The sequence below is a fragment of the Akebia trifoliata genome, chromosome 4 (assembly GCF_017979445.1).
Source record: "Akebia trifoliata isolate Shusen 1 chromosome 4, ASM1797944v1, whole genome shotgun sequence".
Taxonomy (NCBI): domain Eukaryota; kingdom Viridiplantae; phylum Streptophyta; class Magnoliopsida; order Ranunculales; family Lardizabalaceae; genus Akebia; species Akebia trifoliata.
The window spans coordinates 2,602,422-2,738,354 of record NC_141378.1 but is presented as its reverse complement, the minus strand read 5'-3'; the positions used below and the strand labels follow the sequence as shown (position 1 = coordinate 2,738,354).

Sequence of the window (135,933 nt, the reverse complement as noted above, 5' to 3'; positions counted from 1 at the left end):
CAAGAATAAGGGAGATGGGTGCCTTGTCTCTGGTAACAGATAAAAGATACTTCATCATCTCCTTATGGCCATACTGACCAGATTTGGAAAGTAGGGTTATCCTTTGGTTGTTTAGCTGCTGTGGCAAATTCGGAATTTTTCTCACTAGCATCTTCGCTGCCTTAATATTCCCGACAATGACAACATAGATCAAGGCTGTGTCATCATAATTGTTTGTCGGCGTGAGTGCTTCTCTGGGCATTAATTTTAGATGCTCCTCGACAAAATGCACATTATTTCCCTTACCAACTGCAACGTGCATATTATCCCGGCAGTCACTGCATTAGGATCATGGTCGAAGAAACTTCTATCACTTGTCCAATCACCTTTCAATGCAGCTTTGTACAATGTCAGGTACTTAATGAGATCGTTAGTAGTCTTCTCGTCCAAAACTCGAAGAGAAGTGAATATTAGATGGAAGCAGTTAACACTACGTTTGGATAGAGCTTCTTAACAACTTCTACTCCTGCGGAGAGCTAGAAAACGTTTGGATAGGTTTTTACTCTTGCGTGGAAAGGTATATCCACTCAGGGCGTAACTTTATATCAAACCACAATGGTAACAAATTTTAGACTAATTCTGGAGTGACAAAGGGGGGACCCATGCATGTAGTGACGAACACATAACTGTAGATGCTTTTTTACTCGTATCTCACGGAAAAGCATCTACGATTATGTACGCGCCACCACATCAGATGTGTCCCCCGTGTGTGACCCCAGCATGACTCCAAGGTTTAAAGTGAGATTCCACTTGTATACATGGATCGTATGTCCACGTGGCACTCAAAGCATGGTTGATCCTTTCCTCATCTTTCTAACAAATACATCTCAAATTTTATTACATTTCCTCTTCTATCCCAACTTTTCTTGAACACCCCCTTCAATTTTCTAATTTATTTTCTTTATTTTCTTCACTTTTCAAAAATATCCCTTCAACTTTATATATTACCTTTCTCCAATCCCTCCTTTTTTCAATTATACCCCCTCCCCCCTCCCCCTTTTCTAATAATACTCCTCCAATATTAAAATAAAATTATTTTATTTTTAATGAAAAAATCAAAGGATTTTATAAGAATCATGCAATTTATTATTATCATTATTACAATATGACCTTCCTTTTTATGCAATAAAAGATAGAGAGGAATGCTTGTGCTAGACTCCTTGCTACGAGCCTAACCATTACTTTCCACACCATGAGGACATATAATGTTTAGGAGAAAGTTTGATTATGATTTCAAACCTGTAATTTTGTGAATATTTGAGAGAAATCCTTATTTGTTCATTTTAAATTCATTGAATCAAATAATTGTCATTCCCTTTGAGTGGGGCCATCTATTAAAGATTAAAGAAAAGAAAAGGGAAGATTACTTAAAGAACCTTGATGGGGGGATTTTTTTCTAAATAGTCCCCAAGTTTTGAACAATAGCTTGATAGTCCATTTAGTAAACTTTATATTTCTTAATGGTCCCTTATTATTGGCAAGCTCACCACTTTTATTTATTGTTGAACTCACCACTTTCTATTGTCGAGGTTGACATTTTTCATTATTGACTTCGACAATTTTTCAAAAAATGTCAAACTTGAAAATAAAAAGTGGTGAAATCGACATTGGTAAAACCTACTCATTTTTATTTCTCGAGTTTTTCTGAAGAAAATACATAGAAAGATCGACTAAAAACTTGAGATAACGATTTGTCTAGATGGTTTCAAACTAAAAGAACCATCCTTGATCGATTTTCATCCAAAAATAAAATATTAAAAAAAAAAATCTTTTTTTTTTTTTTCACACATATTTCTTCCATCTAAAATCATTTTCAACATAATGAAGTCTCTAAAACTCGATTGGGATGCCAAAAATCCAATTTTGTTGGATAAAAATGATGATTTCTAACGGTTAGGACATTCAATCGTGAGAAATGTGGGAAATGGGATTCAAGGATTGATTAGAAAGAAAAGTTTTACAAAATAGACTATTAAGAGTGGTCCTAAACCTTAGGGACTAATTAGAAAGAACTCCCTCGGCCATGATCCTCTAAGTATTTTTTTCTCCAACAGAAAATGACGTAACTTTGTTTTTTTTCCCCTTCTCCGAAACCAATCACCTTCAACCAATTGAATAAAAAGATGGTGGTAGTGGTGATATCGATTACGTTATAAGGTTATGACAATAGTGATATTGATGGGGGCAACGATGGTGAGGGCTTTGGGGTCACTTTTCATCCGTTAATAAGAGAAGGCCAAAACAAAATTGCTTATAGCTCATTTTTCAATAGTCTATAACAGATGACGGAAGTCAAAGGTGTTCCACCATAAATATAAGGAGGGCTTTCAAATATCCAAAAAAACCCTTGGGAACTGTACTCATGTTGTGCTGACGTTGTGGAAAGTTACGGCATTCATCAAAAGAAAAAACAAATAAAAGGAAAATCTCCATCGTATTAACTGGAAAATGCAGCTAATGCCATGTCTTCATCGTTTGGCAAAATATCTGTTCACACACACACGCACAAAAAAGAAATTGGTCTTATTGGAGTTGAATTGAGTCACTCCAAGTTCCTACAATGTTCAATCATTGGTGGAAGTTTCGGGAATGAAACACTGTAATTTTTTTTTTAATGTAAGCAAATCAGATTCTCTGTCATCATCATCATCAAAGCTTATCCCAAACTGGTAGATAAGGGTCATATGGTAAAGTTTACACTAGTTGACAGTCTGAGAAAACCCTAAATCCATTAATTGGGATAAGCTGTAGACGATGATGGATAATAAAAAATAACATCACTGAATGCAATTTCATTGAACACACTTCTCCATTGTTTTATTAATCACTTATTGGACTAAAATATTGAACAAACAATTACAAACAAACCAACTGAGCTTACCCGGACGCTCTTGCTCTTCTACCATAGAATCCAAGAATCTAAGCATCTCAATATACAAATCAGTACATCTCAATATAGAATTTAGTATATGGTAACACCATAAAAATTTAAATAACAAATAAATTTAAAGTTCTCACAATGTTGTCCCCAGCATGACTCCAAGACTTAAAGTGAGATTCCACTTGTCTATATCCACGTGGCGCTCAAAGCAACATGAGTTAAAATCCTTACCCAGGGAAGAAAAAATTCAATTTAGCCGACCCATAGTCTAGAGTCTAGGTAATAAAGTTTGAGAAAAAAATTCAAAATTTTTTTTTGTTCACCTTAAATTCATTGAATCAAATAATTGGCAGTGATTAAAGAAAAGGAAAAATTACTTAAAGAACCTTAATGGAGGGATTTTTTTTTAAATAGTCCCTAAGTTTTGGATAATAATTTGATAATCCATTTAGTAAACTCTTTATTTCTTAATGATTCCTTATTATTGATGAGCTCATGACTTTTTATTCATTGTCGAACTCACCATTTTTTATTGTCGAGTTTGACAATTTTCGTTGTTAAATTTGATAATTTTTCAAAAAAATGTCAAACTCGACAATAAAAAGTGGTGAAATCGACACTGGTAAAACCTACCCATTTTTGTTTCTTGAGTTTTTTTTTAAGAAAATACATAAAAATATCGACTAAAAACTTGAGGTAACGACTTGTTTGGATGGTATCAAACCAAAAGAACTATCCTTGATTGATTTTCGTCCAAAAATGAAGTAAAAAAAGTATTAAAAAGAAAATCTTATTTTTTTTCACACATACCTTTAAAATGCTTGAAAATAACTTCTTCTTCCTTCTTAAGTCATTTTCAACATAATAAAATCTCTAAAATTCGATTGGGATGCCAAAAATCCAATTTTATTGGATGAAAACGATGACTTTGAACGGTTAAAACATTCAATTGTGAGAAATGTGGGAAATGGGGTTCAAGGATTGATTAGAAAGAAATTTTTTACAAAATAGATTATTAAGAGAGGTCCTAAACCTTAGGGACTAATTAGAAAGAACTCCCTCGGCCATGATCCTCTTAAGTATTTTTTTTCTCCAACAGAAAATGACCTAACAACTTTGTTTTTTTTTTTTTTTTTTCCCTTCTCCAAAACCAATCACCTTCAACCAATTAAATAAAAAGATGGTGGAGTGGTGATATCGATTACATTATGATGGTGACGACAATAGTGATATTGATGGGGGCGACGTTGATGAGGGCTTTGGGGTCACTTTTCATCTGTAAATAAGAGAAGGCCAAAACAAAATTGCTTATAGCTCATTTTTCAATTGTCTAAAACAGATGACCGAAGTCAAAGGCGTTCCACCATAAATATAAGGAGGGCTTTCAAATATCCCAAAAGCACAGGGAACTGTACTCATGTTGTGCTGAAGTTGTGGAAAGTAACGGCATTCATCAAAAGAAAAAATAAATAAAATCTCCATCGTATTAACTGGAAAATGTCAGCTAATGCCATGTCTTCATCGTTTGGCAAAATATCCGTTCACACACAAAAATTGGTCTTATTGGAGCTGAATTGAGTCACTCCAAGTTCCTACAATGTTCAATCATTGGTGGAGGTTTTGGGAATGAAAAACTGTAATTTTTTTTTAAAATGTAAGCAAATCAGATTCTCTGTCATCATCATCAAAGCTTATCCCAAATTCCAGTGGCTAAATGAAATGAATGTTTGGCATTCATGGTGGATAAGGGTCATATGGTAAAGTTTACACTGGTTGACAGTCTGAGAAAACCCTCAATCCATTAATTGGGATAAGCTGTAGACGATGATGGACAACATAAAAAAAAACATCAGATGAATGCAATTTTATTGAGCACACTTCTTCATTCCTTTATTAACCACTTATTGAACCAAAATATTGAACAAACAAACCAACTGAGCTTACCTGAACACTCTTGCTCTTCTACCATAGAATCCAATAATCTAAGTTTTGATACTCTGATATATAAATCAGTACATCTCAATATAGAATTTGGGTAGATAGTAACACCATAAAAACTTAAATAACAAATAAATTTAAAGTTCTCACAATGTATATAAGATTAGTAGAATATATCTCTTTTTTGCTTATGGAAAATGCTTGGTCCATATGTGGAATGGACTATGTGGAAGAGGAGTGGAAATTGCAGCAATATGAAGAAGGTAATGGGGATACAGGCTAGTAAAATGACTGGAATGGCAACCCATGCTATTTTTGTATCAAGCACAATAGAAAGAGTTGCACTAAAAGCTATCATCATGGTTGCTATAGAGAAGAACAGGGTGGTAAGACCAATTATCAACCTCTTAGGCAAAGAATGTAGGAAATCTTCCTCTGCATAACGTGAGGTGAGTATAGCTAGAAACATCAAGACTGAAGTGATGGAAGAGAATAGTGATAGTGCATCTGATATAGCGAAGACCATGAAAGATTTGTTTTGCAAGAAAATAGGAATGCCTTGATCATTGTTGCCGCCTGGTACTGCAAAGGCTGCAGCAAACATTACTGTAGCAATGAGTGTGGCCACAAGCATGCACGACATTGCTGTATCCTTCATCCATTTTTCTCCTTCTTTTACTAGATCCTTGTGCTCCTCGGTAAATACCATTTTGGGTGTTTTCCCTTCTGAATTAGTCTTTTCTATGTATGAGGGTTGTACAATTTTTTCCACCTCCTGCATGAAAAATTTATTTGGAATGAGCACAACTGGGATTTTTTTTCTTTGTGGAATTAAGACATCTTGTACTTCTTTAAATTAGGTTACTATAAGTGTTGACTAGCAATCAATCATTACAAAAGCATCAAACTATGCAGTTAATTGATTTCTATGAAATATGAACTTGAAGCGATTAAAATGATAAACATTAGAAAGATAGAAAAATCATAAAAGATAGAACACAATCTGAAATGATATGATCAAAAGCCATAAATTTTTGTAATAACTGACTACCAAAATAACATTGTTGTAGGTTGAATACAATTTGACACTTTGGGTGTCAGTAAACAATGTTGACTAGTAGTTGAGAAGGATGCCCCAAATTACTCTAGCAGTTTTGTGTGTGTGTGTGTGTGTAATTCCAAACTTATATGAAATTTGGTCCTTTATTACCTTAAACCATTGTAGTTCACGTTGCATCTGTAAAGCTGCACCAGCGACAGAGTTGAGTTGAGGGGCAGGTACCAACTTCGCTGCCAAATGCAAGATGTTGTTGCCCGACTTGTCTGTAATTGCCAGTGGAAAATACTTAAATGAACTCATCTGCTATATGAGATTGAAAACTTTTAAATGACGATTTAAAACTGCTAGGTGAAATAGGTTATGCAGTTCTTCATCAATGCTCCAAATCGAATTTGGATAAGCTTGAACAATCTCTGCTACGATCACATGAATCCCATTCGATGCAGCATTTAAATTAGGTCTTGTTAATATCTTTTTGAATTTTGAGTTATCCAAGTCTACAATCTTATCGCATAAGCTTTTGACCATGTTGGAAGTGTTTGCAGATGGATCAACTTTATGTCCTGAATTTGCTTCACACCTGGAAGTGCCATTGAGACGAAGTCAAGAAAGACTAGTTTTTCCCATAGAAAGATCCAAATGATATCAATGGTGTTGCATACCTAGTTGTTGAATAGCATCCCAAATCACTAGATTCAAAGTTTGGCGCACTGTAATACAAAAACCAAATCAGGTAATTAGGAAAGGAGTGTTCATTTAGAACGAGGTTATCACTATGACACTGAGTGAGGTGATAAATTTAGTAGATATCTATGAGAACTTGGTGTCACCGTAACTTTTGAGTCGGAAGGGGTTGTACCACCATATAAGAAGTTGGTTGATCAACTTGGTGATGTATTTACAAAGTCACTAAGCCAGAGTCGATTTTCTGTTTATGTAACCAGCTGCACATGCATGATCTGTATGCTCAAGCTTGAGGGGTAGTGTTAGAATATATGCACTTAAACGAAAAATGTAATATGTTCTTTTCATAATAGTTTATACCATAAATAGAAAATAGAGGAGGCCGAACCCTAATTAGATCAACCCCTCCTTCCTCTCACCCAAAAAAAAAAAATAGTTCAACTCGTCCCTTCTCCTTTTCTCATATCTTCTATTGGAACATATATATTCCATATGAGTTTTATAAATTTATCTTTGTTGTTCTTGTGTAATTCCTGTTGAGTTTCAATTGCTTATTCATGTCTTCTTCCACTTTATTAGCCTCAGATGAATATGTTGAAATCGTTTTTTTTTTTTTTTTGTTATTTTGTTTCTAATGTCTTCTTTCATTTTGAGTTCCATATCTTTTAACGGTATTCATTTACTCTACATGATATAAGTTCTTCCTAATTCCTGCAGAGGAGGTGGTTTCTCTAGGATTGATTCCATCTGAAATCCCTCTAATCTCTATGTTGCCATCATATATTTCATGAAGGTTGTCTGTGACTTCTGTGGTTCTGGAAGGGATGTGAGTCCTAACGATATTATGAATGTGCAGTGCAGCTGACATTACACCACACTGCACTGCATAGGTACCCGTGCAAGTGATTTAGTGAGGTGTCGGTTGGTCCTAGAAGTGATGACAGTGGTGCGAGGTGTTAACACTTGCTTGCTTACAAAAAAATTATTTTTGTTGTGACATTGCATACTTTGTGTAAAGTAAATTTTCAATATTGATATCTTCTGTTTGCTTAGTACAGTCAGTTCGGTAGACCAACAATCTTATTTATACGAAAAATATGTGGACATGTTACTTATCACGTTTCTTACTTCTTAATAGTGTTGATCTTTGTAGAAATATGAATTTTATTGATAATTCTTGGATGAATATTACAAAAGCCCCAATAGGGTATTTATAGGCATTACATCAACCAAGATATATAAAAACTACCTAATATAAATATTCTAGAATATCCTAATTAATATATTCTAAATATCAATATCTATTTTAGAATATCCTTCATCACAACCTTCCATGTGTGTGAGATACACTAACAATGATACAATGTATCTCATGCATTTTAATACAGTTCATCTTATTCTCTAACATTCTCCCGCAATTGCATGGTCCTTTGAAAAAGGAATATGCAATTGATTTTGTTGAATAATTGCTTGATCTCAATAATGGATATGTTCATTGATCGTTGAAGTGCCAATCGTACTTGCAGGTGGTCACCGTCTGTCTATGAAGTCCATCACTGTCGCATCCTGCTCTTTTTGAGTCTGTCGGAGCCGGTGACTTATTAGACTAGATCTGTCATGATCTTTCCCAGAAGCATAAAAAAGTAGGATTGTGCCATTTAAATGAAAGAACTCTCTTGGAGAGATTTTAGATGGAAAAAAAAAAAATCGAGAATGTGTAGCATGAATGTGTGAAATTGGGAGATTTGTAGAGATATAAAAGAAATTGTGATTTTTATTGGAAAAACAAAAAAAAACTAAAATAATAGCAAAGAAGAAAATAAGATATCTAGGTTCAGAACATAAAGAAAGATGATATTTTTATTAAAAAAAAAAATACTAATAAGGTAAATAAAATGATTAAGGTTCGACGATGTGCTCAATGGAGCTTGAGCTCTGATACCATGTAGAAATATGAATTTTATTGATAATTCTTGGATGAATATTACAAAAGCCCCAATAGGGTATTTATAGGCATTACATCAACCAGGATATATGAAAACTACCTAATATAAATATTCTAGAATATCCTAATTAATATATTCTAAATATCAATATCTATTTTAGAATATCCTTCATCACAACCTTCCATTTGTGTGAGATACACTAACAATAATAAAATGTATCTCATGCATTTTAATATAGTTCATCTTATTCTCTAACAATCTTTAATAGAGGAAGGAAAAAAAAAAAAAAATTTACCTTAGATTTTGGCAAGATCTGTTATTAACAATGTTTGAATAGGAAGTACTGCTCCATAACAGTACAAGCTGTCCAGCGGGGCCAATCAACTTATAAAAAAAAGTGGCACAATATTTCTCAGACTTGTCCGTATTGCTTATCTTTACTAGGAAAGAAAAACCAAATATAAGTTGGTGTGCCTTAGAATCATTTACATTTCGTTTTTTTTTTTTTTTGGTACGCAAGAGTGAAGGCAGGTTTTGAACTCAGCTTAGTATTACCACTCAAAAGGCTTTATCAGCCTAAGCTGATACATTCAAAGGTTACACCCAATGTGACTATAATCTTATGATTTGCTACCTGAAAAACGATTTGAATTTTTTGTAAGACGAACATAATAGATTCCACTTAAACCAAAAATCTTAAAAAGACACCATAACTCATTGATAACTTTTCTCGAATAGAATATAGGCCCAACTATGGACACAAGGACTTCCTGAAGGGCATGTTCCTTCCCTTCAAAGACCCTACTATTCCACTCCATCTAATATCCCCAACAAACTACAAATAGAGTTAAGGACCAAGGGATTCTTTTTGTATGAGAGGGAGTTTTGTCTGCTATCTTTGAACTAGAAAATGTGAACCTCTATCTTTAATTTTCGTTACATTTGCAAATAATTGTGTACTTTATCTTTCTTCTTCTTTTTATTTTATTTTATAAAATGGGTATTAATTATTTGTTGGATCGATTCCAGTTCCAAGGATCTTATACCTGTAACCAAAACTTATAAGACTAGGAACCAGGATTTTATGTAGGAAAAATTACCTAAAGATCCTTGGTAGAGGGCTTTCTTTCTTAATAGTCCTTGAATTCTAGGTGATAACTTGATAGTCCATATATAGTAATTTTATTTTTTTCTTAATGGTTCCTTGTCATTTTTTATCTATTAAACAAATGACCGAAGTCAGGGGCATGCCACCATAAATATATGGTGGTCTGTCAAATATTCATAAAATATATGGTGAAAACATAAGGAGCAGATCCTTGTAGCTCTTGTTCAACCGTCCATAAAACACGACATTTAAGGACAATAACAACCAGCCCTCTTAGATTCATGGTTTAGATAAGATTTGAAAAACAATTATCAATTTTTTTTTTTTGTGTGTGGCCTTAGTCAAGTGTTTGAAAATGGATGGTCATTGAACTCCTATATTTAAACAATTGGATGCAATCATCTTGATGGTGTGGCACACCCTCAAATGTTGATATGGGCTACATGAGAATCGTACTCTAGAAGATTTGCTCCCGAAACACAATACCTAATATATGGTACGTGACCTCATTTTGTGGAAAGTTACAACATTAGTCAAAAAACAAAATAAAAAATATTTTGTAAGGACCAAAATATCCCCCAATGTTACATATATTTAGAGAGATTTACCCAATAAACCTAATTGTTGTATATTTATTACAAAAATACTTCTGGAGGTCTGACAACTCCAAGGGAAACTTCCTTTACCAAGTCTTGTCACAAGGCTCCTAAAGACAACATTCTACGAATTTTGAAAAAAAAAATCGAAAAAGTTAAATTTCATCGTCGTATTTTAGATTTAAATTTGTGAGTTCGATAGTTATTCTTTTTCAACATCTTTGATTAAGTTCAAAAAAGATTTTTTATTTTTAATCTGATTTTTTTCATGAAATCTAATAGTATATGGTGTTGATTTTCAATTTGGTAATCCATGTGTTACCAAAACCCTCGGTAAACTTTGAAATATTACTAAAGTTAGGCATGCTGGTATGATTCATAAAGTAAACGTTTTGTTCGGTAACAATCTTGAAAAAATGAGGTAGTTTTTTATAATAAAATTGCATCAGACAGGTCTGCCCTTTTAGGTGTAAATCTCTCTTCTATTTATTTATTTATTTATTTATGAGACGTGATAACTGGACTACTCCATGTGGCATACTCTATCGACTACCCTGATGTGGAGAGAAGTTTAAAGGCTGAAGTTGCGATGTCAGCCATAATAATAATAAAAAGCAGATCTGAGAGATCTCTTGGTCTCCATTAAAGCTACTTGGATTGCTTGAGCTTATCTCCAAGCTTTGAAACGCAACTTTTTCTGAAGAATTCATTCGAGGATTCTCGATCGATACTCCTCTTGCAGGGAATGAGTTCAAATCTGGAACTCTACGCATAGGGCTTCGCCGATTCTTGCCCCATTGTAGGATTCTCAGAAGATGTTTTTGATTTAATTAATCTAACTTTTCTTGGTGGATTTCGATTGAAAGAAATCCTTAAAAGATCTTCGTAGTTCGAAACAGATTGAAAGTTTGAATCTTTTAGTAATGGAAGGTTTAGAGATGGATCAGGTGAAGGAGATTTAGGGGTTTTATGTAGAAAAAGTTAAGAGAGATTGAGGATTCAATTTTTTCCAAGGAACTGAAGATGATTTCTGAGGATCTTGTTAAGGATTTTGGATCTTCTTCAAGCGAAGCAGCTCTTTCCATCCACTTCAACATCTTGATGCTTTTGGAGAGAAGAGATAGAGATCTGAACTTGAAATCTATGCGATTCGACCCGATGTAACTGTTTCAATCAGATCTGGACAAGCAAGACGAAGAAATGGGGAAGAAGAGACGAAATGGGTCTGAAGGGTTCTTCAGATCTGAATTCTAAAGAACCTACGCTCGGAGTTCTTCACGTCAGGGTAGTCGATTGAGTACGCCGCGTGGGTAGTCAGATTATCACGACTCTTTATTTATAAACGCACGCTCGAAATTTGGATATTAGTATACAATAGGAGAGAGAGAGAGAGAGAGAGAGAACCTGATGCTTCAGAATTTCCTACAATATAAAAAAAAAGAAGATAAATATTACATTCACAAAATCGATTAAAAATGAAAACAGAGAAAATGATTGCGAAAGATTTGTGTTACGAGGAACAGGAACAAGCTCACCATCAGATACCCTTCTTTTCTTTCTATTAGATGATTTCGAATTTGTGTTCTCCTCTCTTTCCTTTTTGGTTTCGCCTAAGCTCAAATTCAACTCCATTTCTCACCCACAAATATAACAAAACAGGAGAGCGACAGCGAGAGATATGGTGCAGGGGAAGAGAAGAAGAAGGAGAATATAAGTAAGAAGAAGAGTGCCAAAGTCACGTTGACTTGTGTTGATTGGTCCACATGGATCCTACACCACAACCTTTTTTATGTCATGAAAAAAATCATATTCAAATATATGTATACTTGAAAAGGTATAATTTTTTTACTTGATCCAAGATGTTGAAAATAGAAGACCATCGAATTATCAAATTAAACTTAAAATTCAATAGTGAAATTATAAAAAATACTTAGAATTTTTTGCTCTATAACCCCTGTAACATCACATCATGGTTTTGGATACCAAAAATTGATATGACTAGAATCCACTCAAAGGTTTGCAAAGTAAGAAATAAATTGCACCAATTTAAATTTATGACATGGATTCCCCACTTCAATATTTGCTAGTTAACAAACTTGATAAAATAAGGTTTGATGAGTAGCAAATTTGATAAAATAAGGTTCCTTTGAAGTTGTCAGTTAGACTGTCAAAAGAGAGGTTTTTTAAATAAAATTGCAACGGTTAGATTTGCCCGGTAAATCTCTCAAAAATCTAAGATTTTTTTTTAAAAGATTAAGACTTGGTAGAAAACGAGGACATTTAAGTGATAAGCATACTTGACATGACCAAAGTGGGTCCCTATGGTCATGTGGTGATACGATACCTGACTAGTTGATCTCAATAGATAAATTTTGATAAGAAAAATCTTGATTTTTAACTAGTTGTTGGTACTTGACTAGTTGATCTCAATAGATAAATTTTGATAAGAAAAATCTTGATTTTTAACTAGTTGGTAGTTGAAGATGATGATATTTAGATGGCAATTAGCATAATTAGTACTTTTCTCATAAAAGCCCATCATTATCATGGGGAACCCTTCACATCAAACATCCCTATAGTCCATAGGTGCTGCTGATATTTGATAATAGGGGACTCCAATAATGCAGTTATGTATCCAAGGAAAAGAATCTATGATACTGTGCCCATGCCACGTCGTCAATCGAGCATAGACTGAGAGAAGGACTTTCTAGTTTGAAAAGCAAGACTTTTTAACATTTTTAGGAGCTCATGTATTAATCGTTTATCGGTTCAAAATTGCCATTGAACCTAAAAAGATTGGATATTAGATTGATTCTCTTCATAGTGATTACAAGAATCTTACTAGGGTTTATATAGAAATCATAGATAATCTTAACTAGAGTCAAAATCTAAGAAAATCTAATCTAACCATATCTATCTAAATCATAAACTAAATGAGATGATATGGTGTATCAGATCACACCCTATTACAATGCATCAAATCCTAATACTCTTAACACCCTCCCTCAAACTCATTGTGATTGGGGATCAACAATCAATGTGAGTTTGCTGAAATCAATGGCCTCATAGAACAAGATGTCAAAGAAGAGTCGCCAATGCCAAATGCACATTGTTGAAGAAGACCTCCCAATAATCACATAGCTTGAAATAAATCAAATCACCTCAAATAAGGATGGACAACCCGGAAAATAAACATTATTGAATGACCTCTTTTGGACCTTGAAATCGATTCAATGTAGGCTCCATTGTGGGTTCGATCATTGGCCATTGCCTCTTTTGGGTCTTAAATGATCTCAATGTGGCTCCATCATGGGCTCAATCATTGACTTTAATATGGACTTTTATCAATCTACAAACATCTTTAAAAGAATATGATGGGCCTAACTCATCCTCTCAAAATCGGCTTGTAAGGTGAGGATTTCCCCAAGTTTGTATACAACCCAAAGTCATGATACCTAGGCGATGTGGGACTATCTCTTATAGAGCCAACCCTAGTCCCCTCTTGTTTTCAAAATATTAATTCTACACCTTCTACTTTTTCGAATTTTTTTGTTTATGCCACCTTTTTATATTTTATTGCTTTATGTCTTCGAAAAAAATACATAACCTTGACGTTTTGTTGAATGTTTGAGATACCTTTTTATTATTTCCAAACTGATGATATGCCCCTAACTTGGTCTTGTTGTTGACACTATCAAAAATAACCTCAATATCCTTCTCATGATCCAACTTGGTTCAAGTGACATCAAATTCTATTCAACTCATTTTTTTGGTTTAATTTTTTGGATCACTCAAATTTTGGGTCAAATCTAACCCATTTTGAATTCTATATAGACTACTAGAAAATGATCTCAGTGCCCTCCTCTTTCTCCTCATCACCTTCAATATTGTTATTATACTAATTAACTCATGGTTTTAGAACTCGGTATTAAGTTTGGTAGATAATTTTATCGACACATCATTACTCCGCTCGAGTCCGCCATGTTCAACGTTAAGAATTTTTACACATATCCCTTCACATTTTTCTTTTATACAAGTTCCTCCACGTTCTTAAGAATATTTGAAATACCCCCCTTGATAAAAATGGCTTGTATACTTCCTATTCAATTCAAATTAATGGGAAAATTACTTAGGCATGTTTGATTGCAGTGTGTAGAAGGTAATTCTTAAGGTGAGCTAGGACTTTGAGAGAGGGATTAGATTAAGAGTGAGCACGAGGGACAAAATCAGATTCTGGGAAGATATTTAGTGTAACACATCGTCTCTGACAACTCAATTTCTGTCCTTGTACATTTGTTTTCTAAAGAAGAACTGTTCGATCCAGTAATGTTTAGTTTGCTTTGACTCCACTTCTATTTGGGATTTGGGGTTCAGGAGAAACTTTAATGATTGAGAGCTAACAGAAGTGGTATATTTCCTTCATCTCTTGTATTCTTTTCATCTCAACGATTGAGAATATGATAGATATGAATGGACGAGGGCGAAGATCTGAGATTCTCTGTCTGCTTTTTCCACAAGTGACTTATTCCTTTCGCTGAGCGATCCTTCTCGAAGCCCATCATTTGGTCTAAGTTAATCTCTTTTAAAATATTATTTTTTGTTTGGTTGGCCTTCTTAGGGAGGATTTTCACGATGGACAATTTGATTGCTCGAGGTTGGATCACTTCTAACTGTTGTCCTCTTTGTTTGAGGGATGGAGAATCGGTTGACCATATTTTAATTCATTACTCTTTTTCTCGTGATATTTGATCAATTTTCCATAGGCTATTCCATATTAACTAGGTCTTACCTCGAATGTTTTTAGTGCTGTTAGTAGAGTAGGCCAATAATGTTTTCTCATCCAGAAAATATACCTTTGGACTATGCTTCCCTCTGCAATTGCTAGTGAATTGTGGAATGAGAGAAATAACAGGGTGTTCAAAAGTAAGGCGAGATGTTCTCATGACGTTTTCTTAGAGATCTTGAGCTTTTTATACCTTCGATCAAAATTAAACATAGAGTTTGTGAGGACTACTTTTGATGACTTTGTTTTAAAATGAAATTCCTTATGTAATCATTATTGTTTTGGATCTATTTTTGTTCGTTTTTACTTTTCTTTGAGGGACTACTTCAACCTTCTCTTCTTGTATTTTGTTCCTCATTCTTTTCTCATAATATTTTACACTCATAAAAAAAAAAAAAAAAATTTGCATGACAGATTGTGAGGAAAATAGTTTGACCTGGAAAACTTCAATTTAATTGTGTTTGAGTGCAAAACAAATACAAAAAGTGGAGAAAATGAGATTTGCCTCTTGGGGCAGCAAATCTTTTCTTATCCTTCACTCCTCCACCCGTAAGAAAATGATTTGCCAGACAACACCAAATTTGAATCTCATTAATGTCCTCATTTTTTTTTACTTCTTGTTGTTTTCTTGCTTTCTCATGAGCAGACATTCCAATATCATAGCTATATTTTTATTATTCGTTCTGTTTGGAGCTGTTGTTATATAGGATGCGTTGTGGGTGATGAGGTTGATGGCGTTCCTGGGATTCAACATTTGGCTCCAGGCTCTTAAAGAAACATGGTTCAGTAGAAAATTTACTCAATGCAGCTGCAGCAAGAACTGTAGGCAAACAGTGCGTGCAAAATGCCCTTAGTAACCACGCTGATTACCTTCGGAGGAATTATGAAGTTCTTAAGCTGAGGAGGTATGGCGTTTCTCCATTGATTCTCTCTTGAAAGTCTTATAATCTATGTTTTTCTTGTAGGCTATGATTCGGTTTTAATGCACCTCTGGTACTTCTTGCCCATGGATATTGTTCAGGGATGTTGATGTTCATCTTGAGGTGGGTTGGTTATCTGAGAGAAACAACTGCAATGACTCAGTTTTCTTATCCAATTTCATCGAATTGTTGGGGGAAGCACAATGGCTCAATGGTTGAAATGCATCCAGTCTTGTTTAAGTTTAACACTAACATGTAAGTGTTTTGAAATTGTTAAAAAAGATGGGTTAAATAAGGGGTTGATTTGTATATGGTTCCGTAGTTCCTGTACATCATTTGATGATATATTGTCTTCCCAAGACAGTTTCTGCATTCGTTACATCTCGTCTTTAATTTGTCTTGATGCTTTTTCAATCAATTATAATTTATTGAGCTTTTCAATAGCCAGCCACTAGCACAGCTAAGATAGTTTTCCCCAATTTATAATCGTGAACCAGCATAAAAAATGCAATTTTTATTATTTAGTCAGATTTGTTAAATATGAAAGAACTCGTTCACGTCTACAGAACTACCAAAGGCCCATCTCACCAGGCCCTGTTAAATCTCCATCGCATTAGCTGGAAAATGTCAGATAATTCCATGTCTTCATCGTTTGGCAAAATACTGTTCACACACACACACACACAAAAATTGGTCTTATTGGAAATGAATTGAGTCACTCCAAGTTCCTACAATGTTCAATCATTGGTGGAAGGGTTTTGGGAGTGGAACACTGTAATATTTTTTTTTTAATTTTAAAATGCAAGTAAATCAGATTCTCCTTCATCATCATCAAAGCTTATCACAAATTTCAGGGGCTAAATGAAATGAATGTTTGGCATTCATGGTAGATAAGGGTCATATGATAAAGTTTGCACCGGTTGACAATCTGAGAAAACCCTCAATCCATTAATTGGGATAAGGTGTAGACGATGATGGACAATAAAAAAAAACATCAGATGAATGCAATTTCATAGAGCACACTTCTACATTGCTTTATTAACCACTTATTGGACCTAAATATTGAACAAACCAACCAACTGAGCTTACCTGGACACTCTTGCTCTTGTACCATAAAGCCCAATAATCTAAGCTTCTGTTTTGATATTCTCTGATATACAAATCAGTACATCTCAATATAGAATTTGGTATATAGTAACACCATAAAAACTTGAATAACAAATAAATTTGAAGTTCTCACAATGTATATAGATTAGTGGAATATATCTCTATTTTGCTTATGGAAAATGCTTGGTCCATATGTGGAAAGGACTATGTTGACGAGGAGCGGAAATTGCAGCAATACGAAGAAGGTTATGGGGACACAGGCTAGTAAAGTGACTGGAATGGCAACCCATGCTATTTTTTGACCAAGCACGATAGAAAGAGTTGTGCTAAAAGCTATCATCATGGTTGCTATAGAGAAGAACAGGATGGTAAGACCACTTATAAACCTCTTAGCCAAAGAATGTAGGAAATCTTCCTCCACATAACATGAAGTGAGTATAGATAGAAACATCAAGACTGAAGAGGTCGAAGAGAATAATGACAGTGCATCTGCTATAGCAAAGACAATGCCGCCTGGTACTCTAAAGGCTGCAGCTAACATTACAGTAGCAATGAGCATGGCTACAAGCATGCATGAAGGTCCTGTATCTTTCATCCATTTTTCTCCTTCTTTTACTAGATTCATGTGCTCCTCAGTAAATACTATTTTGGGTGTTCTCGCTTTTGAATCAGTCATTTCTTTGTATGAGGGTTGTACAATTTTTTCCACCACCTGCATGAAAAATATTTCACATTGTGTCTGTAAAGCTGCAGCAAAGAAAGAGTTGAGTTGAGTAGAAGGTGCCAACTTCACTGCCATATGCAAGATGTTGTTGCCTGACTTGTCTCTAATTGCCAGTGAAAAATGCTTAAATGAACTCATTTGATATATGAGATTGAAAACGTTTACATGTCGATTTAAAATTGCTAGGTGAAATATGGTACACTGTTCGTTGTCCAGGCTCCAAATTGAACTTGGATAAGCTTGAACAATCTCTGTTACAATCTCATGAATCCCAATCGATGCAGCATTTAAATTAGGTAGTGCTATTAACTTTGAGGCTTTTGAGTTATTTAAGCCTCCAATCTCAGTGCATATGCTTTTGACCAGTTGAATTGTTTCCAACTGCCATTGATACGAAGTCGAGAAAGACTAATTTTTTCCATAGAAAGATCCAAATGATATCAATGGTGTTGCATACCTAACTGTTTAATGGCCTGCCAAATCACTATTTTCATAGTTTGGCGTACTGTAAGACAAAAATCAAATTAGGTAATTAGGAAAGGTGTATGCATTTACAACAAGGTAATCACCATGACACTGAGTGAGGTGATAAACTCACAAGATATCTCTGAGATCTTGGTGTCTAAGTAACTTATGAGTTAGAACGAATTGTAACACTAATACACTTTATAAGAAGGTGATGTATTTACAAAGGTGCTAAACCAAAGTCCATTTTCTGTTTTATGTAACAAGTTGTGCATGCATGATTTGTACGCTCTAGCTTGAGGGATAGAGTTAAAATATTTGATTCCACTTGGAATCCCTCTAATCTTTATGTTCCCATCATATATTTCATGAAGATCTGTGACTTTTGTGGTTTCGGGAGGCGTGTGAGTCTGAACGCTACATTTACTTCTGTGATTCAGTGAGATGTCAATTGGTCGTTGAAACCACGACAGTGGTGTGGGGTGTTAAAATCTGCTTGCTTACGAGAAAATTCTTTTTGTCGTGGCATTGGATACTTTGTATGAATTAAATTTTCATATTGATATATATCTTCTGTTTGCTTAGTATTGTGAGTCCCATAGACCAACCATCTTATTTATACGAAAAATATTTGGACATGTCACTTATCACATTTCTTAGTAGTGTTTATCTTCTACTAGGAAAAAAAAAAAAAATTAAGCAGAATTATACCTTAGATTGTTGGTAGGATCTTTTATTAACAATGTCTTTATAAAAAAAGTGACACATAATTTCTCAGACTTGTTAAACATGGTTTGTCTTTACTAGGAAAGAAAAACCCAAATATAAGTTGGTGTTGTGCGTTGAAACCATGTTTAATTTTTAATTTTTAATTTTTAATTTTTTTGGTATGCAAGAGTGAAGGCAGGTTTTGAACTCTGCTAAGTAGTATTACCACTCAGAAAGCTTAATCAACTTAAGCTGACAAATTCAAAAATTATACCCAATGTGACTATAATCTTATGATTTGTGACCTGAAAAATAATTTGAGTTCTTTGTAAGATTCCCCTTCTATTAAAATCATAAGGTCCCTTGGTGTATCTTACATCTTGAGTTCAATTAACAATTCAAAACCTACATTTTGATCATTAACATGGACGTATCTATAGGTGAAACAATGATTTGTATTCATTTTTGTTCTTAAAGATTAAACATTAGGAATGAATAAAATATGTGGGTGGTGTTGTGGCTAATTACCCTATGTCACCTTGTTTTGATAGGTCAAAATATTTATTAGTAATTCAAAAAAAAAAAAAAAAAAATGGGAGGCCAAGATGGCCTACCTACCAAACAAGAGTAAGCAAGTGGAAACAAAGAAGGAAACAAGATACGAAGCCTTCAAGGTGAACATTATAAATCCCACTTAAACCAAAAATCCTCAAAAAGGCATTATATACTCATTGAAAAAATGTCTTCAATAGAATATAAGCCCAACTGTGGACACAAGGACCTCCTAAAGGGTATGTTCCTTCCCTTCAAAGTCCCTATTGTTCCGTTCCATCCAAATTCTCCAACAGACTACAAATGGAGTTAAGGACCAAATGATTCTTTTTCTATGAGAGGGAACTTTTGTTTGTTAGCTTTGAACTAGAAAATGTGTCAATTCATGCAATTTGAAAGATTGAGAATTGACATTGTTGACGTGGGGTCGAAACTTGTTTAATCTTATGATGAAGTAATTTTAGCCAAGGATGAAGGTAGTTCCAATAGTTCTTTTCTTTCCGTGTTCCTAAGTTACTTGAATTTTTTGCTCCAATTGAATAAGGTGTAAGATGATGAAAACGAGAATGGGTCCTTTCTTTGAATCCTATAGTACATATTTGGATTGCTAAGTAAAAGATAGACAACGATCTAAATTGATATGATCAAAAGCCTTTTTTTTTTTTTTTTGGGTATAAAAAATGGCTCTAAAATTATATAAAATTTAGTCCATTATGGCCTTAAACCATTGTATTTCATGTTGCATCTGTAAAGCTGCACGAGAGACAGAGTTGAGTTGAGGTAAGGTGTCAACTTCGCTGCCATATATAAGAGTTGTCGTCCGACTTGTCTTTCATTGCCAGTGAAAAATGCTTAAATGAACTCATTTGATATACTTGATGATTTAAAACCGCTGGGTGAAATATGAGATTTAAAACTTTGTCGTGAATTTTCTTCACACTTGGGACTACCATTGAGACAAAAGTCAAGAAAGACCAGTTTTTGCCATCGAAAGATTGAAATGATATCAATGGTGTTGCATAACTAGTTGTTTACTTGCATGTCAAATCACTATATTCAAAGTTTCGTGCACTGTTAAGACAAAAATTAAATCAAGTAATTAGGAAAGTTGTGTTCATTTAGAATGAGGTGATAAACTTACTATATATCTACAAGAACTTGGTTCCCAACTAACTTTTGGGTTAGAAAGGATTGTTAGAGCAACTCCAATGCGTCTTCCAAAATAGATGCCATTTCCCTTATTTGTCATTGTAGAGTGCAAAATCTCTTAAGGGGACTCCAACATTAATTAAATGTTGAATTACACAATAAAAAATGGGTGAATTCAACATTAAAATGTAAATGATTTTTTTTTTTTTTTTTTTTTTTTTTGAGTTTAGATATTTAGTAAATTTTGTCGAAAATACCTAAAATGCATATATCATAAGTGCAAAACAAAAGTTACAGTGTAATCATAAAATAAAAAATTAGAATCTTAACTTTCTTCTTTATTTTTTTAATAAAATATCTGGAAAAAAAATCTAAATATTCAAAATTAAAATTCATTATCATGATCAGAAATGATCGATACACGCGGCATTTCGGCATGGCGGAGGAGAAGAACTAACTGATGAATTTGCAGTGTAGTCTCCATCGATCTTGTGAAATAGAAGGTTTATATATTGTGATCGCGAGGGAATTATTAGGGTTTCATCAGTCATGGCGTAAGAGGCATCTCGGAGTTAGACAGACTCTTGTAAGGGCATGTCCTCAAACACCATCAAGGGTTTTGTCTTGGCACTCTCATCGAGCTTCTTCGTCGGTGCTAGCTTCATTGTTAAGAAGAAGGGATTGAAGAAAGCTGGCGCTTCTTGAGTTAGGGCAGGTAACCAAATTATTCGGGTTTTTACTAAATTTTCTTAATTGAGATGTATTTAGTACTGGTTTAATTGTTGCATTGTGATCTTCAGAATCTATCGTGTTTGTAATTTAGCTTTATGAAGTTTCAATTGCTATGTTCGGTCTTGAATTTATGTGGATCGACGGAATTAGTGTTGGAATTTATTTATAGCTTCGTTTGATGGAGAAACTTATTTACACACACCAAAATAAATAAAAAATCTAGTTTTATTGGAGTTGAATTGAGTCACTCCATGGTAGAATGGTTTTGAGAGTGAAAATGCTGTAAATTTATTTATTTGTTTTTAATGTTAAGCAAATTAGAGTCTCCATCATCATCAAAGCTTATCCCAAATTTCAGGGGCTAAATGAAATGAGTGCTCGGGATTCATGGTAGATAAGGGTCGTATGATGACGTTTACACCAGTTGATAAGCTGGCCAAATCCTCCATCCAGTAATTGGGATGAGGTGAAGACAATGATGGATAATCAAAAACATCAGATGAATGCAATTTCATTGAGCCCACTCTCCACTGCTCTATTAACCATTTATTGGATCAAATTAGTAAACAAACAATTACAAACAAACCAACTGAGCTTACCCTGAATTATCTCTTTCACACTTAGCAAATCTATACCTCGGTCAGTCCTGTTATTCTACCAATGAACCCAATAATCCGAGCTTCTGCTTTGATATTCTCTGATATATGTATACGAGTCAGTTCATCTCAATATAAGATTTGGTATATAGAAGCACCAGAGAAGCTTAAGTAACAAATAAATTTAAAGTTCCCTCAATGAATATGATGTTAATGAATTAAATCTCTATTTTGTTGATGGAAAATGCTTGGTCCATATGTGGAAAGGACTATTTCGACAAGGAGAGGAAATTGCAGTAATGCGAATAAGGTTACGGGGACACAGGCTAGTAAAGTGACTGGAATAACAACCCATGCTATTTTTGGACCAAGCATGATAGAAAGAGTTGTGCTAAAAGCTATCATCATGGTTGCTATAGAGAAGAACAGGGTGGTAAGACCAATTATTAACTTCTTAGGCAAAGAATGTAGGAAATCTTCCTCCGCATAGCGTGAAGTGAGTATAGATAGAAACATCAAGACTGAAGTTGTGGAAGAGAATAGTGACAGTGCATCTGCTATAGCAAAGACCATGAAAGATCTGTTTTCAATAGTCTATAACAGATGACCGAAGTCAAAGGCATTCCACTATAAATATAAGGAGGGCTTTTTGTTGGGCTTTGTGGAGCCTAGTTATGTTTGATCCGGTTGACGATCTGACCCGCCCGACCCGAATAATGTTGTGTGGTGGGAAATTTTTTTAGGCTTAGTCCATAGAGTGGCGGAGCGCTCATGGACAAGCCTCTTGGGGGCCGTTGCCCCTGGGAAATTTTTTTTAGGCCCGTTTTGTAACCCATTGTGAATCTTGTGCGCAGTATATAGAAGCCGTTTTTTGATGATTAGGGTTTTTTAAGGTCTTGGTTGTTGTCTTTGGGACTTGAGCCGCACTTTGTAATTCTTCTCGAAATAGTGAAATCCGTGCAACTCCGTGGACGTAGGCAAATTGCCGAACCACGTAAATACTGTCTTGTGCATGTGATTGCTTTTTTTTTTCGACGTGTGTTTTTCTCTATTTTTGTTTCTCACAGGTTGGAAATTTCGGGTTGAATTCCTTACACTTTCAAATATCCAAAAAAACCCAGGGAACTGTACTCATGTTGTGCTGACATTGTGGAAAGTTACGGCATTCATCAAAAGAAAAAATAAATAAAATCTCCATCGTATTAACTCTGGAAAATGCAGCTAATGCCATGTCTTCATCGTTTGACAAAATATCTATTCTCACACATACACACACACACACACACAAAATTGGTCTTATTGGAGCTGAATTGAGTCACTCCAAGTTCCTACAATGTTCAATCATTGGTGGAAGGGTTTTGGGAATGGAGCACTGTAATATTTTTTTAAATGTAAGCAAATCAGATTCTCTGTCATCATCATCAAAGCTTATCCCAAATTTCAGTGGCTAAATGAAATGAATGTTTGGAATTCATGGTAGATAAGGGTCATATGGTAAAGATTACACTGGTTGACAGTCTGAGAAAACCCTCAATCCATTAATTGGGATAAGCTGTAGACGATGATGGACAATAATAAAAACATCAGATGAATGCAATTTCATCGAGCACACTTCTCCATTGCCTTATTAACCACTTATTAGACCAAAATATTGAACAGACAAACCAACTGAGCTTACCCGGACACTCTTGCTCTTCTACCATAGAACCCAATAATCGAAGTTTCTGTCTTGATATTCTCTGATATACAAATCAGTACATCTCAATATCGAATTTGGTACATAGTAACACCATACAAACTTAAATAACAAATAAATTTAAAGTTCTCACAATGTATATAAGATTATTGGAATATATCTCTATTTTGCCTATGGAAAATGCTTGGTCCACATGTGGAACAGACTATGTCAAGGAGAAGTCGAGATTGCAGAAATACGAAGAAGATTACGGGGACACAGGCTAGTAAAGTGACTGGAATAGCAACCAATGCTATTTTTTTTTCAAGCACAATACAAAGAGTTGCACTGAAAGCTATCATCATGGTTGCTATAGAGAAGAACAGGGTGGTAAGACCAAATATCAACCTCTTAGGCAAAGAATGTAGGAAATCTTCCTCCGCATAACGTGAAGTGAGTATAGATAGAAACATCAAGACTGAAGTGGTTGAAGAGAATAATGACAGTGCATCTGCTATAGCAAAGACAATGAAAGATTTGTTTTGTAAGAAAATAGGAATGCCTTGATCATTGTTGCCTCCTGGTACTGTAAAGGCTGCAGTAAATACTACTGTAGCAATGAGCGTGGCTACAACCATGCATGACGTTGCTGTATCCTTCATCCATTTTTCTCCTTCTTTTACTAGATTCTTGTGCTCCTTGGTAAATATCATTTTCGGTGTTATCCCTTTTTTGTTAGTCATTTCTATGTATGAGGGTTGTACAATTTTTTCCACCTCCTGCATGAAAAATTTAGTTGGAATGAGCACAACTGTGATTTTTTTCTTTGTGGAATTAAGACATCTTGTACTTCTTTAAATTAGGTTACTATAAGTGTTGACTAGCAATCAATCGTTACAAAAGCATCAAACTATGCCGTTAATCGATTTCTATGAAATATGAACTTGAAGCGATTAAAATGATCAACATTAGAAAGATAGAAAAATCATAAAAGATAGAAAACAATCTGAAATGATATAATCAAAAGCCACAAATTTTTGTAATAACTGGCTCCCAAAATAACATTGTTGTAGGTTTAACACAATTTGACACTTTGGGTGTCAATAAACAATGTTGACTAGTAGTTGAGAAGGATGACCCAATTTACTCAAGACATTGTTGGTGTGTGTGTGTGTGTGTTGGGGGTGTAATTCCAAAATTATATGAAATTTGGCCCTTTATTACCTTAAACCATTGTAGTTCACGTTGCATCTGTAAAGCTGCACCAGCGACAGAGTTGAGTTGAGGGGAAGGTGCCAACTTTGCTGCCATATGCAAGACATTGTTGCCCGATTTATCTTTGTTTGCCAATAAAATATGCTTAAATGGACTCATCTGATATATGAGATTGAAAACTTTTACTTGACGATTTAAAACTGCTAGATGAAATACGTTCTGATATTCTTTATCAATGAACCAAAATGCACTTGGATAAGCTTGAACAATCTCTGTTATGATCTCATGAATCCCATTCGTCGCAGCATTACAAATGGGTAATCGTAGTAAGTCCTTGGCTTTTGAGTTATTTGTGCCTACAATCTCAGCGGCTAAGCTTTTTACCAGTTGAATTGTTTGCAAATGCATCAACTTTGTGTCCTGAATTTGCTTCACACCTGGGACTACCATTGATACAGAGTCAAGAAAGACTAATTTGTTTCCATAGAAAGATCCAAATGATATCAATGGTGTTGCATACCTAACTGTTTAATAGCCTGCCAAATCCCTATATTCAAACTTTGACGCACTATAAGACAAAAATCAAATTAGGAAATTAGGAAAGGTGTGTGCATTTAGAACGAGGTAATCACTATGACATTGAGTGAGGTGATAAACTTACTAGATATCTCTGAGATCTTGGTGTCTAAGTAACTTTTGAGTTAGAAGTTGGTGATGTCTTTACAAAGGCACTAGGCCAGAATCCATTTTTTGTTTTGTGTAACAAGCTGCAAATGCATGATTTGTATGCTCTAGCTAGAGCAGGGGTGTTAAAATATATTTAAATAAAAAGGGTAATATGTTCTTTTCACAATGGTTTATACTATAAATAGAATAGAGGAGGCCGAACCCTAATTAGTTCAACCCCTCTCTTACCCCAAAAATAAAAATAATAAAAAGCTAGTTCAACTCCTACCATCTCTTCTTCTTTCTTATCCTTCTCTCACATATTCTATTCCAACACATATATTCCATAGAGTTTTATAAATTTATCCCGTTGAGTTTGAATTGCTTATTCATGTCTTCTTCCACTATTTGGCCTCAGGTGAAAATGTCGAAATCATTTTTTTTGTTTTTTTGTTTTCATTTTTTTTCTAGTGTCTTCTTTAATTCTGAGTTTCACGTCTTCTAAGGGCATTCATTTACTCTTTATGCCTGTGGAGGAGGTAGTTTCTCTATGATTGATTCCATCTGAAATACCTCTTATCTCTTTGTTGCCATTATATATGGCATATTGGTTGTCTGTGACTTCTGTGGTTCTGGAAAGCATGTGAGTCTGAACGATATTATGAATGTGCAATGCAGCTGACATTACACTACACTGCACTACATAGGTCCCAGTGCAAGTGATTTAGTCAGGTGTCGGTTGGTCCTAGAAGCTGCGGTAGTGGCGTGAGTTGTTAACATTTGCTTGCTTATGAAAAAGTTATTTTTGTCGTGACATTGCGTGTGAAGTAAATTTTCAATATGGATATCTTTTGTTTGCTTAGTACAATCAGTTCGGTAAACCAACCATCTCATTTATACTTAAAAATATTTGGACATGTTAGTTATATTTTTTACTTCTTAATTGGGTTTACCTTTACTAGAGGTAAAAAACACTTAACCAGAATTCTACCCAGGGGGCGGAGCTGGTAAGGAGCCAGTGGGGGAAATTGCCCCCACGGAACTTTTAGACTCCCTTGTATTTTCAAGTAATTACATGTCCCATTTGCCCCCCACTCCCTCACCCCACTTCAATTCCCCCATCCCCCTCTTATTTTTTTAAAGATGACATTGCCTCTTGACTGGGCCGTCTCTCGTAAACTAATTGGGAATGACCTAAATATTCTTTTTTTCAACTTCCAACCAAAAATCTCTAAATTCCCCTCCAAAACCATTCATCTTCAAGCTCTTCACCTATACCATTAACTATAGTTTGCCCCCACTATAAGAAAATCCTGGGTGCGCCCCTGATTCTACCTTAGATTGTTGGCATGATCTTTTATTAACAATGTTTGCATAGGAAGTACAGCTCCATACCAGTACAAGCTGTCCAGCGGGCCAATCATCTTATAAATAAAAAGTGATAAATTTTCTCAAACTTGTTGGTATTGTTCATCTTTACTAGGAAAGTAAAACCCAAATATAAGTTGGTGTGCCTTAGAACCATGTTTTTTTTTTTTTTTGAGTTCGACTAGCCTTACTAAGTTAGTGAGGATGTCACACTTACTAAGGGCCCTTGGGCTCAGCTTGTGGCATCCAAAAACATGACCAAACGCTCTAGGGTTGTAGAGGACAAAATTCTATCAACTTAGGAAAAAATCTGAAAAAAAGTAATTTTTCATTGTTGAATTTTAATTTTGAGTTTGAGAGTTATGTGGTAGTTCGGTAGCCATCCATTTTTAAAACCTTGGATCAAGCTCAAAATAAATTTTTTTGTGGATTTTCTTTTTGATGAAATTTAGACGGCTGTGGTGTTGGATCGCTGGTGTGGTGATCCAACAACCCTTAGTAAGGCTTAAAATCTTACTATGTTTGTAAGGAAGGTGTTCAGCTTTTTTTTTTTTTTTTTTTTTTGGTTGTTACGCAAGAGTGGAGGCAGGTTTTAGTATTACCACTCAAAAGACGTTATTAGCTAACATGGTCAAAAGTTAGACCCAATGTGACCAGAATCCAACTAATAAGACATTAAGATTAATGACGATGAAATAATATTGGCAACAAGGAAATTTAAGAACCTGAGCTGATTTGGATTCCTTTAACAAATCTGAACCAGTTGGACATTTGCATGCTTTCTACGGAAGCCTGAATCAGATTCTCCAAGTCATTTCTGATGGGAAAGAGCGGCTCATTGTCTAGCTTTACATGTACACCTTAAGACACATAAATCATTCATTATTGGCCTTCTAATTTCTTAACATCCATTTAAAAAAAAAATGGTGATCCCTGTTTTGAAGGTTTCTTAAATGAACATTCTACTATTTTGAAATTTTAAAAACAGTAGAATGTTTTTGTTTTTTCCAACCAATTGTTGAAGGATAATATGCTAAAAAAATGCAGAAAAAATGAATGGGGATTCGGACAACAACATACATTTGTAGATAAGACGTTGCCAAAATGATAGCTGAGTCCCACTTCGAAAAGCAAAACGCATTTGACTTAAAGTATATAGGGCGGTATCGACTCCTTGCTCCTTGGTGGTAGCTAAGTATGGGTAGCATTGGACCAGATGTAAAGCCACATCTGCAAAAGGGATATTGATCAGAACAGAATAATACTTTATATATCGTAATGCATGCAGGGGTATGTGTGATCAAGAGTTAGTTACTCTACATAACTCACCATAGAAGCCGGCAATTAATACAGCATTTAGAAGGAGTATGCCAGATTTGCCTCTAAAGGGAGATGGGTCCTCGTCCCTGGTAACAGATAAAAGATACTCGGTCATCTCCCTATGGCCTAGTTCAGCAGATCTTTGAAGTGGGGTCTTCCCTTTGTTGTTTTGCTGCTGTGGCAAATTCGAGTTTTTCCTTACTAACATCTTTGCTGCCTTGGTATTCCCGGTACGGGCAGCATAGAGGAGGGATGTGTTACCAAACTTGTCTGGCAACTCAAGTGCTCTTGCAGGCATATATTCTAGAAGCTCCTTGACGAAATCCACATTATTGCTGATACCAACTGCAATGTGCATAACGGTTTGCAATAAGTGTGTAATGGGGGCAGTCGCTGCTTCAGGATCATGGTCCAAGAACCTTTTAGCTGTTGTCCATTCACGTTTCACTGTAGCTTTGTGCAATGGCAGGTACTCGATGCAATCTCTTGTGAACTCCTCTGTCAAGGTTTCAAGTAAAAGTGTGGATATTAGATGATTTGAGTGATAAATTCTATGTCGAACCACAGTGCTGTAACAAGATTTTTATGTGGTTCTACTTTTCTATTTGGCACCCAAACCATCATTAACTGTAACATGGATTACCAGTCTTTAACCAAGGAAACAAAACCATTAACTGTTCAAGGGCCAAACATCTTGACAATGTGTTCAGAATGGCTGAGTTTTTCTCAGAATGATCTCTCTGGTGGAGATCATCTTCACAAATAATAATAATCAGCTCATTTTAAGACTTCTATAACCCCATCAAAAGTGGTGTATAGGTATCTATGGTTTTGTGCACACTAATGTGTGAAATGATGTCCATTGATTTCAAAGTTACTGCAGCACACTCCTTACATTATGCTTAATAAAAATATTACAGTCATGCTCGAGTGACCTTGGGACCTCATATCACATTTCTTGATGTGAAAGTGGGCAGGAATCACAGATATTTTTTCACTCGTATCTCGATGAAAAGCATCTATGGTTCTCAACCATACACTTCCACGTCAAAAAGTGAGGTTCCAACCTGAGGTCACTTTAGCATTATTGAAAATATTCTCATTTTACAAAGAAGACCTTCGTTTTTTTATTTTGGGAAAATGCTGGAATGACGCAAACAGGGACACAAAGACGACAAAATTGATGTGGTGGCGAGCACATAACCATAGATGCTTTTTACTCATATCTCAAGAAAAAGCATCTACGGTAATGCGTGCAACACCACATCATTTTGTCACCTTTGTGTCACCCAAGAACGACTTTTTTTTTTCTACACTAAAAGATAAAGAGGAATGCTAGTGCCACACTACCTGTTAGGAGTTAACTGTTTCTTCCAACACCATGAGGACACATAATGTGTTAGGAAAAAGTTTTATTTTGATTTTAACCCTGCTATTTTGTGAATATTAGAGTGGTCTTTATATGTTCATAGTACTCAACTTAAGGCTTAAACCTATTGAATCAAATTGATCTTAATCCCCTTGACTTGGGCCATTCATTAAAGATTAAAGAAAAATGGCATAACAACTTTGTTTTTCATCTTCCCCATAGCCAATCACCTTCAACGACCTATTGAATATGATGATGTGGTGGTGATATCCATGACATGATAATAATGACAATAGCGATATTCATGGGACGAAGATGACGATGACAAGGGCTTTGAGGTCACCTATCAGTTTTCATCCATTTATAAGAGAAGGCCAAAACAAAGTTGTTTATTGGTCATCTGTCATTTTCAACAGTATATTTATCAAATTAAGATACCGAATTAGACGGTTTTGGGTCTACCATTTGGGGTATCCTAATAAATTTATTTTATCTAAAACATTTATAATAAAAAAGTCTAATTAAATACTAACAAATATCTTAAAGTAAATGTACTTGAATTAAAATTAAAATATAAAGAGAACTTGAAGGCTTTAATTTTTACCTTTCCCTATGTGAACCTCTATTCATTTTTCATATTTTTATAATATTTCAACAATAAATAAATGATCTATACCATAATTTCCTAAGATTTTATCCTCAAAATTGGCATTGCTTGAATAATTCATTGTTGATTAACTTTCAATGGAGGAATTACAAGTTAAATCGTTGCATTTACAAATAATTGTGTACTTTATCTTTCTTCTTCCTTTTATTTTATTTTATTTTATAAAATGGGTATTGATTATTTGCTGGATCGATTCCAGTAACAAGGATTTTATACCTGTAACCAAAACTTAAAAGAATGGGAACCAGGATTTTATTTAGGGAAAATTACTTAAAGATCCCTAATAGAGGGTTTTCTTTCTTAATAATCCTTCAATTCTAACTGGTAGCTTGATAGTCCATTTAGTAAACTATTTTTTTTCTTAATGATCCCTTATCATTTTTAATTTATTAAACAAATGACCAAAGTCAAGGGTATGCCACCATAAATTTATGGTGGTCTTTCAAATATTCACAAAATATAGGGTGAAAACATAAGGAGCGGATCGTGGTAGCTCTTGTTCTACCGTCCATAAAACACCACACTCAAGGAAAATAACAACCAGCCCTCTTAGATTCATGGTTTGATATGATTTGAAAAACAATTATAATTTTTTTTTTGTGTGGTCTTAATCGAGTGTTTGAAAATGAACAGTCATTGAACTCCTATATGTAAACAATTGGATGCAATCATCTTGATGATGTGATACACCCTCAAACATTGATATGAGCTACAGGAGTTCGCGCTACAAAAGAATTGCTCCCAAAAACACAATGCCTAATAGGGTATGTGGCCTCATTTTGTGGAAAATTACCACATTCCTCAAAAGACAAGATAAAAAATATTTTGTAAGGACCAAAAGATCCCCCAATGTTATATATATTTAGAGAGATTTACTTGATAGACCTAATTGTTGTATTTTTATTACAAGAACACCATTGGAGGTTTGACAACTCCAAGGAAACCTTCATTTACCCACCAAACCTTCAAGTGGAGATCCACATCATAAAATTCAAATTGCTACGTTAATTTGTTACTTAACATACCTTGGAGTAGATCCTAACCCATCAATTTGTGGTGCCCCAAAACATGATTTGATGCCACAAGGCTCTAAAAGATAATATTCTAAGAATTTTGAAAAAAAAATCAAAAAAGTTACACCGTCGTATCTTAGAATTTGCGAGTATGTTAGAATTTGCGAGTTTAGTAATCATTCTTTTTCAAAATCTTTCATCAAGCTCAAAAATGGTTATTTTAAAATTTTTTTTGTTTTAATCTGATTTTTTTTCATAAAATCTAAAAGTATATGGTGTTGATTTTCAATTTGTTAATCCATGTATTACCAATGACCTCGAATAAACTTTGAAATCTTCCTAAATTAGTCATGCGGGTATGATTCAGAAAGTAAAGGTTTGTTCGATAACAATCCTGATAAAGTGAGGTAGGTTTTTATAATAAAATTGCAACAGACAAGTCTGCCCTTTTAAGTGTAAATCTCTCTTATATTTGTTGATTTATGAGCCTTGATAAACGGACTACCCACGTGGCATACTCAATCGACTACCCTGATGCGGAGAGAAGTTTAAGGCTGAAGTTGCCATGTCAGCCATAATAATAATAATAATAATAAATCAGATCTGGAATATCTCTTGGTCGCCATTAAAGCTACTTGAATTATTTGAGCTTCTCTCCAAGCTTTGAAACGTAACTTTTCCGAAAGAATTCATTCGAGGATTCTCGATTGATACTCCTCTTGCAGGGAATGAGTTCAAATCTGGAACTCTACGCATAGGGCTTCGCCGATTCTTCCCCCATTGTAGGATTCTCAGAAGATGTTCTTGATTTAATTAATCTAACTTTTCTTGGTGGATTTCGATTGAGAGAAATCCTTAAAAGATCTTCGTAGTTCGAAACAGATTGAAAGTTTGAACCTTTTAGTAATGGAAGGTTTAGAGATGGATCTAGTGAAGGAGATTTAGGGGTTTTATGTAGAAAAAGTGAGAGAGATTGAGGATTCAATTTTTTCCAAGGAACTGAAGATGATTTCTGAGGATCTTGTTAAGGATTTTGGATCTTCTTCAAGCGAAGCAGCTCTTTCCATCCACTTCAACATCTTGATGCTTTTGGAGAGAAGAGATACAGATCTGAACTTGAAATCTATGCGATTCGACCCGATGTAATCAGATCTGGACAAGCAAGACGAAGAAATGGGGAAGAAGAGACGAAATGGGTCTGAAGGGTTCTTCAGATCTGAATTCTGAAGAACCTACGCTCGGAGTTTTTGACGTGCCAGTAGGGAATTCACGGGACGAAGTTTCGACTCTCCACGTCAGGGTAGTCGATTGAGTACGCCACGTGGGTAGTCAGGTTATCACGACTCTTTATTTATATACGTATGCTCGAAACTTGGATACTAGTATACAATAGGAGAGAGAGAGAGAGAGAGAGAGAGAGAGAGAGAGGCGAGTCTCACCACCAACAACATATTCATCTTCTGGATGATGGTCAAAGAGAGAGAGAGAGAGACGACTCTCACCACCAACAACATATTCATCTTCTGGATGTGGCAATTGACCCGCAGAAGAACCTGCTGCTTCAGAATTTCCTACAATTAGGAAAAAAAAAGAAAAAAAAAAAGAAAAATATTACAATCACAAAATCGATTAAAAGTGAAAACAGAGAAAATTTGAAGATAGATGTGGTGTGGCCTCTGGAACAAGCTCAATAACAGATACCCTTTCTTCCTCTTCTCTTTCTATCCAACCCCATTTCTCACCCACAAATATAACAAAACAGGAGAGCGAGAGCGAGAGATATGGTGCAGGGGAAGAGAAGAAGAAGGAGAATATAAGTAAGAAGTAAGAAGAAGAGTGCCAAAGTCATGTTGACTTGTGTCGATTGGTCATCATTAATCATTTTAAGTAAGAACCAGAGAGTGTAATTTAGATTTGGTTTACGCCCTTGATAATGAGTCAATGTAGCATTTTTCTTGATGATTTAACAGTGAAATTTTGAATTTTGAATTTTTTTTCTTAATGCTCTTTAAATACTTAAATTACTCAATCAAAATTTGGAAAAAATTAAAATTAAAATTAAAATTTCATTGTTAAATCATAGAGAAAAAACAGTGTAAACTTTGTAAACCTAATCTTGCATTATACAAGGAGGTAAACCTAATATCATTAATTTAACATGAGAGTATATTTTTAAAATATCCTTTTATTTTTCCTCGTGTATCCACTGTTTTAGTGACTGAACCATGTGAGATCAATTTTTTCTAAATGCACCCTGAGTTTTGTGTTGTATGATTTTCTTTCTTAACTGATTTCTCGGGCAAATAGGTATTTGTCCAGTTGCATATTTATTATAAAAATTTATTAAATTTCTTGCTCAACTAACTTTAGAGTGGGATCCACATTTTTTTTAAAGAGTAGTACTGGAGTTATTTGGAGGGGAACTGCGTTGATGTGGAAGTGACAAGATAACCATGAATAAAGGTGGCAATCTTAACACACTACCGACATGAGTTCATTTGAGTTATAATAGTATCAACTTGTCTAACACAATTATTAAATGGATTGAATCTGAGTTGAAAACATCAACCCCCTCAACCCATTTTGACTTGCTTAGTTAATACAACACCAACTAACTTTGAAGTGAGATTCACATTTTTTTTTTAAAGAGTAGTACTGGAGTTATTTGAATAGGAAATTGTGTTGATGTGGAAGTGACAGGATAACCATAAATAAAGGTGGCAATCTTAACACACTGCTAACATGAGTGGATTTGAGTTACAATAATATCAACTCGTCTAACACAATTATTAAATGGATCGAATCTGAATTAAGGACATCAACCCTCTTAATTCATTTTGACTTGCTTAGTTAGTACAACACTAACTAACTTTGGAGTGAGATCCACGTTTTTTTTTTTTTTTTTAAGAGTAGTACTAGAGTTATTTGGACAGGAAATTGTGTTGATGTGGAAGTGACAAGATAACCATAAATAAAAGTGGCAATCTTAACACATTGCTAACATGAGTGGATTTGAGTCATGATAGTATTACTTCGTCTAACACAATTACTAAATGGATCGAATCTAAGTTAAGGACATCAACCCCCTTAACCCATTTTTACTTGCTTAGTTAGCATAACACTAACATGTAATTTTAAATATATCAAGACTTAGTTTATGCTTGGAGATAATTAATTTATGTTGATAGATATTGGTTTATGGTTGTGTGATTTTATTTTTAGTAATGATATTTTAATTTTTTGTGGTAGAAATGGAACTTATTTTTTTCAATAAAGATTAAAATTTTATCAATAGTTATATGTGGGTCGAGTCAAGTATACATATTAATAAATGGGTTAACTTTGGATTTAAGTTTTTGACACAATTATTAAATTGATTGAGCTTGGTATATTTTTATAATACCCTTACTTTAATGCGATGACCTAACCCATCGCCACCCCTAACCATAAATGTCATTTACTTGTATGTCAAGGAAAAACATTTATGATTCTATGCACACCTCCACATAGGTTAGTGTAGTGTTCTACTTAGTAACATATTAGTCACATAGGTTAGCGTAGTGTTTTTAAAAAGGTTAAATACATATGACACTACCAATTCTATAAGACTAATATTTGTTATATCTTCTCTCCTTTCATCGTCTACTCTTTAAAGTAAGAGTCATTCTTTTTTGCTCACACTGTTGACAATTTCCTCGGTGCTTGTCTAGTGGGAAAATTACTTAATTAACCTTATTAGAGGAACTTTTTGTATATGCACTTTTGACAATATTAAATGAGTTGTGATAATATGACTCGTTAGATGACATACTTAATAGACTCCCTAACTTAAGTTCAAATCCCTTGAATCCATACTTCTTCACCAAATAAAAAATAAAAATAAAAACTTTGGAGTTTTTTTGAAAAAAATCTAGAGAGGTTTACCCAACAAACCTATCTATTGCAATTATATTACAAAAGTTCTCTACTTTATGAATTGGACTAGGATGACTAACTTAGTAAGATTTCAAATTTTACTAAGGGCCATTGGGTCCACATGGATCCTACACAACAACCATCTAGATGTTATGGAAAAAAAAACATTTTCAAATATATGTATACTTAAAAAGGTATCATTTTTTAACTTAATCCAAGATGTCGAAAATGGAAGACTATCGAACTCCCAAATTAAAATTAGAATTAAAATTCAATAGTGAAATTATAAAAATAAAAAATAAAAATTATAAAAAATTCTTAGAATTTTTTGCTCTATAACCCTTGTAGCATCATATCATGGTTTTTTATGCCAAAAATTAATATGATTAGAATCCACTCAAAGGTTTGCAAAATAAGAAATAAATTGCATCAATTTGAATTTATGACGTGGATCCCCAACTTCAAGATTTGCTGGGTAACAAACTTAATAGGATAAGGTTTGATGAGTAGCAAACTTGATAAAGTAAGGTTGGTTTGGAGTTGTCAGTCGAGAGAGTTTTTTTAATAAAATTGCAACAGCTAGATCTGCCCGGTAAATCACTCAAAAATCTATGATTTTTTTTTTTCTTTTTTCAAAAGATTATGACTTGGTAGAACATGAGGACATTTAAGTGGTAAGCATACGTGACAACATGACCAGAGTGGGTCCCTATAGTCATGTGGTGATACGATACCTGACTAGTTGGTCTCAATAGATAACTTTTGATAAGAAAAATCTTGATTTTTAACTAGTAGGTACCTTTCCCATAAAAGCCCATAAATATCAACCCTTCACATTAAACATCCCTTTGGTCCATAGGTGCTGATATTTGATACCATAGGGGACTCCAATAATGCAGTTATGTATCCCGAGAAAAAAAATCTATGATTCTGTACCTATGCCATGTCAGTCAAGTATCAACCGAGTGAAGGACTTTCTAGTTTGAAAATCAAGACTCTTTTAAGTTTTTTGGGAGCCCATGTATTAACCGTTTATTGATTCGAAATTGCCATTGAATTTAAAAAGATTGGATATTTGATTGATTTTCTTTATAGTAATTACAAGAATCCTAATAAGATTTATATAGAAATCATAGAAAATCCTAAATAGAATCTAATCTAACCATATCTATCTAAATGAGATGATATGGTGTAGCACATTACACTTTGTTACAATGCATCAAATCCTAATACTCTTAACACCCTCCCTCCAACTCATTGTGATTGGGGATCAACAATTAATGTAAGTTTGCTGAAATCGATGGCCTCATAGAACAAGATGCCAAAGAAGAGCCGCCAATGTCAAATGCATGTTATCGAAGAAGACCTCCCAATGATCACATAGCTTGAAACAAATCAAATCACCTCAAATATGAATGGACAATCTGAAAAATAAACATCATTGAATGGCCTCTTTTGGACCTTGAAATCGGTTCAATGTAGGCTCCATTGTTGGCTCGATCATTGGCCATTGCCTCTTTTAGGTCTTAAATGATCTCAACTGGCTCCATCACTGGCTCAATCATTGACCTTAATTTGGACTTTCATCAATCTACAAACATCTTTAAAAGAATATGATGGGCTGGACCAACAAATTGGTGGTGATTCGATCTTGGGTGAGTTTGTCAAGGGGCCTAGAGATTAGAACTGAAAAGTTGGGCTTGGACTGAACACAGGTAATTGGGGCAAAAAGGAAGTTTAATATATGGTTCGGATCAATAATGAGGCACATTTTATCTGTATGGAACAACATGGATGCACAATCATTGATCTCTTTTCTTTTTTGCTTTGGAAAGTGAGATATTCAAGTAAAGAGGACGATTACTCAAGGACCAAGGTCAAACCCTCAATGAGAACTACTTTTCAAACTTGAAGACTTGGCTTTGACACTAGTTATCTCCAAAGACTTTAATTTCGATTTTCTGTTGTAACCATAATATCGCCATTGAAATAATCATGTGGTTATTGAAGAAAGTGATTAGAAAAGCATATAGACAATAGATATCTATAAAAATGAAGAAAAGCATGAACGAAGGAAGGAAGTCGTGATCTAATGATCTTTAATAGTTCGGCGAGCTGCGGCGCTACCGCCCGTCGGAAGATGATTTGAGTAGGACCTAAAACTTGATCAATAAATCAATAGCTTTGGTACCATGTAAAAGCCCATGGGCCTAACTCATCCTCATAAAACCAGCTTGTAAGGTGAGGATTTCCCCAGGTTTGTATAGCCCAAAGTCATGATACCTAGGCGATGTGGGACTATCTCTAACAGAGCCAATCCTAGTCCCCTCTTATTTTCAAAATATTAATTATGCACCTTCTACTTTTGATCTTTTATTAAATTTCATCTCTCACTTTTTTTTGTTTATGCCACCTTTTTATATTTTATTGCTTTATATCTTCGGAAAAAAAAATACATAACCTTGATGTTTTGTTGAATGTTTGAGATACCTTTTTATTAGTATTTCCCTACTGACGACATGCCCCTAACTTGGTCTTATTTTTGACACTATAAAAAATAACCTCATTATCCCCCTCATGATCCAACTTGGGTCAAGTACCATCAAACCCTATTCAACTCATTTTTCGGTTGAACCTACCCCAAGGGTCCAAACATTCTAAATTTAATTTTTGGGACAAATTTCACCCATTTTGAGTTCTATATAGACTACTAGAAAATGATCTCAGTGCCCTCCTCTTTCTCCTCTTCACCATCAATATTGTTATTATACTAATTAACTCGTGGTTTTAGAACTCAATATTAAGTTTGATAGATAATTTTATCGACATATCATTACTCCGCTCGAGTCCGCCATGTTCAAAGTTAAGAATTTTTACACATATCCCTTCACATTTTTCTTTTATACAAGTCCTTCCACGTTCTTAAGAATATTTGAAATACCCCTCTTGATAAAAATGGCTTGTGTACTCCCTATCACTATGTGAAAAAAACCCATATTTGACGGTCTTAGCCCGTCAAATATTTTCTTGTAAAATTTTTTTTTTGACGGCCCTAGACTATCAAATTATTGGATAATGAACTTCAAAAAAAATAAAAAAAATTCTATAGAGTATGACCATCGAATTTGGAAGTTTAACAAATAATAGCACGGTCCTCTAATTCACCAATCACAATAAACGAAATAATAAAAAAAAAATCAGAAAATAAAAAAACAAAAGAAAAATCATAAAACAAACTCCAAATTAAGCTAAACAACTCAAAATTCATATTATAAATTTAAATTTCATTATTAAACAAGCTCTAATAGAAGCAATTCGACACTAACAAATGAAATTGAGTCACATAATTGCTTACAAATAAAACACGATCATAAATAAATGATCGTGATGCCTTTCATACCTAGACCCCAACTAGCAACATGAAAAGACCTAAAATCCCTTTATCTTCAACTAGAATCTGCCCAGAACACACCCATTAACCAAATTTCTCCCATCGCAGCAACGAAAAACACAATCTGCATTAGTACTCAATGCTCACGGCCAACCCAATAATAGACCTCAATAATTTCCACGTTTGAACACCTACAAATGAACAAGATTTAAATGACATCACTCAAGTGAGACAAATATGTAAGTATTATGTTTCCAAATCACCCAACCTTAATATCATGACAGCCATGTCGGAATTCCTCGAGAAATCCAGGATGATGTCTTCAACCATCTTCTTGGCTTTTCCATATGGGTTGATAGGGACCTGAATATACATGAATAGGTAGAGATATCAGTTGTATTAGAATGCAACTTCTCTATTTTCTTGCCTTCCCAAAAAAGAAAATTTCACACTATCAAAGTCCACTCTATTTTACTGAAAGACATGGCTATAGATAGAACTAAAAGGAAGAACACGACCAATGCAGTCAAGCCCATGTGGTTAGGATAAGTCTAATAATAATGACGATACCAATATTGGAGTGAGTCCACAACACACAAGTTGTATTTTGAGTATTCACCTGAGGAGTTTGTTCGGTAATGGGCATCTTTTCAGGCTCTCCATATGTTGCATAGGTACTAGAATAAAGCAACGTGTTTACACCATATGCTGCCATTGCTTCCAATACTACCAATGTGTTTGATGTAATATTATGATAAGACTTGCAGCAGAGTCAGGAAGTTTATTATGAAGGGCTACATCCTTTTTCTTTCTATGCTAAAAGATGTGTAACTTTAATAACTTATTAAAGTGGGCTACAGCAAAAGACAATGTCAAGACTCAAGTAATCTAATTCTCTTAAAAAATGAGAGAGAGAGAGAGAGAGAGTTGTTGGATAACATGTGAATCAATTTCCAGGTAAAAAAGGAGCTTGAAGCCACTTCTCTAGAACAATACTAGAAAAAAAGATACATAAAATATTTTTCATATATTTGAAACTAAGCAAAAGATAGTATTTTTATTCTCTTAAAAGTTTTGAATTAAACTTACATATATGTATACTACTTCCTTTTACAAGCTAGGACCCTCTCATTTCAATGGGATTTTGGGATCCTAAACAGAAAAATGTTACATGCACCCTAAAATCAATGAGTGGATTGATTCTAGCTATGCATTAGTACTCAATACTCACGTCCAACCCAATAATAGACCTCAATAATTTCCACGCTAGAACACCTACAAATGAGAGAGACAAATGATTCTTATATGCCTTCACGAGTCACTTTGTCTTTGAAGATCCTAGATTGCCTTTCCATTGGCTTCAAATGGCAGGGAATAACCTTCTCTCTATAAAATGCTACCTCTAGAATACGACTCACTGCCTACCAAATGTATCAATTTAAATTGCCACTTTGAACAAATCATAAGTTGACTAATAAATTTTCAATCATAATTTATTTACAATAGGTATCTCCTTTAAGTGTTTGCCTAACTTCTCTAAGAGAGCTTATATTAGCACACCAACTTTTACTTATAACACACCAAGTAAAAGTTTATTGGTATGCTAAAGTAAAAGTTGGTGTACCAATAGAATCTCGCTTTAGGGTAAGAGATGATAATATGAAAGGAGTCAACATAACAATAGAACTCTAGAGAGATGTTTTGGAGTCCAAAGGTTTTAGAATAAATAGAATCAAAGACAAAGTATATTGAGTGAAACTTTATAGACTAAACTTCTATTTACTAAAGGGGAGACAAATGGACCCTTTACACTTAAGAATGATAATATAAGAACTTCATTCTACGGGCAAACAAAGTATAAACTTTTTTTACTGAATTATATGTGGTAAGTAGAAGAAAAATTATCTTAAATTTTCAGATTTCAGCCCAAATAGAACAGTACCAGTCATGAACCGATGATTCAATACAGCTTCTGCAATTGGCCGTTTATGGAAGTCACGATTCAGCATTGCCTGGTCCAAGAGAACAATTAACGTTAAAGAACTAAACCATAATAAACTGTTTCAGCATTGTAGGGCATTGAACTGTATGGTCAAGTAGATGGGTAGTTGAGTTGTCCTATAAATAGGTAACGAGTTGTAGCATAAAACAAGCTCCAAGTTTTTGGTAACACTTAGGGTGCCTTTGGGTTATTGCTAATGATACTATTACAAGTCACCTTTCAAGCTATATAAATGAGTCCATACCATTTGCTAAACACTCATTGCGCTCTCTGCCAATGCACTTGCTGTCATCTGTGATTTGTACAACAAATTCCGTTAGTCAACATATATGTATTGCAAACACTCATAAAAAATTCTAAGACAGTATGAAACTTGATATATATATATACACATCTGTCTGTGTGTGTCAAAATATGACACGTCCAATGCGAAAACTTGACCCTTTTATAAAAGTCCACGCAACATAGATTTAATTGTACTCTTTGCATAGTCAACCATCTACGGATCATGCTCTAGAGCAGATTTAAAAATTAAAACTAAAAACTTGTTAAATTATAACTTGAGTGCATGATATGTGAAATGCATACCAAGATGAGAATAGAAGTTGTTAAGGGGAAAATGTATATCGGAACAGCATAAAGTTCTTAGAAAACTACCGGGTCAATATGTTTTAATAGACCAGATCCTATGCTCCTAGGGTCGAGGATTGAAATTTATGGCTGGAACCTTTAAAAATTTTGTTCAACCAACCCATAATGTGGAAGCCATTTGCTCATGGTCTGACAAATTTTTTCCTGCACATACATTATCCATTTAAGAAAGAGAAACATCAAATACAAAAGCAAAGGTGTCGCATTCATGGGAACCCAAAAGTGTGAAATGAGAACACAAACTGAGGAAGTGGATAATGGATGTGTGTTTAGTAAGAGCCCAAAGTTCAAAGTGGATTGTGGTACCCAATTGAGAAAGGGTTACCAAGAACTAGGTTATACAATGTTTGTGAGTGGGTTTAAAGGATTCGGTTAATAAGGTCGAGATTCCTAAAATATCTTGCTCAAGCTTGCATCTACCTTGAGTCAGACTTTTATATAATTTTTTTTTGAAAGGTCAGTAGAGTTAAGGCAGACCTAGACTAGCATAAGAAGGGATTCAAGGGATTTGAACGTAAGACCTTGGGAACAACCTCCACTAGATCTTACCACTAAGCTATATGAGGAATGAATAACTAATCCTAAAGAGATCTTGTAGAGAGGTTTAGTGTTTGTATAGAATATTATAGCTTTTGTTGATCCCTTTCAACAAGTAATCATCCTTATCTGAACTGTTCCTGTATTGGTTGCATTAGTTTTTAAGGATAAGCTTATAAACATAAAAGTCTGAACCTTGGACTAATTCTAACCAGTGAATGTATCCCTCACATACTAATCATCAATCCCCAAAGAAATAACAATAACACCCCTCATTCAATCATTTCTCCCCTTCAAACTTCCTTTAACATTTGCCTACCCCCACCGACACACACACACACACACACAAAGCAAATATAACCCCAGTTAAAAAGAAATTAACATATTAATATTCCATCAATACTATATAATGAAAATGAGCCTTTACAATTAATGTTTAAAATTTTCAGCCATTCTTCAACACATTTTCTTGTACCACTGAATTTTAGTGGTCCATCAAACCACTTTCTTTTAAAGTTCTACATACAATCAAACATAAAATTTATAATTAGACTTACCCAACCAACATTGTCAAAATGTATTTAGACACCACATATGTATCTAATTTCCATGCAGTAATTAATTTTACCAAGTTAATTACTTATCAATTAGCTAATCAAATCATAAGTGATCCAACTAGAATACAAAATTGAAGCTCACCTTCGTCGCCCGCATCAGATAACGTCATCAGTTACTTTAGCCCCTCACCACTAATACCATCAAACCCTGTTATTAGAAGAAAATGTATCATAACAAGACTATCATGAAAGAGAAAGACCATTGTTAACCTAACAAGCTCAATCAAGATTAGAATAGACTGATTTTTTTTTCCTGTTTTGATGATCATCATGATATTGAGAACAGCTAATTTGCAAACTCAATTCATTATTTGCAAACCTTCTCTTGGGTCCATCATCCTTAACATGTACGTGTGTCGCAATGTCAACATCAAGCTGTCAAAGAAAAATAAAAATGTCAATAAGTCTATTTATGTTGGTGCAGACACTAGGAATGGAAGTAAACATGTGTCTACACTCTACATTAGAAGTCTATTGTCCCATGGAAATACTTACATAGAAGAAAATTCAGTTGAACCATGATTCAAGTTTAAAAACACAACATATGAAGGTGTTCTCAACAAAACACATTTCACATTTTCACGAAACGGACTTTTTTGCATTTATTAGGAAAATTTTGTTTTCAACGCTGAAATTGGGTTATGAAGCCTATTGATGTTCATTGGGTTATGAAGCCTCATTAGTATTGGCAGTTGGGGTTCAAGATTCAAGTTAAAGTCCCAGTATGGTTTTGGTATGGTAAATTGAGACTGAATCGTAACCTGGTTTCCAATTCATGAACCCCTTAAAGTTACTAAGTAGTGCTGGAATTCATATTTGGCCTTAGAATCGAACAATGGCAAGGATCAAACAGAACAATTAAGGAGTGTAAGGACAGGACTTAACGAGTTATATGGGTTTACTTCTATGTCAGAGCTATATAGGCAATTCAACACTAGAAAATCCTGAACAACAGACTTAGATTGAGACAGCAAAAGCATATATGAATTTGATCACTTAGCTTTGGTTTGAGTGGAATCCATGATCGTTTCATGACACAATTGAGAACTGTTCGAATCAGATTGTTCTATTTCTCAATTTTTATGACTTGCTCCTACAGAACTAAGGTTGAAAAGATTGAAAAATTACGTTATTCCCAACCCTTCATGAAGGATTCCTCGGACATTGCATACGGAGGACTCATCATCTCAAACAAGATCTCAGACTACGTAACCTTAATTGTTGATCAGGTAAAATGAAAAAAAAAAAAAATCAAAGAGTTAATTGACATAAGATACAGAGCTTCAAGAGTCATTCTTTGTCCAAAATCAAATATGATTGATGATGTTCCCGAAGCAATAATATTGGCAACTTCAAAATAAGCACATTGATCTTGTAATCCTTCTCCTTAATCAACAACAGCAGCATACAATATATCTTTCCTGAAATAAGCTTCAAAAAGACTATCCCATTGACTTTGGCACTCATAAGCTGCATATTTCTTCATTTACTTATTTAATTTTGATCTTAAAGTAACTAATATAGGGTATCGACTTAACTAATGAGGCAGACCCATCAAATAGTCAACTCTTTAACACAGGTTTCCTAGTCAACTCTTCTAACTTAAAAGCAGAAATATTTGTAAAACATACTAAGCCCATTACATGAATGTCTCTGAATATCCACACAATTCCCTCTTCAAACACATTACAGCATCTCTAATTCCTCTTTCAATTCAAAAGCAATCAAATAACATCATATCAAAGGTTAAACAATCGTTTGTTAAGGTGAATAAAGCAATCATTGGGAAGTCTCCAAGCTCGAAAACCATCTCATCAGATGTCAAGGGTGATATAAAAGTGAAATAAAGTGACGAGAGTTGAAGAAACTTGAGTTGATGGCTGAATGTGATCTGTTTAGTTGATTGTGGTGTCATATATTTTGCAAATGTTGAGTCCTAGGATGTTTTGCTGTGTCTTCCATGGGGTGCCTTTGGTTCAGAAGATGGGTGTAAATAGAAGGTATGGATCTTGCTCTTCCCTCTACATCCTTCAGGATTGCCTGTCTTCTTATCCTCAATCATCAAGTCTGATGGGTCGTACCATGCAAATCTATTAACTGAAAGACTACATGATCAAATGATTCCAAGATTTTGATGATCAAAAAGAGTGTGTTAGATCAATTGGATGCATAATGGTAAAAGAACCTCATACAGAGGTTGAATGGTTTGTACCTCTATGTGCCCTACTCATGTTGACCATGTATTCGATGAACATGTACAAAAGGAGAAGATAACTACAAAAAACTATTGACACATATTGCAGAGAAGCACCAGGACAGCAAAATCTCCCTTGCAGTTGTCTTGGAAGAATTGGAAAGCCTAAGTGTGGTTGTAGAGTTGAGTAATCTGTGGGTCCGTGATTTTACTTGGGGAACATAGCAAAATTCTGCCTAATGCATGATGTATTATGACCCATGGAAAAGGTAAGTAGAGCATTTGGGCTTTGCAGCTTTTGAGATCCCATATGAGAATTTCCCATTTGTTCAAGTTTGTTTGAATGAAAAATTATCATTCCCATAATCAAGGTGTTGAAAATGGATACCGAACTCCAAAATTTAAAATTATAATTCGACACTGAAACAAGTTATGCAAATCAAAACAGAATCAAAAATTAAAATAGTGTAGGAAAAATTACAAATAATACAAACCTAAACTCTCATCAGCAACATACAACAAGATCGTCACAAAGCACAAGAAAAATAAAACAACGCAACATGCATTCCCACTAACCCTGCAGGGCTAGCATCCCTTGGTGGATGTTGAGGTGTCGAATGGTATTGACTGCTAGTCACCACTGAGTCACAACCTAAAATTACTTGTTACATGCTTAATCTTCCAAATCTTTAAATTGATTTGTAGCACTCTTTCGTATTGAAAAAAAAAAATTGTTCATAGAAATCTAGGATCCATCAATCATAGAAATTTGTTCCAAATAACAGCCCATTGACAGCCCAAATAACAGCCTTGCATATTCCTTTAATCAAATTGTAGAACTTGTAAAGAAATGCCACACAACAAGCTCATTTTTAACTATGGATATTTTGCTCACAGCAAATAACAATAAGAACACAAACAACCCAATAAAAAATAAAAAAATTGCATTCAACCTTCATTACACAGCTTGTCAATCTCCAATCTTCTAGGCTTAGTTAATATATTTCCTACACATAAGGTTCACATATTTCATCATTATTCTGGCAGTAAATTAACATAAATATCTTCAAGAAGTTTTTTTTAAATAAAACTAATTAAGCCACTGATTATTTCGATCCACATACCTCAGATTTGTCATCATGAAAGGCTCCGATCTTGAATCTTCTTTTCCACCTCAAAATACATTTCAAAAGAGTTGCTGCCAAAGAAACTCCAATACTATTGCTCAAGTCAAGAAGTGAAATTATGATTTCTAAATTGGAAATTGAACAAATAATTAAGTACCTAAAACATGCTTAAACATACCTATTTATATTTTATAGACTTTCGGCCCTCATCCTTAATGAGACCAAACATTCAAGTGGTTTTTTCACCTATTACTTCATTATATTAGTAGCTAGCAGCAGACCATTCTAATCATAAGGTTGCCATCACAGATTTTACAGAAGGAAATTTTAATTTAAATGGTTGAAACTCAAATCAAATGAGTTTAACTCAAACTACTTCAATCTTTAGTGGATTAATGGAAGAACAAAAGTCCTAACAATATCAGAACACTCAGATCTATAAAATATTTGGGATCTATAATCAAATGTTTATCTGTTCTTAGATTTTTCTTCATGAAGCAAAATAAACACATTTGGAAAACAAAAAATCAAAACTAATATATTTTATGAAATTCGGAACCCTAGATTTCATCTTCAACAATTTGAACAGGGTTATGGGTCTACCAACAAGAGAGAGAGAGAGAGAAGAGAGATAGACTCACCTTAAAAATCAACAGAGAAATTTCAAAAGGTTAATGGCTTCTTCTTCACTCCATCGTTCCAATGTTGAGAGATCAAGAGATAACTTCGACAAATCAGAGACAGAGAGAGAGAGTGATCAAATACAGACAGAGATCGAGGGTGAGATGAGATCAAGGGAGACGGAGAGATGAGATCGAGAAAGATCGATCAAGAGCGATACACAAAATGAGAGAGAGAGAGAGAGAGAGAGAGAGAGTAAGAGTTGCAATCGCAGCAGAATGGGTTTAATGGGAGAAAAATCATGAAATTCGTAGTCCAGTGACTGCGGAATTTGAGTCGTAAAATTCGTCGGGCTATGCCTAACAAATTTTTTTCCAAATTTTGTGATTTTCACGTAGTGTATTCAATGTCAAATTAATGGGAAAATTACTTGGGCATGTTTGATTGTAGTGTTTACAAGATGATTCTTAAGGTGAGTTAGGATTTTGAGAGAGGGATTAAATTCAGAACGGGCACGAGAGATAAAATCAGATTCTAGGAAAATATAGAATTTGGTATATAGTAACACCATAAAAACTTGAATAACAAATAAATTTGAAGTTCTCACAATGTATATAAGATTAGTGGAATATATCTCTATTTTGCTTATGGAAAATGCTTGGTCCATGTGTGGAAAGGACTATGTTGACGAGGAGTGGAAATAGCAGCAATACGAAGAAGGTTATGGGGACACAGGCTAGTAAAGTGACTGGAATGGCAACCCATGCTATTTTTTTACCAAGCACGATAGAAAGAGTTGCACTAAAAGCTATCATCATGGTTGCTATAGAGAAGAACAGGGTGGTAAGACCACTTATAAACCTCTTAGCCAAAGAATGTAGGAAATCTTCCTCTGCATAACATGAAGTGAGTATAGATAGAAACATCAAGACTGAAGTGGTCGAAGAGAATAATGACAGTGCATCTGCTATAGCAAAGACAATGAAAGATTTGTTTTGTAAGAAAATAGGAATGCCTTGATCATTGTTGCCGCCTGGTACTGTAAAGGCTGCAGCTAACATTACAGTAGCAATGAGCGTGGCTACAAGCATGCATTAAGGTCCTGTATCTTTCATCCATTTTTCTCCTTGTTTTACTAGATTCATGTGCTCCTCAGTAAATACTATTTTGGGTGTTCTCGCTTTTGAATCAGTCATTTCTTTGTATGAGGGTTGTACAATTTTTTCCACCACCTGCATGAAAAATATTTGGAATAAGACACCTTGTACTTCTTTAAGTTTTGTTTCTATGAAATATAAATTTGAAGTGATTAAAATGATAAACATTAGAAAGAAAGTAAATCATAAAAGATAGAAAACGATCTAAAATGACATGATACAAAAGCCTTAAATTTTGTAAAAAAATGGCTCTAAAAAATTTGTTAGGCTTAATACAATTTTACAATTTAGGTTGTTGGTCATGTTGACTAGTAGTCATGAAGGATGACCCTAATTTATAGAGGTACTAGGGGCTTTCACCAACCAATTTTTGTGTGTGGGTGTGTGTGTGGGTGGGGGTAATTCTAAAATTATATAAAACTTAGTCCATTATTACCTTAAACCACTGTATTTCACGTTGTGTCTGTAAAGCTGCAGCAAAGAAAGAGTTGAGTTGAGTGGAAGGTGCCAACTTCACTGCCATATGCAAGATGTTGTTGCCTGACTTGTCTCTAATTGCCAGTGAAAAATGCTTAAATGAACTCATTTGATATATGAGATTGAAAACGTTTACATGTCGATTTAAAATTGCTAGGTGAAATATGGTACACTGTTCGTTGTCCAGGCTCCAAATTGAACTTGGACAAGCTTGAACAATCTCTGTTACAATCTCATGAATCCCAATCGATGCAGCATTCAAATTAGGTAGTGCTATTAACTTTGAGGCTTTTGAGTTATTTAGGCCTCCAATCTCAGTCCATATGCTTTTGACCAGTTGAATTGTTTCCAACTGCCATTGATACGAAGTCGAGAAAGACTAATTTTTTCCATAGAAAGATCCAAATGATATCAATGGTGTTGCATACCTAACTGTTTAATAGCCTGCCAAATCACTATTTTCATAGTTTGGCGTACTATAAGACAAAAATCAAATTAGGTAATTAGGAAAGGTGTATGCATTTAGAACAAGGTAATCACCATGACACTGAGTGAGGTGATAAACTCACAAGATATCTATGAGATCTTGGTGTCTAAGTAACTTATGAGTTAGAACGAATTGTAACACTAATACACTTTATAAGAAGGTGATGTATTTACAAAGGTGCTAAACCAAAGTCCATTTTCTGTTTTATGTAACAAGTTGTGCATGCATGATTTGTATGTTCTAGCTTGAGGGAGAGTTAAAATATTTGATTCCACTTGGAATCCCTCTAATCTTTATGTTCCCATCATATATTTCATGAAGATCTGTGACTTTTGTGGTTCCGAGAGGCATGTGAGTCTGAACGCTACATTTACTTCTGTGATTCAGTGAGATGTCAATTGGTCGTCGAAACCACGACAGTGGTGTGGGGTATTAAAATCTGCTTGCTTACAAGAAAATTCTTTTTGTCGTGGCATTGGATACTTTGTATGAATTAAATTTTCATATTGATATATATCTTCTGTTTGCTTAGTATTGTGAGTCCCATAGACCAACCATCTTATTTATACGAAAAATATTTGGAAATATCACTTATCACGTTTCTTAGTAGTGTTTATCTTCTACTAGGAAAAAAAAAACTTAAGCAGAACTATACCTTAGATTGTTGGTAGGATCTTTTATTAACAATGTCTTTATAAAAAAAGCGACACAATTTCTTAGACTTGTTAAACATGGTTTGTCTTTACTAGGAAAGAAAAACCCAAATATAAGTTGGTGTTGTGCGTTGGAACCATGTTTAATTTTTATTTTTTATTTTTTTGGTATGCAAGAGTGAAGGCAGGTTTTTGAACTCTGCTAAGGAGTATTACCACTCAGAAAGCTTTATCAACTAAAGCTGACAAATTCAAAAATTACACCCAATGTGACTATAATCTTATGATTTGCGACCTGAAAAACGATTTGAGTTCTTTGTAAGACTCCCCTTAGATTAAAATCATAAGGTCCCTTGGTGTATCTTACATCTTGAGTTCAATTAACTATTCAAAACCTACATTTTAATCATAAACATGGACGTATCTATAGGTGAAACAATGATTTGTATTCGTTATTGTTCTTAAAGATTAGACATTATGAATGAATAAAATATGTGGGTGTTGTTGTGGCTAATTACCGTATGTCACCTTTTTTTGATAGGTCAAAATATTTAGTAATAATTCAAAAAAATAGGAGGCCAAGATCGCCTACCTACCAAACAAGAGAAAGCAAGTGGAAACAAAGAAGGAAGCAAGATGCAAAGCCTTCAAGATGAACATAGTAAATCCCACTTAAACCAAAATCCTTAAAAAGACTACAAACTCATTGAAAAATTTTCTTCAGTAGAATATAAGCCTAACTATGGACACAAGGACCTCCTAAAGGGTATGTTCCTTCCCTTCAAAGTCTCTATTATTCCGTTCCATCCAAATTCTCCAACAGACTACAAATGGAGTTAAGGATCAAATGATTCTTTTTCTATGAGAGGGAACTTTTGTTTGTTAGCTTTGAACTAGAAAATGTGTCAATTCATGCAATTTGAAAGATTGAGAATTGACATTGCTGGCGTGGGGTCGAAACTTGTTTAATCTTATGATGAAGTAATTTTAGCCAAGGATGAAGGTAGTTCCTAAGTTAACTTGAATTTTTTGCTCCAATTGAATAAGGTGTAAGATGATGAAAACGAGAATGGCTCCTTTCTTTGAATCCTATAGTACATATTTGGATTGCTAAGTAAAAGATAGAAAACGATCTAAATTGATATGATCAAAAGCCTTTTTTTTTTTTTTGGGTATAAGAAATGGCTCTAAAATTATATAAAAATGAGTCCATTATTGCCTTAAGCCATTGTATTTCATGTTGCATCTGTAAAGCTGCACGAGAGACAGAGTTGAGTTGAGGGAAGGTGTCAACTTCGCTGCCATATATAAGAGTTGTCGTCCGACTTGTCTTTCATTGCCAGTGAAAAATGCTTAAATGAACTCATTTGATATACTTGACGATTTAAAACCGCAAGGTGAAATATGAGATTTAAAACTTTGTCGTGAATTTTCTTCACAATTGGGACTACCATTGAGACGAAGTTAAGAAAGACCAGTTTTTGCCATTGAAAGATCGAAATGATATCAATGGTGTTGCATAACTAATTGTTTAATTGCATGTCAAATCACTATATTCAAAGTTTGGCGCACTGTAAGACAAAAACCAAATCAAGTAATTAGGAAAGTTGTGTTCATTTAGAACGAGGTGATAAACTTAACTAGATATCTACGAGAACCTGTTTCCAAGCAACTTTTGAGTTAAAAAGGATTGTTAGAGCAACTCCAATGCAGCTTTCAAAATAGACACCATTTCGTTTAACTGTCATTTTAAGGTGCAAAATCTATTAGTGAGGACTCCACTAATTAAATGTTGAACTAGACAAGTTTATTGATGAATTCAACACTATAATATAATTGAAATTTTTTTTAATTATTTATTTAAATGTTTATTAAATCTCGTCAAAATACTTAAAATACATATATCATAAATGCAAATAAAAAATTACGGTGTAATTATAAAATAAATAATTAGAATCTTAAATTTGTTTTTTATTTTTTTAATGAAATATCGGGAAAAAAATTCTAAATATTCAAAATTAAAATTCATGATCAAACGTGGTCAGAAATGATCGATACACGCGGCATTTCGGTTCCCACGTAAGCACGCCTCACTGGCACGATTTGCTTAACGCACAGCGCGCGAAAATTACCACAAAACCAGCTTTATTTTTTTCCTAAACCCAACTCTCAAAACAAAACCTCTCACTCTCCTTAATTTGGATCTGCAAATCTCAAAACCGGGCTCTCCTCATCTCTCTCTCTGTAGCATCGCCTTCAGATCCTCGTAAATTACATCTAAGCAAACAATTTTCGATCTCGACCGTGCTTTCCTCCCTCTCTCTTTCCAGCTGTCGATAATGGCGGAGGAGGAGAACTAACTGATGAATTTGCAGTGTAGTCTCCATGGATCTTGTGAAATATAAGGTTTATATATTGTGATCGCGAGTGAATTATTAGGGTTTCATCAGTCATGGCGGAAGAGGCATCTCGGAGTTAGACAGACTCTTATAAGGGCATGTCCTCAAACACCATCAAGGGTTTTGTTTTGGCACTCTCATCGAGCTTCTTCTTCGGTGCTAGCTTCATTGTTAAGAAGAAGGAATTGAAGAAAGCTGACTCTTCTTGAATTAGGGCAGGTAACCAAATTATTAAGGTTTTCGCTCAATTTTCTTAATTGAGATATATTTAGTAATGGTTTAATTGTTGCATTGTGATCTTCAGAGTCTATCGTGTTTGTAATTTAGCTTTATGAAGTTTCAATTGCTATGTTCGGTCTTGAATTTATGTGGATCGACGGAATTAATGTTGGAATTTATTTATAGCTTCGTTTGATGGAGAAACTTATTTACACACACGAAAATAAATAAAAAATCTAGTTTTATTGGAGTTGAATTGAGTCACTCCATGGTAGAATGGTTTTGAGAGTGAAAATGCTGTAGATTTATTTATTTGTTTATAATGTTAAGCAAATTAGAGTCTCCATCATCATCAAAGCTTATCCCAAATTTCAGGGGCTAAATGAAATGAGTGCTCGGGATTCATGGTAGATAAGGGTCGTATGATGAAGTTTACACCAGTTGACAAGCTGGCTAAATAAATCCTCCATCAAGTAATTGGGATGAGGTGAAGACAATGAAGGATAATCAAAAACATCAGATGAATGCAATTTCATTGAGCCCGCTCCTCCACTGCTCCATTAACCATTTATTGGATCAAATTAGTAAACAAACAATTACAAACAAACCAACTGAGCTTACCATGAAGTATCTCTTTCACACTTAGCAAATCTATACCTCGGTCAGTCCTGTTCTTCTACCCATGAACCCAATAATCCGAGCTTCTGCTTTGATATTCTCTGATATATATATTCGAGTCAGTTCATCTCAATATAAGATTTGGTATATAGAAGCACCAGAGAAGCTTAAGTAACAAATAAATTTAAAGTTCCCACAATGAATATGATGTTAATGAATTAAATCTCTATTTTGTTGATGGAAAATGCTTGGTCCATATGTGGAAAGGACTATTTCGACGAGGAGAGGAAATTGCAGTAATGCGAATAAGGTTACGGGGACACAGGCTAGTAAAGTGACTGGAATAACAACCCATGCTATTTTTAGACCAAGCATGATAGAAAGAGTTGCGCTAAAAGCTATCATCATGGTTGCTATAGAGAAGAACAGGGTGGTAAGACCAATTATTAACTTCTTAGGCAAAGAATGTAGGAAATCTTCCTCCGCATAGCGTGAAGTGAGTATAGATAGAAACATCAAGACTGCAGTGGTGGAAGAGAATAGTGACAGTGCATCTGCTATAGCAAAGACCATGAAAGATCTGTTTTGTAAGAAAATAGGAATGCCTTGATTATTGTTGCTGCCTGGTACTGTAAAGGCTGCAGCAAACACTACTGTAGCAATGAGTGTGGCTACGACCATGCACGACGTTGCTGTATCCTTCATCCATTTTTCTCCTTCTTTTACTAGATCCTTGTGCTCCTCGGTAAATACCATTTTGGGTGTTTTCCTTTCTGAATTAAGCATTTCTATGAATGAAGGTTGTACAAATTTTTCCACCTCCTGCACGAAAATTTTAATTGGAGTGAGTATAACATTTTGGAATTAAGACACCTTGTTTCTTTAAGTTTGGTTACTATTAGTGTTGACTAGCACTCAATCATTGCAGTTACATAAAACTATGCATTTGATTGATTTTCTATGAAATATGAACTTAAAGCAATTAAAATGGTAAACTTTAGAAAGATAGTAAATCATAAAAGATAGAAACAATCTCAAATGACATGATCAAAAGCCTTTTAACTTTTTCAAATATGGCTCTCGAAACAACATTGTTGTAGGCTTAACACAATTTTACACTTATAGATGTTGGTCAACTATGTTGACTTGTAGTTGAGAAGGATGACCTTAATTTATAGAGGGGCTTAGTCCAACCAATTTTTTTTCTGGGTTGGGTTGTAATTCTAAAATTATATAAAATTTACTGCACTATTACCTTATACCATTGTAGTTCCCGTTGCATCTGTAAAGCTGCACCAGAGACAGAGCTAAGTTGAGGGGAAGGTGCCAACTTTGCTGCCATATGTAAGATGTTGTTGTGCGATTTGTCTATAATTGCTAGTAGAAAATGCTTAAATGAACTCATCTGATATACAAGATTGAAAACTTTTACACGACGATTTAAAACTGCTAAGTGAAACATGTTATGAAGTTCACCATCAAGGCCCCAAATTGCACTTGGACAAGCTTGAAAAATCTCTATTATGATCTCGTGAATCCCATTCCTTGCAGCATTAAACTTAGGTTCTTGTACTAAATACCAGACATCTAAGTTTTTCAAGCGTACAATCTCAGTGCATATGCTTTTGACCAGTTGAAGTACTTGCAGATGCATCAACTTTTTGTCCTGAATTTGCTTCACACCTGGGACTGCCACGGAGACGAAGTCAAGAAAGACTATTTTTTTTTTCCATTGAAAGATCGAAATGATATTAATGGTGTTGCATACCTAGCAGTTTAATAGCATCCCAAATCACTATATTCAAAGTTTGGCGCACTGTACGACAAAAACCAAATCAGGTAATTAGGTAAGGTATGTACATTTAAAACGAGGTTATCACCATGACTTTTGAGTTAGAAGGAATTGTAAGTTGTAACACCATCGAAGGATTAATTGAATTGCAGGGTGCAAATCTATGTTAAATATGATCTAAGTACCAAGTTTTATTGGGGGAAACTTGAATGACTAGAGGGCTCCACCCTTGGAGGCAAAGTCTCCAACTAATAAGACATTAAGATTAATGATGATGAAATAATATTGGAAACAAGGAAATTTAAGAACCTGAGCTGATTTGGATTCCTTTAACAAATCTTAACCAGTTGGACATCTGCATGCTTTCTCTAGAACTCTGAATCAGATTCTCCATGTCACTTCTGATGGGAAAGAGCGGCTCGTTGTCTAGCTTTATAGGTACACCTTAAGACACATAAATCATTCATTATTGGCCTTCTAATTTCTTAGCATCTTTTTTATTTGGATTCCAATTACCAATTTTTGAAGGATAATATGCTAATAAGGATGGGAGTCACTCAGACAACGACATACATTTGTAGATAGGGCGCTGCCAAAATGATAACTGAGCTCCACTTGGGAAAGCAAAACGCATTTTACTTAAAGTATGTAATGGGATTTCATATATATCCTTGGTGGCAGCCATGTCTGGGTAGCATTGGACTAGATGTAAAGCCATATCTGCAGTGATGAGAAAACAACTATCAGAACAGAACTACGTTATCGTAATGCTGTGTGTGATCAAGAGTTAGTTACTCTATATAACTCACCATAGAAGCCAGCAAGTATTACATAACGTAGAAGGAGTATGCCAGATTGGCCTCTAAAGGGAGATGGGTCATCGTCCCTGGTAACAGATAAAAGATACTTCGTCGTCTCCTTATGACCATATTCAGCAGATGTGTGAAGTGGGGTCCTCCATTGGTCATGTAGTTGTTGTGTCAAATTCGGGTTTTTCCTCACTAGCATCTCTGCTGCCTTAGTATTCCCGACAAGGGCAGCGTACATCAGAGCTGTGTTACCCAGCAAGTTTGGCAGCTCAAGTGCTTCTGCGGGCATCAATTCTAGAAGTTCCTTGACAAAATGCACATTATTTCCCGTACCAACTGCAACGTGGATAGTGGTTTCTAACTGACATGTGATCCTGGCAGTCACTGCATCAGGATCATGGTCGAAGAACCTTCTAGCACTTGTCCAATCACCTTTCAATGCAGCATTGTACAATGGCAGGTACTCCATGTAATTTCTTGTGCTCTCCTCTGCCAAGGTTTCAAGGCGAAGTGGATCTTAGATGTTGTGGACATAGGAGATTCAGTTGCATGGACCACACGTCCACATGGCACCCAAAGCACGATTGAATGTCACGACATGGATGTATGTATATATAGTACAAAATTTTAACAATTCTAAGAGAAGAAAATTAATAGAAGACATATTTTCACAATTACATTTAGATTTTAAGTTTGTTAGTTCAGTGACCTATTTTCAAAGCTTTTGATCAGGGAAAAAAAAAATTATCTTTTAAACTTACGAATCTTATAACATGGTTTGGAGCATTATTAGTTTTAAAACAACTTACGAGGTTGGCCAGTGTTTTCATCTCGATGTTGTACTGAAGAGGTCAACTGCTCTTCCATTGGTTGATTGGGTTGATTGATGTTGTGAGGTTGAGGTGAAGAAGTCAGCTCCTCTTCAATTCAATTGGTAGATTGATGTGGTAAGTTTGGCCATTGGCTTAGCTAAATAGACTGGAATTTGATACCTTACTTCTCATTATAATAAATAAAAAAAGTAGAACCCTCCCTCTCAAGGAAATTATCAGATGCTTTCCTTCTTGGCTTGAGCTTCATCATTACTGAAGTGATGTTGTTTCTAATGTGGGCCACTAAAAATATAGGTTCATTTGGGTCCACTAAACAATGAATGCTTGGCCCACCTAAATCAGTTTGAAGTATAATTTTAATATGAGATGAATGGGGTTGAAACCTGAAACTTATACAACTGTACTATTTTTATAGGGGAAGGTTCAGCAGCCCTAAAGTTTGCCAAGTTTGGTGCCAAACATTTTTCAAAATATTGGATAGAAGCTTTGGAATGAGCTGATTTTTTGTGAGGATGATCTCTATGATGAGGAGACCATCATCACCAAAAATCAGCTTATTCCAAAACTTCTAACCCCATCAAAAGTGATTTACAAAAATTGGACGGTCCACGATTCTTCAACTTGTAAACTAGGGTTAGAAGTTTCAAAATGAGCTGATTTTTTGTGAGGAGGATCTCTTCACCGTAGAGATCATCCTCACAAAAAATCAGCCTATTCCAAAACTTCTAACCCCATCAAAAGTGATTTACAAAAAATGTTTGGCACCAAACTTGGCAAACTTTAGGGCTGCCGAACCACTCCCATTTTTATATTTTTATATGTTTTCTTGTCTTCAACTGCCTCTCAAAAACCTTCAATTTTTCCTCCACCTTATCTTGTTCTTGAGATTTGAAGGTAGAAAGATGAAACAATCTTGAAGTTGAAGACAATGAGGTTTTGTGAAAAGAAAAAAATATCAAGGGTTTTTGGCAAGAAGTTGGAAGGATGTGGACATTGCGGTCATTTTCTAAGTCTCTCATGCAAGACTAGAGACAATGAGAAAAGCCCTGAGGGTCCCCTGTTCACCTCCTTTTGATCTCTAAAGTAACCTTCTTCCTCCCCAAGTCTTAGCACTTTGGAATAAACTCTTTCTTAAAAAGATTCTAATTTTGCTTTTGTAAGAGAAAAAAAAAAAAAAAGCTCCACACATTAGTTTTTTTTCAAACTAAGTTTTTAGATTTAAAGTCTCTAAATATAGGACAGGTTTAAATTGATTTTTCAATGAAATTGCATGTATCTTTATTGGGTATTTATATATAATAAAAAATAGAAAGAAATTATAATTCCTAACTAGAGAGAGAGAAGTGTTGTAATTGGTTTTTTTTGGTAGCCCAAGGAGTGTCCCCACCTTTGGTGAGACTAATCTACTTGGGCCGGACGCACCATCTAACACCTTGTCAAGTGTTATGGCATTTAAGTAGCCACATTTCTATAGAGGAGCATGTAGAGATTCGAAGACACGACTTGGGGAGCAAACCCAATCGTTCCTTACCAACTCAGCTTATTCCTGGTGGGTAAGCGTTAGTATTGTTGATCCAATAAGAATCCAATCCTATAAAGACCTGATCCTATACATATCGGATCAGTTCTGGATCTCATTCAATTCTTCCTGGATTGGTTTGAAATCTAATCCATTTGGCAACTCTATTTCTAATGCATCTTTGACTTAATAAATAAGATTTCAAATTCCTCCACATTTTATAAAATATCTAAACTTTCTAATCTAAGTTAGAGTCTGGAGATCATATTAACTTAAAGAATAAGGTTGGAGAAACCAACAAGTGTTGAACGCAGTGATTAGGGTCTCCCTCCAAAAAGGGAGAGGTCTTGATGAGTTCAAGCCCTCTCGTTGGTCATCCACAAGGATTTATCCCGGCTTACCTTGTATGTCTGATTGTGGGGTAATGCATGTACCCCGAGGATTTGGGCAAAATATACTCTCTAAGAGGCCAATTACCTCCCCCTTGCTAGTCAGGCCTTATGGGTCTGGACACCCGTCATATAAAAAAACGTATCATAAAAATTGTCTTTCCCAAATATTCAGAAAATATTTGTAATAAGGGGGTTTCTAAAGAAGCATTTGTTTTTAAAGAGTCAATTGTTCATTTGATTCATTTTGAAATGCAAATTTTTGAGATTTTCTTTCCAAATAAAATTTTGGGAAAGGCAATAAAATCTAATATTTAATGTTATATTTATGAGAATAAAAGAAGATAATTTAAGTACCTATCTTATATATTTTTAAATTTTTTTAATAAATTTAAATCGAGTCAACCAAATTTAACCAAGGCTGAACCACTATCTAAACAATGTAACTTGATAATTTTTTTGTTTGATCATTGATCCAGTTCTTAAAATATATGCAATCAAGAAGTTATGGGTTAGTCATGGCTTAAAAAAAACCCATTAAAATTGATCAATGAAGGCCAATTACAATCCGATGGAATATACAAGTAGAAAATTTTAAAAAAACAAAGGGAAGATGGTGAAAGATACGAACATACTTTCAATAACAAAAGACATGGCTCTAAAAATAATTGGGCCTATGTGTGGATTCAAGCAAGATGAAGGCGATCTATTCTGAAGCCAAACCAATGCGAGGAGTTGCTTAGGGTTTAGGGATGGGCACCATCAACTTCCTTGGGTCATCCTAGTTATGGAACTCTTCGAGAACTCATAGGTTGTTCTTTTGCCATTCCTAGGAGTTCTAAGTGTTACAGATGAGAGATCCCCATGCATGATTCCTATCAGTAGAAGGAAGTAATGGTCTGAAACTCCTCTTGTTTCTCCAATCACACACATATTATTGAAGGATCTTCGATCTTCGACCCCTCATTTCCAACCCCCTTGCCATTATTGTGAAGCAGTTGTCCATGGCTCTATCAACCACAGAAAAAATTACCTTTGAAGTGAATGTAAGATTACAGTTAAAGTGCTTGCAATGTATGTAAATCTAGTTCGATAAGTCTGTACTTTGTTGACCAAAAATGCTTGGTCCATATGTGGACCAGACTACTTAGCTAAGGAGGAAAAATTGCAGCAATACAAACAAGACCACATGCAAGAAAAGAAACCGGAATAACAACCGTACCGTGCTACTTTTTTTATTAAGCACGATACGTTGAGACAAAGAGTGGGGCGGTGAGGCCAATTATAAACTTCTTGGCAAAGAATATAGGAAATCTTTTTTTTTTTTTGATCGGTAAGCTGAGGTTGTAGGGGCCTCACCCTTTATTATTTCTCAATCATTTACGAATGTAAATACAAGATGGATCTTCAATGATGATTCTCATAAGATCTTGAGGAACATCTTATTGTAGGATTTTCACTCTTCACGCCATTATTGTGAAGAATTTTTTTGATGGCTCTATCAACCACTTATTGAAAACTAGTACAGTACGTCTGAAATTACAATTGAAGTGTATGTAACATTACTATTGAAGTACTAGTACAGTAGGCCATTATTTTGCTGGCCAAAAATGCTTGGCCCATATGCTGAAGAGACTACTTTGATAAGGAGGGGAAATTGCAGCCATGCAAACAAGATCACAGGGACACATGCAAGACACGAGACTGGAATAGCAACCCATTCAATTTTTTGACGAAGCACGATAAAAAGAGTCGCGCCAAAGGCTATCATCATGGACACGATGGAGAGGAATAAGGTGGTGAGGCCAATTACCAACTTCTTGGGTAGAGAATGTAAGAAATCTTCTTCGGCATAACGTGAAGTGAGTATGGATAGGAACATCAAGATTGAAGTTGTGGAAGAGAATAATGCCAATGCATCTGATATAGCAAAGACCATGAAAGATTTGTGTCGTAAGAAAACGGGAATGCCCAGATCACTAATGTCGCCACCTGGTACAGTGAAGGCTGCAGCAAACACTACTGTAGCAATGAGAGTGGCTACAACCATGCATGATGATGCCATACTCTTCATCCATTTCTCTCCTTCTTTAACTAGACCCATGTGCTCTTCTGTAAATATCATTTTGGGCGTTTTCTTCCCTTTATTGTTCATTTCTTTGTATGAAGGTTGTACAATATTTTCCACCTCCTACATAAAAATGTTCTTCAGAATTGAAAAAACACAGTCGAAAATTTTGTTGAACTAAGATGACTTGTACATCTTTAAATTATGCTGATTTAAACCCAAGATAACAAACCCATCAATGTCGCCAAAGTTGATTGACTTCATACAAAATATGAACTTGAAGCGATTAAATGATAAAATTTGGAAAGATAGGAAATCATAAGCAATTTTACAAAATGTCAACAATGTTTATAGTTGTCGAGAAAACTAATTTAGAGAACGGGATTCAACCAATTTTTTCAAAGATATACCTTGAACCATTGCAATTCACGTTGCATTTGTAAAGCTGCACCGGAAACAGAGTTGAGTTGAGAGAACGGTGCCAACTTCGCCACCAAATGCAAGATGTTGTTACCTGATTGGTCGTGAAGTGATGCTGCTATATGCTTAAATGAACTCATCTGATAAATGAGATTGAAAACATTTACTTGGCGATTTAAAACTGCCAGGTGAAATATGCTTTGACGGTTGTTGTCACTGAACCAAATAGAATAGGGATAAGATTGAACACATTCTGTTATGATCTCATGAATTCCAATCGTAGCAGCTTTCAAAATAGGTGATTCTAAGAGCTTAATGGCTCTGGAATCATTCGAACTTACAACCTTGTCTAAGATGCATTTGACCAATTCAAGCATTTTTACATGCATCAACTTTGTGTCGTGGATTTGCTTTAGACACGGGACTGCCATTAAAATATTAAGTCATCAAGAAAAAAAATAGCTATGATGTAAGAAAGGAAAAACTAGGTAATATATAAAACTACTATGAATGTTGTTGTTGCATACCTTTAGATACCCAACACATTATATTCAATTTTTGGCACACTGTAATATAAAAACCAAACCAGATAAATCAGAAAGGTGGATGCATTTAGAATGAGATGATTTCTTACATACTAAAAATGGTGATGAATTTGCTAGATATCTAGTAGAACCTGGTGTCTGGGTTGCTATTTTGTAAGAAGGGATTCAAACAAATCTTTAGGTAAGAAAGTTTTGTTCTCACTAGGAATGAGACAAGGGATTGTTCAAACCTTTAGAACCATCAATTGGGGAGTTGGTTTAATTAGAACCACTCTCTTGAATGTCAATCAACATAATTGTTGACTAGTACCAGTAATTCCATAGGGAGCTTGAAATGTCATAAAATTCCTCCCCAGATATTGTCACTTTTGAATGTTAGTCCACAATGGTTAGTGATTTAAGTAGTGCAAGGAGTCTCACCATTTAAGTTATCAGCCAATATTTCAGGGGTAGAAGCGAAAATAAGAAAAAAGGGCAAGAGACACCAAACATACATGTGTAGATTAAGTTTCCCCAAAATGGTAGATGATCCCCACTTGCAAATGCAGAACGCATTTTAACTAACGTACCCAACGCGCTGACAGCTAAGTATTGGTGCTCCTTGACTAGTGTTAAAGCTACATCTGCAGAGATGAGGAACACCAACAAAGAATATAGTAAGTAAAATACTCCAAGTTAGATGCTCTGTAGTGATGCACCAGCACTGGCTTACCATAGAAACCAGCAAATATTACATAATTAAGAAGCGTGACACCGAGTATGCCTGTGAAGGGAAATGGGTCCCTGTTGCCATCGGTCACTTTTATAAGATACGATAGTGTCTCCTTATGGCCATATTGAGCAGCATAGTAGACTGGTGTCTTCCCATCTTTGTTTGGCATATTTGGTAAATCGGAGTTTTTCTTTACTAGCATCTCTGCTGCCTTAGTGTTTCCGACAATGGCTGCAAAGGCAAGGGCTGTATCTCCATCTTTGTCTTTCAGATCCAGTGATCCTTTAGGCATCATATTTAGAAGCTCCTCGACGAATTGCAAGGCCTTTCCTGTACCTACTGCAATGTGGAGAGCAGTCTTCGAGGAGATTGTGATCTCGGCAATCAATGCATCAGGATTATCTTTGAAGATCTTTTCGGCTCTTTTCCAATCACCTTTAAGTGTAGCTTTATACAGAGGTAGGTACTGGATAACGTTTTTCTCCTCTGTAAAGACTCAAAGACATGTATCATATTAGAGCTTCGTAGATAGGCTGTCACCACCAAATACATACGATGGACATTTTTCAACGAAATCAACCATTCAACCAATGAGATCAATGGCTGATTTTAAATATAATCAAGCGCACCTTCCTTATTCAAAAGAACATACAATTACGTGAGGGTATTAGAGTATTATAGGATGCATTAGAACAGGTGTTTTGTGAAAACTGAAAACTATACTATACTACATTATATATGTATATATAGTATTAGGTGGCATGTGCAAACACACGTAATTTACAAAAATTAGGATTTATATAAGATTAAACTTTTTATAACTAATTCAAATAATTAGTTTAAAACTTTTAAATATATAATCTAATTTTATATAATAGTTTATAACTAATCCATTTAATTATATTTTATAATTTAAATATTAATTAGAGAAATTGGAATTTGCATCAGAGTCTTATCTCATTATAATATTGAAGGTTAAAAGGGTATTTTGTAGTTTTAACACATTAATTTTGCATTAAAGCCTTATCTCATTATATTTTGAAGACTAATATGATATTTTTGAATATTCAATGAATTAATTAACATGGTCATGGGACTCTACATTTGCAATTATTCATTTTGACTAAAAAATCTTAATAATATAATTAGTAAGTTTAAAGAAAATTTTCAATAATCCTTTTTCTCATATGATAAAAGAGGGATTCTAATGCCACACCAACTTTTGCTAACGCCACCCCAATTCATAAGTAAATCACCAATGAATTAGCACACATCTTGAGGTGGCATTAGCAAAAGTTGGTGTAGCAATGGAAGCTCTCTATAAAAATAAAGATTATTATTAATGAGGAATATTAATGTTCAAGACCTCATGAGGATGTTAGCATTGTTCACCAAATTCACTTTCTAATAATACTCATTCTCATTTTGTCTTTTAGTGAAAAAGATAAATGTATGTTGGTCTTTTACATAATAAATACTAAATGGTATTTTAGACTTTTGATTTAAATATCTTTTTGTATTAAATGTTTTGACAATCAATAGCAACATAATAAATGCATTAATTAGGAGCATAATAAATGTATTTATTATGTAAAAGACTAAAATACCATTGTTTTTTTTATTAAAAGACAAAATGGGGAAGAGTATTATTGAAGAAAAAAAATTGGTGGAAAATGTTAAAGTCCCCTTGAGGCCTTGGACGTTAGCATTCCCCATTACTAATATATATATATATGGATGGCGTTATTACGACCCCTATTACGACTCATATTGCGACACATCATTTGTCTTATATGGGCAAAAATGTTAGGAATGGGCTGATTTTTTGTGAGGATGATCTCTGTGATGAGGGGATCATCCTGGCAAAAAATCATCCCATTCAATTGATTTACAAAAATTGGACGGTCTAAAATTTTATAGGGTCGGGTTCCTTAGACCCCCGTTACGACTCACATTGCAACACACCGTTTTGTCTTATATGGGCAAAAATGTTTGGAATGGGCTGATTTTTTTGTGAGGATGATCTCTATGATGAGGAGATCATCTTTACCAAAAATCAGCTCATTATAAAATTTCTAGCCCCATGTTTACAAGTTGAAAATTTTTAGACCGTCCAATTTTTGTAAATCAATTTTGATGGGGTTAGAAGTTTTGGAATGGGATGATTTTTTGCCAGGATGATCCCCTCATCACAGAGATCATCCTCACAAAAAATCAGCCCATTCTTAACATTTTTGCCCATATAAGACAAACGGTATGTCGCAATGTGAGTCGTATGGGGGTCGTAGGAACCCCACCCATATATATATATATATATATTAAAATATTTATTTTTCCAATATAGCTAAATGATCATTAATAGCTCTCATTCCAATGAGAAAATCTCGAAGCATGGGTTTGAACATCATACCAGGCGTGCTAGGGCCCGAAGAAGTAGTTGCCATTGATTGTTTGTAAACGACCTTGTCATCTTCACATGGGTCATTTGCACTAAAGATGATGTGCTCTTTCCCTTTGTCACCACAGCTGAGATATGTGTCACAAAAATTCAACTTAATTTGTATTTCATTGATTTATCTTGTATTTATATAATTATATATAAAGAATTAAGAACCCACCACAGTGATAAACGGTTCATACTTCATAATATCCAACAAACCAATTAAAATCAAAAGGAGTCAAATCTGCGTAGGTTTTTTTTTTAAAAACTACATATGACATTTGAAATTTTGGTGCCTAAATAGTATGGATAGGAATTTGGAAAGGAGATGACGAATCCACACCACGGTAATAAAAAAGAAAAGATGACAAAGAAATAGAGGGTTCAATACCTCGATTTGAAGAAGAACACAGGTAGGAATTAGATCGATCTTACAGTAATGATGGTTGGATCAATGGAGATTCACCTTGAAGAATTCCTCCTTCAATCCCTATTGGATCATTTTCAATCTCTTGGATAAACAAATTTATCCTAATCTTCAATATGAAAATTCTATCTAATTCAACCTTCAAACCTCGATCCAAGATAGGATTTTTAGGGAAGTAGAAAATGTTAGAATTTTATTAGGGATTTTATTTTTGTAAAGAAAAAACCTTTGATATGTGGGGAAAAATCTATAGAGATGCTATTGGCACTCCAAAATTTTACTTATTACACACCAATTTCATAAATTATTTTTCTCCTAGAGCTGAACCTCTGTTTTCTCCATTTTATAAAAAGCTTCTATGGTTCTTATATATACTTTCAAATCAAGAAGTGCGATATGAGGTTTCAGCCTTAGATCACTTCGACATTATTCTTTGAAAAAATATAAATGAAAACAATTAATATTTTGGTTAAATCAAAGACTTTTAAAATGACGGTCATTCTATTACCAAATTTTATGCCATGGTATTTTACAATCTTAGTGACGTAGTGGTTTGCCAACTGTTAATATGTGTTCCAGAGGATTTGTTCCCTTTTATCACTCCAATTAAAGATTAGATATATTTACAAAAAAGTGATCAATTTTTTACGAATTTATGATTCCTGCTCACTGTTCATTTTAATTACCAAAACAGGAACAATAATAAATTCAAAAGTTTTTCAAGTGACTATTTTGCAGGTATAAAGTGACAATTTCATTTTAAACCTATGAAATTGTTACTTTAAATATGCGAAATAGTCATTTTGTTTTGATTTTTTTAAAACAAAAACGTGATTGTTCACGTTTTGATAATTAAAATGAACAATGAGCAGGAATGGTAAATAACTCATTTCAACTTACAAAATGATAATTCACCCAAAAAATTAAAACACACTCTTCAAACAATACAAAGGTTTGACTCAAATTATAATCTCAACATTATAGCACTCATTCAAATAGTTTCAGTAGTTGTTTACATTTATAATTAGGCTAATGTAAAATCTTAAACACAAGAAATAGAAATTTAGCAAAGAAAAAAAGATAGATTCTATTGGCACCCTAACTTTTACTTATTCTCAACCATCACTTATTTTCTCTATTTTTAATTGGGGTGTAATAAGTAAAAGTTGAGGTGCCAGTAGCAGTTCTCAAAATCTGGGGTTGAAGAAATGCCTGGTCTTGGCCTTTTGGGAAGAGAAAAAAATCCTTGATTTTAGGTTAATTGTTGAAGATTGAGGGCATTTTAATCATTTTTTACTAGTCTCTATTTGTTAAGACTGGGATCAAGGTACCTGATCTTGGTTTGTAAACATAGGGTTATCCCAAATAGTCACCAAAGCATGGAGGACTCTAAATCACCCTTTAAAATTTTAAAGCTTGTATCTATTAAAACTGAAAAATGCGACTCAATCTGGTTGCCCAACGGAGACCACTAGATAACTCATGAGTAGTGACTAACGAGTGAAAATTAATCTATTAAATGTTTTCTAAAATTAAAAAGGGTGACTACTTGCACACACCTAAAATGCTTGACTTACACACTTTTTTTTTTTTTTTTTTCAAATCTTGAGTATCCCCACCCTCCGGGTGGAACTAATCCAACAGTCACACGCATCGCCCCCTCAAAACATTCTACATGCAATAGGTTGAGTCAAAGGTCAACCAGACTCTGGAGGGTGGCCCCAAGAAATTTATAGTTTTGTGGGATTTTTATACACTTGACCTATTCTTCTTGAGGAGCTTATCAAGGCTTAGCTTGCCAGTAGGTCAACTCCTCGGGGTTGCTAGATTTACGCATTCGTTGTACCTACCCAAAAAATAATATTTTTCATTGCACACACCTAATTAACTAATATTTCTTAATTCTCTTTGCACTCATCCAATAAATTGCAGAACCCATTTCTTTTCTCTCTCTCTTTCTCTCTCCTTCCTCTCTACCATCCATCTCTTTCTCTCTCTCTCTCATATTACTTGTTTGCATCTAGAAAGGTTTTAACAAGGGTTTATAACTTTGATCTTACTCTTATTTTTCCCCTAACATCTCAAAATTCAATCTAGTCGTAGTCATTCATATGAGAAAATTTATGAGTGAATTTTTTTGATTCAATATGTTAGTATGGAATCATTTTTTCAATGTTTGGTAGGTACCTATCCTATACAAAGAGATTCAATACTTGTAAACTAAACACAAAGATTTACCTGAGAAAATTTTGTTTGGTGGGTACTTACCAAGTTTGTCTTGTAGTGTTCGACAAATACCTATCAAATCAATTAAAAAATGTTCGTTCTGAACCTATTGAACAAAATATGTCAAAAATCTTTGAATCATTTAATCTAAAATCATCATTTTAGAGGTTTTAATAGTGATATAACTTGAAAAAAAAATAATAAAATAACATTTTCATTAATTCAACTTTTCACAAAACTCAAAATGAGATGAATATAAAGAAAGAGTCTAGTGAGAGAGAGAGAGAGAGAGAAGAAGAAGAATTGGGTTTTATGGGGAGTAGGTCCAATAGAAAATGTCAAAAATGCATTTTCAATTATAGCACATCAAGAATTTTGTATTTTTGAGTGTGATTGTAAATTTATTTGTTGCTCAACCTTTTACTCAAAAGTATTCAAAGAAAAAGGAGGAGAGGGGATCAAGGCTCAAATAAGGTGTCTATTCCTATAAAATGAGAATGGTGTCTACGTACTTTTTTGTTGGAGTTTAAAACACATCGGGCCCTAATCAAATTGTTTTCTATATAGCAAATAAAAAAAATGTCACATAAACACTTAATGTTGCTAAAGAACGGATGACACCATTTTGGATTATGACTCTATAATAAAAGTACTATGAAAAACCCACAGACCTTGAAGAAGGTAGTTCAGCAGCTAGAATCTCGCCAGCAAGCGCCATAAAAGCGACTGGTCAGATATCAAAATATGATCGATCCTCTCTTCGACTAAAAGGAAAGGCCACTGACGTGCTTTAATAGGGGGTGAAGAGTGCTAGTTGGTTAAGACACTACTACACGTTTTAATATAATATATATTGTCCAGTTGTAATAGAAACCAGCACGCCACCTCTCAAGTCTACTCTCAACGGTTTCTTGTAAAGTCTTTGAATATTGAATTTAGTTAAACAAATACTGGGATTAGAAGTCTTTCCCTTTAGAACCGTTCCCTCCAGAATAATTAGATTCTTTCCTCCAACCATAATAAGATATTCTTTCTTCTTTCTTATGGTGTCGTTTTTACAATGAATATAAAGTAGAGACTCTGATATGTACTTTGCATTCTGCATGTATGCATTATTATGAATCGTAATGACAAAATCGAGATATTTGATTAGGAAAAATTATCATGAATCCTTATGGTGACTGTATTAGGAGTCTAAAAAGATCTAAAAATCATCAGAAGGGCTGTACTAAAATTTGAAAATCCTTCTAAGGTCTTTCTAATATTTTTGAAAAAATTCTCAAAAGAAAAAAAGACAAACAATTGATCCTGAACCAATAAAGATACCTTTAAAATAAAAAATAAAAAAGTCAACAGAATTAAGACAGACTCAGACCAACTACAACCTTAAGAAAGGAAAACCCCTATGATCCTTATCAATGACAAAACCGAGGTTACAAAGGAGAAATCTACTATCTATTTCAGCTCTTGAGGTGGCATGGATATCTTTATAAACTTGAAAGCTCTTGGTTGTTCGTCTTACTTTATGCTGAGCCAAATTTATTGGATTGTTATAATGGAACACCCAAGCTGATTGTTATGATGATGATCATGTCTTGAGAACTCAAAGCCATTGTTGAATGACACAAGAAGATGTTGCAAACAAATGGAGAAAGTGAGTGCGAATAATATTCCAAAATCAAAATTTAACAAATTGGTTTGATTACAGTCCAACCTTGATTCAATTTCGTTGGGTTAATTCCCATCCATGATAGCAACTCACGTAGGGCACAAAATAGGTCGGATTTTATCTGATTTTTAGATCAAATCCAAATTTAACGGATTTGGGTCTGTGGAGTAGACCCGAATAAAAAAATGAGTCGAATATGATTTGATATTGCATGGTCCGAGTCGGGTCCGGGTTGGATAAGGATCCCTTCATATATCTACATAGATCCGAATTATATATTACTTTGAAAATTATGTTTTTCAAAATATCTTTTTTTTACTACTTTAATATAACATAACTTTTTATAAAATTAAATGACTATACGGGTGAAATAGAATCGTTTAGTAAATTAACAAACAAGTATAGAAGAAAAAAACATTGAACAATTTAGAATTATCCGTTCCAAATCAAGTTATTTGGTTGGGTTGGACTCTTTCTATTGTCACACCAACTTTTGCTCAAAGCACCCCAATTCATATGAAATTGCCAAAGAATAAACATACATTAGGGGTCCTCTTAGTAAAAGTTGATCTGACAATAAAAACTCCAAAAATCAATGAGACTGATAAAATCAAAGATTTTTGCCGAGATTTTAGAGAAGAAAAAAGACTTTTAGTAATACCCCTATGAAATTGGTGATATTATGTTTGCCATCTTATAAAATGCAAGAATAGACTTATTTCCCTCAATTGAAAGTTAACACCCCCTCAATTGAAAGTTAACAACCAAAATTTAATTTTATTGAAAATATCTTTCAAAAACCTAAATTATTAAATCAAAATTACAACTTAATTCATCAATAATATTGTCATTTTGGAGGGTATATTATTAAAATTCAAAAAAAAAAAAAATGTTCTTGACCAAAGGTTGAAGATGATCGGGGTAATTTGGTTATTTTTGAAATATAAAGGGTCTCTCAAATCTTAGGCGTGTCGCGTGTGAGATTTTTAAGTGGGATCAGGAAGGATCGGCCGATCCGACTCGTGTTCGACGATTCCAAAAACCGAGTTTTTAAATCAGCCTAGTAATCATCATCATCGGCCAATAAATACTTACAGGTAGAATTTACAAGTATAGATTTCTCAAGAATCTGGTCTTTGAGAGCTGACCATGGCGAAGTCAAGCTCCTCAACCTGGTCTTCTCTCTTCATCCCTCGTGGCGACACTCTCTGGTACTTTGTTGCCCTAATTTCAGTCCTCTCTCTCCTCGGCCAAGAACTCTCTCGCTGTTCTGCCCTAACTTCTGATTTCGAAGGATTCGGTGACGATGGCGAAGAAGAAGATGAAGAACTCTCAGAATCTTCTCTAATTGCAGATCTTTCTTCAAGATCTCGTGTTCCTCCTCCAACCCTAACCAAATCCGACTTCGAAACAGATCATGGGCCTCCTGTTGAATCATCAATTAGTTCTCCACCGTCCGATCCAGCCCCCAAATCCACCTCGGGATCTGCTTTCGATTACTGGGATGAAGATGAGTTTGAGGGTCTCCCTGTACAAGAAATCGTCTCAAACCCTAAATCACCTGAACTTGACCCTCCATCAGTGGCATCTGAATCAGATCCGAAGCTAGTTGTTAAATCGGCTCCATCGTCATTGTCTCGATCTTACACTGTTGAGATTATCTGTGTAAGTTTTCTGATTGCTTTCATCTTGAATTATTTTACCGGTAAGAGAGAGAATGAGAACATCGCGTTGGCCTGGGCAGCGAGATTCGCCACCAAAGATTCAATCTTTGAGAAGAATTTCAGTCTTCTGGGGACCGATGATGGGAACGATACAGCATTGTTGTTGAAAGAAGGGCAGAATGTGTTCAAATTCTATGCGAGTGGGAGGAGGTTTTGTCAGGGTTTGTTGGCTACAATGGAGCTTCAGAGTCGACACGACTTGATTTCAAGGATTTACAACTTGGTTGTGCCTTCTAAGGATGAGATTACATTTGAGGTTTATATGAATGATGAAGCAATGGAGCATGTAGTTTTCGCACTTGCGAAGAAGAAAATGGCTAAAGTGATGCATAAAGAAGCTAGGGATCTTCAGAAGTACGCAAATTTGGTTTCGTCAGGGCCTAGCAATAGAAAATGGGTTGCGGAGGATTTGATGGTGATCTCGGAGTCGAAGGAGATTGCAGGAGATCTAATCACTGAGGCTGTGCTGGATCAGGTATGATTTGCTTATTTTCTTCAAAGATGTTAGCTTGAACTCTCTCTCTTTTGGTTGATTTCTATAGGTTTGATCATAACTCCTCACATACATTTGAAAGTTATTTCTAGCATACTTACCACAAATTGCAACAAAAAATGGCATTTGAATGAAAAGGGTTATATCCTAAAGCTTACTTGTAGGAAGTTTAACAACTATGGAAGTAGGGACTAAATTGGTTGTGAGGAATGAGGAAGTAGGGACTGTGAAGCAACCATCCCCCTTCAAAATTTTGGTAGAACCTTGTCCTTTGGATTACACGGAGGTATTCCAAATATTAACAAAAAAGTAGGGGTGTGAAAAAAAAAATTTGTGTCGTGTGACGAGTAGGGTTCCTCCAAAATTTTGAGGTGGCCTGGCTACTTCAAAGTCGGAATCGGGGGGAGGGTAGAAGAGAGGTGTTTATAGAAAATGTGGTTTCATTTAATGGTTTGCATTTAATTGACATTTATTTTATTGCTATTTAAGTTAATTGACTTTCATATGATGGGAAAGTTATATGGTTCATTTAATTCAAGTAGTCCTTGAAAGCTCCTAATTCCTCTAGATCTATTGTGTATATCTGTGAACTTAATCTTGGTGGTAGAAAATATGGACTATTAGAGGATGGTATTGCATAATTGGAGTTTGTTGGAAATATTTGAAACATAACTGAATAACTTGTAAAAAAGTTGAGGTTTCAGGAACACTGCACATAACACTAGGTTATATTTTAGAATGTGATTAATAATGACACCTGATGATTATGAAACTTTTGTATGGATTGGTTTTTAAAGTTGCTTTTCTCCATGAGTCAATGGTTGACCATTACTTAAATCGTAGTTTGAATTAGTTAGAAGCAACTGAAATGCACTAAAACTGATTCTTGAATTGAAGTATGCATGTTGCTACTACATAGTTTACATGTCTAAAAGCCCAAATTAATCTCTCACTTAGCTGATAAGTTCGTGTACAATATGTTTATTACACGAGTTTTTCAAAAAAATTGTGAAATGTAAAATAAGGCTGTCCAATTCAATGATTATGAAAATTTCAGACTTTTGGACCGAAAAAAATAATTTATGTAATTTACATGAATTGTTCCAAAATTATTGAAAAAATGGTAGTTTATACTATAGAAATTATTCAAATTATTGTGCGTTAATGTTATGCATGCTCCATGCTTGAACTTTATTGCAACCGTGTATGGAGTTCTTCTGTAGATACCCCACCCCATCATGTGAATTGAAGTTATGTATCAAATATTTTAATTGTTTCTAGAGTACTTTTCAAATAGCAAAAGTCTAGTTATTGTTTTGATAGGTTTAAGTGTAAAGGTAGGCTTTTGATCCCACGTCTCTGGTATTACCTGGGTTGGGCTAGAATTATGCAACACTAAGAAGAAAATCAAATGATTCAAAATATGTTCCATATGTCAACTAAGACTTGCCCAAATGGATATCTTTGCAATTGATTTGCTTTCCATGAAAATCTTGGGCTTGTTATATCTTTGGTTTGTTGTTCTTTGAGAGGCTTCCTCGGCCTCTTGTGCTTTGTTTTCTCTCTATCAATATATTACACTTTAAAAAAAAAAGTAATTCTTGTATGCAATTCGAGCCATTAGATAAAGTGGGATGCTTCCTGGGCAGTTACTTTACTACTCTTATTTGCTTCCTGGGATCATTACCTGTATGATTGTATCCACCTGTCGAAGCACATAAAAGAATCCCAAAGTCCAACTTATCATGAATACAATCCCAATGGCTTTGCTAGGGCTCTAGGGGCAATAGACATAGCATCTCAAACATTCACAAATCTTGTCAATTCCTTCTCATACAATTCCAAACATCGAATTACCAAATTGAATGGATCCCTATAACCTAAACATCTTGTCCTACCGGATCTCATAAACAAATTGCTATGAAGGAGACTGTAAAACAATACTCACCAAGAATCTGCCATTGAGAATGGGTAGTAGAAAGAATGGCTTGCAAGATTTTAGAATGGCAATAGTAAGCAGTATGACACATGTTAATCAATTAAAATTTGATAAATTTTAAAGAAATCCCAATCAAGTTTCCTTTTTAATAAAAAAAACCCATTAAAATGGCAAAAAAATTAATAATCAAATAGTAAAGTTAAAAAAAAGACTTTTTTTACATGCATTTGCCCTTTTGCTTGTAAGAGATTTTGCATGCAGGAGATCTTTCCATGCAGTGCAATCAATGTAAGCGGAGTCTAAACCAATTATATATTTAAAATTAATGAAACATAGCTAGCAAACTACTCAAGATCATATATGTCACACCCCGAATTTTGGAATCGCAACCCAGCTTATGGTCCATGGCCCAACCCGCAACCATAATTCAAAAGTGAGATGAAATACAATAATAAACATCTCAAGAGTCGACTCGATAAATAACTGAAAATCACCAACTCATTATTTGCTTATAATAAGATGACCTTTTTGCCTTTGAAAACTATCCCAATATCCTAGAAATAAAAGGGCAAACTTTTTTTAAGAAATAACTAAAAAAGTTCATTAAATAATTTGATAACTTTTTCATTGTTAGGAAACTATTGATGAAAACAAGTTTTAAACTTGATTTGAACATGTTACAATTCACAACATCAAAATGACATTTAGACTTTCGCATTAAATCTTAATTAAGATACCAAATATCAAAATTTTGACTCGGTTCTTTTCATGAATTCTCAATGATAAATTTAAAATATTAAATATCAAGTGTTAAGTGTTAAGTTATACTTTTAAAAAATTAGGGTTTCCTTGATAAATTTTCCTTGGTTGCTAAAAAAAAAAAAATAATACTCTTTATTACAAAATAAATTAAATTTATCTTATTAAATCACATGCATCAGAAAATATAAAAACATTAACTGAAGTATAAAACTAGTTATCTCGAAGTCTCACAATGTCCCATAAATTCATATTCAATAATTCACAAATTGAGATCCTATTCAATAATTCAATAAATAAAATTATATTAAAACAGAAACAATTAAACTCTTCAAGTCTTCCATCCGGTTCATCAAGCCTCCATCAGTCAACGATATCTGTAAAATGTTAGGGTGAGCTAAACATGCCCAGTAGGTTATCTAAATACTATTTAACCTTACAAAGGTATAGTTAACACATACATTAAATATCATTGTACTAATATGCATCTATGTTCACATTTTCATTATAAGTATAATCATCGCATATCAATTTGGAAACACAAATAACATACATGCCTTAACAAGGGATCACAAAGATTCATTCTCGAACAATTTCCATCATTATCCAACATCCATCCCAAGCAAGGGATCTTCCTCAAGGGCTTCCAGGCCTTTCACCGAAGGACCCATGGTCTTGACTTGCTTGTTTAGGGATTATTCCCAAGGCCCATTCGCCTTTCTAAATTAATAACATATTTAAATAATTCATCACGTAGTCACATTTCATCTTTTCATTTCTAATGTATCATAAATTTTCTAAAATTTATTGCATCATAGAAATTCAGGTTAACATTTCAACAACATGCTAATATATCAACATATTTCAACCTCCTATAATATTCATGTATGCAAAATGTGTATTTAAGTAAAGTAAAAATAGTATAAGAACCCCTACCTCAAGAATATCTTTTTGCTAACATTCTTGAATTTCTTCTTTTTTTTTCAACTTCAATTCTCCAACTCTTCTTCTTCAACCATTAGAGGAACAATAATTTTTTCTAAAAGAATTGAAATAAAAAGCAAAAGCGAATAAATGGTGCATTCATAATCCTAATATCTCTCTTTCTCTCTCACTCAGAAATTAACCAAGGTAACAAATCATTTATTTCTCAAAAATTGTCACATCTTATTTGGAATCTCCATATTCCATTAAAAACTCTTACCACTAATTCCTCTTTAAATTTAGAACCTCCTCTTAATTAAAAAAAACTCTAACCGTTAATTCCTTATTTACGTGGTCTTAATGAATTTAATTTTTATTAATATCACAAATATTTTATCCTACTTTCCCTTCACAATTATTTATTCTTATTCTATTCTCATTTCAATATTATAGTTTAATCCCCAATTTATCCTCACACAAGTGCATTAGATAAACACTCAAATAAAATCCATTAGGTCCAAATGACCAAAAACCTTTGTTTCGATTTGGGTTTCTACAATATATTTCCAAATCAAATCAATATTAAACAAAACCATATTTTTCTTTCCTTAAACAAAATTTATAAAAAGCTTATTTGTCTATTATTCAAGATATCTAGACTAACCGGATCTATTCAAAATATACAATAATATGTTCATTGCCATTTGCCACATCTACCACCATTAGGGTTGTTAATGGGTCTTCACCGGTTCAAATAGGCTTTAAACTAGACGATTCTTATTGGTTCTCAAAATCGTAGCCCGAACCTAATCCGTCTAATGGTCAGGCTAGGTTGGGCCAAATTAACGAATTGCTAGGTCCAAGCACTACCCAAACGGTCGGCATGTAGTCAGGACACAAGGCAAAACTAAAGGTTTGGGAGTGGGGGGGCTTTGTTCGGATACATTTATATTTATATGATGGGTTGGGATCCGTTGACTTATGTAAGAAACACATGATTTCAATCGTGTAAACAAAAGATCCAGAGTCGGGATCATCTGAACCCTTTAAAGGGAAGATGATCCGCGGGAAGAAGAAATAAAAGAATAAGGGCCAAAAATATCCTGAAGCCCACTCAACGTAGTCATGTTTGGATAGCCAAAGCCTTGAAAGGTATGACTGATTTTCAGGTCCGGCATGACGCAACAGACAAGCTTTATCCCACAATGATATGAGGACCTCTACTATAAACCTTCATTTAATAATTATGAAATGACTTAGAAGGTCCTTTTCTTTTGACCACAAGAGATAGAAAGGTTTTAAAGACTGTTCACAATGTCCTGAAAAATGTGAAGCTCATAAAATAATGGTTTGAGAGTGGGGAAATATTGGACACCAACCATGACAAAGTCCCATGAACCCCAAAATGATTGAAGAAATAATCAGAAATATCTCTTGACGAATCACAAATGAGATGATTTTCCAAGTGGAAGTGTTACTTTATTTTCAAATCTGTTCTCCCTGAATTCAAGGGTGTCATTCAATTTTTTTATTTTTGCCTTGTCCCAGTTACTGTTGGGGTGTTTGTGACACGAATCATATTTTTTCCGTTCAACTGTATCATGAACCTTATCTTTATCAAAGTATGTTCCTTGGCATCTTTTATTACTACTTCCACGCATCTCATGGTTGGGCTTCCTCTTGCCTTTTAAAATTCTCTATTTGCACCATAATGCTCTTCATTGGTGCTGTTATTGATCCTCATTGCACACATCACAAATAGACTCTCTTATTTTATTTTCTATAGGAACTATTCCATAATTTCCTCGAATATACTTATTTCTGACTGTTTCCTTTCTTAGACATGGGATGAGCTGTGTATATAATTTTTTTTATACAGGGGATATGGGTTTTCATTGCCTTACTTCAGTGAAATTCTTTTTCATATGTGTTGTCCTCCGTAATCTTGCACCTTCCTTGATAGATCTGATTCACTTGTTGAAAAAATGGCTCAAATTAGCAATAGGTCATACACCTTTTCTTTTTGGGCATCATCCCTGCTTCATGAAGTCCACCTTAAATCTCCCTCATTCCCTCCTTTTCAACCTTTTTGGACTTTGGATCCAATAACGTGTTGTGCCACCTGCATAGTACCTATATTTCATGCACTAGAGGAGGCCTGGAACATTGACAGATGTTGTGGTACTGGTGGGGAGCCTTCACTGCTACCACCCAGCGTGATATTAAGTATATTTTGTTTTGATCAATATGTAAGAGCACATGTTTAGTATTAAATATAAAGGTTAGTGATGAAAATATCATTAACAAAACATACTCAGGGCACATGAACTTTGCTATTGCTGTATGAATTGAGGATGCATTTCAATAAAATAAACTTTATGGACTCATATAGCAGTAATATAATATATTGTGTTGGTATGATATATCTGTTTAGTCGACCCTAAATATTTGGGATAAGTCTTTGAGGAGGAGGTGGAGGATGACAAACTTCACAGTACCAATGCAGCCAGCCATGTATGATGCTCTAGATATTGAAATTGACCTGCTCAACTATTTAAAGAAATGAAGATGTCAATCTACATGGAGTAAAAGGAATATCTGGAGAATTGTTTCTCAATCTGGGGATCTCTTATCAAGATTTTTTGAGCTTCTTGTTTGATTTCTTATTTATTATATTGTTGAAGCTCTAAAATAATAAACCAATTTCATATTAGCTGATCAGATCATTTGACCACTTGGATACATTGTGGATATTTAACTTTTTCAAGACGACATCACTCTGATCAGCATTTTTGGCAAGCTAGATCCACTAAGATAAAAAGGGCTCCTCAGTATTGGCAAGGAGGCCGAATTCAGTTTCTAGGTTTAAGTTGATTATGATTCAAAAATTCTGTTCTGCACAGGTTTTTGGTGATAAAGCATTTGAGAAATTCGGGAAGGGGTTCATATCTATGCATTTCTCTGACCAACAATCAGGGTCTCATAGAAAGATGCTGTTATTCAAGTTTGCTCTTCCAGATGCCAAACACATGGCCGATATGTCAAGATTGGTGGCCCTTGTGCCTTACTATATCGATCTAATTGGGCGGTATAAGCTGAGTTCACAGGTGGGCATGTTCACCTTTTTCTCTGGTCAGCAATGCAATTATTGGCTCAAGATTGGTCCTTTACATGATCTTTTCTTCTATTCGTGCATCTGCAGGTACGGTCTAAAACAGAAGCGGTTAGGTTGAAGGTAGCACAAGAGGCATATAAAGAACTTCAAAATGTGAGGCAGGAAGCTTTGCAGAGGAAGAAAGCAGAGAAGAAGAAAGTGATGGAGGAGGCCGAAGCCAAGCTCGGCGCCGAAGCAATCCGCAAGAAGGAAGCAAAAGAGCGTGCTCGCCAGATGAAGAAAGTGGGTCCAAAAGTGAAGATGACCCGTGCTCACTAGATTTCTTCTCGTATGAGTTTCAGTTTAGGTTTTGACCTCTCTCTCTAGCTGGACTTAGACAACATCCTATCTCTTTATTCTTACGGCTGTTGTGTTACTTTTAATTATCATTGACATTAGGGGAATGCACCTATTGCATATAGCAGTACTTCTTCTCAAATAACTAATGAAGTCTTTATTTTTTAAAGATAATAGATAGTCTATTAGAGAGCTAAATGCGTGTGAATGATAATAGTTCTGGGTGGGTGTATTTAATAATAGGTATATTTTACTTTCATATGTACACCATGTTAACCATAAAACATCCAGTGTCTGACCAATTATCTGTATTGTTGATGCCTTGATGGTCGTTAGGTTCGTTAAACCCAAGTTAAAAATCTGTGGTTCACACTGGCCAAACCAATTTTATTGCAAAGTCTGGTCCAACTTTGTTGAACTGCCAAGTCGTTAGGATTTTTAATTGTTTTATTTATTTTTATTTTATGAGAGAGAGAGAGAGAGAGAAAGCATTAGCTTTGAAATCTGTAAATCATCATCCTCAAAGTCTTACCACTCTTATCCCAAAATTTTGGCTTCGGCTAAAAGTATGGAACTGGATTCGTTAAGCTGTAGGGCCTCAAAATCCTAATCTAAGTCTCGCAATTTCAAACACCATTTCTCTGTCTTTACTGTTATAATGAGAGAAGATTGAGGGTTGTACACCAGTGTTTTATTAAATGAAGGTTAAATTGTTGCGGTGTCAAATCAAGCTATTAAAACACTGGACAGTAACCTTTTAATCATTCAGAAGGCAAATGATGGACAGTCCAGCAAGTTGTTAAAACGCTGGACTGTCCACCAACTTAATTCATTTTTGATAATTTAAAAAAAAAAAAAAATTAATTTTTACTTAAATTTAATATAATAAGAATCATTTTAATAAATAAATAAATAAACCAAGATAATGGCAACCTGTATTATCATTTTAATCATATAATCTTTGAAAATCTTTAATCAATGTTTTAAATTATAAATAAACCCTTTTGGTTACATATAAGTTATCTGGCTGGGCCTGATTGTTTGACCAGTTTAGCTCCCAAACCTGAGACCGATACAAAAATTGGGTCTTTCTTGGCTCCATACGACCATTAAATGGGCTTAATAGTACTATCCAAAATTTCAGCACACACTAGCCCAGCCCATTGAAAGCGTTACCATCAGCTGGTCCAAATCGGATTTGGAACCGCACCTATTGACCCAAACCCAAAACCCAGTTGTTGAAACTTGAAACCATGTCCCAATGGAATCTCTCTCTCTCTCTCTCTCCCTGACGTCCTCTTACGTATGTGCACGACAACGTGGACTGCGTCTCACAAATAGGAGTCGTCACGACTAGCTATATTTATATATATTACAATAAGAGAGAAAGGAACAAAACAACTTATGCAGGATCTAAGGATCTAAGAAGACGACAACCAACCCCTCTTTTTTGATATTTGAGAGAGAGAGATATTATTTGTAAGTATTAAACAACAAAGCAAACGGTCTTTCCTTTGTTTTCTCAGGCACCATACTTCCTCCTTCCTTCCTCCCTGACGTATATTCACCTCACCTTTAGACTAATAAGTTAATAAAATGGCCTCTGTTTGTATTCTGAATAATGATCTAGTGGTGCAGCTGCATCTTATCTTATCTTACCTCACACTTCTATTGCAATGTGTGGTGGTGGTACCTATTGAATAATTAAAAGTGTATCTAATCATATTAAATTTTGATTCGTTATTTTTCCTCTATAATATATATGAGGTGATGTGACCAATTAGAATGGAAATTCATTCTTGTGAGCATGAAATCAAAGATCAAAGCACGTAACTATTAAAAGATAAAATAAAATGGGTAAAAAACGTTACGTTTTATCTTCAAGTAAAGATAAGTTATTAATTACATTTAAAAAAAAATTCAATTTTAAGCTCGAGGTTTCTCCCAAAATTAACTTGTCTCAAACCTCTAAAACCCTAAAATTCTAGATCCTTGTTTGATTTCACCCTCCCCTAATTCTAAAACAAGTTACATTAAATGCATATAAACTCCAATTAAATGGTCTAAAATGTTATCTACATGAACCCCACAAGCAAAATACAAATTACAAAAGTATAGATGAAAATGTTACATGAATCGAAGGACAATATTACAAAACCTAGATAAAGGTCCTCATTTGGGTCACGTCGATTCTCACATTGGTTTAAATTTCACCCCATCCCTCTAATGTTCGTAGTCTAGATTAGGTTTATCAAAAAAAATACAATTATTTTTTTCTTCATCAAATACTTTGAAGATGATGATAACAGAATTCTAAAATTGGGAAATATCTATTTGTAATTTTATTCCTGAGGTGTCAAAATTTTGTACTCTACATCCATGTGACACTTGATCATAATTTTTTAGTGCCGTCCACATAGATAAGTGATCATTCAATCCATGCAATCCAATCTTATATATTACATGTTTTTTTTAATCAAGAATGTTAAATGGGTTATTTCCTATTAATCTTGACTTATCACATTAGGTATCTTGAATTCAAAAATAATGACCGTTGAATGCTAAAAATATATTTTTAAAGAAAAAAAAATTAGGGTTGAAGGAGGAAGAAAGAGACAAATAGAATAAAGATGAGTTCTAGAAGGAGAAGTGTGGAAAAATGAGACAAAGTCCATAAGGACGGTAAGTTTGATTCCATCTTTTCACGCTGTTATTTGTCGACTGCTAATGGCATCTTTTGAACACTCCCAACCGAACCAATATATTCCTTGTATACCCTAAAAAACAACTGCTAGACCTCGGACACAAAAAATAATTAAGAAAGAGAAGGAATCCGGATCCTACACTCTAAGGAGTAGAGTAACTAATCTAGATCTATTTTTCCCACCCATAATGAAATTTTGTAGATCTATGTATATAAAATATCGATTTGTCAATAATTTTTAATCGTTGCACCGTGAAATGGCCTGTGGTGGGTTCTATAGTTTAAATCCATTATCTAAAAAATACTTGAATTTCAAAACCATTGTCGCCATTAAAAATTTAATCCCAATAATAAGGGTAAGTTGAATAATTTCGTTTCTCTAATCACTTATGTTTAAAACCTTGTTTTCTCTTATTATAAACAAGGTTTAAAATCTCGTCTGAAAGCAAAATTTTGCTATTGAAAAAATTGATTGAGACAATCTCGACCAAAACAAATTTGCAAATAAAGAAATATTCAATGTTTTGTGCTGGTCTCGGCCAAGATTTGAATATCCTAGAACGCTAAGTTATGAAATGGCACAAAACTTTAAACCATAATTGTAAGTGTGCTTGATCAAATCACATTCTTGTAGGTCTACCTTTTGCACTTTTAAACCCTTAAATTTGTAGATTCTTTCTATTTAGAGTAGTAATTGATTTTCATTGAATATGCTTGAATTCCTCATATTAGTTGGTCATCAATTGAGTTTACTCTTACATTTTAAAAATTGCACTTATTTCTAGTTTTATTTTAAAATAGCATTTGAAATTAAGAGAGAAATCACATGCTACACTAACTTTTATGTTTTTCAAAGAATTTATTTTTGCTCAATATAGGAAAGTCAATCCTAAATTTCATAGAATCCCAGATCGACCAATCACACAAAATCACATGTGTTGAGGGCGTGGAATTGGTGGATTCTATGAAAGCTCATATTATTTATTTATTTATTTTGTGAGCAAAAGGTTTCTCATTTCTAAAGGGGTGGGAAAAGTGTGTTTTTTATGTGGCCTGCAAATGGAAGGGTTGAGGTAATTAGCTACATAACTCCTTGGAGTAGAGGATCTACACTCCAAATAGAAGATTCCCTTCTCTCTGTCCGTCCTTAGTGCAACAAAGCAAATTCTATTCTTCGCTCCTTTTCTTTGGTTCCTTTCCCACAGGAAGACAAAGGAATTTTTACATGAAATTATTCCCCTCTCCTCCTCTCTATAATACTTCATCTCTCTCTCTCTCTCTCTCTCTCTCTCTCTCTCTCTCTCTCTCCAAGATGAAACTTACAGATCAGGAAAAACTTTTGGATCTTAGTCTTGCTGTTGCTCCTGATTCTAGTGGTGAGAAGAAGAGGAAGAGAAAGAATGGTTCAAATGCTTTAAATTTGCATGAAGGATATGAAGGGAAGATATATGGGCTCCTTCAAATGAGAGAACTGATGTTAAAACTAGACCCAATGAAACAAGGGGTGGTACAAGATGGAAAGGGTCTTCATTTGATCCATTTGTTGCTCATCTCAGCTACTGCACTCGACGAAAACAACCTCGACTCTGCCTCCGAGAGTTTATGTGAGTTGTACCAAAATGTCTCCCTCAGCGGAGATTCGGTGCAACGTGTTGCAGCGTATTTCGCTGATGGATTAGCTGCAAAACTTCTCACCAAGAAATCTCCCTTCTACCATATGATCATGAAGGATCCCACACCTGAAGAGGAGTTCTCGGCCTTTACGGAGCTCTATCGAGCATCTCCATACTACCAATTTGCTCATTTCACTGCAAATCAATCCATCATTGAAGCCTTTGAAGAGGAGGAAGAGAGGAATAATAGAAGTTTACATGTAATTGACTTCGACGTGTCGTATGGGTTTCAATGGCCTTCTTTAATTCAATCTCTTTCAGAGAAGGCAACGGGTGGGAATCGAATATCTCTTCGAATTACTGGTTTTGGTAGAAACTTGGAAGAATTGGTTGAAACTGAGACAAGATTAGTGAGCTTTGCAAACGGTTGCACCAATTTAACATTCGAATTCGAAGGGCTATTACATGATTCGAAACCGATTAGTCCTCTTAAGAAAAGGAAGAATGAAACAATGGCAATAAATTTAGTATTTTATCTACATACCTTGAATAATTCTTTACAAATATCTGATATATTGAAATCGGTTTATTTGCTTAATCCTTCAATTGTAGTGTTGGTGGAACAAGAAGGAAATCAAAGACCTCGAAGTTTCTTACCAAATTTTATGGAATCTCTACATTATTTTGCGGCCATGTTTGATTCATTAGACGATTGTCTCTCACCCGAGAGTGCGGAGAGATTGAGCATTGAGAAGAACCATCTTGGGAAGGAGATCAAGAGAAGGATGAATTATGAGGAGAATTATCAGAGGTTTGAGAGGTTGGAGACATGGAAGGGAAGGATGGAGAGTGGTGGGTTTGTGAGAAGTAAATTAAGTTCAAAGTCTGTGATTCAAGCAAAGCTGCTACTGAGAATTAGGAGCCATTGTTCTAGTTTTATATTGGGTGGGGGTAATGGGTTTAGTGTGTTGGAGAGAGATGAAGGGTGTGCACTCTCTCTTAGGTGGCAAGATAGGTATCTAATATCAGCTTCCGCTTGGAAATGTGTATAAAAATCTTCAAAATATTCATATAAGTTAATTTTTTTTTTTTTTTTTCTGTTTGTTATTGTATTCAATTTGTTGTGAGCGTAGGGCTGTCAGTGGATTAGATCTGACCCCAAATCCGATTTGTTCCGATGACTATTGGCCCAGAATTCTAGATCAAGCATTTGGGTTCCTATGGGCATCTAATCCGTTTGAAACCTGATTCGATAATTTATTGCATTGGTTTTGGTTGGATTAATAGTCTCCTTTGAAATATGACAAATCTCAATGGTATTTTAGCCTTTGTGCTATAAATGCTTTTTCGAGAAGAGTCGTGATCGAGAACGATGTCCTGTTCCTTTACATAGGAACAATGTCTACATGGCATGCACATTTGGTTTGGCTGTGTGCACGGCTTAGTTAGGAGCTCAAGGTGTTTTAAACTCTAATCCAAATATACCACATAAACATTGTTCCTATTTTATAGGAACAGGACACCATATTGGATCCTAAGTCTGTCAAGAATGTCATTAAGAATTATGGCATGAGTCAAGATCCGTATCTCATTTCTATTCTTCCTATTCTATAGGAATGGTGTCTAAATGACAAGACTTGATTGGAGTTTGAAACACATTGGTCTCCTAAACAAATTGTGCACAAAGCCTTATGTGTTTTAAATTTAACCAAATCTTGCCACGTAAACACCTTATGATGCTATAGGAATGAGATGCCATCCTGGATCCCAACTCTTGTAAAACTATTAATCTACAAAAATCAAAATATTTTTATTTTTCAAAATTTTTATTATCGAAAAACACAACACGTGGATATTTTGATAAATCTAAAATTGTGGAAAATGTTAGCTTTACCGTGAGATTTCAATGTTGGCATTTCAATGTCCTGTAAAGAATGACTAGTGCGTGAGAAAACAAACACACGTTCCCAATTATATAAACATGAAATCCAAAAATCAGCATTTATATATTTCGATAACACACATTTGAAAGATATTCATGAGTCATTCTTCATAAATCACTAGAACTTGACCCATTATATACTTCGTTGTATTCTATTTATTGAAGAAATGAATCGAAAAATACTTTCCATGTGTTTTTAATATTGGGTAATGCTTCGGTGACATTGCGATTTACTGTGATTCTCACATTTCTTATGTGAAGGTGCACACATTATCGTAAATACTTTTTTTTACTGGTATCTCGAGGAAATACATTTCACATCAATGCAGTGAGAATCACAGTGAAAAACAGAGTTACCGCATGCTTTTCCTTTAAATATTTATGCAATTTACGTGTCTGCACACGTTAATAAGAGTACCTGACACTAAATAATATAAGAAATTGAGGTGTAATAAGTAAACGTTGGGTGCTAATAACAGCTCTCTAAAAACAAAACCCTGCTAAAACCCTCAGTTCTCCCAAAACCCCTCTTTTTCCCCAAATGTTACTCTCTCGTTCCATCGCAAGGCGTAGGCTACAGCATCAAAACCAGAGGTATCGCACCTTCGTAGACGCAAGAATCAAATGGGTTAGAGACCGAGGGCTCGACCATGTAGTCGAGAAGGAGAAGAACCTCAAACCAATGCTCGCTCTCAAAAACCTCATCAAATCCGAACCCTCAAAAACCCTTCCAGTCTCCATCGCAGCCGAACACAAAACTCAACTCTCTCTCCCCACTCGAGCCATTGAATTCATCCGAAATTACCCCTCAATTTTTCAAGAATTCCTCCCATCTGGTGTTCCCCCGTCTCGTCCTCACGTCCGTCTCACACCCGAAGTTCTCCGTCTCGACGACGAAGAACAAACGATCTATGAAAGCGATACCCATCGACAAAATGCCGCCGATCAACTCCTAAGATTACTCATGTTGTCTAGAATCAATAAATTGCCGTTGAAAATCGTTGATCAGCTTCAATGGGATTTGGGTTTGCCGTCCGATTATGTACGTACCCTTCTTACGGATTATCCCGATTACTTTGATGTAACATCTATGAAAAGTTCAAATTTTTCGAGTGATCCTGTTCTTGGGTTGGAGTTGGTTTGTTGGAGTGATGAGTTGGCGCTGTCCGTAATGGAAAAAAAGGCAAAAATCATGAAAATTGGAGAAACCCATTACAAGAAGGGAATGCCACTCGCATTCCCTCTTCAATATTCGAGAGGTTTCGATATGGAGAAGAAGGTGAAGAAATGGGTTGATGAGTGGCAGAAGTTGCCTTATATTTCTCCATATGAGAATGCAATGCATCTTCAATCCAAGAGTGATCAAGCTGAGAAATGGACGGTTGCGATTTTGCATGAGCTTCTTCATCTTTTCATTTCAAAGAAAACTGAGAAAGAGAACATTCTTTGTTTAGGTGATTGCTTTGGACTTCGAGCGAGATTCAAGAGAGCTTTGCTTACTCATCCGGGTATTTTTTATGTTTCGAATAAGATTAGGACCCATACCGTTGTTCTTAGAGAGGCTTACAAGAGAGATCTTTTGCTTGAGAAGCATCCTTTAATGGGTATGAGGTATCAATATATTCACCTTATGAACAAAGGGAAGGAATCGGTTAAACCGACTATGGAGCAAAAAAGGATTACCCATGATGCCGAAGAAGGGGAAGAGAAAGATGAGGAGTTGGATGGAACTTATGGGTCGGAATCCGAGGATGCCAGTGATGACGAATGCGATTATGATGACGTTGATGAGGATGATGGTGATGATGATGATGGTGATGAAGATGATTTGGATTCTCGCCAGAGTGTTGTGGTTGATAGAGGAAGAATGATGAGAAATGCACATTCGCCCATTGAGACGGGAAGGCCTTTGAGACCTTCGGGTCGAGCTAGCTCAAATGGAAGATACCCGAATATGGTGGGCGACAAGGTTCCAACAATTTCTTCTAGAAGATCAGATTCATATAAAGGGAATCATTTCGGTGTGAGAACACCTGGGAGATCGAATTACCCAAGAAGCAGGGGGAATTTGTTGACTGAAAATAAGACAAGGTCTGCTTAGTCGCTATGCTAGCTTTTCTCGAAAACACCAATGTATGTTTGGGTGGTGAGTTCTATCTGTCTCTCACTCTCCTTGTTAAAGTCTGACAAGTCAATTAATTTATATGTTCCCATATTATTTTTTTTGGATAAGTGTATGTTTCCATATGTTAGTTTGCAGTTATTGCAACCACTGTAATATGGTGTCTGATTTGATGATTAAACAATGCCCTTGCTATTGCTCATAATGTGGTTTTTCATATGTGTGTGTGCATGCCTGCACTTCATAACTTATTTTTGGTTGATCTAAGATATAGGACCTTTGATGGGGACATCAAAGCTTGAAGAGTGGATTTTATGTTCATTTAGTTTTCTGTTTTGGATTTTTATATTTATGTTTTTGGGTGTAGTTTGGTAACTTCAGTATTTCTTTTATTTAAATTTATAAGGGTTGGAAATTTAAGAGAACTATCCTGCATCAACCTTCCTGTGATCACTAAAAGATACTAGCATTTTGTTTTTTCAGATCTATTTCTACATACTAGTACATGCCACTTCAATAAATTTGATACTTGTTATTTGTGATATTGGTTAGCTGAAGATGAGTCTTCTTCTGATCCTCCACTCTAGTGTTTTTTGCAAAAGAGACCCCTACTCACACGATCAATGTGCAAGAATTGTACATGCCACTTCAATAAATTTGATACTTGTTGTTTGTGATATTGGTTAGCTGAAGATGAGTCTTCTTCTGGTCCTCCACTCTGGTGCTTTGAGCAAAAGAGACCCCTACTCACACGATCAATGTGCAAGAATAGTACAAGTACAGGCTGTGAAAGATAACTAGCATCCATGAATTATTACGTACTCGTCACAATATACAAAATCTATACTAATAAATGTTCACTCGACCAAGGAAAAGAACTTGCATTGATACCATTTGGCGTAGGGAAAATTGATAGTCTATTTATTAGCTTCTCCTTAAAAACAGAAATCCTCTTTTATCACTAAACCCTTGGATTTTTTCCATATAGGTGTTCTGTTCAAGATCTATATTTAGAAATGCCATATTTTCATCTACCTAGTACATACTACTCCCAAGCCAAAATGAGCTACTAAAGCCAAAATAATTCTAAGTAAATCTTTCTTAGTGACAATAATAATCTCCTTCAAGTTGATCTCTTCCTTGTGAGTGTGTTCTTTGACTGCCAATGTCGCCTTAAATCACTCAAACTTTCCTTTTGATTCTCTATCAATCTTAAATCTAGTTGCATCCACTCTTCCATGCACCTTTAGGTGATCTTCCACACTCTTCACCATTTTTCTAAGAGGACTTGAGTTCTCTCATGACATACTGTCAACTTTTGTGATTGTTCACTCTCAATTGTTTCATAGAAATTTGATGGGTCATTGTTCAACAGATTTGTGACAAATAATCTGGAAATCTGGCACCATTCATTTCACAATCTCCACTCGCCTAGGTGGGTTATAAACTCTAGAGTTTCAACCTCTCAATGTATTTGATGAAGTAACAAATAATTGACCTGACAAGCTTTAATTTAATGTAATCCTTACGAGACTCGAAACCATAAATTCAAGTAACCTGCGACCTCATTTCTAACCAATATATTGGAGGGATTGCCTAGAGATGGATGGTCCTTGAGCATTTTTTTTCTATAATGGTATAAGAGATTTCATTATTTCATTTATAAGTGAACTCTTAATTTCAAAAGATGAAGTAAAAATATCAACGTATGTGTACACCAATGGAGAAAAAAGATGCAGAATCTAAACAGAGTATGTATATTCTAGAGTAATTAGTTACGTCTGTCTCACTGTAAAATCACCATTGACAAATTGCTCCATGCACAACAGCCACTCCTTGCCTTTGATGGTTTGCTTGCATTGAACTATTGTGTGGAGCTTGAAATATATGTGGTAACACCGGTACCAGTTCACCTACCATTGGAAAGACCATCAAACTAAATGCCAAACAAACATTCACAAATAATTGCATCTGTTCTTTCCAGGCCATTTATTATATTTCAAGTAGTCTCTCTCTTATAAGACAGTGGTTAGACCAATTATGCTTTATGGAGCTGAATGTTGAGCGGTTGAGAAGGATCATGCTAAATTAATTGACACAGTAGAGATAAGAATGTTGATTTGGATGAGTGGAAAGACTTGAAAAAGATAAAATTAGGACTGTACACATTCGAGAAATGCAAGAATAGCTCCAATAGATGATAACCTAAGAGAAAGTAGATTGAGATGGTTTGGGTATGTTCTATGACCCCAAGTAGAATACATATTTTAGTTGTAGGTCTTAAAAGAGCGTGGTTTCACAAGTGAGTACAAATAGGAAGATGATGCAGGAGCATTTCCAGATTGGACGAGGTGGCCAACAAACTGGGGCATGTTAGTGAGATGGCCCATGATGTGGGACCCAATAATATGGAGGGCTTGATCAAGTGCCCTAAGCTATGAGATAAAGGAATTAATCTCACACTCCTCATTATTCATGGCTTTTGTGGAGCATTGGTTTAGTCCTGGATCAATTGGTATTAGAGCAGATCCAGTGTTCAAGTGTTCCCTAAGTTATGAGATAAAGGAATCAATCTCACACTCCTCATCATTCATGGGTTTTGTCGAGCATTGGTTTAATCCTGGATCAATTGGTATTAGAGCAGATCCTGAGTTCAAGTGTTCTCCTCAGCATGGGTGGATGATGCAAGGGCATCTCCATGCTGGGCTGGGTGGCTCATGGAGTGGGGTGCATTGGTGGGGTGACCCATGATGTGGAACCCACAAAGGGGAAGGTTTGACCAGGTACTCTAGGTTATGAGATAAAGAAATTAGTCTCACGCTCCTCATTAGCTGCAGCTTTTTTGGAGCATTGGTTAATGTCCTGCATCAAAAGTGTACGCTAACACAATACATATGGTATGACAAGCACTTTCTCATGTTGGAACGTAGGATGATTGATACAAGACTAGTCCAATATGTTATTGGGCAACAATAACAATGCTTATACTCCCACTCATGAGCCCAAGCATATAAGTGAGATGCCCCCTTGCAAAGTTAATCATCATTGCCAAAGTCAGTCCATTCCAATACCACTAATCATGTGAAACTTAAGATCTTATTTAAGAATTAATAATTATGTTATTTAATTTCAATTCAACTTTTCATTCACAGTGAATTGCCAGTTTTTAAAGATGATTTCTGTAAAATGAAAATTTATTGGAAGATGTTCATTTGAGACCCCACAAGTGAGTACTAATAAGAAGTGTAGGTTGTGTGTTTGATATCCAGTATGAGAAATATTTCCTCAGGGCCACCTGTGAGGGCACTCCCTTACTTGGTGTGTGTGATAGGCAGGCATTGCATGTGCCCAGGGAAGGGACCCATATGACTTGGCTCCGGCCCTGGCTCATCCGGGCCACCTAGTCGGTCGTAAGTCCGAACACCCCCATTATCAAAAAGAAAGAAATATTATTGTTACAAAAAGATTTGACAAGTTGTAAAATCTTTTAGAATAATGAATCATATTGGTACCAATAAAGGAAAATAATATATCATATTAATTATGTGTGTTATATGGTTTTTCGTTTGGTGCAATGTATGCTACAAACAAAAGAAAATGAATAATTAATAGAAAAGATTTGACAAATCGTAAAATATTTGGCTTTAATGTACTGTATTCATTATGTGTGTTGTATGATGTATAGAAAAAAACAAAAACAGAAACTCATTGAAGTTATACATTTGAATCAAGGAGTGATAGAAACAAAATAAATATATTATTAATGCAAAATATTTGACAAGTTGTAAAATCATTTAAAATTCACTCTACTACATTAATTCATTTAATTGTGTGTTGTATGATTTGTGGGGAGAAAAATAAAAACAGAAACTTATTAAAGGTTATATGTTTGGTTCAATTTATGATACAAACAAAATGAAATAAAGTATTAATAAAAACAGATATGACAAGCTGTAAAATCTTTTGTACCTAAAGTTCTATATTTGCTGCCTTGAAATTTCAAGAAAAACTTCTCTATATAAACCCCATCCAATCCGGTTTTAGCATCAAGCATTGAGTTATTAAGGTCTTTATCTTTCCCTTTCGATATGTTAATCCTTTCTTCTTGTTTCGGGTTCAACAAATGTTTGCACTTATCGATGCAAATCTTGGTCGTTGTTCCTGGCATTTCATATGTACGAGACAAGTTCGTTATCACTTGGTGGTGAAACAGAATGTCTTGTTTTCTCTATTCTCACGAACCCTCTTCTCTCTTCTCTCCCACTGAACCAACAAAATCTTTGCAACTCTCCATATTTCCAGCTCTCTCTCTCTTGGCTCTACGATCATCTTCGAACACAAAGGAATTATCTCTCTCTCGGCTCTGCTGTTGTCTTCAAACACAGATTGAAGGAACACTAACTCACGGCAACTCTCCCTCTTCTCCATCTCACTCGGTACTCTCTCTCTCTCTCTATATATATATATATCCATATTTTTAGGGTTTTTTTATTATTATTATTATGGGAAGAATGCTAGCTTTTTGGATTCTAATGGTCGACCATATTTTGGATGAGTTAGGATATGAAATCAAACTGCTTGGGAACTCAAAACTACTAAGATCTGCACATTCCAGTACATCACATTGATGGTCCAGGAAAAATGTTTATCTAGGCCCTGTATATTTTGTGTGGAAAAAATTTCAAGGAAAAGTAATTTTTGTGGAAACCTTTTCTTATAAGAAGTTTAATTGAAAATTGTTTGCCAACATAGTAGTTATCCAAAAGAGTTCATCCCAAAAATGTTTGCTGTTTGGGTGACATTTTGCGTTCTGGGTGTATCCATAAAGAACTTGCAATGATATTTAGGATAAGAATATTTCCCAAGGAGATCTCTTAGCCTTAGGTAGAATTGATTTGAATGGTGGGTTCTGGACCTTCTTCATGCACAGGTAGGAGAGGATGGTTTCTTCATACTGGCATTTTATTACGTTGATCTTTGTTTTATGAGTGATCTGCCTTATTCATTATTGCATTGATCTAGGTTCACACCAAAATGGAATGCAATGGATACCCAATCTTCTAATCTTTGTCTTCGAGGTTTGTCTTATTGTTTGCATGACCATTGAGAATGAAGTAACTTGAATCTCCTTCAATATAATGGAAGTAATCTTTTTTTTTTTTGTTGTTGTTAAGTAAGTTTAGTGGTTGATAGGATCCTCCTTTAATCTTAAGCTAAAGGAAAATGAAGCTTAACTGGCAACATAGACAACCCTTTTAATGTTGGTTAAGCATAGTTCTCAAATATTAAGTTGTAAATGTATGAGTAAAACACATGGAAACATGAACTTAAGTGAACTGCCATCTGCTCCATTTACATATAAAGATTGACAAACTGACCCTCTAAAATTGAATTACATATTTATATTTACACTTTAAGCACACTATGAAGCTGTGGTATGAATTGAAGCCGAATTTAATCTACGGCATCTTTACGAACATTAACAATTTTTTCATGTTGCACAAATCGTTAGTGGTTCCCTGTCAAGATGTGATAACATATATTATACCATGATAATGTCTATTAATTTTTATTGAGGTTGACAATTTTACTTGAGTGTGCACCTCCGTGTTTGTGCTTCTGATTTTCATACCCTTTTTGTTTGCTTTGGTATATACAGCAAGTTACATGCATTTCTGAGGTAGTGGCAAAGCTGTAGAGACGAAGCAAGAAGCCTTGAGGGCAGCAATGTAATGTGATACTACCTCGGTGAAAATAGAATACCAAAATTATGTATGGATAGAGGTTGGTTGGTGTGCCATCGGTTAGGAAAGAAAGAAATTTCTTGCCACAGCAGAGGCTCTGTCACACATGTTCCATAGCCCTTCTTAGCTTTTGAACAACAATTTTTTTGCTTTTGAGATATTTCAAGGGCTTAAGCCACATTAACTCTTGATCATTTTTTTTCTATAATAGTATAAGAAGAGATTTCGGTTAAAAGTGAACTCTTAATTTCAAAAGATGAAGTAAAAATATCAATGTACGTGTACACCAATGGAGAAAAAAAGATTCAGAATCTAAAGAGAGTATATATACTCTAGCGCAATTAGTTACTTCTGTCTCATTGTAAAATCACTCCATGCACAACTGCCACTCCTTGCCTTATGGTTTGCTTGCTTTGTACTATTGTATGGAGGAGGATGAAATATACACGGTTAACACCCTTGCCAATTCACATGCCTTTGGAAAGACCATCGCACTAGATGCCAAACCAACATTCATAAATAATTGAATCTGTTCTTTGCAGGCCATTTATTTTATTTCAAGTAGTCTCTCTCTCTCTTGTAAGACGGCGGTTAAACCAATTATGCTTAATGGAACTGAATGTTGAGCAGTTGAGAAAGATCATGGTAAATTAATTGAACATAGTAGAGATAAGAATGTTGAAATGGATGAGTGGAAAGACGTAAAAAAGATAAAATTAGGAATGAACACATTCGAGAAATGTAGGATGTTTATATGTTGGTGATGTTAATGGTGAAGGTGATGATGGTAAGAATGATGGCGGTGATGATGAGGGCATTGAGGTTGTTGTACCATTGGTTTAAAAAAGAAGATCAAAGTCAAAGGATAAATAATCAATTTGAAAAATTAAGGTGTAATCTCATAAAAAAAAAATAAAAAAAAAATGTAGAAGGCCATGTCATTATTATTTTTTTTTTTAATAAAAGGAACATTTGTCACCTAAGAAGGCGGATCCCTCCAAAATTTTGAAACATAGCTGCTTCAAAGTCACCTTGTGCTACACGTCATAACTTACAAGTTTACACTTTGCTACATACAACAAGTTACAATAATATTTTTTTTTTCAATCAAGTTTTATAAAAATTCATAAAAAAAAAAAAAAAAAAAAAATTGTGTTTTATATATATATATATATATATATAATATATATATATATATATATATATTTTTAACTTAAAATATGTGAATTATTCAGAATAGTTCAATAATTCAGAGAATAATACTTTCATTGGAAAAAAAATGAAAAATTCGTGAATTTTTCAAGAATTAAATAGGGGTAATTAAGCACCCCATGAATTAATAAGGGCAACCCACATCATAACCAAATTGTTTTGTCTTATTGGTTAATGTCCTACATCATCGGAAGTGTAAACTAACACAATACATATAGCATGATGAGCACTTTCTCATGTTGGAACATAGGATGATTTATACAAGACTCGTCTAACATGTTTTTGGGCAACAATAACAATGCTTATACTCCCACTCATGAACCCTAAGGAGTTGGCCTAGTGGCAAGTTAAGATTTGATAAACTCCTCAGAAAGGGTAGGTCAAGTGTTCAAAACCCTACAAAGAAATGAATTCCTTGGGACCACCCTCCAAGTCTAGTTGACCCTCGACTCAACCAATTGCACGTAAGACTTTCCAAGGGGGCGGCGTGTGTGACCATGGGATTAGTCTCACCCAAAGGGTGAGGACACCGACGATAAGCAAAAGAAAAATAAAAGAAAATACTCCCACTCATGAGCCCAAGCATACAAATGAGATGTCCCCTTGCCAAGTTAATCATCATTGCCAAAGGCAGTCCATTCCAACACCACTAATCATGAGAAACATAAGATCTTATTTAACAATTAATAATTATGTTATTTAATTTCAATTCAACTTTTCATATACGGTGAATTGATATTTTTTAAAGATGATTTCTGTAAAATGAAGATTTATTGGAACATGTTCATTTGAGGCCCCACTAGTGAGTACTAATAAGAAGTATAAGATTGTAGGATGATTGATCCCAGGTTACATGTTTAATATAACTTATGATATAAATAAAAGAAAATAGATTATTATTAAAAAAGGATTTAACAAGTTGTAAAATCTATTAGAATAATGAATCGTACTGGTACCAATAAAAGAAAAATATATATCATATTAATTAGGTGTGTGATATGGTTTGTTGGACAAAAAAAACTTATTGAAGGTTTCTCGTTTGTTGTAATGTTTGCTGCAAATAAAAGAAAATGAAATATTAATAAAAAAGATTTGACAAATCGTAAAATCTTTGAGATTTAATGACCTGTATTGATTATGTGTGTTGCACGATGTATAGAAAAGAAAAAAAAAATAGAAACTCATTGAAGGTTACACGTTTGGTTCAAGGAATGATTGAAACAAAATAAATTTAAGATTAATGCAAAATATTTGACAAGTTGTAAAATCATTTACATTTCACTTACCACATTAATTCATTTAATTGTATGTTGTATAATGCGTGGGAAAATAAAAATAAAAACGGAAACTTATTGAAATTTATATGTATGGTTGAATGTATGATACAAACAAAATAAAATGAAGTATTAGTAAAAAAATATATGACAAGCTGTAAAATCTTTTGTAACTAAAGTAATATATTTGTTGTCTTGAAATTTCAAGAAAAACTTCTCTATATTAACCCCACCAAATCCTTGGGTTGTAGTATCAACTATTGAATCATTGACGACGACCTCTGGACATGCTCATCTTTTTCTTCTTGTTTCGGGTTCAACAAATGTTTGTAAATCTTGATCGGTGTTCCTGACATTTCATCATACGAGACAAGTTTGCTATCACTTGGGAGTGAAGCTGAATGTCATTGTTTCAAGATGAGATTGTTTATATTTTGAATTTTTTATATGTATATTTTTTGGTGTAAAGTGTTCAAAAGGGTTTAGGGGAGTTTTCTTTGACGATTTTATAAGTAGATTGGATTTTGTGCAGTTGGTCTCCTGTGAAAGTATTGGCCTTTGGCCTTGTTGTTTTCTTGTAGTCATCTTTACCAGTTTTAATATATTCTTTTGCATTTACCTATAAAAATAAAAATAAAAAAAATCTACTGCTAAGCTTTTATTTAATTATTGGCTTGCTTTGAACTATTGTATGGAGGTTGAGATCATGGTTTCAAAACTCGTCTGAGATCGAGATGTATCGTCGTATTACCTAGCAACGAGACGGACGGACAAGTCATTGTATCGGAAGAGATTTAAAACTCACGTTGATTTTTCTCATTATTGAACGAGATGTCTCAAATATGTCAGAAAACTCATCCAAGACCATTTGGTCTCGCTCAAATCTTTTTTTTTTTTCTTCATGTGGGTGGGTGGGGGGAATCCAATTAGCAGGCTAACACTTATGAACTTTAACCAACTTAGAGCCCACACCTTCATGTCGATAGTAGGGCATAAAATTGGTAGGACCTATGTTGGATCTAAGTATATTCATAGTAAGGTTTGGATTTTTTTTTTTTTTTTCCTTTTGATTTGAGCTCGGATCCAATTAACTAATGCCATATTTAGATCCAAATCAAGTTTGGTTGAGCACTTATGAAATACCTATTTTTTTCCTTAAATTATCAATTTAGTTCTTTGCATGCTTATAATAGTTTATGTTTTACCATTATATTCCTTCATTTATAAGAATTCATGTTATAAAGAAGTAATAGAAAGAAAATTTCAGAACTTTAAAAAAATATACAAAATAAAGGATTAATTTTCTTCAAAAATTTTAATTTTAAATTTGAGAGTTTAGTAGCCATCAATTTTCAACATCTACAACAAGCTCAAAAGGTTTTATTTTGAATCTGATTTTTTCCATGAAACCTAGTAGACTTCATTGTTGGATTGCTAATCCGATAATCCATGTGCACCCAACGACCCTTAGTAAGATTTTAAGTCTTACTAAGTAAGTCACGATAGTGTGATTCATAAAGTAAGATTTGTTATAAAGGAAGGGAGTTTTTGTAATAAATTAGGTCTGACCAGTAAATCTCTCTGTTATTTAAGGAGGAGAGAGAAAAATGATCCTAGCAGTGGCGCATGTTAGCAGCATAGCTTCAGAAAATGTGCGCACGATAACGGGTACATGTAAGTAAGGTCACTATAGACCGTTCGATTTTCAACGATCCATATTAATCGTTACACGTTTTACACCTACTCTAATAAAACTCTGGCAAACGACCATCTCGGCCTCTCCTTTTTCTGTGGACTGTTTGGAGTGAAAACTCAGTTTTTTTTTTATATTTCTTTTTGTTTCTTTATGATTCCTTAACAACTAAGCCAATAATTCCCTTTTGTCAAAACTAGAGGTTTAGGATTCGATAGTTAGTCAAACTTTTCGAATTCTAGGGTTTCGATTTCCACTATTTTTCTTCTTCAATTCTACGACAAAAATCAATCAAGTTAGAAGTAGTAACCTTCTTTTCTAATTCCTTTATTTTATTTTTCAATTCTACGAAGAAAGTCAATCCCGATAGAAGAAGTAATCTTCCCCAAAATTATCAGTTTTAGATGAACAAGTAGATCAGCCGATGATCATCAATGGCGCCTTCTTCATCGAAAGGAGGAGTGGCAGTTTCGCTCTGGTACTCAGATAATCTAAAAGGATTTATTCTTGCTGTCGTCTCTAGCGTTTTTATTGGATCGAGTTTCATCGTCAAGAAAAAGGGTCTTAAACGGGCTGGTAAATCCGGTTCTCGTGCCAGTAAGTAAAGATCAAGAAGTTAAAAATTAAAATTCCCTGATTTTTCTAGAAACCGTAACCCTAATTTTGGTTTTTGTATCTGTAATTTAAGGTGTTGGTGGATACGGTTATTTATTAGAGCCCCTTTGGTGGATTGGCATGTTTACTAGTAAGTTAGTCCGCTACATTGTGATTAATTAAATTTTTTTCGTATGAAGATTTTGTTTTTGATTGTCTTAATTAATTAATTTTGGGGAGTGTGGCAGTGCTTATTGGAGAGATTGCGAATTTCGTCGCCTACATTTTTGCCCCTGCTGTTCTTGTAACGCCGCTTGGTGCTTTGAGTATAATTGTTAGGTAAATTTTTTTTTTTTTTTTTTTTGGTTATTGGTTCCAATATCTATAATAAAAAGAGTTTCTTGATTAGTAATTTGGTTGTATTTGTTGTGTTTATGGGAAATGATTCAGTGCTGTTCTAGCACATGTCTTGTTGAAGGAGAAACTGCAGAAGATGGGGGTATTAGGGTGTGTTTTATGTGTAGTGGGGTCCACAGTAATTGTGCTTCATGCACCCGATGAACGTAATCCGAGTTCTGTAGAAGAAATCTGGGGTTTAGCAACACAGCCGGGTAAGCTGGTTAAACTTAGTTACTCATGTTTAGTTGTTTCTAGCTTTTCTCTTGATTGGTTTGATGTGTTTGGTTCAGCTTTTCTTTTGTATATGATATCGGCAATTGCTACTGTGCTCGTACTGATGTTGCATTGCGCCCCTCGCTACGGGCAGACGAACATAATGGTTTACGTAGGCATATGCTCTATAATTGGATCATTGACAGTAAGTAGTTATAGCATTGCAATTGGATATTGGGGAAATGCTAACTTTGATTATGGTCTGAAATATATTGATGTATAATCTGATATAAACCCATACTTGATTGATTAAGTGTTGGCGATGGGAATTGGTTATGCCTCTTTGGGGTTGGTTTGTGTGTGCTTTAATACTCATTTTCTAATCCAGGAGTACAATTTGGCTTCCTATATCTGACGAGGTTTTCTGATTGAAGGTTATGAGCATAAAAGCAATTGGGATTGCAATAAAACTTACATTGGAGGGTATAAGCCAAGTTGCATACTTCCAGACATGGATATTTGCAATGGTTGCGATCACCTGCATCATCACTCAGTTGAATTATCTAAACAAGGTCAGTACCTCATTTATTCATTGTAGATTTTTTTTACCCATTTCTTTATTCAATGTTGAAGAGAAAGCAACATCTTTCGCCTTAAGAAATCTTTGGATTTTCAGTTTCATGTTGTGTTAATACATGTGATTTTCATAGGATATTAAGTAATTTATTTAGATTTAATATCTTACTGTGATTTGAAGGGAAGTTTTCCCAAGCTTTTTCTTCAGGTGAAAGGGAGTAGAATATAGTTATTAGGTTATATGTACCTATTATAGTATGGGAAAGATAACATGCTGGAACTGACACTGTAAGAATTGTTCAGCTGTTTCACTAGTTAATGAATTGCAAAAAAAAAATAAAAATAAACTTACTATCAAGTTTATGATATAACCAGCGTTCTAAATTTTAATTTCAGTGTGCTTGTAGATTGTATTTCTTCACTATGAAAATCATCCAAATTTATGGCATGCATCGAATGTTAAACTAAAATGATAAAATAATCTCGGAATTTTAGGTGGAAGCTTGCTTGATACTGCTCCAATAGCACCTTTGAAACTTATTTTTCATGCATACAAGTATATTACCTTGTACAGTTTCGATCCCCAAGATTCAAGGAAGTAGAATATAAGGGAATTCATATGCATTACTCTTGTAGGTAATTTGTATAAAATTACATAAGGAACTTTGCCTCTAAAATCAAGAGGCCCAGATTTTCCTATAAAAAAATCAAGAGGCCCGGATATCTAGGTTTCAAAAAAAAAAGTCAAGGTTGTTCATCCTTCAGTGACCTCGCAGGGACAAAGAGCTTTTACCAAGGAATACAAATTCTTGGTAGAGTTTTGGCTGAGTGAATGTCTAGATTCCTAGATTGAATCTAGTGATCCCCGTAATAATTTGCAACATCAATAAAGCTTATGATCACGAAAGCTGGAATATTGTGGATTACATGTTTGTTTGATTGGGATTTGAAGAAAAGCGGCGGACATGGGTTCAAAAAATTGCATTTATTCAGCTCATTTTTCGGTCTTGGTGAATGAGGCCACCTTTGGATGTTTTTAAGAGCTATAAGGGGTTGAAACAAGGAGATTTATGCATCTCCTTTTCTATTCATTGCAGTGGTGGAAGCTCTATTTATCTCTAGGGTTGTTGGCTCTTCAAGGTTTTTGGGATGGGAAGCAATGCACTACAATTTATTGTCTCCAATTCATGGTTGATATGCCTTTTTTTAGGACCGGACTTTTTGAAATTTAGATTCCTAAGAGGTTTGCTATGTTGTTTCGAGACATTGTTGAGTTTGAGCATCAATTTTGGGAGAAGGCAAAGTTTGTCGTGTTGATAGGTCTTCCCTTATTAACAACACCCTTATCTAATTAATCTCTTCTCCAAATCTCCTCTATCCACTATTACCTAACCCTATTCCATACCCCTAAACCTAATTACAATACCCTCACTGAAAAAAAAAAAAATAATGCCAAAACTTTGCATCTATATTCTTTTTAACAAATAGCCATTGGGATTTTGGGAAACTTTTTTTCTATATTAAAAAAAAAAAACTTTCAATAATTTTTCTTTTCTTCTTCATCACCCCCTAATTAGCCTTTCCCCACCCTTCCCAAAGTAGAAGAATCGAATAAATTTAGGTTGTCCTTCCCAAAGTAGAAAAATCGAATAGATTTAGGTTGTCCTACATCAATAACACACTCATAACTCATTAAATTACAAAATCCAATTGGAGCAATAGCAGTTTTCCAATATTCGGCAGTTTATGAAATATTGATATTCGGAAAAGCATAATTTATTATTAACTATTCATAAGCTTGGTGCTAAGAAAAATGTTAAACAATCAATGTTTTGTACTTTAAAAGTATGTATAATGTTGTAAGTTTTTGTGTTTTATTTATACTATCTGAGAATATACATTCCCAGATTTCAAGCATAGAGATATTTTGAAAGATTATAGAGATGAATATATGTTCCTAGTGGTATGGCAGTCCAGAATATGTCTGGTCCAATCTGTTAAGGTTGTTCTCAAGTTTTCTGATACAACTTTTGGCAACTATTAGTTTCTATGTTACTTCTAATTGAAATGATTTTATCATTTTTTTTTCTGGAGATTGGACAAGAGCAAGTCGCTTAGCATGTGTAGCATTAAGTGATAGTTTCATCCTATGTTTGTTTGCAATTTCAAAAATGCATCTACTAGCTTGGTGTTGTGGCGTTGTAGTTTGTTTACTGTATAAAATATTATGTAGTTTAATTGTTGAGTTTGGCATGTCTCCAGGCATTGGATACCTTCAACACTGCAGTTGTGTCTCCTATCTATTATGCCATGTTCACTTCTCTCACAATTTTTGCAAGTGTCATAATGTTTAAGGTATATTCTGATGAACTCATACACTACAATATATATAGAGTTGGTCTATCCTTATTCCTTATTCTTACTTCCCAAGTGGGAGACCCGTATAGGTCACATATTGACTTTGGACCACACAGTGAATTATGCTCAACATCATGATATTTGTCGCAACATATCAGCACATTCTAATTTTTATTGTGTAAAAAGGGTTTTCCTAAGCAATGGGTTAAATGAAAAATACAGATTTTTCAACTCCAAGTTAGCTTTTCACTAGTCTTGGAATGTCAAAATGAATTGCACGTTTTTGTTGATCGCCTCTAAGGTATGGACAATTTACCGTACGATTGGATCATCCTATATCCATTAGGACCTATGGCCCCTGCTAGCATGAGTACAAATAGGGAGCATGTATAGACTAACTCGTCTGTATTTTGGGTCTTTCTTGCACAGTTTTTTACATGGTCTCATAGCCCATTCTGAAACTTTTAACCATATAAGAAGTGCATTACAAATTGAACATTTTGTACTGCACATTTCACCCTTAACCTTGAGTTCATTTCTCATAGGATTAGGAGTTCTGTTGATTTTTGGAGAGGAAATCATCCTCACGAATAAAACCCAACCCTTTCTTAGATTTCTAACCCTGTGACTGCCTATTTCACCATCAATTTTTTAAAATAACCCATTGTAACATATTAAACATATAATTTAAAAGAATCTGGACTATTGAAATCGTAATCTACTTTAAGTTCACAATTGATGAGGTTGATAAGTTTCAGAATGAGCTGATATTTGTGATGGAAGTGACATTCTTAGTGAGGAGAATATTCTCACTAAAAATCAGCCTTGTGAACCCCGCATGTATGTTTTTCAGCGAATTCATTAAGCTTGCTGTTAATTATAGGATTACTCTGGTCAGAGTGCAAGCAGTATAGCATCAGAGCTCTGTGGATTCATCACTGTGCTGTCGGGTACTACAGTGTTGCATAGTACCAGAGAACCAGATCCTCCAATTACAGGTATTTTGTGTGCATTTACGTGTACACAACTGGCATAAATTGCTTCACATGGATTTTATGTACGATGTGTTAATCTAGCAGTATCTTATTTATGGCAGTTGTTATGGTATAGGATTTACCTAGGAATTCGAAGAAAGTTAAGTAACCCATTCTTCTAGGTTGGGCATGTAATATCCAACTTTGATTTTCAAGAGGGAGTGAATCTGCAACAATTACTTCCAAGAGAAGTTTTGAGTGATCACTAGTCACATACAAAGATGTGAGTTCTTATAACAGTATGATGATGATGATGAACACTAATGCATACACTTTAAACTCCTGAGGGAATCAAATCTGAATTGAGAAAGTTAATCCAAAACTCTATTTTGAAGTTTTGAAGTTCTTAAATCTTGTAACTAGGATACTTGATTCACCACATTGAAGATGTCTTTTGACCTCTTTTACAGATTGTATTTTAGGATAATACAAGTAATTTTCCAGATGTCATGAAAGAATGTAAGCAAAAAAACAAAAAAAAATCTTGTTGCAAGCACCTTAGAAACTCCTTGAGATCATAAATTTCTAGTTTTTGTTTTAATAAAAGCAATGCTTAAACTCGATAATCCTTGCACTTATTTCAAGTGATAAATGATTTTTTTTTTCTCCCAACACATGCAGATTTGTATTCACCACTGTCTCCTAGAATATCATGGCATATCCAAGGGAATGGGGAACTATGGAAGCAAAAGGATGAAGATGGGCTATCTGCCGAATTTGTCACAATCCTTCGCCAAGACTATTTCACTTAGATGAGTACTTGCATGTGAATTCATTCACAATTCAAGAGAAGCACTTGTTCAGAAATAGTTGCTGTAAATCTGCAGTTTGTTGTAAATGCTGGGAGATGCGCTATTTATGATTTATGGACTCTCTATAGCAACTCAATATGCTGATCAAGGATCCATCTGTGCTTGAGGAGGCCAAGTTAATGAGGTCTTACGTCTCCTTTCTTCTAGAGTAAATCTTCTAATCCTTCTTCCTTCAATTCCTCATCTGAGTGTGCAATCGTCCTCCTAGCCTTGTTTTGGGGTCTAAGTTATTATTCTTTTGTTTCAATTTTTTGATATAGGTCTGGTCCATTTGTTTCTTTTTGTACAAGTCTGGTTACTGGTGTGTGGAGTAGGGGACTGTAATAACCTAATCCTCGGCTTTGTAGTGAAAGGAATTTATCTATTTTATTAGGCCTTTTTTTTTTGTCCCATGGCTGCTAGGAGTGATCTCACCAAAGAGGTCTTCCTTTGCGATATTCTTTGGCGCCGTGGATTAATATCTTGGTCAGACTCTTCATAGAAAGAAATAGTATATTATCTCTTGTTAGTGTTTGATTCATGATTTTCTTCTGTTACAGTTCATTAATGATGCAATTCAGCTTTTCTATATTCTATATTGAGATAGTCTGTTCTTGATCATAGGTAAATCATCAAAATAAGGTGAGAATAAAAAGGGTTTAAGGACACAAGAAGAATGCTTTATTGGTGTGTTCTCTCAGCTTTTTAATGAATCTGTCTTTAGTGAAATTTACAATTGTAGGTGGTTGCTTGCATCTCCAATAATGGCTCCCAATGGTAAAAGTCTTCAGGACTCAGGTGCATTTTTTGATGCAATATTTGATATTTGATATTTGATATTAGCTTCCCTTGACAAGACAACGAACTTTCCAATGTGGTAAATGCATTGATAATGTTAAATTGATGTTTTCTTTCATCGTTTTAAATAGAATAGAACCAATATTTCCCCATCAGTTTTTTTTATTTTTTTTTTATTTTTTATTTCTTATTGTGGGTATCCCCCCACCCTTTGGGTGAGACTAATCTCATGGTGACACGCACGTCCCCTCAGAAAGTCCTACATTTTACTGGTTGAGTCAAGGGTCAACCAGTCCCTTAATCTTTCTTTTTTTTAATTTCTTATTGTGGGTATCTCCCCACCCTTTGGGTGAGATTAATCCCACTGTCACATGCACTGTCCTCTCAGAAAGCCCTACACGCAACTGGTCGAGTCGAGGGTCAACCAGTCCCTTAATCTTTTTTTTATTTGTTTAAAGAAGAAATTTTACCAGTATGGCAGTGTCTTCTTCAAATCAAACATGGAGATAAGGGAAGAGAATAAGAGAAAATGTTTGCAGGCTCCTTAGATCTTTTTCTTTTTCAAAAATCGAGAAAGTAGAAAACCCTTGATGAAAAAAATGGTACTCTTAATATCATATGGAATTGATCCATCACAATCCAATTAGAGAAAACCTTTTAAAATTACACTTTGCTCTGCATGGCCCCCTATATTTTTCTTAAAACTCATTTTCTGCAAGGATTTTTTTTCTTTAAGAAAAAGTTTCTCTTCTGTCTCTTGAACCCATATAATCTCTTTTCTCTTTCATCAAATAATAAAGTATCCAAGCATTCCTCTTTCGGCTCTTAGAACAATTATAACACCTTTTCATTTTCTTCTAGAATTTTTTTTTTTTTTTCCAAAAGAGATCTTCTCTATGCTATCCTTACTCTCTTTTAAAGTTTACTTTTTCTCAAACAAAATTCTAACATTTTGATCAAAAAGAAAAAAAAAAGGCAATTTTTTTTCTTCCAATTTATCTTTATTTGCAGTGTTATGTTTAATTTTATTAATTGATGTGCTATAATTATAGGTTGGTGTGATCATATAAGCTCTCAAAAATTTAATCCCTCTATCAATTTCAATAAAAATAAAATTCAATATTTTTTTTACTTTTATAAAAATATATATTAACATTAATAATCACATAAAAATTGAAACATTTCTATGAAAATTTTATTTTCACACAAAATCCGAAACCTAATAATACTTGTACTGTACATTCGTTTAATTTTCTTTGTGACTTTCTTTATGAAGCACGTGCGAAAAAACGTGTACTCGACAAGCCTGGACAAATAAAGATAAGAAGATAAAAAGATTGAGCAAATATATGGTCTTATTAATACCTATGGGACCATCAAAAGAAAAGGACTTCTAACCTGAAACAACACCTGAACAGTACAACTGAAATCTAATCAAACAATTTATTATTTCACAGAGAAAATACTACATTTGTAGCACAATTAATTCCAACATAGCATAGATAGTCGATCAAAAATAAAATAAAATAAAACATAGTATATATTGCTTGATGTAGTATATCTTTTACACTGAAGCAGCTTAATTTTGCCATCCATACTGAAGCTGATAAGTATGGATCTCTTTGACGAGATAATACAGGCCATCTGATCTGGCTGACCAAATACACTTAGAGTGGCACCTGAATGGGTCCACTATTATATCGAAATGGCCCAAGCCATCGAACCATTGCATGTCACAGCTTACAATCACATAATCCAAAAATTTGATATAAAAACTCCACTCGGCAGAATATCGAAAGGGTAAATGTTTGATACCTAAATCAGCATTTTTGGACAAGCAGTGCAGGGTCAAGTTCAAGCCTTCACCTAAATGATTAGAAATTTGCAAGGTGGTTTCGCCGACAACAAGGGAAGACTCATAGATAGAGATTATTAGGACAAACATGAGAAAATATTTGGAGACGAGAGTAGCCATTATTGTGGAGGATGTGATGGTAGGTGGTGGTGGTGGTCATGATTTTAATAACAAGATAGGTAGGGCAGGTGTAATAATTAGAACCCGTACGATTGTTACATTTGGCTAAGTACAGACTAGTAATGAAGTGTATTTACCAGTAATTTCTTAATGTATAGCTAGTTATGGAAAAGAAATGCTAACGAGTAACATCAGATTGTAATAAGTGTATTTTGATTCACCAAATCATTTTCTACGAGGATTGGGAAAAGAATGTTAATATTAATTGGATTAGAATGAAATTAATTAGGGATAAACTTAAATTGACATTTACAGGAGGTTTATATAGGAAATAAGTAAGCTCAATTCATTTTTGGACTGGGTTAGGCCCATTAAGTTTAAGGTCAGAGTCTCTCTCTCTCTCTCTCTCTCTCTCTCTCTCTCTCTCTGTAAACTTCAGATACCACATTGATTAGGATGTCTTTGATATTATGAAAGGTATTTTTAATATAAAAAAAACAATGACACTATGATAGCCAGTAGGTCATGCGTTTGATACCCAATATGAGCATTAATTCCTCAGAGGCCACCCACGAGGGCTCACCTGACTTACATGGTGCGTATGATGCCCTGGGAGTAGTCCCTGGACAAGACCATGGTCTATGAATTGGGCAAAACCAGGCATAGAGAAAAAAAAAAACACTAGTTTTTTAACTAAAAGATGAAATAATAAAATCTTTAATGATATTTTTTAAAAACTTTGGGTTATGAGAGTAGTTAACGTTCTCATGAAGCCTTTGATTTTAGTAATCCCCTATGTATATTAATTTATTTTCTTTATTAATCGTTACAAAGACAATAGTGATGAAATTGTTGAGTATGGGGCATTATTGGGTAGTTGCTATTTCGATCTTTCTTTTATTATTTTAATGATAGGGGTGTTTAGCTAAATTATCTAGTTTAAGAAGTTTATAGTAGTCTACTTTTGTCACTTAACATTTAGAACTTTCAGTAATGACAACAAGATGTCAATTCAATTTCTTAATACTCTATTAAGGTGTGGAACCAATTAAATAAAAAATTTAACAATAAGATTCAATTATGTAGCATTAGGCACCAACATACTTGATTGATCAATTACGCTTACTTTATTTATCTAATAAAATTATGTGTTAACAGAACATGAATGATATTGACTTCTTATATATAATAATCAATGATTTAATAGAAAGATTGAAGTTCTTAAAGTGGATTACAACCCTCTTCTATTGGTTTTTGTGTTTGGTTTTTCAAAGTTGTCCATGTCGTTAGCTTTGTAAGGAATTTAAATTAAGAGTTCGATTCAAAGACTATGATGTTTGATATTGAAGCTGAGAGAGACAGAGAGTTTAAAATTCCATTCAAAAACACCTCAAAACACGATAAACCTTTAAAATGGGCTGGATTTTGGCCTATCCTGGTCCATTGTGGATTGGATATGGGCCTTTTTATATTTGAAGCTGGGGGTGGGGATTAGACTTGTAGTCTACCCGACCCATATATACGCTCTAAGTATATTATGTGTCAGGCTTGGACATAGGTTATTTTTATTGGGCCAGGCCCGGACATTAGATGGATCAGATTAAGATTTTTGAAGCCCAATTAGTATCGGAACGATTAAGTTTGGCCCAGTCCTTCCACCCATATTTTAATATCAGAATTTTCAGATTTTACCAGGACGTGTCGTGTGGTTGTAAAGGAAATTATACAAAAAGATTCTTATTTTAATTTGTTTAGATTCCAATGCTGGAAAAAGTAGAGCCAAAATACGGATAATAGACTATGATTTCGAGTATCTATTAATTTTTATTATATAAAAAATATAAAATAAAAATTGAACAAAAATCATCTACTTGGCCTTCGATCCTATTAGTTTGTCAGATTCTAATAATACAACAAAAACCTCTTTTTCCTTTTAATATGACAAAAACCTCCGTCCGCATTTCTACTTAACGTCATGGGTCTGTTTTATAGAGTGCATCAATGTTGGACATGTTTCTCCATCCAACTATCAATGAGACATGTAGGAAGAGAATCTGGATTACTTAAGAAAACAATTTCATTTTAAAATGCATCCCAAGGATGCCACAATTTCATAATGAAAATTATTCCATCATCTTGTTATACACCTAATTTTTCTTTCTTTCATATACACGTGGCATTAATTTATTGGTCATTGGACAAAGTTACAAATGCCCTAAAATTAGTAACGAAGATTTTTCTAGGGTTCAACATCACACTAGACCCATGAAATATTGAAATTTGAAAAACAACGAAGAAAAAATAAGGTGGGTAGTCTCGATCTATCTTGTGGGTCACCATATTTATTTTTATGAACATGAATGGATGCTCATAGTCCCAAAGGTCACAACTGGAATTTTATTTTGAATAATGCTGAAGTGACCTCATGCTGGAACCTCGCATCGATCGTACTTCTTGACGTGAAAGTGTATGGGAACCATTCACTTTCACGTCAGGAAGTGCGATATGAAATTCTAGCCTAAGATTATTCTAATGTGACTCTTTTACTTTTACAACTTTCTTATTCTTATGAATCTCGAATAAATAAATAAAAAATATTACTTTTTATCAAATTACTAAAATGAATTAGAATAATATTTAGAGCAATTCCAACTCAAAACCTATCTCCTGACCCATTTTGGGTTGTGGGATTTTCAAGACCCTAAATGAGTAGCTCCAAATAGCTTCTCCGTTTTTTGGAGGGAAAATTTCAGATCATTGACTAGGGTAGTAGCTCTGGTTGTAGAGGTTTTAAGACCGTTGAGGTCTTCCTGCTCTTTAGGACCCTTAGAAATTACCTTACAAACCTCTATTTGAAAGTAAATTGAACTTCGAACCCTTATTAATGACACATCTCTCTCTCTCTTAATGATTTTTTTATTATTTTAGAGTTTCAAGTCTATGAGGACAAAGAAAAGAAGCTTCCTCAACCCTTCATCTCGTGATGATTGTTATTGGCATCCAACTTTTACTAAGGATAGATTTTTTTTTTTTTTTTAAATATTAAAGTATTCCCGGAAGGAGGATAGACAAATAAAATAGTCCTTATTATTTCCTTGATTTCCAATTCCCCACCTGTTCACTCACTTTCATTCGGTCGATATATAACCAAAGCCCATAAATGGGACTAGTAAATTCATAGTGGTCTTGATCCTTATGTTGTGCCTTTTAATCAGCATTACGGCAAACCCGTGTAAAATACATAGCGGATTTGGGCGCTCTAGCCAAAACGAATCCTATTTCGGCTATTACCTTCTCCATTACTATGTTCTCATACGCAGGAATACCCCCGTTAGCCGGCTTTCGTAGCAAATTCTATTTGTTCTTCGCCGCTTTGGGTTGTGGGGCTTACTTCCTAGCCCCAGTGGGAGTAGTGACTAGCGTTATAGGTCGTTGGGCGGCCGGAAGGTTGCCATGAGTAAGTCAGTTTGGGAGACCGAAGGCAGTTCTCCGTGCGTGCACCGGACACGTAGCTTACCGAATCAGTTGCGACACGGATGGGAATGCATGCTACGAAAGAAAGGGTCGAGTCTGATACATCAACCGTCTACTCAATATCCTTGTACGAGTCCACAATCACTACACGAGATGAACCTTGGTTTGGTGAATTTCAGTTGGCCTTAGGTGTAATAGGACTCCCAGTTACTGCGCGCGATCGTATACTGAGGTGCTCCCCGCCGGTTGTTGGAACGACGCGAGCCGGGCCGGGCCTCGATTCAGAAAGATGAAGGGACAGAGGTTACAAATTCCCCATCTCATTGGGGGCGTTATAATTATGGATAGCACGGTTGGAGAGTATACCCTCATGAATATTCAAAGTGGTTACCCATAAAAGGGTATGGAGGTGGGTATAGCCGTTGGAGTTGCTCTTAGGATTTGTTTTGGATTGAAAATAAGGATATAAAATTAAAAGCTAATTCAACTAAATGGGTTTTTTTTATATATATAAAAAAATTAAAAATAATTCGAGTTTAATGTTTCTGTAGAAAATAACCATTTTGATAAAAATAAATACATAGTAAATAGTAAAGTGGATAAATGACATTTTTATCGATTTACAGTAAAGAAAGATATGTAACGATTTTGCAAAATATTCGTAGTTAGGTCAGAAATTTTGGCCAAATACTCGACCGTTTGGTGGAATACCCTTAGAATTCTGTAAATGATGAGATTACCCTTTCATTCTTTTAAAAGACAAAAAGCGTCCATAAAAGAACTTCGCTTTAATTCTTTTAACAAGGATACTTCTGTCTACATAAAAGATATTCGCTTTAATAGAAGATTCCATGAACCCAAAAGATTCCTGTTATCCTTCCGCTCCCAGTTCGTTAGGACGTTTGAGGCTCACCATAAACGTACGGCTGAGATGAGAAGATATCAGTTGAACGTTTGACGCTGTTAGTCAACGTCGTTTAAGACGAATCTTCATCATAATACGACAAAAAACTCCGTCCCACCATAGTCGAGACTCCATACAATTTCAATCCAACGTCACAGTTTTCTTCTAGGGTGCACCATTATTCTACTCTTTTGTGTATAATTTCGAATGAGATAGGGACATGTGAAGAACAAATTACAAAAATGAAGGTATACAGGGGCAGAGCTAGTAAGGAGCTAGTGGGGGCAATTGCCCCCACAAACTTTGAGACACCCCTATATTTTCAATTAATTATATGTCCCATTTGTCCTCATTCCCTCATCTCTCTCCCTATTTGCCCCCACACACTCACCTCCCTCCAATTTTTGTCCCCATAGAACTTTGAGACACCTTTATATTTTCAACTAATTACATGCCCCATTTGTCCCTATTGCCTCACCTCTCTCCCCATTTGCCCCCACACCCTCACCTCCCTTCAATTTTTGCCCTCCTAGAACTTTGAGACACTCCTATATTTTTAACTAATTACATGTTCCATTTGTCTCCACTCCCTCATCTCTTCTATTTTTTGTTGATGACATTGCCTCTTGATCGGGACTTCTCAAATATTAATTGAAAATGACCTACATATCATTTTCTTCAACTTCAAACTAAAAATCTCTTAATTTCTCTCTAAAATCATTCATCTTCACTATACAACTAACCATTGTTTGCTCCCACTATAGGAAAATCCTGGCTCCGCCCCTGAAGGTAAAGGTCATAATTTTCTATGTTCTACTAATGAGAGTGAAACGTGGGAAGAGATAATAAATTAATTTCTCATTTTGAAAATCAATCACACACACAAAATATGATAGATACGAGGATATGCCTTAGGGATGTCCAAATAAAACAGATCACTACGAAACATGTACCAATTGCTAAGAGCTATGTGTGCATACTGCATACCACAACCCAAATCCATAGTTATTGGATCAAAATGGATTAAATTCCAAATACAATCCCATTTGATCCATTGACAACACTAATTTGTGGTTGAAAATAAAATACTAGTTAGTTATGGTAACCTTACTACATATATGCATATATATCCAATAAGCGGTGAAAGTCTGTAGGTTGTGTGTTTGATATCCAGTATGAGTAATATTTTCTTAGGGCCACTCACAAGGGAGTTCCCTCATTTATCTAGTGTGTGTGATGTGTGGGCGTTGCATGTTCTCAGGGGAGGATCTCATATGCCTTGGTTTTGATTCCCCAGTCATACATATAATTATAAATAAATAAATAAATAAAGTCACCAACGTATTTGAGTAGCATAATTGCACATAATAAAGACGAGTTAACTAATTTGCTAGGTTATTTTTTTTCTTCCATTTCACTATTGACTCTAGGTTGTTGTCCTGGGAGAGAATCCTATGTAATAGTTTTTCGATGTAATTCTCATGGTGCACTTATACAATTGAGAGAATGCCACATGACATAGATATCAAAACCCCTTCTTTGAATATTTTTATTTCAATGACCAGTCAATTTCAAAGCCCTTGATCAAACTTAAAGAAAATTTATTTATTTATTAAATTGATCTAAAACATGATTCTTACATGTCTGATGGACTTTTTTTTTTTTTTTTCCAAGATGGATTCTTGACTTTGGAAAGAGTACTACAGGGAAAAACTACTACAAAGAATCCACTCCTTGTCCTTCCCTCTCTTTCTCAAAAATGCAAAGGTACTAGAAAAATGAATCCACTCGAAAATCCACTACTACCAAGATCTAAATGGGTTCAATAAGAAATTATCAAATGTACCCATTAGATATTATTGGGGTTGTGATATTAACACGTCATTAAAAAACGAATTAACCCCATAAATTATTTTGTTATTAAATCACACTAGAAGTCAATGGATGCTACAGGCACAAAATCCCATTAACTTATTGTGTGATTTTATAACAAAAGCACTTAGAATCGAGATAATCTGACTCTCTTTTTTGTATGCTCCGAATCCTAAATCCTTTACTTTGGGATACACAAGGACAAAGATTTATGGTTCTATGAACTATCAGGTTAGGAAGCGTACAAAAAAGAGAGTCAAATTATTACGATTCAATCCTTTATAGGGTTTATTCATATGTTTAGGTGGGGGTAATATCATGAATCATTTTTTATTAGTCATGAAAACTAAAATTTAAGAAATAAACAATAAAAATTATTAATTTTATAAGATCCCCCTCTCCTACATCACCTCCACTATATATATTTTAAGTCTATAAACCACAAGTAATACACCATATATAGTTACTCTCTTTGAGTCAAAAACCAACATTAATGGCTAACGTGACAATCCCTGTAGCCTACCAAGGCATCACACCCGCAGCCCCAGATTGGTTAAACAAAGGTGACAACGCATGGCAGTTGATCTCAGCTACACTTGTTGGTCTCCAAAGCATACCCGGTCTCGTCATCCTTTATGGTAGCATAGTTAAGAAGAAATGGGCCGTTAACTCTGCCTTCATGGCTCTCTATGCTTTTGCTGCTGTTCTCATTTGTTGGGTCACTTGGGCTTACAAGATGTCCTTTGGAGACAAACTCCTTCCTTTTTGGGGCAAAGCTGGTCCAGCTTTAGGCCAAAAATTCCTAATTAGACAAGCAAGATTACCCGAAACGACACAATATTACCAAAACGGTAATGTGGAGACTGCAGTCGCCGCGCCTTTTTATCCGATGGCGTCAATGGTTTACTTTCAGTTTGTGTTTGCAGCTATAACTTTGATTTTGTTGGCTGGGTCTTTGTTGGGAAGGATGAATATAAGGGCTTGGATGATGTTTGTTCCGCTTTGGTTAACTTTTTCTTACACAGTTGGTGCTTTTAGTCTTTGGGGTGGTGGGTTTTTGTTTCATTGGGGAGTTATTGATTATTCTGGTGGTTATGTGATTCATCTCTCTTCTGGGATTGCTGGTTTCACTGCTGCTTACTGGGTGAGAATTAATTAGAACTTGGGTAATTAAGATCATATATCTCGCTGGGTTTTACCAAATCAGTATTTTTACCGATTTGGTAAGAACCTATTATTTTCAAAAGGAGTGCGTTCGTTTTCTACCATAGTTAATAGTTAGTTAATTTACTTTCATACACATATTGTACAAAACACAAATGATCATCATTCATTTAATATTTATACGTTTTCTTATGAGAGATATAAAAAAAAGAAATTTTACTGAAGAAGATTTGTCATTTTGAAAAGAGTAAGTCCAGCCGTACTTAGATTTCAAACCTCACCTTCCATTTTTACACCCTTAAATTTTAATTTTAGACCGGCAAGATTTTCAAAACCTTGGATAAAGCCCCCAAAAAATATTTTTAAAATTTTTATTTTTTATCTGAATTTTTCCATGAAATCTAGAAGGCTGTGGGGTTGGATTGCCAATTTGATAATCCGTTCGAGATAATTGACCCTTAGGTAAGGAAAGGGTTCTCTTTTGAAATATTTTCTATACTTTATTTTTATTTTTGTATAAATATTTTGAAAAGCATACTCATACTGTAATTTCACGATTTTTCTAAACTGTTTTGGTAAATTCCTCTTTTGATTAATATTTGAGATACCCTGTGTGTTTTCAAACTAATGACATACCCCTTGACCAGGGTCTTCTATGAAAGATTAGTAGAAAATAGAAATACCCTTGTCTTCATCCTCTTGCCAAAAGCCCTTGACTTTTTATTCTCCCCATAATTCCTCGGTCTTTGACCTCTTCAATCTTAGGGCTAAAAACCTTCTTTTTTTTTTTTCTTCTTTTTTTTAATTTTGTAGTCATTGTTTTTTCTCCTTTAAATTCCATCATCTTCGACCTCTACAATATTTAGGGTAAAACTTTGGTTTATTTGGAAACACATTTCTTTTCCCCCTAAAATCCCATCTATTCACCCTTTGATTTAAGTGGAGTACGTATAAATAAGGATATTTGGTAACCCTTTGATTTATTTTACAAAATTAGAGGATATGTAAAAATTAACGTAAGAAATATATATTTTATTTTTAAATATAACACCTTCAATAATTAGATTTATTATATATCCTTCCTAGATCAAAGTAATTTGAAAAACCTATTTTATTCCTTTTTTTTTTAATTCCCTTTTATTTCCCATACTAAATCAAATGATTAGAAATCACAAATCATTTTGTTTTAAGGTCAAATGTTTAAAAGAAATATTTCAACTATGCCTTACTATTCAGAGACGTAAATGAAAAAACCCAAAATGTAGTTAAGTTCTGAGATCAAATTGATGATCATGGACGATGGTGGTGTTGTTTTAGGGGGGCCACGTTTGAGCAAGGACCGAGAGAGGTTCCCTCCAAACAATGTTGTTGACGTTGGCGGGTGCAGGGCTCTTGTGGATGGGTTGGGCTGGTTTCAATGGTGGCGATCCTTATACAGCAAACATTGATGCATCAATGGCTGTATTAAACACCAACATATGCGCGGCAACAAGCCTCCTTACGTGGACCTGCTTAGATGTCATCTTCTTTAAGAAACCTTCAGTGATCGGAGCCGTTCAAGGCATGATCACAGGGCTTGTTTGCATAACCCCTGGAGCAGGTAATATTTCTTTCCTTCTTTCTATATAAAAGGGTCTGATATGGTGTGCAACAGATGGACATGAAAAGTATGATAATTGAAAAACAGCCAAATTTCGTATCTTCAAACTTCTACAAGCAAAGACTTATTATCCCAAATATCTTGGCTAAATGAACCACATTCCTCCATTCCACTTGTCTAAAGTCAAGTATTTTGTCATTAAAAGTTAGCTCGTATATGCCTTCACTATGTCCATCCACGTCTTTTGAATCTTCCTAAATCTAATTGGGATAGTAATCAGCCTTCGTTGAGCATAGCCAAATCATCTGAGTCGACTCTCTTTGTTCATCGCTACTGGAGCTACTATTAAAATTTTGTGTACTTATCAAAAAAATAAATACTTTTACTTTTTTTTTTCATCAGGTCTTGTGCAAGGATGGGCTGCAATTATAATGGGAATTCTCTCGGGCAGCATTCCTTGGTTCACCATGATGATCGTTGACAGGAGGTGGCAATTACTTAAGAGCATTGACGACACCCTTGGTGTCTTCCACACCCATGCTGTTGCTGGTTTCTTGGGAGGCACCACAACCGGCCTACTTGCCGAGCCAGAACTTTGCGCACTCTTCTTGCCCGTCACCAACTCTAGGGGAGGATTCTATGGAGGATCCGGAGGAGTGCAGTTTCTTAAACAGATAGTAGGAGGCCTTTTCATCATAGGTTGGAACATTGTCGTAACAACTATAATCTGCCTTGCGATACGGCTGGTGATCCCACTACGAATGTCAGAGGAAGAACTATTGATAGGCGATGATGCAGTGCATGGAGAAGACGCCTATGCGCTTTGGGGTGATGGCGAGATATATGACGCTATGAAACATGGATGGCATTCTGATGAAACCTTACACCGTAAGGGCTCCACTGGTGTTACTCAGGAAGTGTAAAGAGGGAAAGATGAAGTGTTAGGTGTGAAACAGATGGTGACTCTACTTGTGTTCATGTGTCTATAGATCTCAGTGAGATGGGAAGGAATAGCTCATTTGTGAATAATTTTTGTCCGGTTTTCTCAAATTATCCTGTCAAGGCTATTGAGGATAATCTTGTTCTCGATGTTTCTCGACAGAATAAACTATGCAGTTTGTGATTGAACCAGAGCCTAATTTAGATGCTAGTTATGTCAACAGATCAGACCAGACCGAGCAGGTAAAGGCGATCAGTGAAGTTGGAAGAGACCAAGATTAAACTTGCAAAGCTATTAATCTCTGATAAAAGAAGTATTTGAAGACCCTAATGTTTCCATGTCTAAACCAAATAACAGAGGAATCTTATTAAGTATTTCCTAATTGAACCTGTACAAAAACATTATTATTCTTATTATTATTATTTGCTTATCATGGGTATCCCCACCCCTTCGGTGAGACTATACATACGAAAACATTATACTAGACTCAAACAACCACCTAGATGAGCTTCATGTAAAATTCTGCAAAATCAAGCTAGAAATCTCCCCAGGTCTATTTAAATTCTCATGAGAAGCATTTGCAATAACTAAAAAAATTATAAAAATTACTAAAAAGGAATTGCACAAATCATCATGCTTCACATAAAAAAATAGTTACAATTTCATTCTTTCACAGACATGCAACAAATTGCGAAAGGAATTAAAAGAAGAGTCCTCAGAAGTCAGAAATCAAAACCTGGCATGACGGAAGAGATTAAGCACAAAAAGCCAACTAAACTTGATTCCAGATTAGTATCGTTGGACTTTAGGAAACCATATAGATACCAGCCTGTAGGATGACATATGATAGAGAAATTAAATCCAATGAGGATGAGAAAATATTAGTGATTTTACATAAAGTGAGGCGTGCATGTTCTCACATTGTTCACTCTAAATTTATCGAAGAAACTAAGTGATGGAAGCAACCATTCAGCTGTATAAGTCGACTGATTTTGATGTTTGCTGTCATCAAGGTCTTCATCTGCAAATCCATTAGGCAAAAAGTCAAGAACAGATCTCTGTGTGGAGAGGATGTGACTTGTTAGTATCAAAAGAGGGTAGCACATAAGTTTAGCCACAATTTGAGGTTTAGCAAAAGAGCACCATCAGACCTGAAACTTGTACAAGTATCCTGTGTGTAATAAATAACTGCAAGAACACAAAAAGAAAAAAATGAGGGTAAATTATGGTCTTCAAAAAGATTTGTTGAACAATTATGATGAATAAGAAAAAAAATGCAAATATTAATTGTTCCAACTAAAATAGTAGGAGACTGAAAGTCAAGGACCAGAGATACTAATACGTCAATATGGTCGTTTAGCATCATCTTGCTTCTGTCTATTTTTAAGTTCTTTTTGGTGAATAAATGTGATTTTTTTTTTTTTTGATAAGTAAAATTTCATTGATAAAATTAAGAGTTAGAAATACAACACACCCAATCCCATCTACCCACTAGATCTATAATATATAAAAAAAACACCCCTCTGAATTCTTTAAAGATCTTAGCTCCCCCTCCCCCCTCCCCCCAACCACCACCAAAAAAAAAAAGTTCTTATAAATCATATAGCCAAAGATGAAGATCAATATTCATTTGAAGCCACAAAGAACAGATGCCAGGAAAAAGAGTCCATGTTCTCAAATCCTGCTGAGCTTAGATATTGTTAAATTCTAAGATTAAACCAACTCATGCCGCAATATATATCTCCAGTGAAACATGCAATTTAAAATGCATGAGTTCTCAAACTATATTTCCATACAACAGTACAACACACCAACACAAAAATAATAATAAATCAAGTACCTGCCAGACCGAAGGCATGTATTCACGATATGAATGTTTCTGAGGACCTTTGAAAGTTCTTAAATCTGGGGTATCTTGCAAAGGCCATTTTCCAAGATTCCTATTGCATAGAGTCTTGGGCGGTTAGATCTAGACTAGGTCACAAAATTGGAGGTAAATTATCATAACTTTTTTTTTTTTTTCTTTTCTCAATAACAATGTCTAGGGATATCTATCACAATCAAGGCAACCCTTAATCATGTCCATGTATCATTCATGCATCAGTTTAGTGCTAGGTTGCAAGATATGGATAGCTTGCATTCACAATTTAAACCCAACCCTAGATTATCAGGTTCAACATATTTCTTTTCTTATATACATCTTATGACTCAAGCTAAAATTAATGTTGGTTGTAGAGATTGCGCTTGATTCCCGGTTAGATCACAGTAAGAATGCTGGAGCTGATTGGCTTGCCCATCTTGGTCACTCACCCCCTTTTCAAGTGTTGTTACTTTGCATGGGCTCTTCTAAAGGAAATTATATAAAAAGATTCTTATTTTAATTTGTTTAGATTCCAATGCTGGAAAAAGTAGAGCCAAAACACGGATAATAGACTATAATTTCGAGTATCTATTAATTTTTATTATATAAAAAATATAAAATAAAATTTGAAAAAATCATCTACTTGGCCTTCGATCCTATTAGTTTGTTTTTGGTTTCAGTCAGATTCTAATAATACAACAAAAACCTCCGTCCGCATTTCTACTTAACGTCATGGGTCTGTTTTATAGAGTGCATCAATGTTGGACATGTTTCTCCATCCAACTATCAATGAGACATGTAGAAAGAGAATCTGGATTTTAGAAATTCGATAATTTTGTTATACTCCTAATTTTTTCTTTTTTCATATACACGTGGCATTAATTTATTGCTCATTAGACAAAGTTACAAATGCCCTAAAATTAACAACAAAGTTTTTTCTAGGGTTCAACATCGCACTAGGCCCATGAAATATTGAAATTTGAAAAACAAAACAAAAAAAAAAATAAGGTGGGTAGTCTCGATCTATCTTGTGGATCACCATATTTATTTTTACGAAAATAAATGGATGCTCATAGTCCCAAAGGTCACAACTGGAATTTTATTTTGAATAATGCTGAAAGGACCTCCAGCTGGAACCTCGCATCGATCATACTTCTTGACGTGAAAGTGTATGGGAACCATTCACTTTCACGTCAGGAAGTACGATATGAATTTCTAGGCTGAGGTTATTCCAGCGTGACTCTATTACTTTTATAACGTTCTTATTCTTATGAATCTCAAATAAATAAATAAAAATATTACTTTTTATCAAATTACAAAAATAAATTAGAATAATATTTAGAGCAACTCCAACTCACAACCTATCTCCCGGCCCATTTTGGGTTGTGGGATTTTCTAGACCCTAAATGGGTAGTTCTAAATAGCTTCTCCATTTTTTGGAGGGAAAATTTCTATCCATTGACTAGGGTAGTAGCTCTGGTTGTAGAGGCTTTCAGATCGTTGAGCTCTCCCTGCTCTTTAAAACCCTTAGAAACTATCTTTCAAACCTCCATTTGAAAGTAAATTAAACTTCGAACCCCTATTAATGACGCATCTCTCTCTTTCTCTCTCTCTCTTAATGATTTTTTTTTATTTTAGAGTATCAAGTTTGTTTGGACGAAGAAAAGAAACTTCCTCAACCATTCATCTCGTGGTGATTGTTATTGGCATCCAACTTTTACTAAGGACTGAATTGTTTATTTTTTTAGATATTAAAGTATTTATGGATAACCTGTTATAATTATGATTAGCACGGTTGGAGGGTATACCCTCACGAATATTCAAAGGGGTTATCCATAAACCAATGGTTACCCATAAAAAGGTATGGAGGTGGGTATAACCGCTGGAGTTGCTCTTAGGATTTGTTTTGGATTGAATATAAGGATATAAAATTAAAAGCTAATTCAACTAAATGGGTATTTTTTTGATAAAAAAATTAAAAATAATTCGAGTTTAATGTTTCTACAGAAAATAACCATTCTGATAAAAATAAATACATAGTAAATAGTAGAGTGGATAAACAACATTTTTATCGATTTAAAGAAAAGAAAGATACGTAACGATTTTGCAAAATATTCGTAGTTTGGTCAGTAATTTTGGCCAAATACTCAACCGTTTGGTGGAACGCCCTTAGAATTCTTTAAATGACGAGACTACCCTTTAATTCTTTTAAAAGACAAAAAGCGTCCGTAAAAGATCTTCGCTTGAATTCTTTTAACAAGGATATTTCTGTCTACATAAAAGAGCTTCGCTTTAATAGAAGATTCCATGAACCCAAAAGATTCCTGTCATCCTCCTAGTTGTTCGTTAGGATGTTTGAGGCGCACCATAAACGTATGGCTGAGATGAGAAGATATCAGCTGAACGTTTGAAGCTGTTAGTCAATGTCGTTGAAGACGAATCTTCATCATAATACGACAAAAAACTCCGTCCCACCATAGTCCAGACTCCATACAATTTCAATCCAACGTCACAGTTTTCTTCTAGGGTGCACCATTATTCTACTCTTTTGTGTATAATTTCTAATGAGATAGGGACATGTGAAAAACAAATTACAAAAATGAAGGTAAAGGTTGTAATTTTCTATGTTCTAATAATGAGAGTGAAACGTGGGAAGAGATAATAAATTAATTTCTCATTTTGAAAATCAAACACATCCACACACACACACACACACACACACACACACACACACACAAAAAATATGATAGATACGGGGATATGCCTTAGGGATGTCCAAATAAAACAGATCACTAGGAAACATGTACCAATCGCTAAGAGCTATGTGTGCATACTGCATACCACAACCCAAATCCATAGTTATTGGATCAAAATGGATTAAATTCCAAATCCGATCCCATCTGATCCATTGACAACACTAATTTGTGGTTGAAAATAAAATACTAGTTAGTTATGGTGACGTTACTACATATATGCATATATATCCAGTAAGCGGTGAGCGTCTGTAGGTTGTGTGTTTGATATCCATTATGAGCAATATTCCTTAGGGCCACTCGCAAGGGAGTTATCTCATTTATCTGGTGTGTGTGATGTGTGGGCGTTGCATGTTCCCAGGGGAGGGTCTCATATGCCTTGGTTCTAATTCCCCTAGTCGGACATATAGTTATAAATAAACAAAAATAAGTCACCAACGTATTTTGAGTAGCATAATTGCACATAATAAAGACGAGTTAACTAATTTGTTAGGTTATCGATTTTTTGCTTCCATTTCACTATTGACTCTAGGTTGTTGTCCCGGGAGCGGATCCTCGATCTGTAATAGTTTTTCCATGTAATTCCCATGGTGCACTTATAAAATTGAGAGAATGCCACATGACATAGATATCAAACCCCCTTCTTTGAATATTTTTATTTCAATGACTAGTCAATTTCAAAACCCTTGATTAAACTTAAAGAAGATTTATTTATTTATTAAATCTGATCTAAAACATGATTCTTACATGCCTGATGGATTATTTTACTTTTTTCCAAGATGGATTCTTGCCTTTGGAAAGAGTATTACAAGAAAAACTACTACAGAGAATCCGTTCCTTGTTCCTCCCTCTCTGTCTCAAAAAGGCAAAGGTACTACAAAAATGAATCCACTCGAAAATCCGCTACCAGCTAGATCTAAATGGGTTCGATAAGAAATTATCAAATGTACCCATCAGATATTTTTGAGGTTGTGCTATTAATACGTCATTAAAAGATGAATAAACCCTATAAATTATTTTGTTATTAAATCACACTATTAAGTCAATGGATGCTACAGTCACAAAATCCCATTAACTGATTGTGTGATTTTATAACAAAATTCTTTAGAATCGAGATAATTTGATTTTTTTTTTTTTTTTTTTTTTGTATGCTCCCTTCACAAAATCCTAAATCCTTTATTTGGATTACATAAAGACAAAGATTTATGGTTCTATGAATTATCAGGTTAGGAAGCATACAAAAAAGAGAGTCAAATTATTACAATTCAATCCCTTATAGGGTTTATTCATATGTTTAGGTGGGGGTAATATCATGAATCATTTTTTATTAGTCATGAAAACTAAAATTTAAGAAATAAACAATAAAAATTATTAATTTTATAAGAGCCCCCTCTCCTACATCACCTCCACTATATATATTTTAAGTCTATAAACCACAAGTAATACACCATATATAGTTACTCTCTTTGAATCAAAAACCAAGATTAATGGCTAACGTGACAATCCCTGTAGCCTACCAAGGCATCACACCCGCAGCCCCAGATTGGTTAAACAAAGGTGACAACGCATGGCAGTTGATCTCAGCTACACTTGTTGGTCTCCAAAGCATACCCGGTCTCGTCATCCTTTATGGTAGCATAGTTAAGAAGAAATGGGCCGTTAACTCTGCCTTCATGGCTCTCTATGCTTTTGCTGCTGTTCTCATTTGTTGGGTCACTTGGGCTTACAAGATGTCCTTTGGAGACCAACTCCTTCCCTTTTGGGGCAAAGCTGGTCCAGCGTTAGGCCAAAAATTCCTAATCAGACAAGCAAGATTACCTAACACGACACAATATTACCAAAATGGTAGTGTGGAGACTCCAGTCGCCGCACCTCTTTATCCGATGGCGTCAATGGTTTACTTTCAATTTGTGTTTGCAGCTATAACTTTGATTTTGTTGGCTGGGTCCTTGTTGGGAAGGATGAATATAAGGGCTTGGATGGTGTTTGTTCCGCTTTGGTTAACTTTTTCTTACACAGTTGGTGCTTTTAGTCTCTGGGGTGGTGGGTTTTTGTTTCATTGGGGAGTTATGGATTACTCTGGTGGTTATGTGATTCATCTCTCTTCTGGGATTGCTGGTTTCACTGCTGCTTACTGGGTGAGAATTAATTAGAACTTGGATAATTAAGATCATATATCTCTCTGGGTTTTTACCAAATCCATATTTTTACCGATTTGGTGAGAAACTATTATTTTCAAAACAGTACGTTCGTTTTCTACCATAGTTAATAGTTAGTTAATTTACTTTTATACACACATTGTAAAAAATACAAATGATCATGACAGTCATCATCATTCATTATTTATACGTTTCTTTATGAGAGATAAAAAAAAGGAAATTTTACTGAAGAAAATTTATCATTTTGAAAAGAGTAAGTCCGGCCTTACTTAGCTTTCAAACCTTACTAATGGTCCTTGGGCTCACCTTGCATTTTTTACCCTTAAATTTTAATTTTAGTCCGACAGGAATTCTCTAGCTGTCCATTTTCAAAACTTTGGATGAAGTCCCCAAAAAATATTTTTTTGAATTTTTGTTTTTTATTTAAGTTTTTCCTTGAAATAAAAGGTTGTGGGGTTGGATTGCCAATTTGATAATCCATTCGAGATCAATGACTCTTAGGTGCTGTTTGTTAAACTGAAAAAAATAAGTGCTGAATAGCATTAAGCGCTGAAACTTATAAGCGCTGAATTTAAGTGCTGAAAAAGTTGTTTGTTTAGATGTTGAATCATGTTTGTTACACATTGCTGAAACTGATAAATTGTCTTTGTTACCCTTACAATAATATTATACATTGTTTACATGTTTCAAATACTTATTTATTATCAAACACAATAAATTATATTATTTTTATAAAATTAAAATACAATTTATTTTTAAATAATAAATAATACTCAAATATCTTCAATTTATAAATAATAATTTCTATTTATAAAAACCCACAAATTTCAAATTAAAAATAATAATGTCATACAAGTCACCAAAATTTGAAATCAACTTTAAAAGAACTTAATTTTGGATGAATAATTTTCGATGGAAATGATGGATGTGTAATTATAAAAGCACCCTATGAATTAATAAGGACATCCCACACTATAGCCATTTTTGTTTTGTTTTATATGGGTTAAAAATTTTGGAATGAGCAAATTTTTAGTGAGGATGGTCTATATGGTCTAGAGATCATCATCACCAAAAATCAGTCTATTTTGAAACTTCTAACTCGTTAAAAATAGTTTTCAAAAAAAAAAAAAGGATAATTTACGGTTCTTGAACTTGTTTGATAGGGTTAGAAGTTTCAAGATGTGCTGATTTTTTGTGAGGATGATCTCCTCATTGTAGAGATCATCCTCACCAAAAATCAACTCATTCCAAAACTTTAACCCATACAAGACAAAATAATTTAGCTATGGTGTGGATTTATTAATTTGTGGGGTGTTTATATACTTATCCATGGGATATAAGAGGTAATATCCTTTTAAGAATAAGGGCATACTTGTCCATGCTCAAAAAAACAAAGGGCATACTTGTCCGTGTTGAAAAAAGCGAAGTGCTTACCGCTTCAGCACTTTTTTTCAGCATCAAAATAGTGCTGAATTTTTTCACTTATTTTCAGCAATAAGCACAAGTAAACAAACGCGCTATTTTGACAAAAGTGCTGAATTTAATTTTTTTCAGCAATAAGCACTGAAAAATAGCGCAAACAAACACCACCTTAGTAAAGATTTGAAATCTTACTAAGTTAGTAAAGTGTTTCTCTTTTGAAAAAAAATTGTGTACTTCATTTTTTTATAAATATTTTGAAAACCATAACAACCAACCTCCCCCCCCCCCCAAATACTGTAATTTCACGATTTTTCTACACTGTTTTGGTAAATTCCTCTTTTGGTTAATATTTGAGATACACTGTTTTCAAACTAATGACATACTCTTTGACCAGGGTCTTCTATGAAAGACTTGCAGAAAATTATAGAAAAACCTTGCGAATAGCCCATGATTTTTTATTCTCCCTAAAATTCCTTGGTCTTTGACCTCTTCAATCTTTAGGCTAAAAACTTTTTTTGTTAATTTTGTAGTCATTGTTTTTTCTCGTTTAAATTCCATCATCTTCGACCTCTAAAATATTTAGAGTAAAAACTTTGGTTTCTTTGGAAACACATTTCTTCCCCACTGAATCTATTCAACCTTTGATTTAGGTGGAGTACGTATAAATAAGGATATTTGGTAACCCTTTGATTTATTTTACAAAATTAGAGGATATGTAAAAATTACCTTAAGAAATATATATTTTATTTTTAAATATAACACCTTCAATAATTAGATTTATTATATATCCTTCCTTGATCAAATTAATTTGAAAAACCCATTTTATTTCCCAAACTAAATCAAATGATTAGAAATCACAAATCATTTTGTTTTAAGGTCAAATGTTTAAAAGAAATATTTCAACTATGCCTTGCTATTCAGAGAGGTAAATGAAAAAACCCAAAATGTAGTTAAGTTCTGAGATCAAATTGATGATCATGGACGACGGCGTTGTTTTAGGTGGGGCCACGTTTGAGCAAGGACCGAGAGAGGTTCCCTCCAAACAATGTTTTGTTGACGTTGGCGGGTGCAGGGCTCTTGTGGATGGGTTGGGCTGGTTTCAATGGTGGCGATCCTTATACAGCGAACATTGATGCATCAATGGCTGTATTAAACACCAACATATGCGCGGCAACAAGCCTCCTTACGTGGACCTGCTTAGATGTCATCTTCTTTAAGAAACCTTCAGTGATCGGAGCCGTTCAAGGCATGATCACAGGGCTTGTTTGCATAACCCCTGGAGCAGGTAATATTTCTTTCCTTCTTTCTATATAAAAGGGTCTGATATGATGTGCAACAGATGGACATGAAAAGTATGATAATTGAAAAACAGCCATATTTCATATCTTCAAACTTCTACAAGCAAAGACTTATTACCCCAAATATCTTGGCTAAATGAACCACATTCCTCCATTCCACTTGTCCAAAGTCAAGTCTTCTATCATTAAAAGTTAGCTCGAATATGCCTTCACCATCTCCATCCACGTCTTTTGAGTCTTCCTAAATCTAATTGGGATAGTAATCAGCCTTCGTTGAGCATAGCCAAATCATCTGAGTCGGCTCTCTTTGTTCATCGCTATTGGAGCTACTATTAAATTTTTTTGTACTTATCAAAAAAATAAATACTTTTACTTTTTTTTTTCATCAGGTCTTGTGCAAGGATGGGCTGCAATTATAATGGGAATTCTCTCGGGCAGCATTCCTTGGTTCACCATGATGATCGTTGACAGGAAGTGGCAATTACTTAAGAGCATTGACGACACCCTCGGTGTCTTCCACACCCATGCTGTTGCCGGTTTCTTGGGAGGCACCACAACCGGCCTACTTGCTGAGCCAGAACTTTGCGCACTCTTCTTGCCCGTCACCAACTCTAGGGGAGGATTCTATGGAGGGTCTGGAGGAGTGCAGTTTCTTAAACAGATAGTAGGAGGCCTTTTCATCATAGGTTGGAACATTGTCATAACAACTATAATCTGCCTTGTGATACGATTGGTGATCCCACTACGAATGTCAGAGGAAGAACTATTGATTGGAGATGATGCAGTGCATGGAGAAGACGCCTATGCGCTTTGGGGTGATGGCGAGATATATGACGCTATGAAACATGGACGGCATTCTGACGAAACCTTACTCTGTGAGCGCTCCACTGGTGTTACTCAGGAAGTGTAAAGAGGGAGAGATGAAGTGTTAGGTGTGAAGGAGATGGTGAATGTTCCTGTGTTCATGTGTGTATAGATCTCAGTGAGCTGGGAAGGAATAGCTCATTTGTGAATAATTTTTGTCCGGTTTTCTCAAATTATCCTGTCAAGGCTATTGAGGATAATCTTGTTCTTGATGTTTCTCAACAGAATAAACTATGCAGTTTGTGATTGAACCAGAGCCTAATTTAGATGCTAGTTATGTCAACAGGTCAGACCAGACCGAGCAGGTAAAGGCGATCAGTGAAGTTGGAAGAGACCAAGATTAAACTTGCAAAGCTATTAATCTGTGATAAAAGAAGTATTTGAAGACCCTAAAGTTTCCATGTCTAAACCAAATAACAGAGGAATCTTATTAAGTATTTCCTAATTGAACCTGTACAAAAACATTATTATTATTATTATTATTTTTTGCTTATCATGGGTATCCCCACCCCTTAGGTGAGACTATACATACGAAAACATTATACTAGACTCAAACAACCACCTAGATGAGCTTCATGTAAAATTCTGCAAAATCAAGCTAGAAATCTCCCCAGGTCTATTTAAACTCTCACGAGAAGCATTTGCAATAATAATAAAAAAATTACAAAAATTACTAAAAAGGAATTGCACAAATCGTCATGCTTCACATAAAAAATAGTTACAATTTCATTCCTTCAAAGACATGCAACAAATTGCAAAAGGAATTAAAAGAAGAGTCCTCAGAAGTCAGTCCTCAGAAGTCAGAAGCCAAAACCCAGCATGACGGAAGAGATTAAGCTCAAAAAGCCAGCTAGACTTGATTCCAGATTAGTATCTATGGACTTTAGGAAACCATATAGATACCAGCCTGTAGGATGACATATGATAGAGAAATTAAATCCAATGAGGATGAGAAAATATTATTAAAGTTGGGATTTTGAAGCGATTTTACATAAAGTGAGGCATGCATGTTCTCACATTGTTCACTCTAAATTTATCGAAGAAACTAAGTGATGGAAGCAACCATTCAGCTGTATAAGTTGACTGATTTTTATGTTTGCTGTCATCAAGGTCTTCATCTGCAAATCCATTAGGCAAAAAGTCAAGAACAGATCTGTGTGTGGAGAGGATGTGACTTGTTAGTATCAAAAGAGGGTAGCACATAAGTTTAGCCACAATTTGAGGTCAATTTGAGGTTTAGCAAAAGAGAACCATCAGACCTGAAACTTGTACAAGTATCCTGTGCGTAATAAATAACTGCAAGAACACAAAAAGAAAAAAATGAGGGTAAATTATGGTCTTCAAAAAGATTTGTTGAACAATTATGATGAATAAGAAAAAAAAAATGCAAATATTAATTGCTCCAACTAAAATAGTAGGAGACTGAAAGTCGAGGACCAAAGATACTAATACCTCAATATGGTCATTTAGCATCAGCTCGCTTCTGTCTATATTTAAGTTCTTTTTGGTGAATAAATGTGATGGTTTTTTTTTTTTTTTGATAAGTAAAATTTCATTGATAACACACCACCCCTCTTTAAAGATCTTAAACCCCCCCCCCCCCCCCCCCCACACACACACAAAAAAAAAAAAAGATTCAGGATGGATAAGACCAAATCATTAGTCGGGGTAAATGTGATATAGAACAAAGTAGAAGGTCTTATAAATCATATAGCCAAAGATGACGATCAATATTCATTTGAAGCCACAAAGAACAGATGCCAGGAAAAAGAGTTCATGTTCTCAAACCCTGCTGAGCTTAGATATTGTTAAATTCTAAGATTAAACCAACTCATGCCGCAATATATCTCTCCGGTGAAATATTCAATTTAAAATGCATGAGTTCTCGAACTATATTTCCATACAACAGTACAACACACCAACACCCAAATAATAATAAATCAAGTACCTGCCAGATTGAAGGCATGTATTCACGATATGAATGTTTCTGAGGACCTTTTGAAGTTCTTAAATCTGGGGTATCTTGCAAAGGCCATTTTCCAAGATTCCTGTTGCATAGAGTCTTGGGCAGTTAGATCTAGACTAGGTCACAAAATTTGAGGTAAATTATCATACCTTTTTTTTTTCTTTTCTCAATAACAATGTCTACGGATATATATCACACTCAAGGCAACCCTTAATCATGTCCATGTATCATTCATGCATCAGTTTAGTGCTAGGTTGCAAGATATGGATAACGTGCATTCACAATTTAAACCCAACCCTAGATTATCAGGTTCAGCATCTTTCTTTTCTTATAATATACATCTCATGACTCGAGGACAGTAAAGACAACTGGTAGAGGTCGTGAGGTTCATGGGTCCATCCAGTTAAAAATGTGGGTTGTAGAGATTGCACTTGATTCCCGGTTAGATCAAAGAAAGAATGCTGGAGCTGATTGGCTTGCCCATCTTGGTCACTCACCCCTTTCAAGTGTTGTTATGTTGCATGGGCTCTTCTAAACAGTGAAGCACCCGTGACAGAAACATATTGGATTGTACCACTCCACAAATTCTAGGGAAACACATGGTTTTACTCTCGTTGCAAGATATCAATCGGCATTTTCATAGAAAATAACTTTCTCTAGCAAGTCGCTTTTGGATGGAATGGATTTAGTCGAGAGCAAGGTAATTGGGTAAAAAGGTCCTTTGAGTAAGAGGAGATCCTCAAGTCTACCAAGGACCTAGAAGGAGATGGGACTCCTAGATCAAACAGAATGGCTGTTCAGATGTAGTTTGAAGTGATCATGTGACCATGGTGAAGGAGTTTCAAGATGAGGGAGAAAATGCAAGTTTCTACTCCCACTCTGAGGAAGAAAACACCACTAATCTGGTATATACATCCTAGATGTAAGCATCCAGTCAAACAGAACGGCTGTTCAGATGTAGTTTGAAGTGATCATGCGACCATGGTGAAGGAGTTTCAAGATGGGGGAGAAAATGCATGTTTCTACGCCCACTTTAAGGAAAGAAAACACCACTAATCTGGTATATACATCCTAGATGTAAGCATCCGATAACCATAGGACAATTTATGAACTAACCTTTTGTGATCACTCATTAAAGGTCCATCCCCTAATATGGTTGCTTTTGTTGCCAAAAGTAGCATTGGTTGCACTAGTAAAAGCTTTTGGATTTCCTGAACAACAGCTCCTACCACGCTATGAAGAGACAAGCTTTTCCTACAAAAAAAGCAAAACATGGAAGGGAGGTGGTAAAAGCTTACTAAAATTTAGGGGACTGTATACTTTACTGACTAATCAAAAGTAATGAGAAAGAAATTTTAGATATGGTTGGTAATGTGGATTAGTTTATATTTAGTGGTAAGTTTTTTATTCTTTCAAATTTTCCACCAAACAGAAATGTTCTTCTTCTAAATCAATTTTCAATTATTCTGCTTCGTCTAATGTTTGGAAGGTCCAAAGAGACAACAAATGTGCATGAATTAGCAAGCCCAATATTAGCACAAAATCAAACCAAGAATGTTGATCCAACAAACTATCTTTGGCTAATATTATTTTAGTATTTGGATTCCACTTTCTTCATGGCAAAGATTTATAACAAGACTATCAAACAACAGGCTTGGTATATATCATTACGGAAAGTGTAGGGTCCGGAAAAAAAAACCACATGTTTTGACATTGATTTCTGCACCATATTGACAAAATTCAAATGAGTAAATTACCTGTTGTCACCTCCCAGCGGCAGGGGTGTGGAAGCTCTGTCCGCCCAATAAAAAGCATTAATGCTGGGGAAAATCAAAGTTGAATTTCAGATTCTAATCTAATGAATAGTTAGATTATTGTTCTGCTAGATAATCAATTTCCGAGGTGCTAATCTGCAAAGAGTTCGCTGTTTTTTTTCCTTCAAGAATAAACCAAGCTGTCATTAGTTAGTGTAGAGAAGAAGGATCGAACATCTAAGATTGTGCAAGGAGAGTGGGGTTGCTTCTTGGTAAGATTTTCAATATCCCATCTTGACTCCCTTTGGGGGCTAGGTCATGCTCTAGAAGAATTTGGCATGCTGTGATTGAGAGGGTCAGAAAAGGTTTGGATGTGGAGGAAAAAAACTCCTTTGGAGGTAGGATCACATTCGTCAAGGGTAACTTTGCAATGTTAAAGGAAAGCTACCATAGAAATAAAATAACTTGGCCTGTGCTGAGCTTTTAGCAGTGCAATGCTGATCCCAAAGTTGGTATGAAGGAGAATTACATTGTTCTTTGTTAAATGTAATCGGTAGATTTTGCCATGGTTCAAAGTCTTGTGCCATTTTAGAATGTTTCAGTGGAATATTCCAGTTTCAGTTCACCTTAGATCGAAACAGAACATTGACCTTGAAACACCAAATGTTTCAAGAACGTTTTGGATTGTCTCAGAATGTTTTGGTCAAGAACGATTTGATTTTTCTCTTGAACAAAACATTACCTAAAAACAAGATTCTAAACCTTCGATTTTATTTCCATTTTATCATGCAGTACACCACCCCACTACCTGCCACATGTACACACATATTGTGGACAGTAAGTAAATCCACCAACTATGCGTATTGGGGACTGTCCCTCACAAATGTAAACATATTGGAGAATTATATGAAGGGCAGAGATAATAAAATGCATGAGCATTTCATAAGTGAAAACCTGATTTGGAATATAGACAAGTACATGTGGTGTTAACTATCCTATGATAATTCAGAGAAACATTTCTATGATGCATTTCTACATGATTGGTTTCCTAATGATGCCCCTCACATGAGGAAAAGGAAACTAGAGCTATACACAGCTTGATAGATGAGAATTTCGTTTAGGCCAAGTTAAAACATCGACACATCGACTCAAGACTAAGAAGAATTCAAGATTTAATTGGTTAAGTCATCGGTTGAACAAATTTGAACTTCAAAACATCAGACTAAAACTAACTTGTTAATAATTCAAACTTCTCAAGCACAGCAAGAACACTAATTACCAGTTGAGAGCAAGAACTGTTATTTTGAAAAGTGACATCTGAAACATAATCATGAAATTGACCATATATATATAGCATACATAACACATAACAAAAACCTACAAACTGAAACATGTGTAACATAGGTGTTAACAGGAAGCCATGCAAAATAATGTGGCATAATCAGATGTTCGGGACTGGAAGAAAAACCTGTCAATCATTAGGAACTGAACACCAACACCATGTGCTTCTCTTTCCTTTTGAAGTTGATAGCATAACGTCTATAAATCCAATAAGAAGCATCTCATTAGAAACTTTGGTTACTAGTTACTTATCTATAATAACATATAGATTTTTATAATTATTAATATATAAATTATAACTATAAACTCAGATTTAGCAATCAACCTACTAATTGACACACACATTTAATTTTAACTGGTATATAAAATTTAGTTCCAAATAACGGACAAACAAACGAGCAACCTCACACACACAAGAACATGCACACGCACACGAATGCACAAAGACACACATGCATATTGTTGAAGAGTTTGCATTTTTAATATTAGTCACCATCTTAGTAGGGACTTACTAGCAAATTTTATTATTTTTGGGACTTCACTCTTATTATTATCATTGCAGACACTTCAGCAATCTGACAACTAACAGAGAAGAAGGAAACAAAAGAATGAACAGACAATTAGTCCCCTCTGTCTACTAATGCAAATACATGTCAAATCCAACTCACATTTTATGGATAACATCTAAATTAAGAAAGCCATTTTTTATCGATATACTAAGTGAAGGAATCCGCACCTTAAGAGTAGCTAAAAACTCAAAACTGTTGTAACAACGGACATATAAGAAACGTCTCATGCAAGCTATGAATAGTTCTTCATCAAAATTGGATGTCGATGCCATCACAGTATCATCCTTCTGTGTACACTCATTTGGCTCCCAACTGACTTTGTTTCTTGATCCTAAACATGATGGAATCAACCACCAATGAATTAATGTCATTCTTGATGTTGAAACTGATTAATCTATTTGTTCTTATTTTAATACCTTCAAGTCATCATCAGGGCTTTTAAGAATAGCATTTTTTATCGGTGTAAACAGGTGAAGGTAATGTTTGATCCCAGGTTTGTGGTATTAGCACTCATAGACTTCACCACCTCACCAAGGTGGCACCTTCAATAAGAGCACTTAGCTAGTGCAAATGCATAAAGAAAATTGAATGGGAAACATAACTTGTGTTGCTGACCCCAAATAATTGTGCCCTGACAACAAGAAGGATGGTGATGATAATTATTTGTCCACAAAGCGATGACTAGGAAACACGGGAATCCATTTAATATAAGAAAATTAATATAACATAATACAGACATAGGCATCATCATCATCATCAAAGCCTTATTCCAAGGATTTGGGGTCAGCTAAACAAATTTTGTTCCTCCTTTCCCCTCTGTCCAAAGCCATATATTCTATTATTGAAAGTGTCTTTGTATCCTCTTTCATTGTCTCAATCCACTTTTTTTTTGGATCTTCCATCCCAAGATCTCCGTGTGTATGTGTGTGTGTATCTTGTTTAAGATGGAAAAGGCCACATTTGATGAATAGGATGTGAGTTGTTTGTAACTTGAGCCCTCTCCAAGTTGAAGAAGATAAATATGGATGTTTGACATATGATCTATAATGATTAGTTCCTTTTCTATGTCTTTGTGCCTAGCACAATCAGCTCTTTTACACTTATAGAGTTAAGCTTGGTGAAAATTGCCGGTTTCCATGTTTGGAGCCAATTTGACTCCATTTGCTAGTGTTTTCCAGTCAAGAATTTATCATAGTAGAATTCCATATATAGGCATTGGCATGAGACGACCTACATGATTCAGTAGAATTACTCCTTAGTGCATAAGATGGTGAACCACCTTAAAAGGAGGTCCAAAGATGTCAAAAAGGGCGATTATATGTTGATGCCAGAAGCAAGTTGCTATTGCCGGAGGAGCCTGACCCTGGAATGGGATTATTTGAAGTTTTGGAGGCATCTAATTGGTCTTGTCCAAGGGTTTGGACCTTGGGTAGAGTTTATCCAAGTTTTGGAGGAGAGACCCAAACAGGTTGGATCCAAGGAGTGGCACATTTTATAGAGTTCCCCCAGAATTTGATACCCTAGATTGCCTGAACATGAGACTTGGCAGCCCAAATTGGCCATGTCCAAGGCTTAGCCTCATAGATTGGTTGCATCCATGACTTGGCACCCTAATTTGTTGTATTTGAGGCTTAACATCCTGAATTGTCTGCCTAAGAGAATCAGCACCTCAAATTAGTCGAAGGCTTTGCAACTTGGGACCCAACTTAAAATTTTACAAGCCCTAAACTTTTTTATTCATACAAATTCAAGCAAAAAGGTAGAAGAGGATTTTCCTCCCTCGAAACAAATATGAAATACTCCCACTAAAAAAGAAAGGGTAAAAACAGCAAGTTCATTCACCGATATATTTAAAAAACAATGGCAACACAAATTGACAAAAAGGAGAATGTCAATTAATGGAAAGAAGAAGAAAAAAAAGTACTCACCATTAGCTTCAATTATACGATGTTTCAGAGATTGAGAGAGGCGTTCAATGTCTAAGCGACAATCCAAGTCAAAGAACATTACTAGGCGCTCCAAACCACCATAATGTACACCTTTCCACTCTTTAGGAAGAACACAACTAATGGCAGCCTACATGCAAGAGAAAAAACGATATATTTCTAATAGGTAAAAGGATTTTAGCAAATATCTAACGGGAAAACTTCACTTAAAATGGAATATTCTCAGGACACCTTGATATTTAATTACTTAAGTACAGAACTACTCTTCATCAGCTGTGCGGTTTTGATATCAATAATATATAATAAAGCGCACCGAGCAATATAAGCACATGTCGTTTGGAGCAATGGAGGATAAGGATAATAAAAAAATCCACAACCGAATTCGTTTCAATCGATGAAGGATCAAGCTCATAGACATTGAGCACAAACTACAAAAATACCAAACTACCCTAAACTGACAATATCAACCAAACTGTTATATTTGAAATATATCTACAATATCTTCAACGATATTAAATCATTATCATCATCAAATACCTTGGCCCTACTAGGAGCCGAGGTACATTTGCTCTATGGTGGTAAGTGGTAACTAGGCTCAATGTGGCCAAGGTACCCTACTTCAGGGGCAGATTTCCCACAAGAGTTTTCAAATTCTATTGATTAATGTACTATTGCGACAGATTTTAATGGCGGGTAAAGAAATTTACCACTATTGCCGCCACAAATTATTTTTTTCCATTTTTAGTTGCCCCCACAACTATTTTTTTCACTCTTAATCATCCCCACAAATTTTTTTTCTACTCTTGGTTGCCCCCACATGAGCAAAATCCTGGCTCTGCCTTTGCCCTACTTGGCTTGCATTTGGGAACATGGCCTTGGCCAAAGTGATGAACAAGGTGCTGGGCTCTCACAATCCGTCCAAACATATGGGTTGAGGTGACCGTCGACGGGGTGTTAGCACGAATCTCAAGGCAACACGTGGAAAATGGATTGAGTGTGTGGAAATCCGACTCCTGTATTAATAATGCACCTAGTATACGATTTACTCTTTGGGTACAACTAAAGCTAACGACTTGTTAAAATCTTCTTCTTCTTTTTTCTGAGGTTCCAAATCGATCAACACTTCGTTTTATGACTTCAAATGATAAATTCAACAGGAACTAATCATTTCAAACATAAATCGATGCGACTATCTTGTAAATTGCGTAAGTTTTGCATTTTCACGGTTTAATCTCGATTGAACTCAAGGTGAAATGATAAACAAAGATTAAGATGATGGAACTGATGACGATTATAACAATGGTTATAAAAATAAAAATAAAAGGGATTGGAGAAACCTGTATTAAGATCTCGGTTTTGGCGGATGGAGATGGGCCAACGATCTCGACAACGTTACCAACACGTAATGGAACGCGATGGAGAGGAGGTAGAAGCAAGAATGGGCGCTCTGTTAGAACCCTAGCGAGCATTTCTTTGGCGCTCTCGTCGCCAATGATCCAGCTTTCCACTGCCATTGTGGGCGGTCTGTCTCTCTCTCACGCAAACTTTTGGCGGGTTATTATGCGTGGGAGTTGAGCATACATGTGCGGTGAGGAGATCATCATCACCAAAAATCAGCCCATTCCAAAACTTCTAACCTCATCAAAAATGATTTACAAAAAATGAATGGTCCATGATTTTTCAACTTGTAAACATGGGGCTAGAAGTTTTGGAATGGGCTGATTTTTTGTGAGGATGATCTCCTCACCGTAGAGATCATCCTCACCAAAAATCAGTCCATTCCAAAACTTCTAACCCATGTATGACAAAAATGATTGACTAAAATGTTGGCCAAAATGTTTGGTGCTGAACAAGACCCTCTTTCTAAATAGTATCTAAATTTTACAACTCCTCTCAATAGTTCATTTGGTAAAATTTTTCTTTCTAATCAGTCATAAACCTCACTCCCCACATTTCTCACCATTGAAATGCCTAATGCGCCCTAATTGTTTGAATTCATAATTTTTATACAAATTTTTTTTTTTTGAATTTTCAGTATCCCAATCGAATTTTGAAGGTTACATTCTTAAGTAAAGGATTTGAAAATGAATAAACAGTCATTTTCAAGGATTTTGAAGATATATGTGAAAAAATTAGAGTTTTTTAATTTTATTTTATTACGTTTTTTTATTAAAATAAATCAGGGATGGTTCTTTTGGTTTGAAATCATCTAGATAACTAGTTATGTCATTTTTAGTCCCTTTTTCCATGTATTTTAGTATTAAAAAAAACCTCGAAAAATAAAAACATATGAATTTTATCAACATTGAGTTCACCAATTTTTATTATTGAGTTCGACAAATTTTTAAAATTGTCAAGTTCAACGATAATAAAAAACGATGAGCTTGACAATAAATAAAAAAACGATGAGTTCAACTATAAATAATAAGAGGTGAATCTGACAATTAAAATGTTGACCTTGATAATAAATACAAAATGGTGAGCTCAACAGTAATGAGGAACCATTCAAAAATAAAAAAGTTATACTAAATGGATATCGAGTTATCGCCAAAAAGTCGATGACTATTTTGAAAAGAAATCTTTCCATCAAGGTTTTTTAAATGATTTTTTTCAAAATTAAAAGACTTCCCCAGTGATACAATTTTCTTGGGAATACATTTTAGAAATCTCTACCAGTCCAACTGCCGTGTTATAAGCATCTCCAATGATCATATTATCCATCTCCAATTAATTTTTGAGTTTGATAGACTTGGAAAATATTATATGGAGACACTTCAACGTTTCAATTCAAATGTTAATAAGGGTTATTGGGCCCACATGGATTATCACATTAGAATTCTATCCTCTACAACCTTGTGGTATCAGATCATATTAAAATATGTTTTTTATTTTTTTTATTTTTTATGATAGGGATGGCTAAACATACGTTTGACTAGGGGGTCAGAAGAGCCAAGGCATAAGGGTCCCTCCCCTAGGCACGTGCAACTCTTGCACATCACATGCACATGTAAGTGAGGGTACGACCTCGTGTGTGACTCCGAGGAAATATTGCTCATATTGGATATTGAACTCACAACTTGCGGACTCTCACCTATTTTTTTTTTCTTTTTCTTTTCAATAATACTCTTTCAACTTAATTGTCTTAATTATTTCTACCCCCCTTAACCTTGAAGAAGATGTTCGTGCAACTCTGACATTTATATATTATTTTAAAACTTATTGAGTCGAATCAACTTGTTTGAATTACAGTCATGAAACTCATTTTAGCCAATTCATCAAGTCATCTCGGATCAACTCAAATTGAGAACACAGATTCAACTTGTTTGAATTACGGTCTAAAAACTCATTTTAACCAACTCACCAAGTCATCTTGGATTGATTCAAATTGAGAACACGCTACTTCATATTATTTTTATTTCAATTTTTAATATCACATAACTAGTTTTTTTTTTCCCTAAATCATTCCTGAGCAAATCTAATCGGACTTTATAATAAAATCAGTTTGGTAAGTGAAACCAT

At 34.8% G+C, this 135,933-nt stretch overlaps 10 protein-coding genes, 3 long non-coding RNA genes and 1 pseudogene across 34 annotated transcripts; 8 read left to right on the top strand and 6 right to left on the bottom strand.

Moving 5' to 3' along the window:
• Positions 1–4,860: 4,860 nt before the first annotated feature.
• LOC147402943 (ankyrin repeat-containing protein NPR4-like) lies at positions 4,861–6,715 on the bottom strand. 2 transcript variants are annotated; one of them, XM_086438365.1, is made up of 3 exons: positions 6,581–6,715; positions 6,069–6,498; positions 4,861–5,633 (listed from the first exon to the last, which is right to left on the bottom strand). In XM_086438365.1, the coding sequence occupies exons 2-3, from the start codon at positions 6,216–6,218 to the stop codon at positions 5,022–5,024; spliced, it is 762 nt and encodes a 253-aa protein (XP_086294491.1). In that variant the 5' UTR covers positions 6,219–6,498; positions 6,581–6,715; the 3' UTR covers positions 4,861–5,021. The 2 variants fall into 2 exon arrangements, with proteins under 2 accessions (XP_086294491.1, XP_086294492.1); XM_086438366.1 differs by having other exon boundaries at positions 6,069–6,702.
• Positions 6,716–15,560: 8,845 nt separating this feature from the next.
• On the top strand, positions 15,561–17,806 carry LOC147402942 (uncharacterized). Of its 3 annotated transcripts, none has more exons than XR_015177372.1 (3): positions 15,653–15,940; positions 16,057–16,210; positions 17,295–17,806. It is a non-coding gene; the product is annotated as an uncharacterized LOC147402942 (long non-coding RNA). The 3 variants fall into 3 exon arrangements; XR_015177371.1 differs by having other exon boundaries at positions 17,265–17,806; XR_015177370.1 differs by lacking the exon at positions 17,295–17,806 and having other exon boundaries at positions 15,561–15,940; positions 16,057–16,334.
• Positions 17,807–20,884: 3,078 nt separating this feature from the next.
• LOC147402939 (uncharacterized) lies at positions 20,885–54,961 on the top strand. 4 transcript variants are annotated; one of them, XR_015177369.1, is made up of 3 exons: positions 20,885–21,375; positions 53,995–54,576; positions 54,667–54,961. It is a non-coding gene; the product is annotated as an uncharacterized LOC147402939 (long non-coding RNA). The 4 variants fall into 4 exon arrangements; XR_015177366.1 differs by lacking the exon at positions 20,885–21,375 and adding an exon at positions 51,172–51,728 and having other exon boundaries at positions 52,104–54,576; XR_015177368.1 differs by lacking the exon at positions 20,885–21,375 and adding an exon at positions 51,180–51,728 and having other exon boundaries at positions 53,617–54,576.
• LOC147402941 (uncharacterized) lies at positions 23,586–33,250 on the bottom strand. 2 transcript variants are annotated; one of them, XM_086438355.1, is made up of 8 exons: positions 32,983–33,250; positions 32,721–32,852; positions 28,242–28,730; positions 27,993–28,142; positions 27,638–27,772; positions 25,399–25,446; positions 24,888–25,321; positions 23,586–24,442 (listed from the first exon to the last, which is right to left on the bottom strand). In XM_086438355.1, the coding sequence occupies exons 1-8, from the start codon at positions 33,014–33,016 to the stop codon at positions 23,831–23,833; spliced, it is 2,034 nt and encodes a 677-aa protein (XP_086294481.1). In that variant the 5' UTR covers positions 33,017–33,250; the 3' UTR covers positions 23,586–23,830. The 2 variants fall into 2 exon arrangements, with proteins under 2 accessions (XP_086294481.1, XP_086294482.1); XM_086438356.1 differs by having other exon boundaries at positions 24,888–25,315.
• On the bottom strand, positions 38,451–47,484 carry LOC147402940 (uncharacterized). Of its 5 annotated transcripts, XR_015177363.1 has the most exons (7): positions 45,713–46,337; positions 42,714–42,769; positions 42,477–42,542; positions 40,834–40,881; positions 40,530–40,599; positions 38,856–38,950; positions 38,451–38,778 (listed from the first exon to the last, which is right to left on the bottom strand). It is a non-coding gene; the product is annotated as an uncharacterized LOC147402940 (long non-coding RNA). The 5 variants fall into 5 exon arrangements; XR_015177364.1 differs by lacking the exons at positions 38,451–38,778; positions 38,856–38,950; positions 40,530–40,599; ... (1 more) ...; positions 42,477–42,542; positions 42,714–42,769 and adding exons at positions 44,289–45,595; positions 46,357–47,477 and having other exon boundaries at positions 45,713–45,806; positions 45,894–45,961; XR_015177361.1 differs by lacking the exons at positions 38,451–38,778; positions 38,856–38,950; positions 40,530–40,599; ... (1 more) ...; positions 42,477–42,542; positions 42,714–42,769 and adding exons at positions 44,289–45,595; positions 46,357–47,484 and having other exon boundaries at positions 45,713–45,961.
• On the bottom strand, positions 52,557–55,873 carry LOC147402938 (uncharacterized). Its single transcript, XM_086438357.1, has 7 exons — positions 55,757–55,873; positions 54,948–55,436; positions 54,712–54,858; positions 54,448–54,582; positions 54,115–54,162; positions 53,602–54,035; positions 52,557–53,168 (listed from the first exon to the last, which is right to left on the bottom strand). Exons 1-7 carry the CDS (start codon positions 55,812–55,814, stop codon positions 52,557–52,559), a joined length of 1,923 nt encoding a protein of 640 aa, XP_086294483.1. The 5' UTR covers positions 55,815–55,873.
• Positions 55,874–59,264: 3,391 nt separating this feature from the next.
• Positions 59,265–67,244, bottom strand: LOC147402937 (uncharacterized). Its single transcript, XM_086437534.1, has 7 exons — positions 67,198–67,244; positions 63,844–63,959; positions 61,434–61,919; positions 61,216–61,344; positions 60,704–60,742; positions 60,167–60,600; positions 59,265–59,879 (listed from the first exon to the last, which is right to left on the bottom strand). The coding sequence occupies exons 1-7, from the start codon at positions 67,242–67,244 to the stop codon at positions 59,265–59,267; spliced, it is 1,866 nt and encodes a 621-aa protein (XP_086293660.1).
• Positions 67,245–69,282: 2,038 nt separating this feature from the next.
• LOC147402936 (uncharacterized protein At5g49945) lies at positions 69,283–77,683 on the top strand. The gene is made up of 3 exons (XM_086438351.1): positions 69,283–70,394; positions 76,938–77,141; positions 77,237–77,683. The coding sequence occupies exons 1-3, from the start codon at positions 69,345–69,347 to the stop codon at positions 77,465–77,467; spliced, it is 1,485 nt and encodes a 494-aa protein (XP_086294477.1). The 5' UTR covers positions 69,283–69,344; the 3' UTR covers positions 77,468–77,683.
• Positions 77,684–81,500: 3,817 nt separating this feature from the next.
• Positions 81,501–83,004, top strand: LOC147402935 (GRAS family protein RAM1-like). Its single transcript, XM_086438352.1, has one exon. The coding sequence runs from the start codon at positions 81,502–81,504 to the stop codon at positions 82,852–82,854; it is 1,353 nt and encodes a 450-aa protein (XP_086294478.1). The 5' UTR covers position 81,501; the 3' UTR covers positions 82,855–83,004.
• Positions 83,005–84,238: 1,234 nt separating this feature from the next.
• On the top strand, positions 84,239–91,996 carry LOC147402934 (Ubiquitin carboxyl-terminal hydrolase family protein). The gene is made up of 2 exons (XM_086438350.1): positions 84,239–85,890; positions 91,526–91,996. Exon 1 carries the CDS (start codon positions 84,286–84,288, stop codon positions 85,843–85,845), a length of 1,560 nt encoding a protein of 519 aa, XP_086294476.1. The 5' UTR covers positions 84,239–84,285; the 3' UTR covers positions 85,846–85,890; positions 91,526–91,996.
• A 3,907-nt stretch (positions 91,997–95,903) lies between these two features.
• On the top strand, positions 95,904–102,295 carry LOC147402933 (putative magnesium transporter NIPA6). Of its 2 annotated transcripts, XM_086438359.1 has the most exons (9): positions 95,909–96,386; positions 96,478–96,534; positions 96,632–96,722; positions 96,834–96,994; positions 97,073–97,200; positions 97,430–97,567; positions 99,834–99,926; positions 100,813–100,927; positions 101,585–102,295. In XM_086438359.1, the coding sequence occupies exons 1-9, from the start codon at positions 96,224–96,226 to the stop codon at positions 101,713–101,715; spliced, it is 1,077 nt and encodes a 358-aa protein (XP_086294485.1). In that variant the 5' UTR covers positions 95,909–96,223; the 3' UTR covers positions 101,716–102,295. The 2 variants fall into 2 exon arrangements, with proteins under 2 accessions (XP_086294484.1, XP_086294485.1); XM_086438358.1 differs by having other exon boundaries at positions 95,904–96,386; positions 96,834–97,200.
• Positions 102,296–111,226: 8,931 nt separating this feature from the next.
• On the top strand, positions 111,227–114,747 carry LOC147402932 (ammonium transporter 3 member 1-like; annotated as a pseudogene). Its single transcript, XR_015177359.1, has 3 exons — positions 111,227–111,943; positions 113,259–113,541; positions 113,944–114,747. The product of XR_015177359.1 is annotated as an ammonium transporter 3 member 1-like (transcript).
• Positions 114,748–115,163: 416 nt separating this feature from the next.
• Positions 115,164–134,005, bottom strand: XRCC2 (homolog of X-ray repair cross complementing 2 (XRCC2)). Of its 9 annotated transcripts, none has more exons than XM_086438343.1 (10): positions 133,752–134,005; positions 132,397–132,544; positions 130,636–130,799; positions 130,027–130,097; positions 128,562–128,624; positions 127,921–128,058; positions 126,787–126,886; positions 115,633–115,669; positions 115,402–115,502; positions 115,164–115,310 (listed from the first exon to the last, which is right to left on the bottom strand). In XM_086438343.1, the coding sequence occupies exons 1-10, from the start codon at positions 133,926–133,928 to the stop codon at positions 115,287–115,289; spliced, it is 1,023 nt and encodes a 340-aa protein (XP_086294469.1). In that variant the 5' UTR covers positions 133,929–134,005; the 3' UTR covers positions 115,164–115,286. The 9 variants fall into 9 exon arrangements, with proteins under 9 accessions (XP_086294469.1, XP_086294468.1, XP_086294467.1 ...); XM_086438342.1 differs by lacking the exons at positions 115,164–115,310; positions 115,402–115,502; positions 115,633–115,669 and adding exons at positions 125,456–125,745; positions 125,856–125,956; positions 126,098–126,134 and having other exon boundaries at positions 133,752–134,002; XM_086438341.1 differs by lacking the exons at positions 115,164–115,310; positions 115,402–115,502; positions 115,633–115,669 and adding exons at positions 125,766–125,956; positions 126,098–126,134 and having other exon boundaries at positions 133,752–134,002.
• On the top strand, positions 120,460–125,071 carry LOC147402931 (ammonium transporter 3 member 1-like). The gene is made up of 3 exons (XM_086438340.1): positions 120,460–121,233; positions 123,676–123,961; positions 124,364–125,071. The coding sequence occupies exons 1-3, from the start codon at positions 120,583–120,585 to the stop codon at positions 124,882–124,884; spliced, it is 1,458 nt and encodes a 485-aa protein (XP_086294466.1). The 5' UTR covers positions 120,460–120,582; the 3' UTR covers positions 124,885–125,071.
• Positions 134,006–135,933: the final 1,928 nt, after the last annotated feature.

Bases quoted from the DNA above. Each gene is read 5' to 3' on its own strand.
- LOC147402934 (XM_086438350.1), top strand. From the start codon at position 84,286: ATGTTACTCTCTCGTTCCATCGCAAGGCGTAGGCTACAGCATCAAAAC.
- LOC147402937 (XM_086437534.1), bottom strand. From the start codon at position 67,244: ATGGCGCTTGCTGGCGAGATTCTAGCTGCTGAACTACCTTCTTCAAG. The intron at 63,960-67,197 runs GTCTGTGGGTTT...CACATATCTCAG, and splicing joins GCTGAACTACCTTCTTCAAG to CTGTGGTGACAAAGGGAAAG. The intron at 60,601-60,703 runs GTATGCAACAAC...TTTTAATGGCAG, and splicing joins AATGTGTTGGGTATCTAAAG to TCCCGTGTCTAAAGCAAATC.
- LOC147402943 (XM_086438365.1), bottom strand. From the start codon at position 6,218: ATGAGTTCATTTAAGTATTTTCCACTGGCAATTACAGACAAGTCGGGC. The intron at 5,634-6,068 runs GTAATAAAGGAC...TTTTTCATGCAG, and splicing joins GTGAACTACAATGGTTTAAG to GAGGTGGAAAAAATTGTACA.
- LOC147402933 (XM_086438358.1), top strand. From the start codon at position 96,224: ATGGCGCCTTCTTCATCGAAAGGAGGAGTGGCAGTTTCGCTCTGGTAC. The intron at 99,927-100,812 runs GTATATTCTGAT...TGTTAATTATAG, and splicing joins CAAGTGTCATAATGTTTAAG to GATTACTCTGGTCAGAGTGC. The intron at 100,928-101,584 runs GTATTTTGTGTG...CAACACATGCAG, and splicing joins ACCAGATCCTCCAATTACAG to ATTTGTATTCACCACTGTCT.
- XRCC2 (XM_086438341.1), bottom strand. From the start codon at position 133,928: ATGGCAGTGGAAAGCTGGATCATTGGCGACGAGAGCGCCAAAGAAATG. The intron at 130,098-130,635 runs GTGCGGATTCCT...TTGGATTTATAG, and splicing joins AGTTTTTAGCTACTCTTAAG to ACGTTATGCTATCAACTTCA. The intron at 128,625-130,026 runs GTTTTTCTTCCA...GATTTTCCCCAG, and splicing joins CAGTTCCTAATGATTGACAG to CATTAATGCTTTTTATTGGG.
- LOC147402938 (XM_086438357.1), bottom strand. From the start codon at position 55,814: ATGGAAGAGCAGTTGACCTCTTCAGTACAACATCGAGATGAAAACACT. The intron at 55,437-55,756 runs GTAAGTTGTTTT...AAACCTTGGCAG, and splicing joins TGAAAACACTGGCCAACCTC to AGGAGAGCACAAGAAATTAC. The intron at 54,163-54,447 runs GTTCTTAAATTT...TTTGTCGTACAG, and splicing joins AGGAATCCAAATCAGCTCAG to TGCGCCAAACTTTGAATATA.
- LOC147402936 (XM_086438351.1), top strand. From the start codon at position 69,345: ATGGCGAAGTCAAGCTCCTCAACCTGGTCTTCTCTCTTCATCCCTCGT. The intron at 70,395-76,937 runs GTATGATTTGCT...TGTTCTGCACAG, and splicing joins CTGAGGCTGTGCTGGATCAG to GTTTTTGGTGATAAAGCATT. The intron at 77,142-77,236 runs GTGGGCATGTTC...GTGCATCTGCAG, and splicing joins GGTATAAGCTGAGTTCACAG to GTACGGTCTAAAACAGAAGC.
- LOC147402931 (XM_086438340.1), top strand. From the start codon at position 120,583: ATGGCTAACGTGACAATCCCTGTAGCCTACCAAGGCATCACACCCGCA. The intron at 121,234-123,675 runs GTGAGAATTAAT...GCGTTGTTTTAG, and splicing joins GTTTCACTGCTGCTTACTGG to GTGGGGCCACGTTTGAGCAA. The intron at 123,962-124,363 runs GTAATATTTCTT...TTTTTTCATCAG, and splicing joins TTGCATAACCCCTGGAGCAG to GTCTTGTGCAAGGATGGGCT.
- LOC147402941 (XM_086438355.1), bottom strand. From the start codon at position 33,016: ATGGGGTTGGATAGAAAGAGAAGAGGAAGAAAGG. The intron at 27,773-27,992 runs GTATGTTGTTGT...ATGTGTCTTAAG, and splicing joins GCAACGTCTTATCTACAAAT to GTGTACATGTAAAGCTAGAC. The intron at 25,447-27,637 runs GTTCTTAAATTT...TTTGTCTTATAG, and splicing joins AGGAATCCAAATCAGCTCAG to TGCGTCAAAGTTTGAATATA.
- LOC147402935 (XM_086438352.1), top strand. From the start codon at position 81,502: ATGAAACTTACAGATCAGGAAAAACTTTTGGATCTTAGTCTTGCTGTT.